The sequence below is a fragment of the Pogona vitticeps genome, chromosome 2 (genome assembly GCF_051106095.1).
Source record: "Pogona vitticeps strain Pit_001003342236 chromosome 2, PviZW2.1, whole genome shotgun sequence".
Lineage (NCBI taxonomy): Eukaryota > Metazoa > Chordata > Lepidosauria > Squamata > Agamidae > Pogona > Pogona vitticeps.
This window is the reverse complement of record NC_135784.1, coordinates 27726408-27868741: the sequence shown is the minus strand read 5'-3', so window position 1 is coordinate 27868741 and position 142334 is coordinate 27726408. Positions and strand designations below refer to the sequence as shown.

General features: G+C 43.5%; 6 protein-coding genes and 3 long non-coding RNA genes across 18 annotated transcripts in view; 5 read left to right on the top strand and 4 right to left on the bottom strand.

Annotated features, from left to right (window-relative positions):
* The window catches only part of LOC140704292 (uncharacterized), a 4784-nt gene extending 2460 nt beyond the window's left edge, over positions 1-2324 (top strand). Inside the window, exon 2 of the long non-coding RNA XR_012083385.2 lies at positions 504-2324. This is a non-coding gene — a long non-coding RNA (uncharacterized LOC140704292). The remainder of the gene's footprint in view (positions 1-503) is intronic.
* A 2709-nt stretch (positions 2325-5033) lies between these two features.
* On the top strand, positions 5034-12444 carry LOC140704291 (uncharacterized). Its single transcript, XM_078388665.1, has 2 exons — positions 5034-5319; positions 6894-12444. Exon 2 carries the CDS (start codon positions 8226-8228, stop codon positions 11172-11174), a length of 2949 nt encoding a protein of 982 aa, XP_078244791.1. The 5' UTR covers positions 5034-5319; positions 6894-8225; the 3' UTR covers positions 11175-12444.
* A 96-nt stretch (positions 12445-12540) lies between these two features.
* On the top strand, positions 12541-16976 carry LOC144587562 (uncharacterized). The gene is made up of 2 exons (XR_013542707.1): positions 12541-13139; positions 15318-16976. It is a non-coding gene; the product is annotated as an uncharacterized LOC144587562 (long non-coding RNA).
* A 9159-nt stretch (positions 16977-26135) lies between these two features.
* LOC144587563 (uncharacterized) lies at positions 26136-29273 on the top strand. The gene is made up of 2 exons (XR_013542708.1): positions 26136-26443; positions 27971-29273. It is a non-coding gene; the product is annotated as an uncharacterized LOC144587563 (long non-coding RNA).
* A 3631-nt stretch (positions 29274-32904) lies between these two features.
* On the top strand, positions 32905-140417 carry LOC144587560 (uncharacterized). 2 transcript variants are annotated; one of them, XM_078388676.1, is made up of 4 exons: positions 32905-33013; positions 136954-137031; positions 137927-138058; positions 138749-140417. In XM_078388676.1, exons 1-4 carry the CDS (start codon positions 32977-32979, stop codon positions 138901-138903), a joined length of 402 nt encoding a protein of 133 aa, XP_078244802.1. In that variant the 5' UTR covers positions 32905-32976; the 3' UTR covers positions 138904-140417. The 2 variants fall into 2 exon arrangements, 1 of the variants encoding a protein (XP_078244802.1); XR_013542704.1 differs by lacking the exon at positions 136954-137031.
* On the bottom strand, positions 39328-58555 carry LOC110091250 (zinc finger protein RFP). 5 transcript variants are annotated; one of them, XM_072989083.2, is made up of 7 exons: positions 57280-58555; positions 55342-55437; positions 54232-54462; positions 51721-51743; positions 47107-47222; positions 45365-45397; positions 39328-44439 (listed from the first exon to the last, which is right to left on the bottom strand). In XM_072989083.2, exons 1-7 carry the CDS (start codon positions 57697-57699, stop codon positions 44219-44221), a joined length of 1140 nt encoding a protein of 379 aa, XP_072845184.2. In that variant the 5' UTR covers positions 57700-58555; the 3' UTR covers positions 39328-44218. The 5 variants fall into 5 exon arrangements, with proteins under 5 accessions (XP_072845184.2, XP_020670957.3, XP_020670958.3 ...); XM_020815298.3 differs by having other exon boundaries at positions 39328-44267; positions 57280-58550; XM_020815299.3 differs by having other exon boundaries at positions 39328-44133; positions 57280-58545.
* LOC110091251 (zinc finger protein RFP-like) lies at positions 60131-84130 on the bottom strand. Of its 4 annotated transcripts, XR_013542703.1 has the most exons (7): positions 81150-84130; positions 80284-80825; positions 76796-76891; positions 71784-72014; positions 64717-64894; positions 63186-63218; positions 60982-61016 (listed from the first exon to the last, which is right to left on the bottom strand). XR_013542703.1 is itself a non-coding variant. In XM_078388673.1 (6 exons), exons 2-6 carry the CDS (start codon positions 80701-80703, stop codon positions 60993-60995), a joined length of 804 nt encoding a protein of 267 aa, XP_078244799.1. In that variant the 5' UTR covers positions 80704-80825; positions 81150-84130; the 3' UTR covers positions 60131-60992. The 4 variants fall into 4 exon arrangements, 3 of the variants coding, with proteins under 3 accessions (XP_078244799.1, XP_078244800.1, XP_078244801.1); XM_078388673.1 differs by lacking the exon at positions 64717-64894 and having other exon boundaries at positions 60131-61016; XM_078388674.1 differs by lacking the exons at positions 63186-63218; positions 64717-64894 and having other exon boundaries at positions 60131-61016.
* On the bottom strand, positions 92501-107574 carry LOC110091257 (zinc finger protein RFP). 2 transcript variants are annotated; one of them, XM_020815315.3, is made up of 7 exons: positions 106882-107567; positions 105317-105412; positions 102463-102693; positions 99375-99397; positions 97514-97629; positions 95354-95386; positions 92501-94289 (listed from the first exon to the last, which is right to left on the bottom strand). In XM_020815315.3, the coding sequence occupies exons 1-7, from the start codon at positions 107314-107316 to the stop codon at positions 93781-93783; spliced, it is 1443 nt and encodes a 480-aa protein (XP_020670974.3). In that variant the 5' UTR covers positions 107317-107567; the 3' UTR covers positions 92501-93780. The 2 variants fall into 2 exon arrangements, with proteins under 2 accessions (XP_020670974.3, XP_078244797.1); XM_078388671.1 differs by lacking the exon at positions 97514-97629 and having other exon boundaries at positions 93891-94289; positions 106882-107574.
* LOC110091259 (E3 ubiquitin-protein ligase TRIM11) lies at positions 109341-119527 on the bottom strand. Its single transcript, XM_078388672.1, is given in 7 exon segments — positions 109341-111916; positions 111919-112224; positions 113538-113564; positions 114459-114574; positions 115334-115356; positions 116497-116728; positions 119388-119527. Coding segments are annotated over 6 exon segments (819 nt in total). The 5' UTR covers positions 116617-116728; positions 119388-119527; the 3' UTR covers positions 109341-111689.
* Positions 140418-142334: the final 1917 nt, after the last annotated feature.

Below are 142334 nucleotides of genomic sequence, written 5' to 3'. Positions count from 1 at the left end.
TGGGCAGAAACTCCATTTTAAAGCACAATAAAATGGGATCACATGGCTTATAGAAATGTTCATTTGGTAAATGAACCATTGGCTTTCTCCATGGAGATCCTCCTCTGTGCCTCGTGGCACAGTGGTTAAACTGCTGTACTGCAGCTAAAACTGTGCTCACGACCTGGGGTTCAAATCCCAGGTAGCCGGCTCAAGGTTGACTCAGCCTCCTATCCTTCCGAGTTCGGTAAAATGAGTACCCAGCTCGCTGGGGGGGGGGGGCAATGTGTAGCCTGCATAATTAACGTGTAAACTGCCCAGAGAGTGCTTGAAGCGCTATGGGGCGGTATATAAGCAGCACACTTTGCTTTTTTGCTTGGTGCCACTGATCCCACCTTACCGTGCTGATGGGTAACGGGCCTGGATGTTTTTGGCTTTTATTCCAGAATCTTCATATCCATGCATCAAAAACTTGAAAATGCCAAACACTGAACTGATGACATTTTACCTCTTTGTTTCTGCAGGAAAAAAAGCCCTGCCAGTACCTGAGGTCCGCTCACCAACAGCCGTGAAACATCAGAAGGGGGAAAAGGCCTTCGAAAAACTCTCAAAGAGGAACACCGGAGAATCAAAAGGAAATGGCCGAAAACTTTCAGGCACAGAGGGTTGAATCAACTGGAGGACCAGTAAGACACTGTCAACTGTGCTGCGATGAAAAGCGCGCCTGTTACAGAATCTTGAAACGTTTCCTTTCAAATCCCTGTTCTTTACAGGAAGGCGAATGGGCTGAAGAACAGATTTATTATAAAAAGCGGACATGCAGGCTTGTTTATGGGAAGAGGAGGTGTGAAGTCAGTGTTTTAGATGAGAGAAGGAATGTTCTGAAATCAGGGGTAGTGGCCACACTCGATATCTTCCTGAGATGGAGTGCAAAAGACGGGCGTGTCAGCCTGATAAATCTCCAGAGAGTGCAGAATGAGTTGACCTTTCTGGGAATTCTCAGTACAAAAGTGAAAGCTTGCTTTGTTCTGGCCAAACGTGAGTTAATTAAGGAGCCTGCCTGTAGGGTGAAGGACAACTGCAAGCTGCAGATCATTTGTGACGAGGTCATTCTGATCTTTCGCTCTGGTTTGGGCAAGAACGAGATCACCGTGCTGTATGATGACGAGAAGAACACAGCAATGTGTCACATAGCATTGTGGGAAAGCGGCCAACACACGTATGAAATTAGGAGCGGTTAGGGCTGTTTTTGGAGCCATTCCAGTCTTCCAGTTCCTTGGAGACTTTACGGGAGGAGGATGGCCACATGAAAAGGGAAAACAGGACTCCTGCGCTAGAACCGTAACGAGGAAATTTTGGTGCCTGGGAGACCAGCCCAAGATACCCCTGTTGCCTCCTGCTGCTTCTTGCCCCTGCAGGGCCCCGTTCACCTTTGCCAGGGGCTCTTTCCACCCAGAACGACGCTGGCACAGGTGGCAGCGAGTGAGGGAGCCCGCAAGCCAGCGTCTTCATCTCCCTTGGCTCCCTCCTGGGGCCCTGGCAAGGTGGCAGGGCTGCCCCATCGTACTTGCTGTCCTTGGTGCCCCTTGCCCTGCCCCTGCCACAGTGGGTTTGCAGGCAGGCCCATGGAGAACCCAGTGCGAGTCAGCTTTGCCAAGATGGAGAGCGGGAAGGAGCTGAGGGCAGCCACGGGTGTAACATCGGGGCTTGTGGGGCAGAGACATGGACGGAAGGTACCCGACACACGGTTCCCTGAAAAGTTGATGGACAACTTGTGGATGAAGGGTGAGCCCCACCAAGATGAGAGCAGCCACTTTGGGGGGGCAAGGATTCCTCTACCCTCTCTGTTTCGGCCTTCTGTGTCAACGTCCCACTTTAGTTTCAGCTCTTGCCCATTGTCTGTAGTGGTGGCGTGGGTGAAGGCGCTGTGGGAGGTGCGCCTCGCACGACACACCGGCTTCTCCTTGCGCAACCGTTGAAAGTGCAGGGCCCTTCGCCTCCTTTTCCTGCGGCCTTCCTAACCGGAAGGGTGCTCATTTTATAGACTTGGATTTCACTTGCTGTAGATATTCCACTTAAAGTGTTAATATAGTTTGTACTGCACTGTATCCATGCAGATGGCTTTTGTGAGAACAGAAGAATACTCTGCTTTGCATGTGAATATTGCTGTATGCAACTAGTCGTGATACTTTTACTTTTTCCATATACAGTGTTGTCATTTGTATCATGTAATGCTGCTGCATTGAGTTCTAGAAAAATGTTTACTCCTTTGTCATCTAACAAAAAAGTGTTCGTGGTTTCCCCTTTTTCTTGTACTAAACTTCAATAAATCTGTTAAAAATGTGTGGACGCATAAAGAGTCTTGAGTCATTTCCGGTTATACTTTTCTACTCACTGTAGGGGTGAAAATTACAAGGTTTTCATAGCCTGTTGTGAGGGTTCGCGATCTGGCTCCGGTTTGTCTTCAAATAAATTGACAGACTTCCTCGGTTTAGAAATCGGTGTAACGTTAATTGGATTGTTTAACAAATAACCTGGGTCAACGAGGGCATTCCAACCATGTCCTCCCTGTAACAACTGGTTGGACGGAAGATTCCAGTCTTCAACTTGAAATGGGTTACACCCCGGAACATTCCAGGGACCCAGCCAGTCCAGTGTAAAGTCCATGTCATGTCTCCCCTTCCAGTAAGGGGACTGTGTCTTCATCCCGGTCATCTGTCCAAACCTGGTCTCCTGAGGGAGAATCCTCTGGCCCTAGTCTTCCATGGGACCCCTCTGCTGTAGCTCCATCATCCACCATTCCAATCTTTCTCTCCTCTCCCTCTCCACCTTTTCCTTCTCTTCCCTTAACTTCCTTATCCACTCTTTTGTCTCTCGTTTCCCCCCCCCCATAAGATGGTTTAGGGGTTCTCTCACTTATTCTAGCCTCGTCCTCCTCCTTTGCAACCCTTAGTTTCTCTACCTTCCTGGTCCATGGATCGTCCAACCAAATCCACTCCCAACTACAAGGCAAGTTCCTGTGTCTCCCCCCCCCCCTTTATATCCACAAGCCCAGCCTCCCCACCTACCCAGGGCTGTAGTTCCATTCCCGCCAAAACATTCCTGCTTTCTTTAACAGTCATTTCTTTCAACTTCTAGGATCCCTTTGGTCTCTTTCGGAGGGCCTTATCTTCTTGGGAAGGGGGAATAGGCTGTGTTTGTACTTCCTTGTGGGCAGAGGGCAGGAGGGGCAGCACTCCCATGAGAGGAATCTTGCTCTCGCTATCAGTTTTACACCTGTATCTCTCATCTTTTTCACGCTTTGCTGAAAAGAGGAGAAAAATTTCTCAAAGCAAGAACTATCGTAACACAACTAGCTCCAGTTGCAGTAAGAAAGGCCAACGCCTCCACATTGACTTCTCTGCTCAAGGCGGGTGCAGGATAGTCGGCCTGTCTCGTGAGTGAAGGTGTTTCTTCTTGGACAGAAGGTTCACGTCTGTCAGGATATTGTAATTTTTGTAGGCCTGAACCTGGATTAAATGTGTTATTAATGAGCTGCCATTATGAACAGATGTGTGACTGCTGAGTCACTGTGACTGATGAAGGGATGATGCAATGTCTGAAAATGAGAAGACACCCAGGTGCAGAAGATGAAGTAATGTGTCCTCTGATTGGACCGAAGAAGCTTTGTAAATGTATATAAGAGAACAGTGTGTACATAACTTTCTCTTCTCTCTCTATCAATTGCTGCTATCCTCTATGCCAGTTTGTCTGATGATTGCCTGCTGCGCTGAAGTGCTGCCAGTCTGTATATTTCTACATTTTGTATAATACACGTGTCTTGCTGAAGAAGAAGAACGTGTCTGTGTCTTCAATTAACTCTGCATATTTTCCTGTCGCTAAACCAGACAACGTCTTACTTCCTGATGAAGATCTGTGGGACTCCTTTATGAAAGAGATTGGCTGGGCCTGTAAGTGAAGAGTTGTCGTTACTTGGGATTTTGGGCTGTGCCTTGATTAAATTCATGACTACGTGTAGTTTATATTTGAATAAAATTGAATTGTACTTCCCTTCCTTTTCTGGTCTAGACTCCTGTTCTTGATGACACAGAGATGCTGTTAAGCGTAGGGAATGTGTTGGCTTTCAGACAGTGCTGGACTCCAGCTTCCATCGTCCCTTACCATGGGCGATGCTCACTAGGGCTGATGGGCATTACAGTCCAACAACATTGAAAATCATGCCCTATTTTGGCTCATGGTGTGATGGATTTGAAGCTGCTGGTAGATCTTTGTGTGATCTGCTTGGGAGTTCAATTCCCCTCTGCCTTCAGGGAGAAGAGTCACCCTGTGGGCCCTGGGCAATCTACACAGTCCCAGGATGCCTCCAGAAGAAGGAAATGGTAAAGCATGTGAGTGTGTGTTTTCCACCTGTAAAACCCTGGAAAAAATCACTATAATTCAGAATAGACTTGGTGGCGAAGAGTTATAATTATCATACACAAACTTCAGAAGAAAGGAGCGGGAAGCCACTTCAAAGTATTCTGTACCTAGGAAACCCTTATAAACCTTTCCAGAGGTTTCCCTTCTCCAGCCTGAACTCTCATTACACTCAGTCTTTACGCCCAATAACATAACAATGAAGCGCTAAAAAAAACTAACACTGAAATGCTGGAGTTCACCCCGTTTTTCCTCCACCTATACCTCTTTCACCATTTGGCCACGAAATCCTGGCCAGTCAGCTTAACAGGGCAGACCCCCCCCCCCGCCGCCCGCCTCGCTTTTATTTTATTTATTTATTTGATTTATATCCTGCCCATCTGGTCTATATACGACTACTCTGGCAGTAACAGGCTGCTGGCATAATGTGGTGGCATGGTATTGTGGCCATTTATTTAAGTGTGAGCGATCGGGGGAATGCGTGTCCTGCAGACCTGTGAGCAGGCACCCGAGTCTCCTCTTCAGACGTGCCGGGGCTACTCGCTTCAGTTAAGCGGTGCGGGAGAAGGGGAAGCCAGGCATCGCTCCGCATCCGTGGGGATGGCGGCGGGAGGGTCGGGTGGGTGGGAATGGCAAGCTTCTGCTCTCCCGCCAGAAGGAGGCGGCTTTCCATCTTCCAGCAGAATTGGACCCTCCTCGTCTCCCGCTTCCCCGATCTTCTCTCTCTCCCACCCGGAGCTCCTCCTAGGAGGCAAAAAAAAAAAAAAAGGCGCTCGGGGGAATTCCGCTGAGAAGCGTCAGTTCGGGGAAATCCATGTTTATTAGGACCCGCCCTCAAACCAAGCAAAGCAGAAGGAGTCGGGCAGAAAGAGCTGGCCGCTACGTGTTGGTTCGGCGTCTCCCCTTCACACGTTCAAAAACCAGGTAAACGAGTTCTGATCCCGGCGTCGGTCCCATTTAAGCCGCATTTAAGGGAGCTCCTGCAGAGAAGGGGCGCCCGGCTGATTTTTATGGGACTCCTCGCGCCTTTCCCTTCCCTTCAGTGGGTTTCTTTCCCCAGCCCTCTTGGCGCATTTAGGGAAGGAAGGAGGGCTGCTTTGAGAAAGAGAGGGAATCGGAAAGCCTGTGGCTCCGATTCGGCCAGTCGCCCCTGCCTGGAGCTGGACCCGATGCCAGTCAGATGTAAGGCATAAGTGTCACCCCCCCCCAAAAAAAAGAAGTGTCACCCTCCGAGCATCCCAAAGCTGGTGTACGTTCGTATCCTGAAATTATTTTTCCGAGTTAAAACAGAAGCATGACGCATCTCCCGTTCAACAGTGCAGCCCTCTCCCACAACACCTCCTTTTAGTTAGAAAAAATAGGATTTAGGGTTTTCTTTCTTAAGCATAACCTCCTCAGTAAAGTTCGTTCTTTTCTTTTAACTGTTTCATACATGGCAGTGATGTTATTTTATGGCAGAGCGAAACCGTTCTACAAGGCAGTTCTAAAAGTGGGGACACCCCAAACAAACAAAAAAGTAACTTTTTTTTAACCAGGCTTTGGATCATCACGGTAGGAGTAGGCAGTCTCTATGTCAAATTTGTTGACATTTGGTCAAATAGTTTTAAAGTGACAATTTTTAAAATATAGACACGATTTAACTATCACCTCCACCCAACAGCATCCTTTTTGTCCAGCAGATAAGAACTGGCTGAAGTATATTAAAAAAGGTAAAGGTTCCCCTTGACAATTTTTGTCCAGTCGTGTCCGACTCTAGGGGGCGGCGCTCATCCCGCTCTTCAAGCCACAGAGCCAGCGTTTTGTCCGAAGACAATCTTCCGTGGTCACATGGCCAGTGCGACTTAGGCACGGAATGCTGTTTACCTTCCCACCGAGGTGGTCCCTATTTATCTACTCGCATTTGCATGCTTTCGAACCGCTAGGTTGGCGGGAGCTGGGACAAGCGACAGGTGCTCATTCCGTTGCGTGGATTCGATCTTACGACTGCCGGATCTTCTGACCCTGCAGCACAGGCTTCTGCGGTTTAGCCCACAGCACCACCACGTCCCCCCTGAAGTATATTACAAATATTTTTTTAAAAGGACATGAATGAACTTAGTTCCTTTCCTTTATTTGAAGCAAATCTGGCTGGTAGTTTTAGAAGAAGAAGAAAAAACTCAAAATGGCTCCTTCCTGAAACGTTGACGCTGAAAAAAAAGCTCACTGCCATTCACACTTGTTGAAAAACAGACTTGACAATTGCTTTGTGTCTGGGTGAAAAGTAATTAAATGATGAAAAAAAAAGTTTTAGAAGAGGTAGCCATGTTAGTCTGTGTGAGTCTATCAGGCAAAAACAAGGAAGTGGAAACTGCACATTGGCTGCAGTAGTCAAAAATGTAACATTGCCAAGGTCTGCATATAGGGAAGATTAAATAAATAAATATTAATCTAAGTGGTGATTTGGAGTTGCTGTGGTTGTTACTGTTGTTGTTAAAATAATCTTCTTATTTCTTTTCAAGGTTTTGGAAGTCAAGATTGTCTCAGTTTTTGGAGAAGAACAGAGGGGCAAAAACCAGCCATTAAAACACAGTTAAAAGGTCTTGAAACAATAACCAGAAAAGATGGTGAAGCTTACCTATTGCAAGAATTACATAAAGAGGCCAGAGAATGCTGGAGAAAAATCAAAATGTTATCAATAAGAACAGATCTGGAGAGAACCCCCAAGAGGTCTCAGAAGTGGAATTATTGCTGATGCTCAATGAGGGCAGAGTAGCAGAAGAAACTAGTAATGATCAAAGACAAAACTCTCCATTTGATTCAGAAGAGTCCACTTACTATTCATGTCCTGACTCAACAGAGGAAGATGATGCTATTGGTGAAAATAGATCTGGGGAGTGTTACATACAGCACTGATGTTACCTGTCTGTCATGGGTTGGAGGGAAAGTTCCATCCTATGGGGAGTGGAAGGCGGGACATCAGGAGGAGGGGCTGTACTGTATATATATGTGGAGTTTGTGTGGAGAAGTTAGAAGGAGAGCTGGAAGAAGCTGAGAAGAAGAAGCTTGAGTGGGAGTCTGTGTGTCAGACAGGGTACTACTGTGTGTCAGTCAGTACCAACCTGATAGGTTCAGGTGTCTGTATGGGTAGCCAGAACTGATAGGTTCAGGGTCTGTGCTTTATGTAAAGGTGTTCTGTGTGAACCAAACTGGTGTATGTATGATTGAGACTAAGCCACGTTACTGTATCTTATTCACTTGATCATTTTATTTTCCCTGTGGGTTATTTAAATAAACCTTATTCTTTTGTTTGTTAAAAATCCATTCCTGGTCTGTGTGACTCCTTACAGGGAATGGTTGGTGGCAGCTTAGTGAAACTGTGGCATATCCCAGTAGGTCTGGGTTTGTCACATTGATTGGTGTCCAGCGTGTGGGATACGACTGGTCCAGTTGTCCAGTGGTCCAGCAAAACCTTGGCAAGTGTGCCCAGAGTAAGGGGGGTCTAGTCAGGGACAATCTGAGAGCGCGTAGGTAATCTTCTAGGCTTACCTCACGGGGAGGTAGGCTAGTGGAAGAACGTGTGACCTCAGATTGGGGACTAGATTAGGGAGCTCTGAGGCAACCGGTTTTGGCAGGAAAAAGCTGAGGCAAAGCTGAGTGAAGTAGCAGTGATCTAGCCTGTCTGCTGAGAGGCCTAGCAGAGGGGGGTGGACTCTGGCTGGCAACAGTTGCAAGTTAGTGCTGAAAGAACAGCAGCAATCTATAGAAGGCTGGTTCTGAGGCAAAAGAAAAAAAAAGTGGTCGCTTTATTTTGAGGCTTGACTTTTGAAAGCAGCCTGTTCTGGGGGGGGATTATGCCCTTGACTCGAAGCCAAATGGCAGAAATGGGTGAAGTAAGGGAACCCCAGGTGGACCAAGGTTCTGAGGATGAATTTGGCTCAGTGCAGGATGAGAGCACGGGAGAACAGAACCCAGAACTCAGGAAAATGCTCATAGCCCAACAGCATGAACTGAGGATGAGGCAATTTGAAATGGAGGAAAGATTAGAGAGAGAAAGAATGCAGGAAAGGGAGAAACAAAGACAATTTGAATTGAACTTGGAGAGAGAGAAAATGGCGTTTGAGTTAAGAAAACTGGAACTGATGAACCAGAACAATAATAACAATAGAGATTCTGAGGGAGGCCAATTGTCTAAAACTGACCTGAAGAAATTCCCTGTATACCACAAGGGAGATTGCCCTGAGGTGTTCTTTTCCCTCGTGGAAAGAGCGTTTGTGGACTTCTCAGTAAGGGAAATTGAGAAGATGACCATTATGCGATCTTTAATCAGTGGCAGCCTGGCAGAAGTCTATGCAGAGATGCCAGAGGAACTGTTAAAAGATTTCGCTGAGTTTAAAAAACTGGTGTTTGCCAGACATGGGATAAATGCGGAACAGCTGAGGCAGAGATTCAGGTCATTCACCAAGAAACCAGAGCAGACTTTTACCCAAGTGGGGGCCCAACTGGTGAGGCTGCTAGAGAAATGGCTATCTCAGGAGGGAACAGAGACCTTCCAGCAGCTCAAAGACCTGATAGCGCTGGAACAGTTTTATTCAGTCCTGCATGGGGAACTGAAGTTCCAGGTGAGGGAAAGGAAACCGAAATCTGTGGCAGAAGCGGCCAAAATCGCAGATTTTATTTCCCAAATAAGAAAGCCCTTAGGTGAGGGGAAATCTATAAGCAAACCTAAAGAGACCTACAGCAAGTACTCTCAGGGACCAGGGAGAAGCCAGCAAGGGGGAGGGGCCCATGGTGAAGGGAAGCCCTCAGACATGAAACAAAGACCTCAGATTTTGGAGGGAAAACCAAAACCAGATGAGAAAGACTCCAAGTACAGCAGAAAATGTTATTTCTGTCAAGGAAAGGGCCATCTAATCTCAGAGTGTGAGAAATTAAAGCAGCTAAAAGGAAATATGCCTCATGATTTGAGTGGAACCAAGCCAAAAGCTGTGTTCTGTGTCCAGAAAGAGCAAAGCTCCTTGTCACTGAGGGAGCCTGTTGCCATGGCTACTCAATCTGGAACAGTTACATCTGCTGATCAGGCTGGGGAAAATGGTCCTCTTGTGGAGGTCAAGCGCTGCTTGCTAGTGAGAACAGATTCGCAGTTGTTTGAAACCGCAGGGGTGGACGTAGGAATACTTGACCATCAGTATAGGGGGCTGAGGGATACTTGTTCCCAGGTGACCCTATGCCATCCAGATATTATTCCTAAGGAGTATATAATCCCGAATGAGAGCATGAAGGTGGCAGGGATTGAGGGACAGGTGATCTCGCTGCCAGTAGCTGAGGTACCTGTGAACTTTCAAGGCTGGAGGGGAGTTTGGTGGCTAGCGATTTCATCGACTCTGCCAGCAGCCGTGCTCGTGGGAAATGACCTGGCTGAACATGTGAAACGGGTGCTAGTGATTACACGCTCACAAGCCACCACGGGGACAGTTCAGGGGGGTACTGATGAGCCCGAGACGGAAGCAGAGGGGAGTTCCGAAGCTGTGGTGGAAACTTTAACCACAGGCAGCCGATTTGGCCAAGAGCAAAAGGCAGACGCCACTTTCCAAAAGTGTTTTGAACAGGTGACAGACGCCCCGCTAACACCTGAAACCCCAGTGAGATTTCGAGAGAAAAAGGGAATTTTATATAGAGAGACCCTGAGGAATATCTCAAAAGGGGGAGATGGGATCAGAAGTCAGCTGATGGTACCTGAAAAGTATCGCCCCATGATCTTAAAAAGGGGGCACTCTGACATGTTTGCTGCGCACTTAGGGGTGAACAAAACACAACAGAGAATTACACAGAATTTTTACTGGCCTGAAATAGGGAAGCAGATCAAGGAGTTCTGTAAACAATGTGATGTGTGTCAGAGGCAGGGGAATAACCGTGACAGGACCAAAGCAAAGTTGTGCCCTTTGCCTGTGATTGACACTCCGTTCAAATGTATAGGGGTGGATATTGTGGGACCTTTGCCCAAGGCCACAAAGAGGGGGAACCGGTTCATTCTCACCATTGTGGACCATGCCACGAGGTACCCTGAAGCCATTCCCTTGACTAACATTGAAACTAACACAGTAGCAGATGCCTTGGTGGGGTATATGTCCAGGATGGGATTTGCCTCAGAAATAATCACAGATTTGGGCGCATCGTTTACATCGAAGCTCATGAAACGGTTATGGCAAATCTGTGGAATTAAACACAAGGAAACCACTGCCTATCACCCTGAAAGTAATGGGTTAACGGAGAAGTTCAATGGGACTCTAATGCGCATGATTAGGGCTTACTTGGCAGAGAATCCAAACAATTGGGACCAGAAGCTGCAATCCCTTTTGTTTGCTTATCGATCAGTGCCACAAGCCAGTACCGGGTTCAGTCCGTTTGAACTCTTGTTTGGGAGAAGGGTGAAAGGGCCCCTTGATTTAATCAAACAAGATTGGGAGCAGATCACCCAGGATGACCCACAAGACGTTGTGACATATATAGACACCTTGAGGAATGACCTAAAGAGAAACCTAGAGCTAGCAGCAGAAAACCTGCAAGCTCAAAAGGTCAGAAAGAAAGCTTGGGATGACCAGGAAGGCAGGGAGAGGCACTTTAATCCAGGGGAGGAAGTGCTTTGGCCTAGGCTCTGCAAAGAGAACAAACTGCAGCTGGGTAGCCCAGAAATAAAATACTTGGGTCACATAGTAGGGGGAGGAGTGATCAAACCCCTAGAGGCCAAGATAGAAGCAGTTCGTGATTGGCCCAGACCCAACACCAAGAAAAAAGTCAAATGATTTCTTGGGTTGGTGGGCTACTACAGAAAGTTCATCCCGAGGTTTAGCGAGATTGCGGCTCCGCTGACCGATCTGACGAGGAAGAAGACTGATGACCGCATCCCGTGGACCAGCGACTGTGAGGAGGCGTTCCAGAGGTTGAAGGAGGCCCTCATCAACTATCCAGTGCTGCGTGCTCCAGACTTCGACCGGGAGTTCATCATCTACACCGATGCGTCTAACAGCGGGGTAGGAGCAGTTCTTTGCCAGGAGGATGAAAATGGTGACCAGCATCCAGTGTCCTACCTGAGTAGGAAACTCCAGAAAGGTGAGAGACATTTGGCAACCGTGGAAAAGGAGTGCCTGGCCATAGTCTACGCGATCCAGAAGGCCAAGCCTTACATCTGGGGAAGACATTTTATTCTGTGCACTGACCATTCACCACTGCAATGGTTAAAGACAATGAAAACCCACAATAGCAAACTTATGAGGTGGGCTTTAAACCTGCAAGACTATGACTTTGAAGTGAAGGTGGTCAGAGGGTCAGTGAACTGTGTTGCTGACGCCTTGTCAAGAAGACCCGAAGAATGAAGACGGCGAAGGAACATGGACTATGTATATATTTTGGTGACCAAAAAAGTTAAATGTACTTGTTTATTAAACATGCCTGGTTTGTATGAATAAAGGTAACTTGATGTATTGTAAATGGTAAATGTTTAAATGCCTAATTGATATGTTTATCCTAGAGTAAGTATGGTATTGTATGTTATTGTATAACTGTTTTTGTATGTTTTGGATTCAGGTTGTTTTTTGGAGAAAAGGACGTTAGCTTTCCCCCTACAAAACAACTTATAAAGAGGGGAGGTGTTACATACAGCACTGATGTTACCTGTCTGTCATGGGTTGGAGGGAAAGTTCCATCCTATGGGGAGTGGAAGGCGGGACATCAGGAGGAGGGGCTGTACTGTATATATATGTGGAGTTTGTGTGGAGAAGTTAGAAGGAGAGCTGGAAGAAGCTGAGAAGAAGAAGCTTGAGTGGGAGTCTGTGTGTCAGACAGGGTACTACTGTGTGTCAGTCAGTACCAACCTGATAGGTTCAGGTGTCTGTATGGGTAGCCAGAACTGATAGGTTCAGGGTCTGTGCTTTATGTAAAGGTGTTCTGTGTGAACCAAACTGGTGTATGTATGATTGAGACTAAGCCACGTTACTGTATCTTATTCACTTGATCATTTTATTTTCCCTGTGGGTTATTTAAATAAACCTTATTCTTTTGTTTGTTAAAAATCCATTCCTGGTCTGTGTGACTCCTTACAGGGAACGGTTGGTGGCAGCTTAGTGAAACTGTGGCATATCCCAGTAGGTCTGGGTTTGTCACATTGAGAACCCCCAAAAGATCTCAGAAGTGGAATTATTGCTGATGCTGAATGAGGGCAAAGCAGAAGAAGAAACTAGTAATGATCCAAGACCAAACTCTCCATCTGATTCAGAAGAGTCCTCTTACTTTTCCTGCCCGGAAACAACAGAGGAAAGTGTTCCAAGACCAGAGTCATCATCCACCTCAGATCAGCACCATTATCCTCTTCCAACCAAAAGCCAAAAACAGATTTATTTATTTTTTGAAATCCTGAAAGATTTACTTTGCCATAAAAGCTTATTAGATTTAGGTAACATGCATGAACGTCAGTGTGGTGGAGATAGACTGGAGCTCATGTATATGGAGGAGACATGTGAATTAGCGATTTGAAATTCTGATGGAGGTCGTCGGTGGAGGCGTGGAATAATAACAAAAGATATTTACCTTGAATGGCGTGGCAGCCACGTGGAACCTCTCTGCAGAGTGAATATCCAAAAGGTTCAGAATGAACTGGAATTCCTGGGAGTTTCAAATGACAAGAGTGCAGCGTTGCTTCAACTTGGCTCAAACTGAGTTTGTGGAAGAGCCCGCATATATTCAGAATAACATGAAACTGGACATAATTTGTGGTAAGGTTATAATAACCTTTAGTGAAGGTCAAGGTGAGAATGTGGCCGTAGTACACTTTGATGATGACCTGAGAAACTCCAGGTACAACATAGATGTGAAGGACTGACGGTTAGGAATTAAGAGATTCTTTCAGGCTTGGATGCGTTGGATCAGAAAACTTGCTGATAATGCTTCTTCAATAAGTTCTAGGATGGACACTTTGCTAATTCGTATCATTGATTTTTTTTTTCAGAATTTTTCTTTTAAACTTAAAAGCCAGTAGCCACTTTGAGATACTTCCAAATCTACGTAAATGTAGTAGGGAAGCTTCGCTCTTTCACAAATTCTGGTGTCTGCTTACTATGAGTGTAACTCTCTCTCTTTTTGCATAACTATGATAATTGCTAGAATGTTGTTTCTGCATTTTTCCAGTTTATATTAATAATCAGATTTCCTTCTGTCCATAAATCATAGAGTAGAGGTTGATGTATTCTTGATACAGAGGAATGAAAAAGATTCTGTAAAAACACGCTTCGGTTAAATCACATCCAGTTAATTCTTACTTATGTAAGTGTAGTATGAAAGCATTCCTGGCTTTGTTGCTGATTTTACTTTCTGAGGTGCAAAATTATTCATTTTTGTTTCTGAGAGTTTTACTATAAGAGGGAAAATGTTATGTATTGTACACTTTTGCCTCATGTTTGCTAAGAAAATTTTAAGAATAATTTATATTTTACTTCAGATTATGACATGAACGTTCCACGTCTATTATACCTTGGCCTCAAGATAAAGAGACACAAACTGCCACATTAGCTCACACAATTTGTAACTTGTGTGTCTTTATCTTGACGCCACGTATAAATGATTTCCATGTACAGTGGTGCCCCACATAGCGAGGTTAATTCGTTCCCGATTAACCGTTGCTATGGGGAAACATTGCTATACAGAACGGAAAACGCCATAGAAACGCATTAAACTTAGTTTATTGCCCTCCTATGGCTCCTAAACTCACTGTTCTGCGAAGTTTCTCCATCCGACCGCCATTTTCGCGCCCCCGGTAAGTGAGGGCAGGGTGCGAAAACAATGCGGATGGCCATTTTGGGCACGCTGTGGCCATTTTGGAACCGCCAATCAGCTGTTGAAAAAAACATCGCAATGCAAAGATCGGTAAGCGAAATGCTTACTGATCGTCGCAATGCAATGTTTGCCCTATTCAAACATTGCAATGCGATCGCATTAGCAATCTGAAAAAACAGATCGCTATGGGATTCATCATTAAACGGTGCGCTCATTAAGCGAGGCACCACTACATAGTTTCACCCTTATGTTAAGAGGAAGTTGATTTAATCCATGAAGGCACGCATTAAGATAACTGTTAGTTTTTAATGTGCCACAACATTTTTGTCTTCTTTATCTTTTGTATTAGGAGTCTCCCCCCCATTCTGATGATATCCTTCCAGAGTCAGTGTGTCTGATTCACAACCAGTGGTTTATCAGTGCCTAGCTGACATTTGGACGAGATGGTTGGATAGTGTCATTGAAGCTACCAACATGAATTTGACACAACTCCGGGAGGCAGTGGAAGACAGGAGGGCCTGGTGTGCTCTGATCCATGGGGTCACGAAGAGTCGGACACGACTAAACTACTAAACAACTACAGCTGACATTTTGAGTTTCTCTCTTTGGAGACACTGGCATGGTGCAGGATGTCCATCCGTCCAAAGGGAGATTCAGACTTGCTTTGGCTCTTAAAGAAACCCATGGTCTGAGTGAGTCCCCCTCACCAGGACTCCATACCATGGCCCCATATGGAGCAGAACTGTTTGTATTTCTACTGTATATGGATTTGAACAGAGTGTCTGGTCATGCTGCTGCCCCACAGACCTGACGCTCTGCAGTAAAGAAGGGAGGGACAACATGCGGTGGGACCCATCTTCAGTCCCTCTCCACTGATGGCTTCATCGTTTAAAATATGCTTTCCCTGTCTCATGAGCCATTCTCTGAATCTTCTTAAATTCAGGGCTTTTTACCTTCTCCCCAGGTGGTGTTGCTGGGACTGGCATCTAAACATTGAGCCCACCTTACAGATTCTTTCCCTTTCTGAATTTTCCCTGTTGACCTCAGACACGGAGAGCCCTGTGCTTTCCCAGTAAGCGGTGATGTTGAGGGTCAACCTGGTTTCTCTGTCTGTCTTTCAGTCTGTCTTTCTCCTTGGATGGAGTCTTTGCTGGACCCCTCTGGAAATGCCATGGTACCCTCCCGCAGACTGTTGCTGCAGAAGCAATTCACATCTTCCAACAGCTGATCGGCTCAGAAGATCATCAGAGCTACCCAAGGTTGGACAGATGCCTGAGCATCCATGGGACAGGTTATGAGGATCTCTGATGGAGAGTCAGGAGTGTAGCTTTGAGCTGGATATTGGAGCAAGTCAGAAAAGATAGACTACAGAGGGTAACGTGGTAGGTTGTTATGGGTGTTTAATAAAGCTTGGTTTCCATAATGCAAGTTCTGCTTCTAATCTACTCTGAATCCAAGTGTAGGGCGATTAGTGAAACCCTTTACAAATGTTGTTTTTGTGCTTGGGAGGGAAGGGTATTGGACTACTACATATTTAGCATATTATTTACAAGATATTTTTAGCCGCACCATTACCAATAGTAACCATTACCAATGGTAATTACTGACAGTATGTCCTCCTCCTCCATTTCCTCAAATGCCATATAGTATAAAACACTGGATTCAAGCAGACCAGACTGAAGGCCCATCTTGTTATGAATCTTAATTCCCACACAGAGTGTCCCCTATGCTTCTGGGACAGGAGGCCGGTGGTCTTCTCCCAGGGCTGTTACCCAGCAACTCCTAATCAGAAGGATTTAGCTTTGAGGCCACATGCCAGTTAGGGAAATATAATTTTCTAAAGAAATCTGCTTTTATCATCTCGTATTTAGCCAGCACTATGTCACCTAAAGCCATAAGGGCTTTTATGCTAGCTAGGCTCAATGTATTTCCTTCCGAGCTTTTGGAGGGAAAATTTCGAGGTTTGCCTACAGCAGATTGTCTCTGCCCTTGTAACAGTGAGAAAGTTGAATCAGTTGCTCATGTTCTCCTTTTCTCTACCTGCTATCGGGATCTTCGTATGGAGCTTTTATCACCTATTATTTGTAAATCTCCTGGGATATCAGAGGAGGATTATGTCCAACTGCTACTCGCTGACAACACTCCTTATATTACAAGACAAGTGGTCAAATTCTGTGCGGCAGCAATGGTTATTCGTAATCAAATGTATGGATAGGTGATTTTATTTACATGATAAGTAGCCACCCACAGCCTAGTCCTCCATAAACCTGCCTATGTTGTCAGTAGCCCTTCCCATAATTTGGAGCAGAAGCACTGTGTTATGAGTTCTGCTGAGAAAGATTCTATGTAGACACAATATACGGAAATCTGAACCAGATTTTAATTGATTATGCACTTGATTGTTCTAGCTTAAACAGAAAGGTACCGTTTCTAGTGCTAGAGCCTGGAATGCAGAGGAGGCCATTTTGTGACACCTGATAACCGTTGCTCAGTCATAATGCCATCAGGGGTTCATTTAAATGAGAACCAAGGTCCAAGGGATCAGTGAAGAACTTGCCTAAACCAACAGTCTAATGTAAGAGTTATTGAATTTCAAATCAATGAATTTCTTTCCCTCCATTTAATAATGTATCCCTTTTTGTTTCTTGACTCCACTCTCTGAAGATGCTATATATTAAGGTGTTATAGTATCTGGGTTCATCAGTGCATGTAGAGTGGAGTGCTTAACCTTTTCATTATTCAATTGCATTTTAATAAACTTATAGTTTAATTGGTTTTAATGATTATTTCATTGTGTTTTTAATTCTATATATTTTTTATTTTCTGAGCCACCTTGAATCCCCTTATTGGAAGAAAGATGGCCTATAAAGCAAGCATGCAGGCAAGCAAGCAAGAAAACGAACCAACCCTCTCTGTTACCACTTTGTTCATCTGTTCAATGAGGAACCTGAAAAAGAGAGGTCCCTGTTTGGGTGTAGCAAGAACCCTTGAAAATCCGGCTTCTTGCTCACAGGTAGAGCCTAGACATGTGCAAAAAAACACACCCTCCTCTTTAGATGTGTCCTTTTGATGATGGGGTGCTGGTTTACCTACTGCCCTCTAAATGTGTTGACAAATCCAGAGGCTATGATACCAGAAAAGGGCTGTTCTCATAGTTCAAAGATTGCCAACCTTAAATCCCTAGGTCATGTTGGACTAAAACTTCCAGAAGTCTTCACCACTATCTGTCCTGGCCAGGATTTCTGGGTGCTGTAGTCCAAAAACATCTGTGGACTGCCTCAAGGTTGAGAACCAATTGCCTGCCCTTGCTGCTGTTCTTTTCCCATTATTAGGGAAATGGTAGCCCAAAGAACTTTCTCTTGAGATGATGTCTCCTCTCCTGATTTCTCTTTGTTTCCTTCTCACTTCCTCTGCTTTCTCTTCTTTGATATTTTAAATTCTGAGCATCCCACCTCTTTGCAGCCACCATTCTCCAGCAATCGTTTCTACAACACCCCCCTTCCCAAGATTCAGTTTCCCTTATCACAATTCTTCAGTACCAAATATTTCCTATATTTCCAATGGTTTAGTCGTGGTCAAAGGAAAAAAAACGAGCTGAAACCTTCCTCTGCAAAATGTCACTTGAATCACCACTATGGCCCTTCAGACCAGTTATGATCAGTCAGCAAAACATGCAGACGGAAAAAAATAAAAATTATGAGCAGTGGGATTAAGTTGGCTGATGGGTCAGTAAATTAGACATCTGGCTGTGGAACCAGAGAGGCTGGGAGTTGGATTCCCCCACTGGGTCTCCCGGGAGTGGAGCCAGCCTGGGTGGCCTTGGGCAAATTGTGCCCCCCCCCAGAAGAAAGGAAAGGGTAAACCCCTTCTATGTATTCTCTGCCTAGAAACTTTGAAAAGAGTCACCATAAGTCAGAACCAACTTGGTGGCACATTATTATTACTGTGAGCCATGGACAGTTTATGTTACAAAGTGACATGAACTAGACCAATAATTAGCACAGAGCTCATTTTGAAGAGGGAAGGATATATTTGATAAAAAGGGACAAGCATTCAGAATGTAGATGAAGTTGAGATTGACTTTTTAAAAAAGAACCCTTGCTTATATGATGGAAACAAACATGCTGCTGTACTTTTATTTCCTGGGACATCCTTCATGCCTTCTAGGCTTTGACCCATCCCTTTTTCTGATGGATCATGGAAAAAGAAACCACTGCAGTTTGTAATCCTTTTTTCTTTCTTTGATTATAACTTTTTGATAAGCACATTCTTGCATGTGTTGAAAGCCTTTTTGGTTAGCTAGCTTAAGATTAGTTACAGTTGTTCTTACCGGTTTTAAGATAGGGCTGTGCATTTTTCTCCATTGAAGCTGTAATCAGAGACATTCAGAGACCAAGGGCTGAAACAATGGCTTTCTCAGAGCAAAATTCTTACAGCCTTTCCCGCCTACCCCACCCATGGTCAAAGCCACTGATATGCATGTTTTCCAGAATGGGCAGAATCATATCAGGTTTAACCTATCACAATAAAGGTGATAATTTCTTCTTAGCTTCTGATTCTTTTTCTCCACCTGGATCAGATCAGGCCGCCTGGGGCACTCCTTGCATTTGCAACCCTCAGGGAACTCCTGCATGTGTTCAAAAGGGGACCTTATCTTCTGTGTCTTCATCCGCATGTCTTGAGGTGGAGGTGGGGAAATTGGGAAAGGACTGAAAGGGTGGGTGGGTGAGAGGGTTAGCCAAAGGGAAGCTGTCCAAAAACCTAGAAGACATAGACTTGCCATAGAGTGCTGATGGCCTTTAAAAATGTGATGTCATTGTCTTAACAGTGTGTTTGTTTCAATAATCTGTTCTGTGTGTGTTTAGTCGTTTAGTCGTGTCCGACTCTTCGTGACCCCATGGACCAGAGCACGCCAGGCCCTCCTGTCTTCTACTGCCTCCCGGAGTTGTGTCAGGTTCATGTTGGTTGCTTCGCAGACACTGTCCAGCCATCTCATCCTCGGTCGTCCCCTTCTCCTCTTGCCATCACACCTTCCTAACATCAAGGTTTTTTCCAAGGACTCTTTTCTTCTCATGAGATGGCCAAAGTACTGGAGCCTCAGCTTCAGGATCTGTCCTTCAAGTGAGCATTCAGGGTTGATTTCCTTTAGAACTGATAGGTTTGTTCTCCTTGCAGTCCAGGGGATTCTCAAGAGCCTCCTCCAGCACCACAATTCAAAGGCATCAATTCTTCGGCGGTCTGCTTTCTTTATGGTCCAGCTCTCACTTCCATACATCACGACAGGAAAAACCATAGCTTTGACTATTCGGACTTTTGTTGGCAAGGTGATGTCTCTGCTTTTCAAGATGCTGTCAAGATTTGTCATCGCTTTCCTCCCAAGAAGAAGGCGCCTTTTAATTTCAGGGCTGCTGTCTCCATCTGAAGTAATCATGGAGCCCAGGAAGATAAAATTTGACACTGCCTCCATATCTTCCCCTTCTATTTCCCAGGAGGTGATGGGACCAGTGGCCATGATCTTAGTTTTTTTGATGTTGAGTTTCAGACCGTTTTTTGCACTCTCCTCTTTCACTCTCATTACAAGGTTCTTTAATTCCTCCTCACTTTCTGCCATCAGAGTGGTATCATCTGCATATCGGAGGTTGTTGATATTTCTTCCGGCAACCTTAATTCCGGCTTGGGTTTCTTCCAGTCCAGCCTTCCGCATGATGTATTCTGCATATAAGTTAAATAAGCTGGGGGACAATATACAGCCTTGCCGTACTCCTTTCCCAATTTTGAACCACTCAGTTGTTCCATGACCAGTTCTAACTGTTGCTTCCTGTCCCATATATAGGTTTCTCAGGAGACAGATAAAGTGGTCAGGCACTCCCATTTCTTTAAGAACTTGCCATAGTTTGCTGTGGTCCACACAGTCAAAGGCTTTCGCATAGTCAATGAAGCAGAAGTAGATATTTTTCTGGAACTCTCTGGCTTTCTCCATAATCCAGCGCAAGTTAGCAATTTGGTCTCGAGTGCCTCTGCCTCTTCGGAATCCAGCTTGTACTTCTGGGAGTTCTCGGTCCACATACTGCTGAAGCCTACCTTGGAGGATTTTGAGCATAACCTTGCTAGCGTGCGAAATGAGTGCAATTGTACGGTAGTTGGAGCATTCTTTGGCACTGCCTTTCTTTGGGATTGGGATGTAGACTGATCTTTTCCAATCCTCTGGCCACTGTTGAGTTTTCCAAACTTGCTGGCATATTGAATGTAGCACCTTAACAGCATCATCTTTCAAGATTTTAAATAGTTCAACTGGAATGCCATCACCTCCACTGGCCTTGTTGTTAGCCAGGCTTTCTAAGGCCCACTTGACTTCGCTCTCCAGGATGTCTGGCTCAAGGTCAGCAACTACATTGTCTGGGTTGTCCAGGATATCCACATCTTTCTGATATAATTCCTCTGTGTATTCTTGCCACCTCTTCTTGACGTCTTCTGCTTCTGTTAGGTCCCTCCCATTTTTGTCTTTTATCATGTTCATCTTTGCGCAAAATGTTCCTCTAATATGTCCAATTTTCCTGAACAGATCTCTGGTCTTTCCTTTTCTGTTATCTTCCTCTATTTCTTTGCATTGTTCATTTAAGAAGGCCCTCTTGTCTCTCCTTGCTATTCTTTGGAAGTCTGAATTCAAGTTTCTGTAACTTTCCCTATCTCCCTTGCATTTTGCTTCCCTTCTCCTCTCTGCTATTTCTAAGGCCTCGTTGGACAGCCACTTTGCTTTCTTGCATTTCCTTTTCTTTGGGATGGTTTTCGTTGCTGCCTCCTGGACAATGTTACGAGCCTCTATCCAAAGTTCTTCAGGCATTCTGTCCACCAAATCTAGTTCCTTAAATCTGTTCTTTACTTCCACTGTGTATTCATAAGGGATTTGGTTTAGATTATACCTGAGTGGCCCAGTGGTTTTTCCTAATCTCTTCAGTCTAAGCTTGAATTTTGCTATGAGAAGCTGATGATCAGAACCGCAGTCAGCTCCAGGTCTTGTTTTTGCTGACTGTATAGAGCTTCTCCATCTTTGGCTGCAGAGAATATAATCAATCTGATTTCGATATTGCCCATCTGGTGATTTCCATGTATAGAGTCGCCTCTTGTGTTGTTGGAAAAGAGTGTTTGTGATGACCAGCTTATTCTCTTGACAAAACTCTATTAGCCTTTGTCCTGCTTCGTTCTGAACTCCAAGGCCAAACTTCCCTGTTGTTCCTTTTATCTCTTGGCTCCCTACTTTAGCATTCCAGTCCCCTAGAATGAGAAGAACATCTTTCTTTGGTGTCAGTTCTAGAAGGTGTTGTAAATCTTCATAGAATTGTTCAATTTCAGTCTCCTCAGCAATGCTGGTTGGTGCATAAACTTGAATTATTGTGATGTTGAAAGGTCTGCCTTGGATTCGTATTGACATCATTCTATCATTTTTGAGATTGTATCCCATTACAGCTTTTCCCACTCTTTTGTTGACTATGAGGGCTACTCCATTCCTTCTACGGGATTCTTGCCCACAATAGTAGATATGATAATCATCTGAGCTGAATTCGCCCATTCCTGTCCATTTTAGTTCACTGATGCCCAGGATGTCGATGTTTATTCTTGCCATCTCCTGTTTGACCACCTCCAGCTTCCCAAGGTTCATAGATCTTACATTCCAGGTTCCTATGCAGTATTTTTCTTTGCAGCATTGGATTTTCCTTTCACTTCCAGGCACGTCCACAGCTGAGCGTCCTTTCGGCTTTGGCCCAACCACTTCATTAGCTCTGGAGCTACTTGTACTTGTCCTCCGCTCTTCCTCAGTAGCATGTTGGACGCCTTCCGACCTGAGGGGCCCATCTTCCAGCGTCATATCTTTTAGCCTTTTGTTTCTGATCATGGGGCGTTCTTGGCAAAGATACTGGAGTGGCTTGCCATTTCCTACTCCAGGTGGATTGCGTTTAGTCGGAACTCTCCACTATGTCCTGTCCGTCTTGGGTGTCCCTGCACGGCATAGCCCATAGCTTCTCTGAGTTACTCAAGCCCCTTCGCCACGACAAGGCAGCAATCCATGCCTATAAAATAATTCAGTGATTTAAAAGCCTGCTGCTTGAAGATGAGAGTTAAAGCCCGTCTAAGGTTGGCTCCCCATCCATAAAGGTCAATGAGTTTTCAAGCAAAAACATGGGCACATGGAGATTCCCTATCATTCAGAATTACGTAGTTTCAAATAGGTCCGATAGATTGTGGATCTATGCTAAAAATCTGTGTTTTTGTATCATCGTATGCTGCTGTGCATCATAGTAGCTGTGGGATTTTTTTTTTTTTTTGGTCTATCACCATAGGTGTGATCTACATAGGATTTGACAATGGCTTATAGGAGATCTGATGTAAAACTTTCATGATTCTATAACGACCTGTGCCTCACTCTGGTGTTTGCATCTGGGCAGTGGTATAAAGGTAACAGATTATGATTTTTCTATACAATTAAATTTGTGGGCCTGGGTGTGTGTTGTTACTTTGGCACGATCTGGAGTTGATCTGATATAAAAACATAGAAAATTTGAATTTGTGTTTTTGCACTCTAGTGGTATAAGGTAGGAGTTCTGGGTCTCCTCCCACCCCCCATTCTGTTTGCGAATATATATGAGATGTGATCTGTGAATCAACTGTGAATTTAGAAGAGGTCTCATGTAAAAACCCATGCTTTAGCTATCTTGCTGGCTCCCAACAGCACCAGATCCTTTCTTAGTTCTTCCCGTCCAGGATGTGGACCCTCATGAAATGCCTGAATGGATGGAGGGGTTCGGTGCCATCCCTTGTGTAAAAACAACAAAGCACACAAAGCCAAGAGGACCCATCTTTTATTTTAATGGACCGAAGTTCTCTCAGACCTACGTAAGAACATTGGAAAGGGAGCCCACTGAGCGCCGCCAAACGATCTCTCGCGCGCGCTGCGTTGGATCCCCGCAAGGTCTGATCCCGCTGGTTTTTGCACGTGCGCACTTGGATCGCCCGGCTTCTGCAAGGCGCGCCAGCCAGGCCACGAGGAGTCCTCCTCGTGGTGTGTTGGTATGTCTCTGCGCTTTCTACCCGGGCGACCCTTTCTGACCGCCAGACCTCAGTTCCCCGCCCCTCCCTTGCCCTACAAAGCCATAAAGGGGCGGGGAAAGAGGTGCCTTTAAACAGAGTTTTCCTTTGGAGCCCTCGTAGGGAGTTTGCCCTTTTCTAGTTCTCACCTGGTCGGGTCAAGGTTGATCGCTTCTCCAGGAACTAGAAACGGGTCGTTCTCTCTTCGTTTGAGTCTTTTTGGCTGGGTGAGTTCCCTTTCTTGCCTTGCGTAGAGGAATATAGAAGCTGCCGTCTGCATAAAATGTGATTTGTTCTTACTCGTGGGGAAGATTTATACTGCGCTGGCGCTTATCCTTACAGCTGGCCAGGGAATGAAAAACGGGGAGGGAGAGAGGAGGATCTCCTAGAGAGGTGGAGCTGGCCGCTTAGGTTTTTCTCTCCCTGTCTTGTTCTCGAGTAATCTAGCCACACATGGATCCCTTTCGGGGTGGGGAAGCGGGTTAGCAATAAAATGAATGAACGAATAATAGATTCGTGTAAACAGAACAGTTTCAGGTGAGTATTCTGGTAAACTGATTTGAACCTATACTCTTGAGTAGGTAGTGAGAAAAGACGAGACACGTGTGTGACTGCATTGGGGTTGCCTAGAATTTGCATTTCATGCTCTCAATCGTCTTAATTTAATTCTTGTGAGTAGCTACCATGTTGTATAATGTTCCTCACAGGCCCTAAGTCTGTAGAGAATTTAGAGTGTTTGAATGTGTATGAGAGAGAGAGACAGAGAGAGGTGGGGCTAGTTTGCCTCTTTCTGCTTGGAGAAAAGCTGCTTATAAAAACAAATAAATAAATATCCCATAAAGAGGAATGATTCACTGGTTAGAATTGGCTTCCCCTCTTAAGTAATTTGATCTTTCATCCTTGAGGATAGACCGATATTACTTACATTCTATTGTGTTTAGGTCTTGGGGATACATTAATTGTTCTCTTGACATTTTAATTTCTCTTCCCCACCAATATAGCTTTGACCTCCATCTTAGCCTTTCCTGGGACATTTTACAGTGTCTTCACTTGGTGCCAAAATCCTCAACCAACTCTCTGCTTGGTGTTGAGGAAGCTGGAAAGGTCTCACGATGGAGGAAAGTATATAATAAAACAAAAGGACAGAGTTTGCCTTTCCTCCTGATCAGCTCTCCCCCTGCGCTGATCAGGAGGAGATAAAATTAAAACGGGGTGTGATGGGAGGGTGAACCAGCTTCTGTGGGAAAATGCTTCCCCAGAATTGGTAACCCCAACATCCAGAAATTTCCCCCTGTTCCTTCAAGGTGGCTTGTTAAATGTAGAGACTTGCTAATGGTCCATAGTGGTGAGGTTATTGACTGAGGCTAAGCAGGAAGGGGTCTGAAATATTGTCACTTAAGCCTCAAAGCCCACTGTGGGTCAGTTATTATTGCTTCTCTGCCTTGTCTTTGGGCCAGTCTTTGTTTTAAGTCAGTGGTTCCCAATCTCGGGCGACTCAAGTGTCCTTGGACCACGGCTGCCAGAAATCCTCGCCAGCACAGCCTGGGGTGAAGGCTTCTGGGTGTCCAAGAACATCTCAGTTCCCCAAAATTGAGAACCACCACCTAGATTAACCAACAGGGTTCTTGGAAGATAAAATGATGGGAGTGGAGACAATGTTGTCTGTGGGATACTTGAAGGAAGGATAAGACGTAAATCTGGCAAATGGCAAATATGAATCACTTGTGTTTTATTGCGTCAAGGAAGACAAGTATTGGACAAGTATTTTGTCTGTGCTAAAAGAAAAGTAGGAAGTCCTGTATTTGGTGACATTGCAAGAGATGAATGAATAAGGGACTGGGTGTGATTTATATGGAATGTATAAGTTTTCTGTTTGTACACTTCTAAAAAAATTACTTTTCCTAAGCAAAATTAAAACAATGCAAAATCTACAGGTCGGACAGTCTCTTTATTGAGACCAAATGTCATTCCTCAGATGTATGTGCATTTTTGAGTTCTCCAGACATCTTTTGTGGTTTGGGGGGGGAAAGGAATAGAAGCAGGCCAGAAGTGTAAAAAAGTGAATAGATGTTTATAGCCAGGGGTTAAACTTGGTTTGAAAAGGGGGAATTCAGCCTGGTTGAATCACTGAGAGGTATGCAGGCAGGTATTACATGGTTTGCTAGAAAGCAGACAAAATGGTCGGCTCCTGTTTCAGGAAATGCGAGGCTGATGGCAGTTCAGATCATCTGCCTCTTGTTAAGGGCAAATCATAACAGGTTTCTGAGAGGGCATGCAAGAAGGGGGGGTGGAAATCAAGTGATGGAATTCTGAATTATTTCTCTTTAATAAGATAAGTGAGGTGTAGTGCTGGATTTAAAGCAGATCTTCTAAGCTCACAGTTTTAATTTCTTGTCTTATCCGTTAGGCTTGTTGTTTGGTTTAGTCATCAGCTTTGTCTAATACATCTGTTAAGGGCTGTCTGATGAGGGCACGGGGAGGGGGAAACTGCCTCTGTGATCCTGAACTCCATGGAAGAAGGGCTGCATAAAAATGACATGGGTTCTGAGAGCTGATAAGAAAGAAAACAGATGCATCCTGGGAGCCTCAAGGATAAGTCAGGAAGAGTATATTGTATTGCTAGATTTAACAGTCAGAGACCTTTGAGTATTGTGGGTGGCCTATAAGTTTAATAATAATAATAATAATAATAATAATAATAATAATAATAATAATAATAATAATAATAATAATAATAATAATAATAATAATAATAATAATAATAATAATAATAATGTATGTGAGAGACAACACTGTAGCGGAGCCCAAGATTACAAGTTAAAAGTTGTAGGTTGTTTTGAAGACTGTGAATTGGGAGACAGACCCTCTCTTAGCTATCTGCTCACCCTCTTTATATGCTAGCTTGCCTTTTTCTGTGTATTCTGTTGGAATAGAAAATCATGTGGCTTTCTGATTGCTGTGAATCTTTCTGTTATGCAGTATTCCTTTCTGGGTATTAAATATCTGCTGTCTTCATGGTTCTGCTGTTCTCTCTACCCCAACAGTTTCAAGCTTTAAAAACAACAACAACATCGTGTGGTTCTGCACCCCTCTGAAGGTTCTCTGTGTAGCTGTGTAGCTGCATTGACTGACAGATCTTCCGTAGCCAATCACTTCAAATACCGAGGTATGTTTAAATTGAAGCAGGAGGTTTGGTTTCGATCTTCTTTCCTGTACCATGGAACCCTTGATCAATAATTGTGATGCTTCGATGTTGCCAATCACATGTTCCTGGACCCAATGCCAGAAGTAAGCCATAAAGGTCAACTCCAAAAAGGGCCATAGGCTTGTATATGTTAATTGATAGGCCATGCAGTTATTTGCGTGGCTTCAAAGAGATCTCGCCCGACGAGCGAAAGATAAGCTGAAGACAGAGAGAGAGCAGCCCCAGAGGCGTTCCCCTCGGTTATGCCCGGAGCTTCCTTGCATGATAAGGAAATCTGCGTCTCCTTAAGTTTTCTGGTTGCACAGAGGCAGATGGCTCTCCTCCTCCGATTTTGTGCCCCAAACATGGAGTGTGAAGGGAGTGACGCCACTACTGCTCGATTTCCTTTGGGGTTAAGATTAATCCTTTGATTGAAAGCAAAAAAGTTTTGGGGCATCGTTAGGACCAAGGCGTTCATTTCGGTATGGGCTTTTGTGAATTAGCATGGCAGTTCTTCAAATCCTGCCTCTGCCGTGAACGCAGGGGCTGGCTTTAGGTCAGGGACAAGCATTTGTGTGACCCTCCAAATGTTCTTGGAGTGCCACTTCCATCAGATGTCGCCAGCATCATGTTTTCCATCTTGGTATGCACAAACTGAGCTGGCAGGATAGCTCAGTGGTTTAGGGATCTCGCTGTAGAGCCAGAGGTTGGGAGTTTAATTTCCCCACTGGGCTTCCTGGGAGTAGAGCCAGCCTGTGTGGCCTTGGGCCAGCTGCACAGTTCCAGGATGTCGCCAGAAGAAGAGGACGGTGAACCACATCTGTGTATTTTCTGCCTGGAAAACCGTGAAACGGTCACCCTAAGTCAGAATTTACTTGGCGGCATACAGTTATAATTGTTATGCACAAACTACAGTTTGCACATCAATTAGGATCGCTAGTCAGGGCTAGAATGTTCAGATCTTCCATTGTCACCATCAGGAGGAGAACAAACTGGTGTGTGTGCATGCACATACATACATGTACACAGTGAAGTTGGATCAGTACACCAGAACTTGTGTTGTAATGCCAGGCCATAGGTGTATGTTTTGGGTTCATTCAACAGGGCCACCTATCCTTTCCAAGCCCAACATGTTCAAGGGTGAATTCCAGAAGTACTGTCCATTTCTCACCAGTTAATACCCCAGCCCTGAGGCCACTACCTGCCAGAATTTCCACTGGGCAGAAACTCCATTTTACAGCACAATAAAATGGGATCACGTGGCTTATAGAAGTGTGGCCATTGGCAAATGCACCATCGGCTTTCTCCATGGAGATCCTCCTCTGTGCCAAAGGTGTCGGACTGATCCCACCTCACCGTGCTGATGGGTCTTTCTGCTCAGCAAAACCTCAGAACGGTAATTGGTCTGAATGTTTTTGGCTTTTATTCCGGAATCTTCATATCCATGCCTCAAAAACTCGAAAATGCCAAACACTGAACTGATGACATTTTACCTCTTTGTTTCTCAAGGAAAAAAAGCCCTGCCAGTACCTGAGGTCAGCTCACCAACAGACGTGAAACATCAGAAGGGGGAAAAGGCCTTCGAAAAACTCTCAAAGAGGAACACCAAAGAATCACAAGGAAATGGCCGAAAACTTTCAGGCACAGAGGGTTGAATCAACGGGAGAACCAACAAGACACTGTCAAATGTTCTGCGAGCAAAAACGCACCTTTTACATAATATTGAAACGTCTCCTTGCAAATCCCCGTTCTTTACAGGAAGGCGAATGGGCTGAAGAGTATATGTGGCATGAAAAGCAAACATGCAGGCTTGTTTATGGGAAGAAGAGGTGTGAAGTCAGTGTTTTGGATGAGAGAAGGAATGTTCAGAAATCAGGGGTAGTGGCTACACTGGATATCTACCTGAGATGGAGGGAAGGAGAACCTGAAGAGTGTGTCAGCCTGGCAAATCTCCAGAGAGTGCAGAATGAGTTGACCTTTCTGGGAATTGACAGCATAAAAGTGAAAGCTTGTCTTTTTCTGGCCAAACGTGAGTTAATTAAGGAGCCTTCCTGTAGGGTGAGGGACAACTGCAAGCTGCAGATCATTTGTGACGAGGTCATTCTGACCTTTTGCTCTGGTTTGGGGAAGAATGAAATCACCGTTCTATACGATGATGAGAAAAACACAGCAATGTGTCATATAGCAGTGTGGGAAAACGGTCAACACACGTATGAAATTAGGAGTGGTTAGGGCTGTTTTTAGAGCCATTCCAGTTCCAAGCTTTCTAAGTGGATTGTTGTGCTGTGTTGTTTTTAAATGTGTTTTACTACTGATTTTATTTACTGCTTTTAATATAATACTTGTTTAATTCTTTTTTTAAAAAATTATATATTTATTGGTTTTAGATTTAAATTAAGGAGAAAGGCAGGGTAAAATATCAGAAAGCAAGGAAGGAAGGAAGGAAGGTTTTTATATTTTAAGTATTCATGCTTACAATTTATCTTGCAACTGTAAGATATCTGGATGTTAAAACAACTTTGAAGTAATTTTATATTATGGAACCTAGCAAAAAATGTAGGAATAAAAGATTGTAGAAATCAACAAGCTTTGGAATTGCTTGGAATTATTGCAACAAAGAAAAGACTTATAGATGCTGAAATGAATTTTGAAATGATTGTCAATGATATTTTTGTTTCATTCTGAGATAATCGTTTAAATGTCAGCTGTGACAAAACATCTTCTGATCTTTGCCCTGGAGGTCTAAAAATCTCTGTAGGACTCCTGAGAGAGTCAATAATCCCCACATAATAAAGAATAATTCTTGATATGATCACATGTTGTTGGGCTGCTAGCATGTGTTGCTAACTGTACGGGTAGCTCCATTCTGACGTTTCAGTCTGCAGTCCAGGTACTGGTAACTCTTGACGGACAATTTAATGAAGGTTGTTGCTCTTCTTATTCTTATTTTAAACCTAGATGTGGACTGGATTCAATTCTTTAAAACAGAACCTCTTGTTTATGAATGTGAGAGGTTGTACTTCTGTATGCACACTTCATAGCTCCAGAAAATGGCCCGGTATTGCTGCACAACAAGCAGGAAAAAGGATGCCAAGCTTTACCTAGCAAAGGGCAACCTGAATTTTGACTATAATTCACCAAGTGTTTGCTACTATTCACAAAGTGAAACCAATCGAAGGAAAATCCCAAAAGCTGACTCCTTTTTTCATCTGTTAAAACACTTCTTACAACACAATTGTCATGGCTGTTTTTTTGTTTTTTATTTTTTTGACAAGTGTGAATTATTGAGAAGACATGGGGACAAATGTAAAAACAAATCACAATATTCATTAAAATTGCCTAATATTCATCCCTTCATATTCATCAATTCCACAAGTATGAAGGGACGAATGTTTCTCCATCTTTATTCCATAGGAAGGGGGATGAATAATAGCGGCTGATGCATCCAGGAAGGTCCTCAGAGTACGGTGTAGCAGGAAGGGCTGCAGGGGCGATGGGAAAAAACCATGAGCATCTGTGTGGGTCCTCCCTACCCCACTGAGTTCCAAAAGGGACACGGACACCACCAAGGAAAGCCCGGTTTCACGTCATTGTTACAAGCCTCTCTTGGGGTGACTACCTGTGATCATGAAGCCTGGAGCGAATGCGAATGCTGGGTAGAAGAGACCTGGAGGAGAGATGCTGTGACAAATAATGAGGTCCCAAACTGTTTAGGACTTCATAAATTAATAGTAACACTTGTGACTTCAGCACAGAAACAAACAAGAAGCCGAGATGTGCCAGTGTCAGGGAGATGTTCTTTATTTGTTGGTTTGTTTGTTTAACTTATATGCCGCCCACACTACCCGAAGGTCTCTGGGTGCATTGCAGTAATCTATGCAGGATGTTACCAGTGCATGTGTAACTGGTATAATTTCCGCAGCTTAAGGAAGGCCCCTCTGGCCACCGAGTCCATCTGGGTTTACAGTGTTAGACTGGGGTCTAAGAGCATCCCCAAGCTGCGGACCCTGTCCCTTAGGGGGAGTGTAACCCCATTCAGGGCAGGGAAATGGCCCTCCAACCTGTCCGGCGAAGCACCCACTAACAGCACTTCCGTCTTGTCTGTATTGAGTTTCAATTTATTAACCCTCATCCAGTCCATTATCAGGTCCAGACACGCGTTCAGCACAGAAACTGCCTCATCTGGATTGGTGGAAAATGAGAGATAGAGCTGAGTATCATCAGCATATTGCTGACTCCTCAGCCCAAACCACCTGATGACCTCTCCCAGCGGTTTCATGTAGATGTTAAACAGCATGGGGGACAGTATCAAGCCCTGAGGAACTAAATTATTTCAGAATTCTCAAAACTGTAGGCCAATTTGATCCACCTCTCCACACATCTTCTTCCCAGTGTACCCTTAAACCCTAAGCGCCCAACCTGATGAACACCTGCCTGTTCAATAGGATCCACTTGCCATTTTTGCATAAAAAGGCATTTTTAATGGGGTAAAGTCATCTATTCCCAGAATTATAGAGGCTTCTTCCTCTCCCCCAAAGGGCCTGCTTCTTGTATATATACATACACACTAACTTTAATATTTGGCTCCAAAAGGTCAAGGAAGAAATTATTGATCAAGGGTTACAACACAACTAAGGTGACCCAAGACTCCTAGAAAACACTGTGATCTCCAGTTTGGGAAACACTGCTCCAGACAGACAGACACATATGTGAAACTTAGAAACAGGTAAGGATTACCAAAGAAGGCAGAAGTAGCTTCCAAAAAGCAGTAGGTAGCCGAAAGGAAGACAGATGTGGCCAAAGAGGGTGAATTGGATCTACTGTGCCCCAAGGTGTTTACACAGTCACAATCTTGTGCAATATGGTGAGCAGTAAGGTTCTCCTTTTTTTGTAAAGACTTATCTCCGTTTTGCTATTCCTTTGTTATTCCAAGGAATATCAAAGGAATAACAAAGGAATAGCAAAATGGAGATAAGTCTTTACAAAAAAAGGAGCACCTTACTGCTCACCATATTGCACAAGATTGTGACTGTGTAAACACCTTGGGGCACAGTAGATAAATAAGGCACAGTGTTTTAATAACTCTTTGAAATGCCCCATGCTTTGTATTTTCTGCAGCTTCCTGGGAAGGAATAATCAACAGAAGTCAGTGTAGTGTTGTTGAACTATCTAGCTAGGCAACAATCAGTTTTTTCCGAGGGAGCGGCTGAATAGGCTCCCCGAATGTCCACTCCCAAGACTTCCAATCTAAATTTCATACAGAATTGATGTATCACATCATATCCTTCTTGCCATGCACAGGTATGCATAGTTTGTGTCTTTTCTCACATAGTGAGTTATCTTTCCCACCTCCACAATCATTTTATTTTTTTAAAAAAAATATTTATTTATTTATTTGATTTATACCCCACCTATCTGGACCAAAAAGAGGGGGGCTGATTTAGATACATTTACCAATCAAAGCCTCCCTGTTCCCTGCTTAGCCAGGGAAATGCACTGTGGGATTGGGATGCTACATACACATCGCCCAAAAGGAGGGCATGCGTCTCAAATAAGACCTTACTTAGAAGTGGCATTGCTCCAACTAGCCAGAAAGAAAGGCTTAAATAGGCTGGTTCTATTCTGTTGTGAATAGCAGTCATGTTTGTTCAAGTTTGCTGTTTGATCTGTTCAGAACTGTAAGTAAAGGATTTTTTTAAAAAAAATTATTTCTACTACTAATGTCTCAGAATGAATTATTGAGGCTGTATGTATGTGGCACTTCAAGAGAAAAGGGGTGGACTACTTTGTGGATCTCTGCGCTACTGCTGTGCAGCTAGAGGAATTTAATCCTAATTCAAAACTCTGCAACATTTCCAGCGCAACTTCAGGAAGCAAAAGCAAAGCAAAAGTGTGCTCCTAACATACCTCCCTGTGGTGCTTAAAACACTCTCTGGGCAGTTTACAATTTAATTATGGAGGCGACACATTGCCTCTCCCTACCACCAAACAAGCTGGGTACTTATTTTACAGACCTCAGAGGAATGCAAAGCTGACCCAACCTCAAGCTGACTATCTGAGTCCATCAAGATCAGACTCTAGCTGTGAGCACAGTCTTGACTGCAGTGCTGCGGTTTAGCCACTATGGCACAAGGATGCAAATTATGTTTTCTGGCTGTGCTCTTTCTTCCTGGAGTAATACATTTTACTTATTCATTCTTAGTTTTATGTATATCTGTCCTAACAATGGATAGGTTGCTAGCTGATCGTATATACCAGCTGTCTTCAACTTGATGCAGCTACAATAGATCAGAGGTGTGTGTTTTTTTAAAAAAAGCAAACAAACCTTTTCGTTTCTGCAACTTGAAAGAAAGTCATGTTGTTTCTGGGAAATGGGTTGCTAATAATAGATAACGCACAGCATACTGACATTTCAAAGATACTGTGCTTCCCCCCCCCCCCCCCCGCACTGGCCTGGCAGGAAGAACACTTTCTCTTTCTCCAAAAATTATTTGGAGGTTTCTGCTTCGCAGTGTATGAATTCAGAGATTCGGGAAGCAACTGTTGGTTCAGGTAGGTGATGGGGGCTTTTATTGATTCCGGGAACTGAGGAAGCCCACAAAAAGGGCGGATTAGATACATTTGCACTGGAGGATTTGCCTTTATGGTGCTTTGACTGTCGGATTTATTCCCAGAGAACATTGATCTATCAGAGATTATTGAGTCGGCAAGAGCTGAGCAGGGTTGTTGAGAGCTGGTCTTGTTGGAGATTGCTCATTCAGAGGGTCACCATAAATTGGAGACAACTTGAGGACAGCAACAGCAACGACAACAACAACCGTGCTTTCTCCATAGCCAGATGCAACGGTCTCCCTTCTGCAATATTGGAATTGGCTACTGCAGCATCCTCCTGTGAGGATCGGCTGTGTGCCTGTGGAGATGACGTTCATAGCTGAATCTTGGACACATGTCTTGCTCGAATGTAGGCCTTCACAGAGATGATTGTAACAGACCTCTCTGTCCTATTATGAGAAAATGCCCTGGAAGGCCATTCACAGGGTATTTGGAGGTATTAGTTGGCAGGTATAAGCCAGAGAGTCACAAAGTTGGTAGCTAAATTCTTGTCTTCTGCTGTGAGATCTCATTAAAAAGCGTTATTAATCTGACTGACTACTTTTTCGAAATATGTACATGTTTTAATAATTGCTTTATCTTGCTCTTATTGCTGTATTGTTTTAACTCAGGTCTGTGATGGCATGATAAAAAATAAAATTAACTACAGGGAATGCTATTTAGTGGCCTTAGTAAAGAACATGTAAAACATAAAAACAAGGAGAATCTGAGTTTCTCATTATGAGGAATAAAGAAGTGTGTAATTCAGAGACTTCCTGTTTTCACAGTTCCAGCGCAGCAGAACAAAAGTTTTTGATGTCCTTCCAGTCAGTTAAGAGGGGAATTTTTGACTGATCGTAGCTTTTTCTTGGCTTCACAAATCTTTTTTAGACTTCTGTTTCCCTAACTTGTACTGCTGTATTTTCACAAGAATAAAATTGTGTATATGCAGGTACATTTAAAAATATATTTTGAGAGCAGAGGAGAGAGAATGAAGGTACTGTAGAATATTTTGGAAATGCATTTTTTAAACTTTTTAGGGTCTTTGATGGGGTCTGAGCACGACTTCAGATCAAACACGACACTTTAACCCCCTCTTCTGTCCCACTGCTTGCTTTATTCTGTACTAGGCTTTGCATTTTGTCCTTTAAAAAATATTTTCAGATCTACTCTTAATTTTTTTTAATTTGTTACTTTTTATTGCAAACTGCCAATAAGTCTTTGCTTATTCTTTCAAGTAAATATTTAATAAATACCTTCTGATCTAAATAGTTTTACAAATAAGAATGGTTGGGGAGGGTTCCACCTGCAACCACTCAGCTGCCTGGAAATAGTGTGGGAGAAAGCTATTGGCAATAATTATACGCAATAAATTCAGTTCTCCCTTCATTAATTCAGCGCTTCACAGTGGAATCTCTTTGGGATTTCTCATAACAGACCAATGCCCAGTTCTCTACAAACACGTCAACCAGACACAAAGAATTCACTGACGAGAGAGCAGAAATGCCAGTTTTTTATGCTCCTGAAGGAATTACTCAAAACCAGCAGTTCTCTAAACGAAGGCGAGGAAGTTCATTATCAGTGTGATGGAAAGATATTGAGACTTGCCTTCTGGATGAAGAAATGCAAGGTCGCTGTTCTGAATTCCAGTGGGAAAATCCAGTTTGAGAAGATGGTACCAACAACAGATATTTACCTTAGATGGCGTGAAAGAGCCGCAGAGGAGCCTCTCAGCCCAAAGAACCTGGAAACAGCGGGAAATGAGCTGAAGTTCTTGGGCGTTTGGAGCAAAGAAGTCGATGCTTTTTTTTCCCTTGCCAAAACCAAATTCATTCAAGAGCTCCAGTGCCTACAGATCAACATCACCCTGAAACTCATCTGTGATGAGGTTATAATGACCTTTGTTTCTGGAAAAGGAGAGAATCTGGCCACAGTTTTGTACAATAGTAACCAGGATAAACCGGTGTACAGCATCAATGTGGAAGACTGGTGGGTGAGAATCGGGAGGTGGATTTGGACAGTCTGGTGTGGAATAGGGGCCGTGCCTGATGCATTGGTCAATACGCTCTCAGCTGTTGAAACTTGGCTGGAATCCTTAACTTCGCTGGTGAAATCGTTAGGTCCTTTGCTCAAAACTTTTGAGTCGCAGCACATGAAGAGAGAGTAAGCAGTGTCTGCTCGCTTCCAGCTGATGAAAAGAGGCATCTATATACATTGGTGCCCCACATGACGACCTCGTAAAATGACAAATCCGCAGGACGATGACTTTTTTGCGATCGCTATAGCGGTCACAAAACGATGTTTCCTATGGGGTTTTTTCGTTTGATGACAATTAGGTCCGTGCTTTGGGAACCGTTCGCAAGACGACGATTTTTCTGGCTCCGCAAAATGGCTGCCCTGTGTTTTCCAGACCCATGCTTTGCAGGGCAGCCATTTTAACAGCTGATTGGCACTCAGAAAATGGCTTCCCCTATGGGCGATTTTCGCTGGATGACGAGGTAATTTCCCCATTGGAACGCATTAAATGGGTTTCAATGCATTCCAATGGGGAATTGTTTTTCGCATGATGACGATTTCACTGTACAGCGATTTCAGGGGAACGGATTATCATCGTCATGCGGGACAGCACTATATTGGCTGAAATTATTTTGTTAATTATTCCTGCAGAAGGCAAACAGCATAACAAGCTATCTCAAGGACCACATCTCCCTTTATAAGCCTGCTTGAAGACTCTTCAGGGAAGGCGTTTTTCTTAGTCCCACCAGCTTCACAGGTCTGTTTTGTGGGCCCAGAGAAGAGGGTCTTTCCTGTTGCTGCCCCCAGACTTTAAATTTCCCTCTTAGTGGAGACTAGGTTGGCCCCATCCTTACTATCCTCCTGCAAGCAAAGACCTTTCTCTTAAGGCAAGCGATTTCTTACGGGTTGTTGTGACTTGTTGCTTTGCATGTGATTTTGGTATTGCTTTTGTTTTCTGCTTTTTAGTGTGATCATTGTTTGGTCTTTTTTTAGTTACTTGTATACTTACTATTTTAAGACATTTCAACAATATATGCTGTCTTGGGTCCTGTTTAAGGGAAAAGGCTGGGTAAAAAATATTTTAAAATAAATAAATAGCTCAACAATGGCTTCTTGCTATTAATTTAAAAAATTCTGCTGGGATTTGGAAGCTTTGGAATGCTTTCATAGTTTTAAAAAAACACACAAAGTTGTTGTTGTTGTTGATGATAGGCGTAATTAACAAAAGAGTTTCCAGACAACTGTTTCCCCTCCTCAAACTCAGCCCCAGAAAAATATGTTTTCAGGAGACACCCTGAAATGTAATCTCTCTATTTTGAATGCTGCAGAATGACTTTAGGTCTTAGGGGGTTAAAAAAAATGGTGGCCCAGCTACCACAGTTCTTTCTGCAGATACAACATCAGAAGGCAAAGAAAAGTCATGGTTCTGCCTCTGCTGAGCCCTACTCATGCAAACGATGGAACTGATTACCTCAGGAGGTGCTGAATGTTCAAGAGCAAATGGGACAACCATCTGTCAGATCTGCTTTGATTTAGATTACTGCATTGAGCAAGGGGTTGGACATGATGGCCTTATAGGCCTCTTCAAACTCAATTATTCTATGATTCTATCAAACATTCTCCTCCCTCTCCAGAAATCTGGTGAACTGGTCACCCCCATTTCTCTCCCCATAAACACGGTGGAAAATGTTGAGAGTCTATTTGAATACAACTCAAAAGACATACATTCTTTATTGTTATTCACTGAAGTAATGCAAATGTTATATTGTTTAGAAAAATAAACAACATGAAATGGCTCTTTTTGAACTAAAATTACAAAAGTCCCACAGATAGTATAGGATTTCAGTCAGTCTTATGGAGTTGGACATTCCACAGCATATGAAACTGAGAAATGTCATACAGACAGGATTTAGTTTCAGATGAAATTTAAAGCAATACTTCTTGAAGTAGTGATTTTCAGACAGGATGCATGTTTTCAGAACCTTCACACTACCCCATTGAGACTGTTCATACATTCCAACACTTTATTTATTTATTCTATCTATTTATTTAATTTATATTAAAGTAGACATGGTCTAGAGGGGCGGGGTATAAACAAACAAACAAACAAACAAACAAACAAATAAATAAATATATGCCGCCCACACTACCCAAAGGTCTCTGGGGGGCTTACAACATTTAAAATACAATAAAAATGTTCAGGTGATATGTCATGTAGGGCAGTGGTCCCCAACTTTTTTGGGACCATGGACTGGTTAGGGGTTTGCAAGCTCTGTGTGCGGGGGCATGTCGCACTCACGGAGGGGCCCACCCACAAGCGCAACACACTCACTGTCAGCACATGCCCCTCCGTGAGCACGACACACCCACCGTGCGTGGGGGGGGGAGCGGAGATCCTTCTCTGCGGCCCAGTTCCAGGAAGCCCACAGACTGGCACCAGGCCACGGACCAGGGATTGGGGACCCCTGATATAGGGCATCATAGAATCACAGGACAATTAAGTTAGAAGGGGCCTATAAGGCCATTGAGTCCAACCCCCTGCTCAATGCAGAATTCTGAATAAAAGCAGATCTGACAGATGGTTGTCCAATTTTTTCTCTCTTGAATGCCTCCGGCATTGGAGCGCTCTTTGTGCACAGGCACACCTTGTTTCTTGAGCCAACAGATCCTGCTTCACATCCTCCATGGTGCATCCTGGAAGTGGCCAACTATGCCTGTGTGGAGTTCCAACTGTCCTCCTGCAGAGAACTATCGTACCGACAGGACTAGGGGAGCCTCTGCAGAGTCCTGTGGCCTGACTGGGGAAGGAGTCCATGCCACCTGTTGACAGGGGTAGTTCTTTGAATGCACACGGCACCCTTGCTCTACCAAGTTCATGTTCCCTCTGGACCACCTAGGAGGGGTCCTGGACTTGATAGAAGAGCAGGGGGCTCCACTCTACCCCATAGAACTGAAAGGAAAAAGACCTGAAATGAAGCTGAACTCCCAGGTGCCCTTCGGCTCTTTGCTTTGTCTGGGTCTGTTGCCCCTACAAGTTGATTCTGTTAAAACAAAGTTTCCTGGTTCTGAACCATCATAGAGAGGGACTGGGGGCCACTTACTTACTGGGAATGATAATGATTGATTGACTGGGACAAAAGAGCCCATTCTTCAATTTTCTTGGTGTGGGAAGTTCCTAGGAAAAAATCTCTGATTTTCTTATCTTTGTTGTAAGATCCAAAGAATCCAACTGGGGATGGGTCACCTTTGGGCTATGGAGAAAGTGTTAGGAGATAGGAATGAGACCCAAGGAATCTCATCCCATGTTTGGATGTATTGCTGAGGAATTTGAGGCAGGAATCTCCACGGGTAAATGAAAACGCAGCTGTCTTAATAAAGACAGCTAGGGATCTTGGCCTTCTTCTGTGGAAATCAGATATACTATATTTCATATGAAGAAATGGCACTGATGGGTAAAAGTGAACAGGCTTGCACCTCCCAGAATTCTCTAGGAAGGTGTTGTAACTGTAACAACGTCTGAGACTGCCATCATGTTTTCTTGTATGAGTCTGTATTAAACAATCTTCCTATTGCACTTAGCTGAGACATACTAAATTCACCTCTACCAACACTTTGCTTTTTTTAAAAAAAATTGAATAGTGGTTTACTCAATGAATTAATTATTAATATGGCTAACTGGCAGATACGGGATGTGGTGGTGCTGCGGGTTAAACCGCAGAAGCCTCTGTGCTGCAAGGTTGGAAAACCAGCAGTCGTAAGATCGAATCCACGCGACGGAGTGAGCTCCCGTCGCTTGTCCCAGCTCCCGCCAACCTAGCCATTCGAAAGCATGTAAATGCAAGTAGATAAATAGGTACTACCTCGGTCGGAAGGTAACAGCGTTCCGTGTCTAATCGCACCGGCCACGTGACCATGGAAACTGTCTACAGACAAAAGCTGGCTCTATGGCTTGGAAACATGTCCCTAGAGTTGGACACGACTGGATTAAATGTCAAGGGGAACCTTTACCTTAACTCAGTTTATGAATTTAATGCGTTCTCCAAGACGTTTCGTATTGCAAAAAATTCGCAAACCAAAACATGGTTTCCCATAGGAATGCATGCATGAGGGCAGCTCTATAAACCTCCCAGGTGCAATGCATCCTGGGGAAACTTGCTTCATATTGCAAAAAATAAATAAAAATAAAATAAAATCGTAAACCAAGGCATTATTTTCAATGGATTTTCTTTCGTAAACTGAAAATGACGTTAACCAAGGCGTTCGCAACCTGAGATTCTACTTTATTGACAATAACAGCTGGTTATCTGCACAGACTTTAGGTTAGGTTACATTAAGTACACAAGCCAACTTTCTCACAACAGACCTTACTCTCCCTGATATAAACTATCTATCTATCTATCTACAGTCTTTTTAATGGTTGCTAAATGACACAGTACATCAGCGATGCTCTGACAGGTCTTTTTAAAAAAAAAAACCTTTCAAAGCATTGCTATAAGCAATAATTAAAAAGAAATGCAAAACTTCCTCCCCCTTGCCCTTCAAAGGACAGCCAAGCAGAATGTTTCCATTTCTCAAAATCAGCAAGAAGCAAGATCACTATGATTGTTGAGAAGCTTCATCAAAGGGACAGCTAGCCAGCCAGCCAGCTGCTTTAGTTTGATCCCAGTAATTCCACATACTGGCACTGAATCAAAGTGGGGTGATCCTAGCTGAACCTAAGTAAACAGAAGCCCCTGAAAGGGAGCTAGAAAGGTGTGGGTAGGAATAATCTGGGGACAAGCTGGTTCACGCTGACAGTTGTGTTGTCTGATCATTGGCAAAAGGAGTGAGCCAGTCTGTTCCCAGAGCAGACCAAACAGCAGGACAAATTCCCATGTAGTCAGGCAGTGATTATAAACCAAAATTATTTCCCCCCCTGCTTGCATAATATGGCACGATTTCATGATATACACAAGCCACAAATATAAGCAATAGCAATTTTCAGAGCCCTTAATCAGACGATGGGAAAAAGGTTAAATATTATTATGAAGAACTATGTAGAAAATTTCCAACTATGAATAATTTTCAGCGATAAATATATGCAAACAAACATAATATAATTTTCCCACCCCCCCCCCCTCTGAGTTATACTAATGGCTGAATTAAAAATTAAACGATAGGTCATTTCAATTTTAAAAATAAAAATGTTTCTGAACAAATTTATTTGCTGTCAGATTGAATGAGAATGAACAATGAAGGAAACTTTTGGCTCAGTGCTACTCCCACCTTGAAAAGGTACCTTTCTCTTAGCATACTAGGGGTTGAATAGATGCTCAGTTACATATTTAAGCAGCAGACCCTTAATTGGGGGTTACTTTCCCTGTAATAGGGGCCAAAATGGCTGGTTAAGTTCTCAATCCATTTGCTTCCCACCTTCCAATTCAAAAACTTGACCAGAAAGGATTTAATCTGAGAAAGTGAGAAAGCCACCATGGTGACAAAGCTGCTGTGGTGGTTTGATGTGACCAGGCATGGCAACTGTGCACAGCTGCCAACTTGTCATTTTTGACCACCAAGATTGTGCTTTAAACTTCTCACCATCATCTAAAGCAAGGGTCCCCAAGCCCCGGTCTGCAGCCCAGTGCCAGTCCGCAGCCATGGCACAACTGAGCCGTGGAGACAGATCTCCTGCCACCCCCACATGCACGGCCCGCCACCGGCATGCGCGGGTGCCCCCTCCCCTCTGAGCGCACCGCATCCCTCTGTGCATATGCACGAGTGCACCCCGCCCCTCTGTGCATGCACATAAGTGTATCCCCCCGCCTTTCTGCACATGCGTGTGCCCCCCCAATCCTGCAAGCGTGCCCCACCCCCCATGCACGGACCCCACCCCGCCACCCACACATGGACCCTGCCCCCCCAACCAGTCTTCGGTTCAAGAAAATCCAAAGGGCGTGGGCTTTGTCAGCTGGTGAGGCAAAGAGCATTGCCACTTTAACATCTGTCCCACACTAAGCCAGGAGCAAAGTTTTGCCCCGGCAAATGAGGCGTTGTTGAAAGTATAGATGAGGTCATGTGTATCAGCATCAGAAAAGGTCACCGATCCTTGTTCATAGTCGAGCGATAAACGGATCCTTGTCGGAGAAACAGAAGGGTTGTTGATCTTGAAGTTGCTGGGTATCCAGAACTGCCCCAGAGGTATTCCAGGAGGAGGGAATGCACAGTATGTGTCATCATTAGCACTGTATGGATCACTGTTTAGTGACAACTTCCCCACAGCCCAGACCCCTTGCTCAGGTCTTAAATAGAACTGGCTCAGTTCTCTTAAATCCTCTTTGGCTACTCCCACAGTCCAGTATCTTCTCTGTCCCACATCCACCACCCAGGAATGTCTTCCTGAGTTGATTCTCTCAGTCCCCATCGTACTGGACCAACAATAATACATTTCCATGATAGGAGCCCTAAGAGAAAACCCGAAACCCTGACCCAAATGATTGCCAAAACCAAAAGACTGTCTTCCTTGTGTTTGACATGATAATGATGACAGAAATAGTCTGGGAACAGCCATATCTCCAGTTAAACATTCTGTGCAAGAGAGGAAAAGATCAATGTTAGAAGGAGCATGAGGTGGGCTTGGATAGTAGGAGCTGCTCAGGTGCCACAAGCTTTATTTCAGTTTAATGGTGATCAACAAGAAAAGAATTTGTAGATGGAGAACTACATCCGGTCAGACTAAACAAGACCTTCAGTTTGTAGGACCATTTCCGAGATCATTAATTGAGAAGCTCTTAAAATTATTAGTGACAGAAAAGAAACATAAGCAAAGGGCGACAGGAACAGACTTAGGATTCTTCTTCCTTTTTAAATTCCCTACCTGTGCCACCTTCACCCTTGGGACTAGGTAACCAAAAATATCATTTTAATCCCTTTTCACCCCATTCCACTCCAAAAATACATGGATTCTTCTGCTGGCTTATGACCTTTCCCTTTCACAAAGACATACTCCAAATATAAATTCCATGCCTCTTTAAAATCATTACACTTTGTTATTCCCCTTCTTATTTTCATTTCACAGGTTAGCTTATTAATCGCTAAACTCCACATTTCTTTATACCAGTCTTCAACATTAATTTGTTTGTCACTTTTCCAATTCTTTGCAAATATTAATCTTGCTAATGTGACCATTATAATTATTAACTCTTTCTATTATTTTTTAAGATGGTCCTTCTTAATTATATTTAGGAGGGCAATAAGTGGTGATATTTGAATATTATATTCAAGAATTTCTCTAATTTCTTTTTTTTTAAAGTGCCCACTCTTTCTTTCTCATTTCACAAGTCCACCACATATGCATATAGGTCCCCTTTTCCTTTTAACATCACTAACATTGAGACGGCACATTTTTATTTACTATAATTTTCCGTTTATAACATGCCCCCATATATAAGACACCTCCCCCAATTTTCTAACCCCCAAATTAAGAAAACTTAGCTTTGAGGATTCAGCCTCTGGGCTCAGAATGGCAGACATTTTGTCTCAGTTGAATCTTGAGCCTACAGGCTCCACCTCCAATGAGTTGTGTTCCATTTGGTTTGTTCAGGATCAGCTGACGCCAGTTCCATAAGGCTCGTGATTGGAGCAAGCGAAGTTTCCTGACTGTAGGAAACTAAGCCTTATGGATAAAGGAAGCCTATTTACAGAGGCAAGGTATGTGATGTTTTGTTCTTTCCTCAGCTATCTCAGCTTCTTCTGTGTAAAAGATGCCTCTCAATTTTTACGGTAATGGTTTTAGGAAAAAGTAGTGTATTATAGATGGAAAAATGCAGTATTGTAGTCAATTTTTCTGGGGTTAAGTACCATCTCCATGCAACCTTATGACAGTTTTATTTTACCTTATAAACATATTCTTCATTATTCTTTGTGACCACATTTTGTTCCAATCCTCACCTTTAACCTCTTCCTCTAAGTCCTCCTGCCACTGGCTTTTCAACATAGCTTTTTCAGATCCAACCTGTGTTAAATCTTACAAATTTCACTAACTGTGCCCTTTTGTTTCCTTCCTCTTGAACTTGTCTTTGCTCAATGATCTCCTCAAATTTTGTCAGTTTTCTAGTTTCTCCTACTTTTCTAGTCCACTTTCTTGTCCAATTTTCCCTTTGGAGTACATTTAGCCAAGATATTCCCCTCTTCTTTCCCCAAAATTTCCTTTACAGTATTTTTTAATCTATTAAAAGGATGGAAAGAGGACCTCTATAATTACCAAAAATTGCCATTAAATTATATTACAGTAGGACCATAAATAACTTCATTGGGGTATTAAACCACAGGAATACATCTAGCACAGTTATAGGATAATAAGCTAGTAACATAATCTACATACGATTCAAAATTCAAAGTTTAGAATTTAATTTAGAATTTAGGATGATGGTATCCGCAAGGCATCGGTTCTGCTCCTGCGTATGCCAAAAACTATGAATAACAAAAATTGAGGGTCATCTTATACACGGAGGTAAGCCAAGGAGAGAACCGCATGATTGCAAAACTGCCCATACCTTGCCTCTGCAAACAGGCTTCCTCCAATCACGAGGCTTAGCTTCCTACAGTCAGGAGACTTCGCTTCCTCCAATAACTAGCCTTATGTAACTGACATCAGTTGATGCTGAATAAACCAACTGGAACACAGCTCATTGGAGGTGGAGCCTGTAGGCAATGCTCAGATGCAACAGGGACTGGTAATGTCAAAGCTTTCTGAGCCCAGAGGCTTAGTAAAGTGATCTGCTCAAAGCTAAGTGTGATGCACAATATGACAGTACTGGTATGTAAATGTTATCTAATTACTAAATAAAAATGTATTTTGTTTCATGTTTAAAATATTGATTGCATGCAGGTACAACATGATTCCCTTAAGTAAGAATATCAGAACCAGCCAGGAAGACATTGTTTCAGTTTGGCTTTGAGAAGAACCATCTACAATTCACAACTTTTCTCATATATCTGATAGTCAGAACGTGAAATGGAAGAAAGCAAAGCCCCCAGATTTGTTCATCCCAAGGTGTCAACATATTCAAACTGCTGCAGCAAATCCCCTAGGAGTAAAAGATACAATCCATGTGGCTTTTAATGGTGCTGGGAAGGTGACATTCATCATAGGCATCCTTCAGTCTTGAGAGACTATGGTATCGTGCTCTGCATGGAGGACTTGGAACAGCGTCTAGTGTGGCTGAGAAGGCCAATTCCAGAGTGACAATCCCTTCCACACTTAGGACAAATACAATCTGTACCCTGTCTAGCTCCCTGATTTTGCTGCTTTTGTGACTGCCTCTTTGCCTTAGCCTGCTGGGCAAGGGTCTCTTCAAATTGGGAGAGGCTGTGATGCACCGCATGCCTCCAGGCTGAATGAAGGTGACATTAGAAAGCCTTATAAAATTATGTGTGCACTTAAAAAAATTCATACAGTATATTCTTGTGCAATGCAATGACCAAATTCATTAGATCAAAACCTAATTACAGTGGTGCCTCGCAAGAAGATTGCTTCGCATGACAACAAATTAGCTTTACGATGAAGTTTTCGGAGCAATCTTGCGCTTCATTTAACGATGTTTCCTATGGGTGATTTTTGCTTTACGATGTTAGGGACCTTGCCTCGCAAGATGATTAAATTTTAGGTCCCTATTTTTTGCTTTAAGATGTTTTGACAGCTTGGTCTTGCTTCACTATACGAGTCTTTTAATGGTCTCTGTTTCGTTAGACAGCTGTCTTCGCTTGGGAACCACGTTTCGCTTAACAATGTTTCCTATGGGAATTTTCGCTTTACGATGACAATCCATTCCCATTGGAACGGATTATCAGGTTTTCAATGCATTTCAATGGGAAAACATGTTTCACAAGACAATGTTTTCGCTTAACAGCGATTTTCACGGAACAAATTAACATCGTCTTGCAAGGCACCACTGTATAGTTTTCATTTAGCTACAGTCCCTCTGAACTGGCTGGATAGCTCTCTGGTTTAGGTGGCTGGTTGCAGAGCCAGAGGTTGGGAGTTGCCTCCTATGAGTAGAGCCAGCCTGGGTGACCTTGGGCAAGCTGCACAATCCCAGGGTGACCCCCAGAAGAAGGGAATGGGAAACCACTTCTGAGTACCTCTACCTAGAAAATTCTGAAAAGGGTCACTATAAGTCAGAATTGACTTGAGGGCATAGGATTATTTTTACGCAGCCTCTCTGATCACCTCCCTTCTCCCTCTTTATGAGCAAAAAGAGAGGGGGGGGAATCAAATCCAAACCCAAAACATTGCCAACCGTGTGGAAATATGATTACCTTCGTTTTCTCGAATTCTGGACAGCACAGTATCTAGGAAAGAAGAAAGTTAACAGAGATAAATTAGTGGTGACACAAGTAGACTCCAACAGTCCTGCTTTAAGATGTCATTTTCAGCCTAAGAGTTATGAAGATTCTGAATGAACTTGACAGAAGCTGCATGTTAGCAACGCAAAAGGACATGGCATTGGCCAGGAACCTAGAGCAGTTTTCATTTAAGAAAGCAGGAATATATAAAACCACGTACGGTATGGGGGAAATGAACAAGAAGGAACTTTTCTCCTTCTCCCATAATACAATAGAACCTCCTCAACAATGGGACCAGTATCCACTGATTCACTTATCCACCGTTTGAAAGCAAATTAGATAACGTAGAGAGATTTCTACAAAGGCCATCCTTTTTTTCTTAAAAAAAAACTTCAGTCAGAAGTTTCTCTTGTTTCCGCTAGTGGTAAATTCATTTTTTAAATGAGGGGATGGTGACACTTTTCACAAGGTAGGAAGACAGAGGAGAGGCTGAGAGGGGCTTTCATCCTTTGCTTTAGAAGTCCACTGGATTTCATGTCTAAATCTAGGAAAATTTCATTTAGTTACACTTTCTTTTCTTTCTTAAAAACTTTGCCCTCCCCCAAAAAGGATGCACCTTCTACATCCTTCCAGAGAAGTCCTTCACTAATTTTCCTTGAAAGGCTGGTTAATTTTTCAGTCATTATTTTTTGAATTATTCAGTGAGTGTGGGGTGAAAACAAATCAGTCTCTCCCCTGAAAGATCACTGGGTGGTTTTACGGCATGCTTGTGCTTCTCTTCATCAACTTTGCAAGGCAGCCAAGAATTTTCCATTTTCCTCCTTATCCCGTTTTTTAAAGTCGTATAAAAGTAACATCTATGGAAAAAATGTGTGAATGTGCAATGCTCCTAATTCCTCTCCATCAGTTACTCCGGGTAGAAGGATGACAGAATGTTGTACAGTGGTGCCTCACTTAGTGATGTTAATCCGTGCAGGAAAAAACGTTGCTAAGTGATTTCATCGCTAAACGGATTTAAAAAGTCCATAGAAACACATTAAAACGCCATTAATGCATTCCTATGGGCTTAAAAACTAACCTTAAGCAAAAATCCTCCATGGGGTGGCCATTTTCGATGCCTCTAAAGCGAGGCAACACAGCAGGCAGCCATTTTGTTTTTCCGGCTGCCATTTTGAAACCGCCGATCAGCTGGCCGAAAATGGGCGCTTTGCGATGATCGCTTCCCCATGATCATCGCAAAGCGAATTTTCTCCATAGGAAACATCACTAAGCAATCGCTTTTGCCATTACTTAAACCCCGTCGCTAAGTGATTTCATCGCTCAACGGAGCGATCGCTAAGCGAGGCACCACTGTACTTGTTTTTATTGCCCGGAACGCATTGCTTAGTGTAGTAGGTCACAACTAGTGTAGGCCCATTGAAACAACTCAACTGCCAAAGAAGTTGCTTCACCTAAGTTTCCTGTGTTAATTCGGATTTCTTTTCTGAACAGGAAAGTAGGTGGATCTCTGCCTAGTTCTACCTCAAAGCCTTCCCGCTGAGGCCTTTCTACCACGTGATCCACCACTAGGCGTCTGTATGTGGAGGAGCAGTCCCAGGATGGAATTTGTTGTCTAAAATTTGTTTTAAATCCCATCACTAGGATGAACCAGTGGAACTGAATGAGCTATACTTTAAAATTATTTCTAAAAATTCACGCATTGGCTGTTCAGTTACCTTGGAAAGTTTTAATGACAGGTTTCAGGAAAGGATGTATTTTGGAGAACTTCTCAAGTCGCTCTTTTAATTCGGGAGAGAAAACTGGTGATTTCACCCATTCGTTTGCATCACACCTAAGAAAAAAAGCAAGAGAAACTTGCTGTCAGTCTGCCCATCCTCACGTCTCTTAGTTCAGAGATAAAGATGAGGAAGAAAATGTGGGATGAGGAAGCAAAATGCTCAAAAAGACCTGCAAAGAAAGCAGATAAAAATAGTTTGTTTTAGCAAAAGGCCAACACAACCATTATACACTGCAAGTTTATAATATGCACTACATGCCAGATACTTACATATATTGCTTACATATGAAATTTACAGATAAAAATAAATATAAAATCCCATATTCCTAGCCCTTTTTTATCAACACTGTTGTCAAAACCAAACCAAACAGTTCAAATAATCTTATTTACATTTTGATGAGGGCTTTGCACAGAGCATAATGTTCAAAATCAGAACAGAAAAGAAGGACCAAAAAGATATATTTATTTTCTTATGAATCTTCAATAGTTTCTAGCAATATCTATTCCATAAGGAAAATGCAGAGATCATAAAGTAAAGAAAGCAGATAATGAGAGAGCTACCATTTTCAAAGCGTGAGTACAAGATTCCTTAGGCTGTGAGCTCTTACAATTCCATTTAAATATAAGGCCAGAAAGTCTGATACCTTCCTAAGAACCCTAAAGACCTTGACAGATCTCTAGGAAAATTCAGAAGCCTGTGCTTATCACAGCAGGCATTTATCACAGAAAGGGTTAATTCCAGAATGAAATCAGAAAACCATTTTCAATCCTATCAAAATTTATCTTGATATCAAAGTGGAAGTTGCTTCACTGTTGCAATAATTACAGGCAACATCAGCTTATCTAATTCTACAAGCTTTATTTCCACGTTGCTTCTATGTTCCATATGCATAAAATACTTCAAAGTTGTTGAAAACATCCAAAGGTTACAGCTATGGGAAAACTATAGCCACAAATGCATGACAAAAACATGAAAACTAAATTTAAGTTGCACTGAAGGGGCTTTTTCTGTTGGGAAGAGACATGAAGAGAAGGTAGCTTCCACAACCAAAAAAAATATAAAAAAATAAAACTCAATGTGTATTTTTTTTTCCAATTTTAACTGGTAGAAGCAGATTTACACCATAATTATGCATTATATTAATATTAATATATTAGATTAGAATTATATTATAAAAAATAATATATTGTGTTTTTTGGACCCCATTAAAAGTTCCTTTTTATGCAAATATGCCGGGGAAGGTCTCAAGTTAATTGGCTATAAAAAATTTAGGCTCCCGGTAAATGGCAGAATATTCCCAACAGGGACTGCCCATCCTACACACACTTTGCACACAGGCCGGCTGAGGGTGTTGAGCCTGAGGGAGGCCCGTTTTTTCTCAGGCGTTTCAGAACGTGCCAAATTAACATCTGAGCCCATTAGCCCTTTATCTAATTCACGCCTTCTTTAGTTTTCTTAATAGTTTAAACATTCCAAATGTCTCAATTGTTTTATTAGTACTTAATCTAACTTGTTATCTGTTTTATGTTAGCAAAAGTACAAATGGGAGGCTGGGTTTCAAGAGGTATAAAAATGTTGACAATGCAGACTTCATTCTTATCTAAAAAGCTCAGGTTTGACAGGTTTCAGCCGTGGCACCCTTCAGGAGCGAAGCAGAAAATAAAAATACAGTGGTGCCTCGCACGATTGCTTCATACAACGATGAATTCACACAGCGATGGATTTTTTTGAGGAATTTCCCCCATCGTTTAACGATGTTCTCTATGGGGGAATTTCACTTAACGATGTCCATTTTTGCTCATTTAAAAGTGTCTTAAAATGTTTGAAACCTGTTTTAAATGCTTGAATTCCATAGTGCACCTTGTGAAACATGTGCAAACTGAATTTGGTTTTGTTCTGAGTCTTCATTAATTTTTGGTGATTTTTTTATTTTCCCTATTTAAATCAATTGAATGGTCAGTTCAATGCATTTAAATAGGGAAAACAAAAAATCACCAAAAATTAAGGACAACTCAGAACAACACCAAATTAAGTCTGCATAGGGTTCAGGAGGTGGGCTAACGATTGCAAGCATTTAAAACCTGTTCCAAACATTGTAAGACACTTAAAAATGAGCGAAAAGGGACATCGGAAAAGACTTCAAAAGCACTGTGCTTTTGAAGCTCTTCCGTTTTCACTCATTTTTAAGGGTCTTACAATGTTTTGAACAGGTTTTAAATGCTTGCAATTGTTAGCCCACCTCATAAACCCTATGCAAACTTAATTTGGTGTTGTTCTGAGTCGTCCTTAATTTTTGGTGATTTTTTGAATTTTCTCTCATTGGAATGCATTGGACGGAAAGTTCAATACATTCCAATGAGAGAAAATTCAAAAAATCACTAAAAATTAAGGACTCAGAACAACATCAAATTAAGTTTGCATAGGGTTCAGGAGGTGGGCTAACGAATGCAAGCATTTAAAACCTGTTCCAAACACTGTAAGGCACTTTTACAGGAGCGAAAAAGGACTTCGCAAAGCCATTGAAATGTATTGAGTCGGCTTCAATACATTCCAGTGGAGGAAACATTGTTTCACTCAACGATGTTTCCTATGGGTTTTTTCACTTAAAGACGGCAATCTGTTCCAATTGGAACGGATTAACCGGTTTTCAATTCATTCCTATGGGAAATGGTGTTTCACAGAACGATGTTTCACACAACGTTGATTTTTTTGGAACCAATTAACATCGTTGTGTGAGACACCACTGTACATATTAATTTGGAAACAGCTGCCCTGGGACAGTTACAGCAATTTTTTTTACTTATCTGTACAGTTAACAACATGAAATATTAATGAACAGACATATTTTTATTTATTTATTTATTTATTTATTTATTTATTTATTTATTTATTTATTTATTTATTTATTAACTTATATGCCGCCCACACTACCCAAAGGTCTCTGGGCGGCTTACAACAATTAAAATAAAGTTATAAAATATTTTATTTATTTATTTATTGAATTTATATCCCCCCATCTAGTCAATAGACTGCTCTGGGCGGCATACAACGTATAAAATAAAACAATTTAAAATATAACAAGGATATAAGACATCATAAAAACAATTAAAATGCAATTAAGATATACTCTAAAAATTGCCATCAGGACTCACAGTTGATATTATTTCAATTAAAAGCCTTCTGGAACAGAAAGATTTTGACCTGGCGCCAAAACGTCATCAGCGTCGGCGCCAGACGAATCTCCCCCGGGGAGGGCGTTCCATAGTCTGGGGGCAGCTGCCGAAAAGGCCCTTTGTCTACAAGCCGTCCCTCTTATCTCCTTAAGGGACGGCTCATTCAAAAGGGCCCCCTGGCTAGATCTTAACTGCTGGGTAGGTTCATATGGAAGGAGGTGATCCTTCAGGTATCCAGGGCCCAAGCCGTTTAGGGATGCACATAACAAGATCCATAAACTCCTAGTACAGATTAATGACAACATATTTAGGGCTTATTTTTTCCCCTTTCTTATGCTATTCCATCTTGGTAATCCTTTCTTTAAATTAACTGTTCTAATTGAAATTGTAATAGTAATTTTTATGATTTTATATATATATTTTTAATACTGTTCTGTTTTATTTTGTAAGCCGCCCCGAGTAGACATGGTCTAGAGGGGTGGGGTAAAAATCCAATAAATAAATAAATAAATAAATAAATAAATAAATAAATAAATAAATAAATAAATAAATAAATAAAGAAATAAAGAAAGAAAGAAAGAAAGAAAGAAAGAAAGAAATAGATTTCTTGCCTTTACTACAGCACAGCCCCCCCTGCCTTGCTGATCATCTCACTGTCCCTGACTCATCGGCCAGCGGAGAATAAATAGATCCCATCCCTTCTGTATTTGCACTTTGGATCAACGTTGGAGCTTGTATACACCAAATGAAATACTACAGTTGTAAAAGCTTGGCATGTATCATATATGTTGTCATTAATCTGTACTAGGAGTTTATTGATCTTGTTATGTGCATATTCATTAATATGAATATTAATGCATCCTTGTGAAGGAAATCAAGAAGAGAGCACAGAGTACCTTCAACCACAGATGAGACTCTGAAACTAGTTCCTACTCATGAACCATAAGAAATGCAAATGGCAATACTTGCGCTTTCAACAGATACAAAGAATATATATTTTCTTGATTTTTCTTTCAGTGGCAGGTGGTATTCCAGGGCACTACATTCTTTACCTAGCACCAAATTATTTAACTAAGGAGAAGGCATATTATTCTGAAAAGTTCAACTAAATGCATGGAGAATTCTTTTCCAGATCATCTTGTGCAACAGGGCAAGGTCTGAGTTGAGTGAGGCAACTTTGGTAGTATAGAGGTGGAGCTGCTATCCCTGTTTATGCATTTAGACTGCTTTGTTCAGGCTGAACATCTGACCAAGGCAGAACTAGGCAGCAGATGGAGGAACATCCGTCAGGAAAAGTCCCTTAATTTTTTTTAAAAAGTGCTAGGAAAAGGAGGTCACTGCTGAGACAACCCACTGAGCCAAACATGAAGTCACATACCTTTGTAAAATACTCCGGATGTCCTAGTGGAAGAAAAAGAATGGAAGAAATTCAAGTACATGCATCAATCTCCTTTCCATGCATCATAGTAAGAATTCGACAAGTACAAATTCCTCCCTCTCAAAAAGAAAATCATATCTCAACATACCCAAACAACCCATTCCCCCCCCCCAAAAAGGAAATCACTCTTGCATGAGAGTGAAAAGACTATTACTTTTCCCATCAGCATTAGCAGAGAGAGAGAGAGAGAGAGAGAGAGAGAGAGAGAGAAAACGAACATTTATTTCTATGCTATGCAACTTGCATAGTTCTATGATGGCAATCCAAAAAGTTGCACTAATTACGAAGTTTCTACTTAAGAATCAATTGTATTGAGACATGAAACAATAGGTTAAATGGCTCTATTTTATCACAAATGCAACATGCCAACTTTCATTATAAATGTTTCTTGGAGCACAAGAGGAAACATATTTGGACCTGAAAACTATGTACTGTATGATGCTTGTCTGGGAATCCGAGGGTATGTATGTGTGTATTTGCATAAAGGCACAAGAACAAACCTGATACTGTTTAGTCCTTCCTCCTTGCCAGTAGCTGCAGTGGAAGAGCAACCTATACGCTAAAGTTCACTGCAGGGAAGAGTGGACTGGATTTTCTTCCCCCACCCCCTTTGCTGACTGACAGCCTGATCTCACTGACCATAGAAACCAGTTTTGCATCAGGGTCTGCTGGGGAAAAAACATGATTTAAATTTAATTATACACACAGAGTAGCGTGCATATGTGAAATAGGGTGCCATGGTGTGAGTTCTTCTGCTTTTCTGCCAGAGGTATGTTTATTTTGAGGTGAAAGTGAAAAGATTTATTGGAATTGACTTCACATGTGTGAACCCTCCTGACAGGAGCAGAGAAACACACCTCGTCCATCCACCAAATCGCCCCCACCAGCTTGCCACCTTGCCCACCTGATCACCACTCTGCAAGCCCAGTCCTCCCAATCCTGATTCCCCGTACCAGCCCAATCATCTCCCCACAAGCCTGATCAACCCCCCATAAACCCACAAGCTCCCTGCCAGCTTGCTACCTTCCTCTCCCACCCATTTACCCTCCAAAAGCCCAAATGCTCCCCATCAGCTCAAAAGTCCCCCCCCCACCAGCCAGCCTCACTGGAAATCCACTTAATCACCCACCACCAGCCCTATCACGCTCATGTGATTCTTGGGGGGGGGGGGGAACAAGGATGAGGCATCTAAAGAAGGTGCATTAGCCAAGAGCTAATTGCTACTTTTGTTATGGGAGTGTCCTACCTGGTCTAGCTGGTGTGTAAGTGCTAAAGTATACAGCTAAAGAAATTTCTGTCCCAGTAGAAGGGGGTAGGAAAAGTCAAGGTTTAGAAGCTTGCCCATGGTTGCCAACTCAGGCACCCTCTAGTTTTCACCTAGGGTTCAAAGGGTGGTGGAATATGGTAACTAAAGTTGGCTCCTTCACCTAGTGGAATGCTCCTTTTAAGAAGCAGAATCCTTACAAGGCTTCTCTTCTATTACTAATGTTGCCAACAGAAGAGAGGTTATGTGTTCCCTTCCTCCCAGTTGACAGCCCATCAGCTGGGAGGCAGGCGAGATACTCAATGGCATCAGCAGTCAGAGCAGCAAAACATTTTGATTAGCAAGGAAAATGTAATCTGCTTCCCATCCCAGCTGCTCCCAAGTTTCTTGTTCCCCTATGAGTGAAAGGAGAATGATTTTTTTTCCACAAGAATGGTATGTGGTGAGCGATCCTCTGAGATAACCTTAAGGAATATGGGTCAGAATTGACTTAAATGGGCAATTAAAACCTACTGTATACATAGGCTGAAATCCAGCAGTTAATGGTTGTTGTGGGTTTTTCGAGCTCTTTGGCCATGTTCTGAAGGTTGTTCTTCCTAACGTTTCACCAGTCTCTGTGGCCAGCATCTTCAGAGGACAGCACTCTGTGTCCTCTGAAGATGCCGGCCACAGAGACCGGCGAAACGTTAGGAAGAACAACCTTCAGAACACGGCCAAAGAGCCCGAAAAACCCACAACAACCATTAGATCCCAGCCATGAAAGCCTTCGCGAATACATCCAGCAGTTAAGTTGCAATTAGAATAGGCCCATTGATTCAGTGGGATTTATGCAGGTGTTCCCTCATGAAATCCCCACTGATTCAACAGGCCAACTCCGGTGGCAGCTTACTCATAGGTCTCACCTGCCGTGTAAAATCCTGCTCCTAGAGCGGGTGAAAACAGCTAGAAGCTATTTAAACAGATTGAACCAGCTGTTTACATTTTAGAATTCTGCTTAGAAACATCTCATGAAGAATGGCCTCATACACTTTCATATTTTACCACTACAGCACTGTGGAGGACTCCACTGGTGTGGTAGGCCATTCAGAGAGGCTGAAGGCCATATGCAGTGTATAAATACATTGAGCATTCAGGATTGCCATTTCTTGAGGAAAACCTGGATTTTTCTTTCTTTCTTTTGCTCTCACCTGCAAGAATTCATCAGCTGGTTGCTGCTGTTTCTCCTCCATCACCTTGACAAGATTCTCCATAGAGGACATTTTCTCCGACAGCTCTGCTATGTGTTGATTTCTTGTGGCTTTAATCTCATCATCCAGATCTTTCAGTTTCGCCAGCAGAAGGCGTTCTTGCTCTTCCAGAAACTGGTGCAATTGCTTAAATTCGGCCACAATTTTCTCTCTCTCTATTTCTGTCTGTTTCTGAAATGCAAAAATTGAATGAGGGAGAAAGGAGAGCCCTGAGGTGTCAAATGATATTCTTCGTGGATTGTGCCTCCTAAATCTGTTTTTAATTACAGAATGATAGTTTATTGGACAGATAATAACATTTAATATATGCAAAAAGAATAAGCATATTTAAATAACTCAGTGTAACAGCAGCTGCATAAATGATGAAAAAGCTTAAAATATACTTAATTCATATTTTTGTGTGTGTGTGAAATCTCTCCTCAACCAATGTATTTCACCACCTGATTGTACCAGAAAGGGTGGCTTTAACGGGAGTGACCGCCCTTAAAGTGATCCTTCCAGCCCCTAATAGAAGAAGCCCTACAGCTGGGCCAAAAAAGGTCCCATATGGGCACAGACTGAGGTTGAGTGGGAGCACATGTCCCTATATGTTATGAGATTGCCAGGAAATGGATCGTACCGGATGGAACACTCCACAAGCAGTCCAAATCGTGAACTATGTCTCCGTGTGATCATCCCCTGACAGGACTCCTTCCTTTAATTTATTTTTTGCATTTATACCCCGGCCATCTAGTCAACTGACTACTCATTTAACACATTCTGCCTCATCCCTTGGTAACCAGTCAGACTCATTTCCATTCTAGGCCTTCCTAGTCACTCCCCCATAAAATTTACTCACTGGGTTTACTTTTCCTTTCTTTCTTTTTTAAGTATTAGTGTGAGAACTGTCATGGATGACCGAGACAGTGCTGAGGAAACGATGGTGTTACATAAGCATAAATCAATATATATTAAAAGTTCACAAAGCAGAAGCCATGCAAGCACGTTTCACAAGCCATGCACTGCAGAAAGCCGTGCTGCAGAGGGAATCAGGTCCGCCCGTCCACCTACCAGTAAATCCTGGCCTTCTGTCGCCACATTCAGTTTTGAAACGAGGATGCGTTCTCTCTCTTTGTTCACCAATTCTAACTGACTCACAATTTTTTCCTGCCAAAATAAACAAACAACCAAAAAAAAAAAAATGATTGCTGAGGCTCATTGTGGTGGCTGGTGACATAACACCTCGAAGTATAACGGCAAAGTTTACTTAAGGTTTCAATCCTATAAGGCAGTGGCTGAAATGCTGTTGTGCAGATCCACATGTGCAATAGTGATGATGGCAGCAGCAGAAGCAGCAAATAGCTGATTAAAGCCTTCCTTTGGGGAATTTGAGGTGCACACCGCTTTGTCATGTTGTGTACAGGTGGCATGTACTCTGAAAACACTTTTATTTTGCAGTAGTTTTCTGCCAATGATGACAGTATCCCTGTTGTGCAAACAGAGTTGCAGAACCGGATTTCAGCCAACATTCCAAGCTTATAAAGACAGGGAGCCTACAAAAGATTTCTAGGAAACAGGAGGAGGAGTTTATTCCATTCTTCACACAGCTTCTCATCCTAAAGACCTCTATCCACCGCCATCACTAACTTCACAATGCCTCTCCTGGCACTATTTGATAATCTTAAAAAAAATTGATGAACCTTTGCATATAGGAGATTCAGGTGCCTCCCAGTTCTCTGCTCCTCGCTTCCAAAAATGTTTTTCTTAATTTGTTATTGTTGTTGAAAAAGCCCTCTTGAATTCTGTACTGCAGCCATTCTCAAAGAGGGCCCCCCTGGGGGACTTTGGCACATTTGAAGACAGCCACAGCGTGGAAACAATTCTCCACACACCACCTTCTAGGGGTCATTATGCGACTTATACAATCTTGATTCAGCCTATATTCCTTTTAGAGAAAGAAAACGGATTGGCTGATTTATGTTTCATTTATGTTTTCAGTCTGACCTGTCTTTAAGGAGCTGGTGGTGGCTCACCAGGGTCTCTCCACTCATTTTATTGGCACAACAATCCAGGGAAATAAGTCAGGCTACCTGAGAGAAATAACAAGTTCAACCTCCTGCAGTATTAAAGGAGAAGCCACCCAGGCTAATTGTGCAAGCTGACTTCCAATGCAGGCGAGGAGACAACGTCCTCTCTAGCACAGTGGTCCCCAACCTTGGGCCTCCAGATGTTCTTGGGCTTCAACTCCCAGAAATCCTGGCCAGCAGAGGTGGTGGCGAAGGCTTCTGGGAGTTGTAGTCCAAGAACATCTGAAGGCCCAAGGTTGGGGACCACTACTCTAGCACAGTGGTTCCCAACCTTAGGTAACCCAGATGTTCTTAAGACGGCAACTCCCAGAAACCCCAGCCAGCACAGCTGGCAGTGAATGCTTAGGGGAATTGCAGTCCAAACACCTGGGTTAAGGTTGGATTGTATTGCTCTAGCACACTAAAGGCAGTAGGCAGGTGGAGGGACCCATAAACACAAATATCCGCCAAACCAAGGAGGGCAGAGGTGCGATCACCCACTACCCAGCATTTACCACTAAAGACAACGGCTTCATCCCGTTTAATAATAGGTCAGTCTTGTTTCGGCCGAGGCAAAGAGGCAGTCCCGAAACCAGCAAAACCAGGGAGCTGGAGAGGGGACAGATTGCATTGGTCTTCAGTGTGGAAGGGACTGTCACTCTCGAATTGGCCTTCTCAGCCACACTAGACGCTGTTCCAAGTCCTCTATTCAGAGCACGTTACCCTAGTCTCTTGACACTGAGGGATGCCTAAGTAAGTAGACTTGTTTCTGCATCCTTAAATCTAGACAAAGGGGGAAATAGCAGATGTAGGCAACTATTCGCCTGTTTAGGTCCACACTTGGAGGGGGGGGGGACCAAACCTTTGTGTGGGTCCAGTCCCTTTCAGAGAGAGGGACACAGTCCTCATGATTCTCTAGTCCCCATTCCCTTTAATGTCTTACCTTGTATTCCTCGAAGGCTTCCTCCTTGGGAATCACCTTGTGCTCCCTGTGTTCTTTGGATTTGTCGCACACCACGCAGATCAGAGCCTGGTCGTCCTCACAGAAGAGTTTCAGGGGCTCCTGGTGTCTCTCGCAAACCCTCCCCAGAGCTTCTGCCCCTCTGGTCCTCTGGAGGCAGAATTTCTTGGCGATTTCCACGATGCTTGCCAGCTGGCGGTTGGGCTTGAAGTCCCTCTGTGGGCAAGGTTCCCTGCACTGAGGGCAGGAGGCCTCTCGGCCAGGTTTCCCCCAGTACTGGGTGAGGCAGGCCTGGCAGAAATTGTGCCCGCAGTCAACGGTCACAGGGTCTTTGAAATGCTCCAGGCAGATGGGACAAGTGGTTTCATCGCAGAGATGCTGGAGTGCGCTCTCGTCCGCCATGGTCTCTCCCTGCAGAGGAAGGCGGTGGGAAAGGTTTTAAGTTTCGTTTCTCAGCTTTTTCAGCTCTAGCCGAGCGCAGCGTCCTTTCCTCCCCGCCTGACTCAGGATTGGCTCCGATCAGCAATTGGCAGAAGGCCGAGGGGAAAAAGAAAAAAGAAAAAGGCGGAACACGTATGTCTCAGACCTAATCCCACCCACTAAAAAAGTGCCGATTGGAAGAAAAGAGGGGAGACTTTTTTTAAAAAAGACGAACATTATCCAACTTTGTTAATTTGTTCAGCATCTTTGTGGATTTGAAAGCTTTTTTCCTCCCCCGCAAAAAAAACCCTAATAATAGTAACAACTAACTAGTAACATATACTAAGGGCAGTGACGGTGAACCTTTCTTTGAGCCCGATTTGCTCAAAACTGCATCGATCGAGTCCAGCTCCTGTCCAGGAGGCGGGGGGGGGGGGGACCGGCGGCATCAACTCCCCAATTTTTGGCTCTGCAGCCAGACGCCTCAACCCCCCCCCCAAAGCTATCCAAATCCACGGGGCACCCTCTGGGCAGCGCGTCCTCCGGAGGGCGGCCGGGGTGGGGGGGGCTTTCTCCCCCTTCCACAAATATAGGCTCTCGCCCGGGTCTTCCTGCACTGCGCTCCGTCCCGCCCGCTCGGTCTCCGACGGTACCGGATTCCACACTCCATGGGCAGCCGCGCGAGGGGTGGCCGGGCCCTCCTCCTCCTCCTCTAGCTCCCACCCGATCACCGCCTCCAGCCCCGCTCGCAGGCTCCCTTCGGGCAGGGGGCGAGGTAGCGGCGGGAGCTCCAGCGGGGTCCCGGCAGCCGGCGGTGCCCTGCCCCGCCCCGGCTGGCATGAGCAGTGGCCTCGGCATGGCTCGTGTGCCCTGTAGGTTTGCCATCGCTGTCCTAGAGGTTCCTGAACTCTTAACCTATACCCCTTTGTTATCTGGATAGAATATATGCCAATTTCTTTCTTTCTTAACAGTTCACCTCCTATTTTATAAAGTTATATAAAAAAGGAAATGTATCAGAAGAAAGGAAAAGGCCAAGTAAATCTAAAGCAGAGAATAATATATATGCATACTGTAAGTCCTGTGTACAAATGTCAGGTGCTCTTGATATGCAAGAATTGTATGTAAACACACTTCTGTTTTCATTATTTCTCTTTCTATAATCATAATTTTTAAAAAATGTGCCAGTTAGTCCACACAGCTGCTTCTGGTAGCCAAATGTCCTGCCATATATCAAGGAATCATCTTCCTACCCATTTGCCTTTGAACTTGTCAAAAAAGATCTCTCTCTCTCTCTCTCCTATTTGGCTTCCTGTTGCTGCCCTTCTCGCTCTGCGCCTGCTTTTCCTGGCAGCCCGAATGCAATCTGAGCTTCCTTCCATTTAGTGTGTGTAAACTGAGGGAGCTGGACAGGGAATAGACCGGATTTGTCTTCAGTGTGGAAGGGATTGTCACTCTCGAATTGGCCTCCTCAGCCACACTAGACGCTGTTCCAAGTCCTCCATACAGAGCACATTACCATAGTCTCTCGAGACTGAAGGATGCCTAACCCTAAACTGAAGAGCAGACGTATTGTGTTCCCGTTCCCTTAGCTCCTTTCAGTTGCCTCTTTTGCTTCCCTAGAATCTGTAGTTAAAATTTTAACCATGGAAAATAGGTTCCGGGAGAGAGTGAGAAGTTGAAGTGGATCGAATGCAGAACGGACTCCAGGCACATCATACAGAAGCTGGAATAGCTGTGTCAATCCCCAATAAATTACAGTACAAACCTTCTGTACAGGTGATACCTTTGGGCTTACCAGAAAGGGCAGAAAGATCTGTTCCGATTCATTCACAAATGCACAAGCTTTCACGAGAATCCTGTCTTCATCAGGCAACTTGTAAAAAGTGAGGGGTCGGGAGGAGAAAATGAAGTAAAGTGGAGGAAGGATGATCATTATTTCACGATGTAATGAGGGAAGGATACTGCAGACAAAATAACGGGTCTTGTTGGCAATACATTGATATCAGATTACAATCAGGATAGCTTACAGAGACCCTGAGAACTGGAGAGATGTCTTATTTTATTGAACTGTATTTAAAACCTTCTTAGACTACGCTATATCAGTGTGTGCTGCGGAGCTGTATTTAAAAAAATCAAAACAACTTAAGACCAAAGTTTGAAAAACAAAATCAACACATTCAAACATTAAACCATTGCATTCAAACCTGCACAGGCTGTGATGCTCAAGCTCTAATAAATACGTTTCGACTTGGCACAGAGTGGGTTCCAAATGAACCTCCGAGGGGAGGGCATTCCACAATCGGGATGCTAAGGCAGAACAGGCCTTCTTTTGGGTGTCCATCAAAATGGTCTCCATTCTGTGTGGCACATGAATTCCTTGGGTGGTGGGAAACAGGCACCGGGCTTTTTAAAAAATTGTTACGTTTTGAATGTCATCCTTCCACAGGCCACCAATTCCAGGATAAGAGTTCAATCCGTATCGGTATTAAGGAAAGCTCCCCCTTAAAGAAAACGCACCTGTGGGTGCAGGTACTTGCTACTGTACTGTATTCAGGCTTGTCAGATATGGCAATTGAAATCTTTTATTCCATCCTGGAGATATTTGCCTTCAGAATAATAATTCGCCAATATCTACCGTATGTCATTAATTAATTAATTATATTATTTTATTTCAGTTGTAGTTATGCTTTATCTGTCTTACGTTTGGCTCCTTTTTGTGGGTGTTTAAGCAAAAGCTGCTTTGCTACTGCGTTATAAACTGAACTGAACTAATCTTAAATGCTGAATAAGATGAAAATGGAGCCCTGCTACTTAGGCTTCATGATGTCCAGTTTCCTGAAGCATACATTCCTTCCGAGTAGGCATGTCTCTACTGTCCCAGACTGAACCCTGAGACACTTAAGAAGTATTTAGGTGGGATTCCCCCCTCCCCCAATTTTGGCCTGTTTTATAATCCAAGAGATGTGGCAAGAGACAGACTGGTTTGTATCCTCTTTTGTGTCTTTGTCAAGTATATGGAAGGTGTAAGGTGATCCTCTTTGGAATCTGCAAGAATGATCACCACTTTATTTGCTACAGTTGAAGATCCTCGGCGCATTAGGTCCATGGATCAGACAACCCGATTCTTGCATGATGAAGCACCACCACACACAGTCCGCTTGCAAGGGCTGATCACAGAATAACAGGAAGGAGGATCTACTGAGTCTCACAGTTCTTCGTGGACTCCTTGGCTCTTGGAGCTCTGGCAGCTGCTGCAGATTGAAAGTCCTCATGCCTTATGACCCTTTGAAAGTCATAAACTGGAGAAGAAAGAAAGAAGAGAGACAAGGTGGCTAAGGCAAGCACAACAGGAAGGAAAGGACTCTAAGACATGGGGAAATAACTCTAGTAGCAGTGAGTACCTGGGGCCTAAACATAAACAAGGTGTGTCCTCCAGCAACACATACCCTGTTTCCCTGAAAATATGACCTAGCCTGAAAATAAGCCCTAGTATGGTTTTTCAGGATGCTCGTAATATAAGCCCTACCCCCTAAATAAGCCCTAGTTAAGTGAAACCCCGCCTTCCACCATGGTGCAGCAATCTGAAGATGACATGGCTGTAAAATAAAACATCCCCTGAAAATAAGCCCTGGTGCGTTTTTTGGAGCAAAAATTAATATAAGACCCTGTCTTATTTTCGGGGAAACATGGTAGTGTTATGAGAGAAGCATGTGAGGCTGCATTTTGTTTTTCTAACAAATACATATTCAGAGTACAAAAGGGCACAATTGGTGATTTGTCCCAATTTGTAATTCATCAAGGTCAAGAAATCACACATTTAAAAATCTTTTCTGATGAATCAATGTTGATTTGACTTTACAGTATAATGCTATAAAACAGCCCCCCAGGCACCCAGAGACACCAAAATCGCAGGGAAGTTTCCGCTGATCATCATCTACAACCTATGGAGGGGATTTTGGAGGGGATCTGATCTATGGGGCATCCATCAGGTACTCCTCATCTGCCGCCTGTCTGCCCTCCATGGCAGCCACTCAACTCACCACTGAGCTCCAGTCATGAGGGCTGGAGATCTTGCCACCAGAAATTCTTGCCTGGGGCTCCTGTGAGCCACCCTCCCCCTCTTCTGACTTGTCCCCTGACATCTCTGGCTCCCTCCCCCCCATCGTCATGCTCCCAACACCCTGCGGACATCAGTGGAGAACGCCATTCTCGTGGGCCGCTTTCAGGCTAGGTGATAAATGGTCCACCTGTTGGTGGCATTGCTCCAGGACTGCCCGCATCTCCTGGATGGCTACATCCCAATTGGGCTCGATATGGCTCCACAGGCCAATGGCTTCGTAGGTGTCATGCCTACAGCAGAACGGACCTGTAGCCTGGCGGCAGGACAAGGGCTTCTTCTTGCGACCCTGCCACACCTCTGGTTTTCCATCTGCCCTCGGGGGGGGGCATAAGTGAGAGTTACCCATGGTGACCTCCACTCCACAGGTCCACAGTGACATGCACCTTCCACTCTCCTGTGGCCATAAAAGCTGGTCGTGGACCACCTCCCGCACGGAGGCATAGAGCTTTACTCAAGGATCATCCTATCCTTGTTGGCCCCGATTTCCCCCTTTGGCAGTCACAGTGGTGACTGTAAGTCAGTTTGCTGAACTGGGTCTGCAAAATGAGAGAAAAACAGACCAACATGAAGCTCTCCCCAGCTATTCTTCTTCTTAAGGTAATTCCAATAGGGAAGGCAGCTCCAAAGCTTTACATTCAAACTACACGCTGAACTAACGCATGGGGAGGAAGGTCCTGCCAGCAGCCCCTTGAGCTTTTCCTCTCTTCCCTGCTCCACCTTGCAAATCTCCCTTGTTTTCCCAGAATGGCCTGGTGGAGTTTTGTGTTGCTCTGTTTTCCTCTCATTTTGCCAACTCATTGTTCGACACCATCTAGTATCTCCACACCGCCTGTCATTGCTGACAGGAGGTGGAGTTAGGAGGGAAGGATTTGGCAACAGACGTGTGCAGATTTGTGGGTTTGGTCTGCAACTCCCAGAACATTACCTGGGGCATTCTTGGAGAATTCTGGGGCATGCTGCTTGGCGAATTCTCAGAGCCAAAGTCCAAAAACACAAATTTGCACAAAGTATGTTACAAATCCTCTGACCTCTTCCCCGTGAGTGCACTGGGAAGTTCCCATCTCCTCCCAGTCCATGGCTAGCAGATGTTCCAGTCAAGGTGACACTTCCAAATTTTTAGCGTAGCAGAAAAGTGGAAGAGGACATAGTTTCATTTTAAAAAATTGTGCATGCTATATAAAATGCCGTTTCAAACTGGTCTAATCTTGCTGTGCAGATGAGAAAAGCAAGAGAGAGATTCAGTGATCAGATTCATTAAACAATGACTTAAATAAAGGTCTTCACAACCTTTCTTAATTACCTTATCTTCTCTGTCTTATTTTTAATGGGGGGGGGGGAAATACATTACCTTTATTTTCTTGAAGTCCAGACAGCATAGTTTCTGGGGAGGAAAAAAAAGAAACTGACACTTAACAGACTCCTTACATAATGTTTGATGCTCTTTATACAGTATCTCCATCTGCCTATAATTGTTGTAAATTGTATACAGTGGTGCCCCGTTTAGCGAAGTTTCCAGGGTCCGGCAGCCATTTTCGCGCCCTCGGTAAGCGAGGGGAGGGCGCGAAAACGCTGCGCGCAGCCATTTCGGGGCTTCCGGCGGCCATTTTGGAACCGCCAAACAGCTGATCCGCGGCGTCACAAAGCGAAGATCGGTAAGCGAAACGCTTACCGATCTTTGCTATGCGAGTTTTGCCCATTGGAGCCGACCCGAAAACGGGATCACTATGCAGATTTGTTGTTATACGGTGCACTCGTTAAGCGAGGCACCACTGTATACAGTTTAAACTTATATGCTGCCCCATACTGCTACAGCAGTATGGTTTACTAAATAATTATGCAAACAATAACTCTCCTCCCCACCCCATCCCAGTGATCTGGGTACTCATTTTACCAACCTTGGGTGGATGGAAGGATGAGTCAACCCTGAGCCAGCTACCTGAGCCTTTGAGGATCAAACTCAGGTCATGAGCACAGGATTGACTGCAGTTTAACCATGGTGCTGTGGGGCTGGCTATCTTAGGCAGATGTGTTACAAATTTCACGCCCAAATCTAGGCATGAAATTTGGTAATCACATCTGTGCTTTCTTATGTTTTCTTTGCAACATAAATACCTATGACAGAATAACGCTCCAAACTTTATAGGAGAACAGTTTTAACAAACTTGCATTATTTTTCCTTTTAATATTGAACTGCTCACTTTTTTCAAGATTTTAATTGGCTACGTGGGTACAGAACACCATGCACAGAATGCATGGGTCAGGAGCAATAATTCAGAAGGAATGTTGCCTTTTTGAACTGCTTATGAACATCCTATAAAAACCAAGCTTGACTCTGAATAGGAGACCGGACTGTGAAACTAACACAGCATATTGCTAGGATAAGGGTAGGCATGTATGTATGCACCTATTGCTACTTTGTCAGATTTTTTAAAATCATTGGCTGCAAAAATGAATGCTAATTTTCTCTGCTATACAATTTTATAAAAATATTACCAAAATTTTAACAAGTCATTTTGTCAGCAAGTCAGATTGTGCTTTGAAAAACTCAGATATCCTAAAGCCAAATATTAATCCAAATTTGAATAGTCACATTACATCAGTGTAACCTTCTTAACTCCTGACTTACCATTGATACTATATGTCTGCATTAACTAGGATTAACCATTGGATTTAGGCATCAGACAGTGATTTTTCATTGAATTCCTTAATGGTTTTCTCAAGGAAAGAATGGATTGTGGAGAAGTCTCCAACATATATTTTTTTTGGACTTATATACCGCCCCATAGCGCTACAAGCACTCTCTGGGCGGTTTACAATTTAATTATGCAGGCTACACATTCCCCCCCCCCCCCAGCAAGCTGGGTACTCATTTTACCGACCTCGGAAGGATAGAAGGCTGAGTCAACTTTGAGCCGGCTACCTGGGATTTGAACCCCAGGTCGTGGGCACAGTTTTAGCTGAAGTACAGCGTTTTAACCACTGTGCCACGAGGCTCTATATTTCTTTTGTTGATAGAAGAAAAACATTTGAGGCATCACACATTTCTGATTGTTACACCTAGGGAGAAGCAACTGGAAGTCACCTACGATCTAAGCATTTTCATTTTTGTTAGTTCAGTAGCAAACTTGAAAGAGAAAGTGAAGACCAAGAGCTGAAGGCTATATACACGTCAAAGGAGAATCCGTCGGTCAGTTTAGTGTTTAGACTGGTTATTTCAAGCAGGAACCATATTTTATTTCAAACCATGTTTCTGATTGTCAGTTATGGGTTAGATTAGGTCAAAGGAACTGAAACTTAATCCCAATAAGACTGAGGTGGTCCCTGTCATTTGACAGATCAAGGACTGGGGATTCAGCGTGTGTTGTAAGGTAAAGGTTGCCCTTGACATTGAGTCCAGTTGTGTCCGACTCTAGGGTGCGGTGCTCATCTCCCTTTCTAAGCCACAGAGTGAGCGTTTTTGTCTGAAGATAGTTTTTGTGGTCACGTGGCTAGTGCGACTAGACACGGAATGCCGTGACCTTCCCACCAAGGTGGTACCTATTTGTCTACTTGCATTTTTACATGCTTTCAAAATGCTAGGTTGGCAGGAGCTGGGACAAGCGACGGGAGCTCACTCCCTCACATGGATTCGATCTTACGACTGCTTGGTCTTCTGACCTTGCAGCACAGAGGCTTCTGCGGTTTAACCCGCAGCGCCACCACGTCCCTTGTGTGTTGTACTGCCCCCTAAAAACTCAGTGCACAATTGGGTTGTGCCCCTGGAATCAACCTGAACTTGAAAGCCTAGGTTTCTGCAGGGTTCAGTAATGCATTTGGACCCTTAAAGCTAATGTGTGTGCATGGGTCCATGAGATGTCAAATCTGACCATGTTGACACATCACTTTACAGTAGTTCCATCCCATTTGGATTAATGTAAAGTACTCTATGGGAGAATACCTTCAAAAAATTATTTTTGGAAAAGCCAGCTCATCAAAAACGCTGCAATCAAAATATTGATTAAGGCCAGGTAAAAGAGAGCATTTTTATGGCCAGTTCACTGGTAACAACCTCCTTCTGGGAGCATCGTTAATAAATAATAATAATTTCATGCCAGCAAGTCAGTTCTGATTTATGGCAACCCTTTTCAGGATTTTCTAAGTAGAGAATACCCGTTTACCATTCATTCTCTTTTTCAGGGCGGTGCAGCTTGCCCAAGGCCACACAGGCTGGCTCTTCTCCCAGGAAGAGGCACAGTGAGGGATCGAACTCCCAACCTCGGGCTCCACAGCTAGATGCCTAAACTATCCAGCCAGCTGTACAATGTTAAGGACAGACTCTTGCCCCTTAAGCCCTTGGCAGCAGACTTGGCTCAGATTATTTGAAGGATGTTATGCTGCCATAGGAGTCTGGCCAGGCTTTGAGGTGTCTCGGCAAGGGCTTCTTCTCTTGCTGTTGGAATCCGCAGAGGCGCCTTTGGTGGCAACCTGGGGAAGGGCCTTCTTGGGACCTCCTCTCAGGCCACAGAACTCTTGTCCAAGGGAAGCAGCTGGCACCCTCCTTTTCTCTTCCCCAAAAACCTTTGTAGTCAGGCAGGCTTCTAGCAACTAACCAGCAAAGGACCTCTCAACAGGATTTTGTACTCTTCTACGGATGGGTTTGCACCCTGATATTAATTCAGTTCTTTTTTAATATAATTTCTTAGTATAAAGAGTGCCAGGGATGTGGTGGCACTGTGGGGTAAACCGCAGAAGCCTTTGTGTGCCACAGGGTTAGAAGACCAGCAGTTGTAAGATCAAATCCATGCGATGGATTTAGCTCCCATCGCTTGTCCCAGCTCCCGCCAACCTAGCGGTTCGAAAGCATGCAAATGCAAGTAGATAAAGAGGTACCACCTTGGTGGGAAGGTAACGTCATTCCGTGTCTAGTCGTGCTGGCCACGTGACCACAGAAACTACCTATGGACAAACGCTGGCTCTACAGCTTGGAAATGGGGATGAGCACCGTGCCCTAGAGCTGGACACGACTGGACTAAATGTCAAGGGGAACCTTTACCTTTACTATAAAGAGTGCCAGGCTACCACAGTCAGGATCCACGGACCACTGAGCCATTCCACCCTCGTTTCACCTGGTCTGGGTCAGTGTGCTACTGGGAAAGCTTCGTATGAGCTCCTTCTCCCGTCACCTTTGAGCCACTTACTCCTTGGTGCTCCAGGGAGACTAAAACAAGCAGGTGGTTGCTCCTGGTTGTAAACCAACCTTGCAAGGTAGCGAACATAAAACCCACAAAAATGTTCAAAAGTCGACTGGTCTTAATACCAACAACCCTTCAAGCTGTTTGAATGGGGGGGGGAAACAGCTGGGAGAATTTTGTTGTTATTAAAGACATCTTAGCAAAGCATATAAATCGAACAGTACACTTAAGGGTTCTAACAGAATGGTGATGATAATGTGAGGCAGTTCTATAATGCTGGGGAAGAAAAGCAGGTCAAAATTTAGGCAGTCAGGGGCTAGTCCCACATAAAATAAGAAAAGCTATCTAGCAATGCTAAAACTATGCTTAAAGAGTAGCATGGTTCCAAGACAGAGTACAGCATAAGAGCAGGCTGGATTACATGAGGAAGCAAACAAGCATGAAAGAACTCACAGCTGCTACTAAGAGCAGTTTAGCTCAGTAGTTCTTAACTTTTGTTACTCAGATGCTTTTGAACTGCAACTCCCAGAAACCCCAGTCAGTACAGCTGGTGGTGAAGGCTTCTGGGAGTTGCAGTCCAAAACTCCTGAATAACCCAAGGTTAAGAACCAGTGGTTTAGCTCACTGGTTCTCAACCTTGGCTTACTCAGGAGTTGTGGACTACAACTCCCAGGAGCCTTCACCACCAACTGTGCTGGCTGGGGTTTCTGGGAGTTGCAGTTCAAAAACATCCGAGTAACAAAGGTTGGGAACCTAGGGTTAGCTGAACCACTGTACTAGCTGACCTTCTATCATAGCATCCCCTCTTGAGCTGGCTCAGTTCTCTCCACCAATTAGAATCCTTGCTGAAGCTTATTAATTGATAACTTCTGTGAGAGTAAAGCATGATCTCACCAGCTGCATCTAATCTCGTCTAATAATGAGAACAGAGACAGTTTCAGCTTCTCAAAGGATACTCCTAAATTTCAAGGTTAAAAATAACACTCAGATGTGGTGTCTTCCTGATTGCACAGGCACGCTTTCTTAGTCAGCTCAACTGAGTTTAAATTCAGATTTTAAGAAAAGTTAAGGGAATGGTTAGCCCCCTTTTTGCTGGTTCCTTCACACTTAGTTTAGTTAATTAGCTTAGTTCATTTAGTCAATTGTTTAGTTATGTTTTAATACAACTTGGGGGTCTCTTTGTGAACTGGCTTCTTCCTCATTTGAAGCTAAAAGGCAATCATAAACCAAAGAAATAAGCACCTAATTTATACAACATAAGAAACACCAGGAAACCTAGGAAATGTATTTTTATAACATGAATATATTTATGTAGAGTTGGAACTAGCAATTGGGTTTAGACTATGCACTTCAAAAATCAGAATTTCAAGTTCCTGCTCTGTCCAGATAACAGCTTCAGAACAAAACATGTTCCGTGTAAGATCTGTAGGCGAGAATAATCCTGTCCTATGATAAACAGAAGCCTTCAATTATGTGAAAGAGATCCCGTTCCAATAAAGAACTGAATGGATAACCTATTTTGACCTGAAGAGGGTGGAAGAACAGTATCTCTCAACTAAAATGATATTCTAAGTTCTGACTAGAGGGCCAAGTAATTTCTCAGCATAACAACTACTTATATTTTCATGTAACTGTTTATGTCCTGGAAGGAAAAGGGGATTGGGGAAGGAAAAAAAGAGATAAATTCAGTCACAATCACAAGAAGTCCTTAAAGCTGAAATCTCTAGATGAAACTAACCATTTTGGGTTATCACAACAGCATCTCCAGGATTCTCCACCACCCTTTGAGAGATCTTGCCGACAGCTTAGACCAGTGATGGCGAACCTATGGCATGTGTGCCACAGTTGGCACACAGAGCTCTCTCTGTGGGCACACAAGCCATAAGCCGCCATAGAGAAATTTCAGCACTCCCCTCTGCTGGTGCAGTGGTCCAGCGGAGGGGTGCAATGGCGACCATTACCGGTCTAGCCCAATGGCAGATTGGAGGACCAGTAAGTATTTATTTGTTAATACTGCTCATAGCAAACAAACAAACAAGCATTTAACGCTTGCAGTGCAGGAGCAGTTGTTTTTTCTAAAATAAAACCTGAGTATTCAGGTTTTAATTGCAGTATTGGCACTTTGAAATAAATACAGTAAGTTGATTTTGTGTTGCAGTTTGGGCACTTGGGCTCAAAAAGGTTCACCATCACTGGCATAGACCAAGAAGCCGACCGTTATTTTTCATTGTGGTTTCTGCAATTTGTGCAAAATATATGTGCAAGACTTCTCTCTGTGTGTAAAGCATGCAGCATCTTCCCTTTGTAAAGTCAAGTATACTCACAAGGCAAAGACAAAAGAACAAGCTGATTGGTCACAAATACACCAGCAACCCATCCAGTGCTACTAATTTTACCAGCCCATGTAGCCAGTAAGAGTTGCTACATTTTTTCCATGTTAGACCTTTTAAAGAGATGCTCAAAAAGTCTCCAAAATCAGAAGCACTAGTTTGATACTAGAAATTTTGAAACCCTCATCATATCACAGTGAAAAGAAACTTTGCCCATGAGAATTAACCAGTGTAATAATGGGCCTGTTGTACCTGGGCAGAAGCTCAGTTCACATCTGGCTGCTGTGCTAGGATGGATGAGGGACAACAGACCGAGGCTGAACCTGGACAAGATAGGGGTCCCCTGGGTGGGTGCCCCTGGTGTCTGTGGATTGATTGGTTCCCTCTCCTTTGGTGGGGTTACTCTATCTTCCAAGGATGAGGTGCACAGGTTGAGCATTCTTTTAGACCCTGTGCTGTGTCAATAGACAACCCTATAGTGTCTGTGGTCCCATCCACTTATTTTCACGTTTGACAGATCGTACAACTGCATCTCCACCTAGACACCCAGTCAGTCACCACATTGGTCCATGCTCTCAAGAATAGACTACTGTAATGCTCTCTATGTGGGGCCCACTCTGAAGCTTCAGCAACTTAGAACATGGCAGCCAGGCTAGTGGGTGGAGTTAATAAATACCAACACATATCCCCAACCCTGGCCACCTTACACTGGTTATCTGTACGATTCCATGCCCCCTTCAAGGTGATGGTTCTGACATATAAAGCCCAAAATGATTTGAGACCTCAGGACTTGTCAGAACACCTTTTTCTATCAAGAACTGCCCACCCTACTCATTCATTCCAGGCCAGATGACTGAGCGTGTTGACTGTGAGAGAGGCCCAGAGGGAGAAGACCAGGAATTGGGCCTTCTCGGCAGTCACCCCCCAACTCTGGAGCCCAATACCCTGACTATCCACCCAGCCTCCCAGCTGGTAACTTTAAAAAAATTTTTTTTTAAACTTGGCTGTTCAGACAGGAATTCCACTCTGTTCCATCAATCCTGAGGAAGCCATCGATTATTAAGACTATCGCACTGTCACTTTAAATGTTTAATGTGTAAATATATAATTGTTTAGCAGTTGATACTTTATTATGTTTATTATAGAAATGGGTACAAATTGATTCAGCTCACTTTGTCAAAATTCATATAAGCAACATCACAGGTGCTTCACATTCCCTTACCTCACCCACCGGCTGGCTGGCCCACTCACAATCTGCCACCTACTGCTTGGGTCTTCCTCCCCAGGCAGCTGTCCAGTCTGGCCAGGAGCTCAGGCTTCCCTTCTCTGCCTAGTCCAGCTGCCGACCACTCAACAGCTACACAGTGAGAATCCCTGTCCCACCTCCTTGTCTGAATGGTTGGCTGCTGGAGGAGGTAAGGAATGGAAGCTCAAGTTCCTGGCTGGCGTGGACAGCTGCCTGGGGAGGAGGACCCGGACAGCACACGGTAGATTGTGAATGGGTCAGCTGGGGTGAGGGGTGAGGGAATGTGCTACACCTATGGTCCCATGCATACTAATGTTGACAGAGTGGGCCAAATCAATTTGTGCCCATCACTGATTTATTAAGTTGAATTTACTTTCATATTTATAGTGATGTTTTATTGTTTTGATCATGTTGTAAACCACCCAGAGTAGCCTCCCGCTACATGGCTGGTACATACGTTAAATAAAATAAAATAAAATAAAATTTAAAAGTCTGTCTTAGGAAGCTCAATTTCAACACCAAAGATCTGTATTTCTTCACTCTTGATCTAGAGCAGTGGTTCTCAGTCTTGGGTCCCCAGATACTATTGAACCGCAACTCACAGAATTCCTGGCCAGCATAGCTGGTGGTGAAGGCTTCTGGGAGTTTTAATCTAAGAACATCTGGGGACCCAAGGTTGAGAACCACTGGACTAGAAGAGTGGTCGTATTGACCAGATAGGCGGGGTACAAATAGAATGAATGAATAAATGAATAAATAAATAAAGAATCTGTTCAGAAGCCCCCACAATCACCTTTGGCCAGCTCTGTTTTCATTCGTCTGTGCTTTGCCCCTTCAAAAAACAAGCAAAGTTTTCTTTAAATTTTTTCTAGAGAAAAAAATTGATAGCTATCCTCCCACTTTCACAAACCTGAGAGTTTTAGATTATTTATTTAATAAAAACCCACAGAGAATAATAATCACCATATCAGACCAGTTAGGATTTTTGAAATACCAGAACTTAGCATGTACCAGAACAGAAGTATTAGAACTCTAAAAATCAGAGCCTTTAGTCCCACTATACAGACTGTACAACTAATTGACTGAAATATAGCAGCATAATATAAACAATAGCAATTTTTCAGAAATTTAAAATTCCTTTTTTTTAGGCTGTTACATTAAAGACAGCCCCATTTTCCTTTTTTCCTGATAAAACTAACCTGCAGGAATTCACTTGCTGGTTGATTATGTTTCTCTTCCATTTCCTTGATAAGATTGCCCATAGAGGAAATTTCCTTAGAGAGTTTCTCTATGTTTTTATTTCTCATGTGTTTAATTTCATCACTCAGATTCTTCCGTTTAGTCAGCACAAGGCACTCCTGTTCTTCCAAAAATGTATGCAGTTGATTAAATTCAGCCATAATTTTCTGAGTCTCTATTTCTGCCTCTTCCTGTAAGGAGAAATGAAAACAAGACGAGGGAGTCATTAAATAACCACCACAATAGTAATAATAATAATAATAATAAAATAAAATAAAATAAAATAAAATAAAATAAAATAAAATAAAATAAAATAAAATAAAATAAAATAATAATAATAATAATAATAATAATAATAATAATAATAATAATAATAATAATAATAATAATAATAATAATAATAATAATAATAATAATAATAATAATAATAATAATAATAATAGAAAATTGGTGATAGATTAATTACTATCGAAACTCATGGCAAAGTGGAGAACAAAATGATGCTGCAGAGGCCTCCTCTGTAATAATATCCTTATTCGAAGAGGTTTTTTTCAAGGGTTCCTTAACCTCGTTATGCTTCTTCCTTTCTTTAAACTAGACAACTGAGAGATTGTGCTGAAGGCAATAAGCCTAATTATCACAGAAATGGCCTAAATGTTTCACATTTAATGTACATGGACAATATTACTTGCAAGCTCGCCTGATAAATTTAATAGTCTCTTTAACTTCATTGAGTCTTACAGTACAGATATCAAAATTAATTTGGGTGTTGATAAACGTGCTATTATCCACATGAAAAGAGGCAGATTCTAAGAGGGCAGCAACTATTAGTTCACTATAGACAATATATTCTAAGAATTTCTTCAATGTGGCCAACAAAGTACTACAGCAAATGTATAAAGATCAAGAAATCACATAAATATAGAAAGCTAACATTGACTTTCATGAGAAAAGCAATAAGTACATGTGAGGGTTTAGTCTTTAACTCTTTGGGCTCCTGTACTACTTCTTGGGGATCTTTTAATATTTCCAAAGCAACAACATTTATTTCTGGTAAGTCCAAAAAAACTATTAACATCAACAGACATAAACCCCACAACTGTGAAATGCTCTGCTGCCCGATATCCACCTGGTGCCTTCATTGGCAAGTTTTAATCGATTATTAAAAACATTTCTATTCAGACAGGCCTTACCGAACGCTACTACATCTGAAACAATAGTGCTAAAATAACTAGAATATGCTCACGTTCAACCTCCACCATGCTCTTAATTTATTTTAATGTCCCACTGATATTATTATGTGTCTATATTGTGTTGATTAGTTTATATTATTGCATTTGTTTTATAGTTTGTTTATGGTACTATGTAAACCGCCCAGAGTTGCCTGAGTTGCCAGATGGGCTGTCTAGAAATTAATTAATTGTTACACATGCAACAGTGTAAGGGGCTTCTTTCTTGCTCCATGAACAGGTCAACACATCTCTGATTGTCCAGACCCTTTATCAAAAGGAGAGTCTGTCAACATTGGGCCTGATGGCATTGGCAACAGGGGCATCCAGTCGCCCCCAAATGTTTTTATCCGGCCCCATCTCATCTCCCGGTTTGGAATATTCCCACAACAGTGGGTCTCGGGCTTCTCAGTCCCAGAGGTCCTTGACCATCCAGGGCTCTCCTGTTCCTCCCTGGTTGTTTTCACCATCTCCTCTCATCTCCTCCTGCCCTACTCTCACTTCTCTCTCCCCAATAGGATGGTTTGACAGGTTTCACCACTCTCCTCCTCCTCTCAACCTCCTCTTATAGTACCATCAAATGCTTCCACTTGATTGTCCATGGATGCTCTAGAAAAGTCCATTCCCACCCAGGAGGAAAGCTTTTTGGTCCCTTGTGCGAATCTGCTTCATCAGCCTCTACCAGCTTCTTTGACTCGCTGGGCCTTATATATCATTCTCTTCCCCCCCGCCTCCTCCATTCCCGCCTTGTTTAACTGTCCTGTTATTTCCTCTACTATTGTTCCCACCCCTTCTAGCGGTCCTGTCTTCTCCTGCCCAGTTCTTCCTGCCTTTTATAATAGACCCGTCCTTTTGTCCACCTTAATCCCTGCCTCCCTTAGCCTTCCCGGCTCGTCTCTTTCACCAGTCGAGCTGGTCACCTCCATTCCGTTGTAGCCCTTTCTCACTTGGGTTCTCCACTTGGTCTTGGGGAAAGTGACAGGGACGTTGTCGGTCCTGCCTCCTTACTCACAGTACAGATTTTTTTTTTTTTACAACTGATCGTTCAAGGTATGATATATGAGAAGAAAAATGCAGGAAGAGCAGCTTAGGTGAAAAACATTAGTAAAAAAGGTGTAAGTAGTAATAGTAATAGTCTGAAACTTGAGTGGGGAGGAGCCCCAAAGAAGATATCTGGCTGAGAGCCAGGGAAATTCTACCTGGCTTGTCTGCAAACAACGCCTGGTACATTTAGTAGGCATCCTTCAGTCTTGAGAGACAATGGTAATGTGCTCTGAATACAGTGGGGTCTCTACTTAAGAACGTCCCTACTTAAGAACAATCCAACTTAAGAACAACTCCATTTGCTAAATTTTGCTTCTACTTGAGAACAGAAATCCAAGATAAGAACAGGAAAAAAAACCTTTCCTGCTCTTTTTTTAACCTTAGGTCATCTTAGGTTAAAAAAATTTCTCCCCCTAGTGGTACAGTACGTATTAACCAGCTTTGCATTAGTTCCTATGGGAACTAATGCTTCAATGTACGAACGCACCTCTACATAACAAAAAAACAGCCAGAACGGATTAATTGGTTTTCAATCCATTCCTATGGGAAATTTTGCTTCAACTTAAGAACGTTTCAACTTAAGAACACCATTCCAAAACTGATTAAGTTCTTAAGTAGAGGTTCCACTGTAGTTTCTATGGATGGAAAAGAGCAGATACGGATTAAATGGTTTTCAATGCATTCTTATGGGAAATGCAGATTCAACATAAGAACTTTTCAACTTGAGAACCACCTTCCAATACGGATTAAGTTCTTAAGTAGAGACCCCACTGTAGAGGACTTGGAACAGCGTCTAGTGTGGCTGAGGAGGCCAATTCGAGAGTGACCATCCCTTCCACACTGAAGACAAATACAGTCTGTCCTCTGTCGAGCTCCCTGATTTTGCTGGTTTCAGCACTGGTACATTTACACTGGCATATACGCTCTCTTTGGGTTCTCTTGAACCAAATCAAGAGGTACTTGCAATTCTTCTCTTCCCCCACCTACCAGCATCCTGGCATCCAGCCAACTCATCCACCACCACCACCACCCCTCTGTCTTTCCCCCCCAACCCTTGGGCAAAGTCTCAGTGAACTGTGGTGTTCCCCCCCCACCCCGATCCCTGCAATATTTTTCTCAGCTTTCATCTGTGCCTCTTCCCCCTCCTTTCATTCTTGCTCTGGGGTACAGGACTCCTCTGGGCTGCAAGCCATTAAAGAATGGGGTTACACTCCCCCTAAGGGACAGGGTCTGCAGCTTGGGGGTGCTCCTGGACCCCAGTCTAACACTGGAAGCCCAGGTGGACTCGGTGGCCAGGGGCGCCTTCCTCCAGCTGCAGAAATTATACCAGCTACGGCCCTACCTGGACGAGCGGAGTCTCATGACAGTCATACATGCACTGGTAACATCCCGTATAGATTACTGCAATGCACTTTACGTGGGGCTGCCTTTGAAGACGGTCCAGTGACTGCAACTGGTCCAGAATCGAGCTGCGCAGCTGGTGAGTGGTGCAGCCGCCAGGGAACATATCAAGCCGATTCTGTATAAGTTACATTGGCTACCAGTTGCTGCCCAGGCCCAATTCAAAGTGCTTGTTTTGACATATAAAGCCCTAAACGGCTTGGGCCCTGGATACCTGAAGGACCGCCTCCTTCCATATGAACCTACCTGGAGTTAAGATCTAGCCAGGGGGCCCTTTTGAAAGAGCCGTCCCTTAAGGAGGTAAGAGGGACGGCTTGTAGACAAAGGGCCTTTTCGGCAGCTGCCCCGACTATGGAATGCCCTCCTGACTGAGATTCATCTGGCGCTGACGCTGATGACATTTCAGCGCCAGGTCAAAACCTTCCTGTTCCAGAAGGCTTTTAATTGAAATAATATTAGCTGTGGGTCCGATGGCAATTTTAATTGTATTTTAATTGTATTTTAATTATTTTATCTTTTACTGTATTGAATTGTAATTGTTGTAAGCCGCCCAGAGACCTCTGGGTAGTGTGGGCGGCATATAAATTAAATTAATTAAATAAATAAAATAAATCAGCAGAACCAGTACCAGGACGGACGGACGGACGGACGGACGGACGGAAGGAAGGAAGGAAGGAAGGAGGGAAGGAAGGAAGGAAGGAAGGAAGGAAGGAAGGAAGGAAGGAAGGAAGGAAGGAAGGAAGGAAGGAAGGAAGGAAGGAAGGAAGGAAGGAAGGGGTTGGCAATGGGACGGAATGGGATTTGCATCACAACCAGCAAGAACAGGGAAGTCCCAAATCAATTTGCACCTCCTGTGTGGCCACTGTTTGCCATACAGGCTGCAAATCAAATCACAGCAAAGCCAAATCATCCCGATTCAGCTCTTCCATACAACCACACTCAGTTCTTTTGTTGATAGATTATCTCAGATATTTTGGGGAATTGTGTGGAGCAGGAATAGGCAGGCAGCTGTTCACAGCAGTATGTTTTCTGCTTGTAGAAGCAAGGCAGTGATGACCTCACTCTGGCTAACAGAAAGGCTGGACCTGCTCAAACAAATTAATAAAAGAACAGATTAGTTTTTTAAAAAGAATTATCCAATCTCTAACCAAATGTTGTTCTTACAGTGGATGTACTTTTTAGCATATTTTAGTGCTATGGAGCTGGCATCTTTCTGTGAAACGTAACAGACTAGTATTTCAGATACAGGATACATCAACTAGCACTTTCGAAAAAGTGAAACAAAACAAAGTACCCACCAACAGCATTTGGCTTTCATTCTCCTTTCTCTGTTTACAAGACAACATTTCTTTTCTTTTTTCCTTCAGAAATGTCAGGTAATTCCAAATTTTCTTCTGCAAACACAAACAGACACTTTGGGGTTAGTTCTGAGCTGATGCAATAGGTAATCAAAATGCTGAAGATGGCATCTTCCTCAGGTCTCCAAGAAGACAAGGATCTCAGGAGAAGATACGGGGGACGTTTTCCATTCCTCAGAGCCATAACCAGTCCACACTATAATAAAGCCATAGTGCTGCTGATTTCTTTATTCAGAACTGTAATGTTGCAGTTTATACATTTCTTCCACTGGTATGGAATTTTTCATTTGGAGTGAGATTACTGGAGAAACTGGGTACATATGTATCTAACGAGGACCATTCTGGATTCCAGTTTGGCCCTCCAGGCTCCCTTTGACGACTCCAAATACATATCCACTCCTTCATGCATTGCTGTCTTGTCATGGCGAAGGGGCTTGAGTAATTCAGAGAAGCTATGGGCTATTCCGTGCAGGGACACCCAAGACGGACAGGTCATAGTGGAGAGTTCTGACTAAACGTGATCTACCTGGAGCAGGAACTGGCAAGCCACTCCAGTATCTTTGCCAAGAAAACTCCATGAAAAGAAATAAAAGGCTAAAAGATATGACGCTGGAAGATGGGACCCTCAGGTTGGAAGGCATCCAACATCCTACTGAGGAAGAGTGGAGGACACGTACAAGTAGCTCTAGAGCTAATGAAGTGGTTGGGCCAAAGCCGAAAGGACGCTCAGCTGCGGACATGTGTGGAGGTGAAAGGAAAATCCAATGCTGCAAAGAAAAATACTGCATAGGAACCTGGAATGTAAGATCTATGTACCTTGGTAAGCTGGATGTGGTCAAACAGGAGATGGCAAGAATAAACATTGACATCCTGGGTGACAGTGAACTAAAATGGACAGGAATGGGCGAATTCAGCTCAGATGATTATCATATCTACTATTGTGGGCAAGAATCCCATAGAAGAAATGGAGTAGCCTTCATAGTCAACAAAACAGTGGGAAAAGCTGTACTTGGATACAATCTCAAAAATTATAAAATGATTTCAATACGAATCCAAAGCAGACCTTTCTTTATTACAGTAATCCAAGTTTATTCACCAACCACTAATGCTGAAGAGGCTGAAATTGACCAATTCTATGAAGACTTACAACGCCTTCTAGAACTGACACCAAAGAAAGATGTTCTTCTCATTATAGAGGACTGGAATACTAAAGTAGGGAGTCAAGAGATAAAAGGAACAACAGGGAAGTTTGGCCTTGGAGTTCAAAATGAAGCAGGGCAAAGGCTAATAGAGTTTTGTCAAGAGAACAAGCTGGTCATCACAAACACTCTTTTCCAACAACACAAGAGGTGACTCTACACATGGAAATCACCAGATGGGCAATATCGAAATCAGATTGATTATATTCTCTGCAGCCAAAGATGGAGAAGCTCTATACAGTCAGCAAAAACAAGACCTGGAGCTGATTGTGGCTCTGATCATCAGCTTCTCATAACAAAATTCAAGCTTAAACTGAAGAGAGTAGGAAAAACCACCGGGCTAGTCAGGTATCATTTAAACCAAGTCCCTTATGAATACACAATGGAAGTGAAGAACAGATTTAAGGAACTCGATTTGGCAGAGAGAGTGCCTGAAGAACTTTAGATAGAGGCTCGTAACATTGTACAGGAGGCAGCAACAAAAACCATCCCAAAGAAAAGGAAATGCAAGAAAGCAAAGTGGCTGTCCAAAGAGGCTTTACAAATAGCAGAGAAGAGAAGGGAAACAAAATGCAAGGGAGATAGGGAAAGTTACAGAAAACTGAATGCAGACTTCCAAAGAATAGCAAGAAGAGACAAGAGGGCCTTCTTAAATGAACAATGCAAAGAAATAGAGGAAAATAACAGAAAAGGAAAAACCAGAGATCTGTTCAGGAAAATTTGAGATTTTAAAGGGATATTTTGCGCAAAGATGGACATGATAAAGGACAAAAATGGGAGATACCTCACAGAAGCAGAAGACATCAAAAAGAGGTGGCAAGAATACACAGAGGAATTATATCAGAAAGAGTTGGATATCCTGGACAACCCAGACAATGTAGTTGCTGACCTTGAGCCAGACATCCTGGAGAGTGAAGTCAAGTGGCCCTTAGAAAGCCTGGCTAACAATAGGGCCAGTGGAGGTGATGACATTCCAATTGAACTATTTAAAATCTTAAAAGATGATGCTGTTAAGGTGCTACATTCAATATGCCAGCAAGTTTGGAAAACTCAACAGTGGCCAGAGGACTGGAAAAGATCAGTCTACATCCCAATCCCAAAGAAGGGCAGTGCCAAGAATGCTCCAACTACCGTACAATTGCACTCATTTCCCCCGCTAGCAAGGTTATGCTCAAAATCCTCCAAGGTAGGCTTCAGCAGTATGTGGACTGAGAACTCCCAGAAGTACAAGCTGGGTTTCAAAGGGGCAAAGGAAGTAGAGACCGAATTGCTAACATGCGCTGGATTATGGAGAAAGCCAGAGAGTTCCAGAAAAACATCTACTTCTGCTTCATTGATTATGCAAAAGCCTTTGACTGTGTGAACCACAGCAAACTATGGCAAGTCCTTAAAGAAATGGGAGTGCCTGACCACCTTATCTATCTCCTGAGAAACCTATACGTGGGACAGCAAGCTAGAACTGGATATGGAAGTTAGAACTGGACAGGAAGTTTGAACTGGATATGGAGCAACTGATTGGTTCAAAATTGGGAGTACGACAAGGCTGTATATCGTCTCCTTGCTTATTTAACTCATGCGAAAGGTTGGACTGGATGAATCCCAAACCGGAATTAAGATTGCTGGAAGAAATATCAACAACGTCAGATATGCAGATGATACCATTCTGATAGTGGAAAGTGAGGAGGAATTAAAGAACCTCTTGAGGACGAAAGAGGAGCACAAAAAATGGGCTGATGCTCAACATCAAAAAAACTAAGATATGGCCACTGGTCCCATCACCTCCTGGCAAATAGGGGAAGATATGGAGGCAGTGACAGATTTTACCTTCTCCGGCTCCATAATCACTGCAGATGGTGTCAGCAGCCACGAAATTAAAAGACCCCTGCTTCTTGGAAGGAAAGCGATGACAAACCCAGACAGCATCTTAAAAAGCAGAGACATCACCTTGCCAACAAGGGTCCGCATAGTGAAAGCTATGGTTTTTCCAGTAGTGATGTATGGAAGTGAGTGCTGGACCATAAAGAAAGCTGACCACTGAAGAATTGATGCTTTTGAACTGAGGTGCTGGAGGAGACTCTTGAGAGTCCCCTGGACTGCAAGGGGACTCTTCATATTTAATCCCTAATATTCAATTATTTAACTTTGTGAATGATAATTCAGCACCATCATTATCCCTGAGTCACATTCTTAGGCCAGTTTACAAGAGAGAGAGAAATTAAAAATGCCTACCTTGCGTTCTCTGAATGCTTCATCTTTTGGAATCACCTTGTGCTCTTTGTGTTCTTTGGATTTGTCACACACCACGCAGATCAGAGCCTGGTCGTCCTCACAGAAGAGCTTCAGGGGCTCCTGGTGTCTCTCGCAAACCTTCCCCAGAGCTTCTGCCCCTCTGGTCCTCTGGAGGCGGAATTTCTTGGCGATTTCCACGATACTTGCCAGCTGGCGGTTGGGCTTGAAGTCCCTCTGTGGGCAAGGTACCCTGCACTGAGGGCAGGAGGCCTCTCGGCCAGGTTCCTGCCAGCACTGCGTGATGTAGGCCTGGCAGAAATTGTGCCTGCAGTCAATAGTCACAGGGTCTTTGAAATACTCCAGGCAGATGGGACAAGTGGTTTCATCGCAGAGCTGCCGGACTGGGCTCTCCTCCACCATGGCATCCCGTTGCAGATTGTTGTAAAAAGGTTCGTTTCTCTTTCTTATTTTTTTTTTTTTTTCAGCACTAGCGGAGCAGATTCCTTTCCTCAACCTGACTTGGTATTTGCTCAAATCAAGAACTGGAAAAAGGTTGTGAGAAAAGGAAAGGATAAGAAAATTTGTGTCTGAGGCCTAATCCCACCCACTAAAAGTGACGCAGTTTCTTTTAATAGCCAAACGTCCTGCCCAATATCAAGGAATCATCTTCCTATCCATTTGCCTTTGAACTTGTCAAAAAAAAGATTACACACACATCACTACTATTCGGCTTCCTGTTGCTACCCTTCTCTCTCCACCCCTGCTTTTCCTGGCAGCCCGAATGCAATCTGAGCTTCCTTCCATTCAGTGTGTTTACTTGTCTGTGTAAACTGAAGAGCAGAGGTCTTGAGGTCCTGTTCACTCACCTCTTTTGCTTCCCTAGAATCTGTAGTTAAAATTTTTAACCATGAAAAATAAGTTCCAGGAGTGAGCGATGTTGGGAAGTGAAAATGAGGTAAAGGGCTGTGTAGAGACGTCATTTCTGCCTGTCCAACACAGCAGCTAAGGGGGAGGAGCCAAGGATAGAGCCGGAGGGGCGGAGCTAGAGTGACAGTTAGGGAGTGGGAAGGACAGTTAGAGACAGTTGGAAAGAGAGAGAGAGAGAGAGAGAGAGAGAGAGAGTGAGTGTCAGGGACCAGAAGATGGATAGAGAGTGTTAGGGTTTAGGAATAGACAAAAGGGGGTTAGGAAAGGAATTTGAACAGTTTGCAACATATGGAACAAGTAGGAATGAATGTATAAACATAACAAGAGAAATATTGATTTAAAGCATATAATAATTCTGAATACAAGTGATTGAATACATAATCTAATATACTTGCACACCTGAAAAAGTTCTATATTGATTTTCCTTATGATTTGTTCAATAATAAAATACGTAATCAAAACCCCTGAGTTCTAAGTTATATGACCCTTTGGGGTGGCAGCTCCTGTGTGGGGGACTTGAAGTGGTATTAGGAGAATACCTGGTGGCAGCGGAAAAGGGTGTGTATACCTTTGTAGAGCCCAAAGAAAAAAAAGGGGCACAAAGTAGGATCACCACAGGCTGTTTTGAGCCTCCATCAAAAATGCCTCCACCACATCTAGGCTCATGGGCTTCTTAGATGGTGGAAAACAGAAAGCCTGGAGGCAATCTTTGCATGGTCCACGATGAATTGTTTCTAGGTTTTGAGTGTCATCCTCTCACAGGCCATAAACTCCAGGATAAGAGTTCAATCAGTGTTAAATATGAACAAAAGTTCCCCCTTATAGAAAACACACCTAATGGTGGCAGATCCTTATTTCTATGCTTTATTTAGGCTTGTCAAATAAGTTAAATTAAACTTTATTCCATCTTGGCAATATCTGCCTTTAGAACTACCCTGCTTCTCCGAAAATAAGACCTAACCTGAAAATAAGCCCTAGTATGATTTTTCAGGATGCTCATAAGCCTTACCCCCAAAATAAGCCTGTTAAGTGAAACCCCATCCTCCACCGTTGTGTAGCAATCAGAAGATGACATGACTGTATTTGAATCAATATACTGTGGATTGTTATATATTAAAAAAAAAAACATTCCTGAAAATAAGCCCGAATGCGTTTTTAGGAGCAAAAATTAATATAAGACCCTGTCTTTGGGGGAAACATGGGTATTAGCTAATATGTGTCATTAATTCTGTAGCAAAGTATATTTTTTCAGTTGTAGTTTTGTTTTGCCTTATCCTCTGCTCCTTTTTTTTGCAATTTAAGCAAAAGCTGGTTTGCTACTGCATAATAATTTGAACTGATTTAAAATGATGCATTAAATAAAGTCAATGTACCGTCGTACTTCGACTTACGAACGTCTACTTCTGAACATTTCGAGTTCCGACCAGCTGCGTTGACTTGTGTTTTGCTTCGACTTGTGGCCGGAGCTTTCAGTTCCGACTGGAAAAAATGCAGGGAAAAAAGCCTGGAATTCAAAGTGCTAACCATTGGTGGCAAAGAGGCTGCTTCTTTGTAGCTCTTTCGTCCCAATGGTTAGTGCGCGTTTGCAGGGAGGCTTCAGACTGCCTGGTTTCTGTTTCTGAGTACATACAGTTTTTTTGCAGCGTGGATTTGGGCTGGGGGAAGATTATGTTTCTATGCTGTAATTTCCACCACCACCCCCAGCCCCAGCACGTTCCGATGGGGCTTGCAGTGTTGTTTTGTGTTTTTTGGTCTTTTTTCCCCAGCCAGAATGGATTAATGGGGTTTCAAGCATTCCTACGGGAAATGGTGCTTCGACTTACGACCAGTTCGAGTTACGTTCCATCTTCTGGAATGGATTAAGTTCGTAAGTCCCACCACTGTACATAAATGTCTAATACCAGCCAGGATGAGATATGCATAAATCCATCTATCTATATAGTTTGGTAAATGTGCAGTAAACGTCTGAAAGAAAAGGTATGGTTAATATATGCATAGTAGAATACACCTGGAATAGGAACTGGCAACGCCACTCCAGTATCTTTGCCAATAATGCCCCATGATCAGAAACAAAAGGCTAAAAGATATGATGCTGGAAGATGGGACCCTCAGGTCGGAAGGCGTCCAACATCCTACTGAGGAAGAGTGGAGGACACGTACAAGTAGCTCTAGAGCTAATGAAGTGGTTGGGCCAAAGCCGAAAGGACGCTCAGCTGTGGACACGCCTGGAAAATCCAATGCTGCAAAGAAAAATACTGCATAGGAACCTGGAATGTAAGATCTATGAACCTTGGGAAGCTGGAGGTGGTCAAACAGGAGATAGCAAGAATAAACATCGACATCCTGGGCATCAGTGAACTAAAATGGACAGGAATGGGCGAATTCAGCTCAGATGATTATCATATCTACTATTGTGGGCAAGAATCCCGTAGAAGGAATGGAGTGGCCCTCATAGTCAACAAGAGTGGGAAAAGCTGTAATGGGATACAATCTCAAAAATGATAGAATGATGTCAATACGAATCCAAGGCAGACCTTTCAACATCACAATAATCCAAGTTTATGCACCAACCACCACTGCTGAGGAGGCTGAAATTGAACAGTTTTATGAAGATATACAACACCTTCTAGAACTGACACCAAAGAAAGATGTTCTTCTCATTCTAGGGGACTGGAATGCTAAAGTAGGGAGCCAAGAGATAAAAGGAACAACAGGGAAGTTTGGCCTTGGAGTTCAGAATGAAGCAGGACAAAGGCTAATAGAGTTTTGTCAAGAGAATAAGCTGGTCATCACAAACACTCTTTTCCAACAACACAAGAGGCGACTCTATACATGGAAATCACCAGATGGGCAGTATCGAAATCAGATTGATTATATTCTCTGCAGCCAAAGATGGAGAAGCTCTATACAGTCAGCAAAAAAAAGAGGTTACTTACCTGTAACTTTGGTTCTTCGAGTGGTACTCTGTGAATTCACACTAATGGGTTAATCTGCGCTTGCGCAGAAGGCCTCGGAACATTCTAGAGCTTAAAGTAACACTTTTGGCTCCGCCCCCCCAGGACCTCATGGTCCGCCCGCCCTAACAGCCATTCAGTTCCCCAAAATCCCGCTGCTGCTCTAAAGGCGAGACAGCCGTGACGGAAAGTGGGGAGGACGGGCGGGCCGTGTGAATTCACAGAGTACCACTCGAAGAACCAAAGTTACAGGTAAGTAACCTCTTTTTCTTCTTCGTGGACTCTGTGAAATCACACTAATGGGTGACTAGCAAGCTTACCTCTGGAAGGAGGAGGGAAACGTCACGGCAGCACAGCCGACAGGACAGCCCGGCCAAACCTCACATCCTCCTTGGCTCGCAGGTCGAGTCTGTAGTGGGATGCAAACGTGGAAGGCGTGGACCACGTGGCGGCTTTACAAACGTCCTGTAGTGGGACTCCACGGAGAAAGGCTGTAGAGGCCGCAACAGCCCTAGTAGAATGGGCGTGAACAGATGCCGGTAGAGGCTTCTTAACCAGTTCATAGGCCAGACGGATGACCTGAACTATCCATCTGGATACAGTTTGCGGAGACACTTCCCGACCCCTATGGGGTTGCTGGTAAGAGACAAACAGGCGCTTGGAGAGACGGAACGAGGAAGTCCTTTGAACATAGAAGGCTAACGCCCGACGAACGTCGAGGAGATGGAGGGATTTCTCAACCGGAGAAGAAGGTTGGGGAAAGAAAGTTGGCAGGACTATAGGCTGCTTGACATGAAAATCCGTGGTGACTTTGGGCAGAAAGGACACGTCAGGGTACAAGACCACCTTGTCTCGGAAAAATTGCAAGAAAGGTGGGTCGGTCCTCAGGGCAGCCAATTCAGAGGCCCTTCTGGCTGACGTAATGGCTACCAAGAAAACCACTTTAAGGGTAAGGAGGCGCTCCGAAACCGTAGCAAGCGGCTCAAATGGTGGTTTTGAGAGACAGTTTAAGACCGTATGGAGGGACCACTGAGGAATAGGATTAATTGTAGGTGGACGAAGGCGTACAACCCCTCGAAGAAAACGTTTGATCTTCGCGTGTCTAAATAACAGAGCACTGTCCGTCTCTGGCGGTTGATGGGCTATGATGGCGGAAAGGTACACCTTCAGGGTGGAATGAGACAGGTTCATCTGGAAAAGGTAAGCCAGAAACTGTAACACAGTATGGAGCGTAGTGGGCGACGCGGGCAGTTGACGAGAAGCGGTGAACTTCAGGAAAGCCTTCCACTTGCTCCCGTACAGGGTGTCAGTGGACGGCTTACGACAATGGGAGAGGACGTGAGCTACCGTGGGACTATCCTCCAGGCGGTGAGGTGGAGTGACTGCACGTCCGGGTGGTAAGTTGTCCCTTCGTTCTGGGTCAGCAGATGCGGAAGATAAGGTAGCCTGACGTACTCCGTCGCCCTCGAGATGAGCCTCGCGAACCACGGTTGGCGCGGCCAAAACGGAGCAATCAGAATGGCATTCGCATTGTCGTCGCAAACTTTCACCAGTGTTCTCAGTAGGAGAGGAAACGGTGGAAACATGTAGAGAAGGTGGTTGCTCCACGCCACCATCAGAGCATCGCCGTGCGAATTCGGGCCGTGACCGCCCCTGGAGAAGAAGGTGGGGCATTTGGTGTTGAGGTGAGTGGCGAAAGCATCCACCACGGGAGTTCCCCATCGCTCGCAGAGTGTTAGGAACACCGCATGGTCCAGCACCCATTCGTGCATGGTAACAGCAGTCCTGCTGAGCCGATCCGCAAGTATGTTGTCGTGAGTGGAAATGTATACAGCGGATGGAAAGACATGATGTTGGAGACACCACTCCCATAGCTGGACAGCAAGATACAGGAGGGAGAAAGAGTGGGTACCGCCCTGTTTGTTGACATACGCGACAGCCGTCGTGTTGTCCGAAACAACCTGAAGGGCAGTGCCCCTGATGATGGGCAGGAATGCCCGGCAGGCCTTGAAGATGGCGAGAAGTTCCCGATTGTTGATGTGGAGAGCAAGCTCCTTTGGAGACCACCGGTCGTGGACTTGCAGACCGCAACAATGGGCACCCCAGCCGATGTCGCTGGCATCCGTCGTGATGCGAGTTTGTAGGGCAATGGGAGCAAAAGGGCGTCCCATGAACAGATTGCCCGGGTTGAGCCACCACTTCAGCTGCTCTGACAACTCCTTGGACACCAAGAGTCTCTTTTTGGGGAAGTCCCAGAGGGGATTGAAGAGTGACAGGAGCCACACTTGCAGCGAACGAAGCTTCAGTCTCGCATGAGGGATGACCGAAGTGGTGGAGGCCATAAGGCCCAGTAGCCTCTGAGCAGTGTGAGCGGTGACATGATGGAGAGGGCGGAATTTCTCGATGAGAACAGCCATCTTCCGCGCTCTTTCTAAAGGTAGGAGTGCTCGGCCGGTCCGAGCATCGAGAGTGGCGCCTATGTAGGAGGCAACAGGCGAGGGAACAAGGACTGACTTCTTGTAGTTTACCTGCAGTCCGAGAGTTTTGAGGAGGCGGAGCACTGTAAGGGTGTGACGCTCCGCCTGAAGCCTGGAGTGTGCAACCAGTAGCCAGTCGTCGATGTATGGAAAGACGGCTATGCCCCTTGTTCTCAGGAAAGCCGCCACCGGGGCCATACACTTCGTAAAGACTCTGGGCGCGGTGGAAAGTCCAAAAGGCAGAGCGGAGAATTCGTAACATCTTGACCCCAGCGAGAAACGCAGGAAGCGACGATGGTCGTGCCTGATATTTATGTGGAAATAGGCGTCGCTGAGGTCTATGACGACGAACCAGTCGCCCTGTCGCAAGAGGGGCAGGATTCTCTCCAAGGTTACCATCCGGAAACGGCGATAGGCAATGAATTTGTTGAGGCGCCTGAGGTCCAAAATAGGACGGAAAGAGTCGTCCCGCTTTGTCACCAGAAAATATCTGGAGAAAAAACCAGGATTGGCAGGATTTGGAAACACCCTGGTTATTGCATGCTTTCGTAACAGGGTGGTTACTTCTTGCTTTAGAGGGTCGGATGGGGGGGTAAGAACTAGACGGGGAGGAGGCGTCTCCAAAAATTCTATCGCGTAACCGCGAGCGATGATAGAAAGGACCCACTTGTCCGAAGTGATGGTAAGCCAACTGGAGAGGAAGGGAGACAAGCGGGTGGCGCAGGAAGGAGAGGAAATGGCTGTAGAGCAGTCAAAGGCCCTGTTTATTCTTACGGTCGACCTTTTTGAAGGGAGCACGTGTCTTGTGTCGTTGGTCATGTCTAGTGGTGTAGCCGGAAGAAGGAGAATACCTCTGCTTGTAGGGATAGGATCTCCCTGGCTGCATAGCCGGGGAGAAAGATGGACGCTTCCATGGGTAGCGTTGTTTGTAGAACGGTTGAGCAGCATAGGATCTGGCAGCCTTTTTCGCTTCATGGAGACCCTTCAAGATCTCATCCGTCTTGGGATCAAAAAGACCCGAACCGTCAAAGGGGAGGTCAAGGATACGGGCCTTGGAGTCTTCAGGAATGGCCGCAGACTTAAGCCACGCCTGCCGTCTCATGGCAATACCCGTCATTAAATTACGGGATGCAGCATCCAAAATATGACGAACCGTGACCCGTTCCTGACGAATGAGTTGTGATGCCTCCTGATGAAGAGAGAGACCTCTCGGTTGCAGCTCATCAGGTGCAGCTTGTAAGGACGGTAAAGCCAAGTCCCATAAGTGTTGGTGGTAAGCCGCCATAGCGGCGACATAGTTAGCAGCTCTCACGATTAGAGATGAGAAGGCATATGAACGCCGACCAAATATGTCCATTTTCCTCCCATCCTTGTTATTGGGGGATGCGGCTGATGCAGGCCGAAACTTAGACTGGGCGACGTCCACAATAAGGGAATTGGGGGCGGGATGTTTCACAAGGAAGTCCAGTTCAGATCCCTGAATCCGGTATAGGTTCTCAACCCGTCTGGACATTTGAGGGGTAGAGCAAGGTTTGTCCCAAGGTTGCTTTAGGGTTCGCAATAGCGAAGGGATGAACGCTAGGCGCATGGGTAAGTTCTGGTCCTCATCGATATCGCCGTATACCTTGTCGGGGACCGTTTCTGGCGGACGTTCGACAGGGAGTTCCAAAGCGGAGGCTATTCTATGTATTAGTTGAGAATAGCTAGGAAAATCGGCCGCAGGAGAAACCGGGTTCTTATCAATGATGGCAGAGTCCGGAGTGTTATCATTAGGAGCCGATGTATCCGAAAATGAGCATTCGGAGGAGGAGTCTTCGGGATGATCAGAAGGGAGGGACGGGGGGAATGGGAGTTCCGGCATGGGAAAAACGGGGGCCGGTATCGATTTGCCTCTTCGTTTAGAGCGTTTCTTGCCCCTCGGTCCGGTATCGGTACCGTGTCCGGTACCGTGTCCTGTACCGTGCCCGGTATCGGGATCGGTATCGGTATCGAGGAGATCCAATTGAAAGGAGTCCGAGTCAGAGGAAACGTGGCGTCGTTTCTTCTTGCGCGGTTTCGCCGGTACCGAGTCGCGAGGGCGCTTCGGTTTAGGTGGCACCGCGTCGGTACCGAGTGGCGCGGTACCGACTCCGGTATCGGTGGTGGTACGACGTGGGATACCGGTGGGTATCGGAGCTGGAGGCGGTACACAGCCATCGGCAGTGGTCCGTTGCTCTGTCTTCCGTAGGGAGGAAGGTCCTCCCGGTACCGATCTAGACCCTTTCGCTCCGATATCGTGAAGGGACGGTACCGACTGGACGTGTCGTCGTCTGCCCCTGTCGGTATCGCGGGGCGGCGGTACCGACGGTACCGAAGAATCGGAGGAGACCGACGAGGACGAGGAGTCGGATGAGGAACTCCGCGTAGCGAGGCTGTAAAGTAGCCGCGGGTCATAGAGCTTTTGCATCTGCTTCCGCCATTTTCTTAAATAGCTCTTTGAAAGTTTGAGCGGAGCGGTTTTGTCCTCCATAGCCTCCTGCCTCTTAGGCTTCTTGGGGCGAGAATGTCGAGCCCCGTGGGGGGAGACCTTCGGTCCCGAGGGGCTCGGAGACCGGGAATCTCCAGAGGCTGTTTCCAAATGCTTCGTCTTGGCTCTCTTCTTCCTAGGAGATGGGAAGAAGGGTATATCCGGCGTATCGGTCGGCGGTGGCAAGGATGGTGGAGAAGAGGCTGCCGACGACGCCTGGGAGTGAATCTCAATAGGAGATTGCGGAGTAAGAGCAGGCAGGGAGGGCGACGGTTGGAGTTGAGGAGTGGCCGCAGGAGACGGCGGGGGAGGAATGGCGGCCGTGGCCTGACTCTTAGGAGGCTTGGGTTTCTTGGAAGCCTTCTTGGTAGACGTAGTTGGCTTGCCATTAGCCCTAGTTTTAGGGCCAGGTGCAGGAGCTGAATCTGCAGGCGCAGATGACGCCGCCATAGCAGGCGCGGAGAGGGATTTTTCCCAGAGCGCTGCCCGAAGACGTTGCTCTCTAAGTCTCAGGCCTTGCCGGGTAAAACGTTCACAATGGCGACAAGTCTGGGGGGATATGGGACTCCCCAAGACAAAACAAACAATAACGATGTCCGTCTGTGGAAGGGATCTTTTTTGAACAGGCGGCACAGCTTTTAAAAGTAACTTTAGGTGAAGAGGGTGCCTTGGAGGCCATAAAAGAAAAAAGGCGGGAAAGAAACAGTCCAAGAAATAAGGGGGAAAAAGGGGTAGGGGAGCGAGGGAAAACCCTCAGACACAGTCCAAAAACTCCCCTAATAATAATATGAAGTAAAGTACTTCCCTTGAAGCATGAAAAGCGGAGCCAAATCTCAGGAATCTTCCAGATCTTTCCAATATTTCACGGAGCTCTAGCTAGGAGACCTAACTGCAGCAGCGGAAAAAATGGAACTGAATGGCTGTGTGGGCCTTAGAAAGCCTGGCTAACAACAAGGCCAGTGGAGGTGATGGCATTCCAGTTGAACTATTTAAAATCTTGAAAGATGATGCTGTTAAAGTGCTACATTCAATATGCCAGCAAGTTTGGAAAACCCAACAGTGGCCAGAGGATTGGAAAAGATCAGTCTACATCCCAATCCCAAAGAAAGGCAGTGCCAAAGAATGCTCCAACTACCGCACAATTGCACTCATTTCACACGCTAGCAAGGTTATGCTCAAAATCCTCCAAGGTAGGCTTCAGCAGTATGTGGACCGAGAACTCCCAGAAGTACAAGCTGGATTCCGAAGAGGCAGAGGCACTCCAGACCAAATTGCTGACTTTCACTGTATTATGAAGAAAGCCAGAGAGTTCCAGAAAAACATCTACTTCTGTTTCATTGAATATGCAAAAGCCTTTGACTGAGTGGACCACAATAAACTATGGCAAGTTCTTAAAGAAATGGGAGTGCCTGACCACTTTATCTGTCTCCTGAGAAACCTATATGTGGGACAGGAAGCAACAGTTAGAACTGGATATGGAACAACTGATTGGTTCAAAATTGGGAAAGGAGTACGACAAGGCTGTATATTGTCCCCCAGCTTATTCAACTTATACGCAGAATACATCATGCGGAAGGCTGGACTGGAGGAATCCCAAGCTGGAATTAAGATTGCCGGAAGAAATATCAACAACCTCCGATATGCAGATGATACCACTCTGATGGCAGAAAGTGAGGAGGAATTAAAGAACCTCGTAATGAGGGTGAAAGAGGAGAGTGCAAAAAACGGTCTGAAACTCAACATCAAAAAAACTAAGATCATGGCCACTGGTCCCATCACCTCCTGGGAAATAGAAGGGGAAGATATGGAGACAGTGACAGATTTTATTTTCCTGGGCTCAATGATCACTGCAGATGGAGACAGCAGCCACGAAATTAAAAGACCCCTGCTTCTTGGGAGGAAAGCAATGACAAATCTTGACAGCATCTTAAAAAGCAGAGACATCACCCTGCCAACAAAAGTCCGCAGTCAAAGCTATGGTTTTTCCTGTCGTGATGTATGGAAGTGAGAGCTGGACCATAAAGAAAGCAGACCGCCAAAGAATTGATGCCTTTGAATTGTGGTGCTGGAGGAAACTCTTGAGAATCCCCTGGACTGCAAGGAGAACAAACCTATCAGTTCTAAAGGAAATCAACCCTGAGTGCTCACTGGAAGGACAGATCCTGAAGCTGAGGCTCCAGTACTTTGGCCATCTAATGAGAAGAGATGACTCCTTGGAAAAGACTTTGATGTTGGGAAAGTGTGAAGGCAAGAGGAGAAGGGGACGACCGAGAATGAGATGGCTGGACAGTGTCTGCGAAGCAAACAACATGAATTTGACACAACTCCGGGAGGCAGTAGAAGATAGGAGGGCCTGGCGTGCTCTGGTCCATGGGGTCACGAAGAGTCGGACACGACTAAACGACTAAACGAATGAACGAAGAATACACAAAGACCACATGAAACTGGCAGGTGTATTTTGGTATTTGGAATCAGCTCTTTTAGAACCCAATCCCCCCCACACCCTGTATGTCTCCTAAATTGTGCCCAAGAATGCCCCTGGAAGGACGTTCCTCAGAAATCTGCCCTATTGACCCAGAATAAAGGTCAACATCCGGCCAAAATATCATCTCAGTTCCTGCAGGCTTTGGGGAAGCCAGATGGTGGAGTGCAGTTCAAGGCAGGACTAACTGGCTGGTTTGGTTGCTCACCTTTGCTGTATAGTATGCAACAAGTAAGGAGGAAGGGGACAAGACCCCTGCAGGAAAGAAGCATTCTCCAGGCTGCTGCTGCTTCTGCTCTTGCACAGAAGGGGCAGCCTGGACAAGGCAGGTAGGAGGAGACACTGTGGGTGAAGGCTGGAAAAAAGCCAGTTGGGGTTCTCAACTGCACTAAGTTCTATTTGTCTTGTGACAGAAAATCCTTCAGTGCAGACAACAGATCAAAGATCTGCTCCCTTCATGTTAGCACAAAATCGCAGAAATTCAGTAGAATCAACAGAGTAATGTCCAGTCCAGGCAGTCCAAACACACACAGACAGCTTCTCCCAACACCAAACGTGTATTTATAGGATATATACAGCAGTGCAGTCTGGCAGCGTAACAGCATAGTGTTCATCATAGAACAGGAAGATACATCTACTGTACAAGTTCACACATATATAATTATGAACATCTGCCTGTGGCCAATCACATTAGACATTACATCATGTATGAATCAGCACTCATGAGTCATCATGACTCAGCATTACTACACACCTGTTCATCATGGCTGCTCATTAATACACCTTGTTCTGCTCAGGTCTGGAAATTATTCCTCATACTTCAGGACTTCATTAGCCAGATTTGAGGGTTGCTGGAAAGGAACTGAGCTACTTGTGCAAAAGAATAAACTTTTATTGAGTAAGGATGATTAATGGGTGTGCAAGATACATTAAAGCAAAGAGAAGCTCACAACAAACTTTGTTCTTACCACAAGGGCTCCCCAAAAGCTAAAGAAACTAAATTAGTTAAAGTTAAATATCTGATTTTTACATAATAGGAAACAATTTATCCTATACACAAATCAGGAAAACATCTGTCAAAAGCCTTTCTTTGGATTATGGAAAAAAGATTAAACATACAGTCTTACTATGATAAGCTTATATAGAAAAATGGCAATAGAGCCAATAATACAGTATAATATTATAACCAACAGGTTATAAAGAAAAATACTTTCTTCCTTTACTACTTTCTGTACATAGCTACGATGAAACTGTCCTCTTTTTGCCATTCCCTTGAAATTTAAAAACACACACACCAAACAACAGAATTATGATTTTTGAACATTTTCAAAGGAATACGCTTTCCTATCAGATTGGACAAGAGTATCAAAAATAAAAACGAATCAGGTTTTTGACCTAGCATTGCTAACATGTCTTTGGTTAAAGCAGTACAGAAACTACACAGGTTAACTCCTCACTCACACCCTCCACCACCCGCAAAAAAACTTGGCTAGGGAATGTCCAATTTAAATGCAGAGTTAGGGCAAAGAGGAAAAAGGTTTATGCTGCCCCTTAAAAATTAGGATTTCTGAGGGTGGGGAGGGGGAAAGCTAAAACTAATGGGGATTCACCCTTTCAGCTTGAGCCAGTGATCCGGACTGCCCTCCAATCTGTGCAGAACAGAAACAAAATTCTACTTTCTGCACCATTTCCCCTTGGCTGGCTGTGTGTGCTGCTGTGAGATGGAGAGGCAGTTCTGTGGGACTTGGATGGGGCGAGCAACTGGTTCGAGTCCAGGCATAGGCAAGCAAGAGAGAAGGTGTAAGCCAAAGAAGGCAGGGAACATCTATATCTGGTAGCTACAGCTCCGTTTGATTATAGTGTCATCACTGCTATCCCACATCACCTAACCTATGCATGTTACAGATTGATACAGGGAGCACTAGATAATTCTTTTTATTAAAAATTCCTCAGCAATTTTGATCCACAGGAAAAGAACAGAGATAATTTCTACTGAAGCAGGAAATATAAATGGTGGTAGGGGTGGTATCACCAAAGTTTCAACTTGCCCACCTGTTTTCCGTCTCTCACCATCACCTATTTCTTTACATGAATTCAGTTGGTCATAAATTGGACCTTGCCACTCTCACACCTACTAAGATTCAAAGAGCATCAGCACAACATCAGGCCTTGACTGAGCCAGGAGCACAGTTTTGCCCCAGCAAATGAGGCATTGTTGAAAGTATAGATGAGGTCATGTGTATCAGCATCAGAAAAGGTCACCGATCCTTGTTCATAGTCAAGCGATACACGGATCCTTGTCGGTGAAACAGAAGGGTTGTTGATCTTGAAGTTGCTGTGTATCCAGAACTGCTCCAGAGGTATTCCAGGAGGGGGAAAAGCACAGTGTGTATCATTACTGTTTAGTGACAACTTCCCCACGGCCCAGACCCCTTTCTCAGGGCTTAAATGGATCTTGTTCTGTTCTCTTAAATCCTCTTTGGCTACTCCCACAGTCCAGTATCTTCTCTGTCCCACATCCACCACCCAGGAATGTCTTCCTGAGTTTATTCTCTCAACCCCCAAAACACTGGACCAACAATAAAATTCACTTTTAGAGGCATAGTAATCATGTTTTACAAGAGAAGCTGATGATATGAGCATCTTGGGAAGAGGTATGTCTGTAAGAGAAAAGGAAGTATAAAAGTATTAGAGGCAGTGGCAGGGAGAATTCAGTAAAATCAAAATCTGGTGCAAACCTTTGCCTTAGTTTTAAAATACTGTAGCTCCACATGAAAACAATAACAGCATGGGAACTTCCCTGTAACATGAAAAAGCTCTCTCCCAGGAAAATTGAATCAGAAAACAAATTTTCCCCATGCCATTTAGTACCTTTCACAATTTGGGGGGTAAGAGGTAAAGCTTACTACAATGCAATGATATGTATCATATGCCTTGAACTGGTTCCTGGAGACTATAAATATTTAAATGAAATAAACTGTGATACTTTAAGCTGAAGTATAAGGCTGTTTTACATGGGCACAAGCTCAACAAACTAATGAAATTAAACAAGTGCACCTCAAGACCAGGAATGATACTGTGTGCAATGTCACGCATCATGTTTGCTTATAGCTTACCTTTCAAGCCCAAATGCAAATGAGTTCCTAAGACCATAAAAATGTCACAGAATGCCCTGCTTCTTTTGTTTTCCAGGGTCAAATGAAATGGTATACAATGGTGCCTCGCTAGACAGTTACCCTGCATGACAGTTTTTTCGCTAGACATTGACTTTTTGCGATCGCTATAGCGATTCGCAAAACAGTGATTCCTATGGGGGAATTTCGCTGGACAATGTTTTTTCCCTGCTACGCAAACCGATTTTTGCTAGACGACAATTTGCTTTTCGCTAGACAATGATTTCACTAGACAGCGATTTCAGTGGAACGGATTATCATCATCTGGCGAGGCACCACTGTACTGAAAATTTATCACATAGCTTAAGAGTCAGAAGCCTGGCAAACTGCTTTACTTAAAAAAAAACCAAAAACAAACACCACACCTCATAAACCTTTCACCCACACATCCCCAAATTTGGCACAATAGGTGTCTCCTACGTCTGTGCCAAATTTAGAACTTATCCAAGATCCATTTTTAAAGTTATATTTTTTTTGTTTGGCGCACCTCTATTTTTTGGAATGCTCAAGTGGGCCATCACACAACAATATTAGCAACTATGGAACTTTACCTTTCTTTGCATCAAGTTCAGAGAGCACAGTGTCTGGGGAAGACAAGAAAAAAAGAGAACAAAATTAAAGATGACACTTTTGGACTCCTTAGGCAAGGCTTGATGCGTAAGCATGCCAAATTTTCAGTTCAAGCTGATTGCACTTAGCTACAGTATCTTTACTGTCTTCATTGCAAAAGAAAATCCAAAAATGATAGAACAAATCATCTCAGACTTTCAAAAGTAAGAACCTTAACAAACTGTTTTTTCTATCTAAAGCTAAGCTGAAAATTTCAAAGAATTATCTCAGCCTTTTATATTGTGTGAAATAGACAAGACCAAACATATACAACTCCCTGAAATGACAGTGGTGTAAGGAGCCATGACAGACAGAATACAGTAGGATCCCCGTATCCTCTGGGGATTTGTTCCAAGCCCCACCCCGTGGATACTGAAAACTATGGATAATAGTGAACACTATAGAAAGATAGAAGGAAAACAACCAAGGAAAAATTATTTTCATATGCATTACCAGAACTGGCCACTAGAGAGTGCCAGAGACTATGCTGTGTTCTTCACTAACGAGTACAGTGGTGCCCCGCATAGCGACGACAATACGTTCCGGAAAAATCGTCGCTATCCGGATTCGTCACTATACGGGGCAAAAAAACCCATAGGAACGCATTAAAACACATTTAATGTGTTCCTATGGGGGGGAAAACTCACCTTTAAGCGAAAATCCTCCATGCGGCCGCCCTTTTCACTGCCTGATAAGCGAGGAAAGGGTGTGAAAACACCGCGGGCGACCATTTTGTTTACCCGGCGACCATTTTGGAACCGCCAATCAGCTGTTTTCTAAACATCTCTATGTGATAATCGGTAAGCAAAACGCTTACCGATCATCGCAAACCAATTTTTAGCCATTGAAAACATCGCAATGCGATTGCTTTTGCGATCGCAAAATCCACATCGCTATGCGGATTCATTAAACGGGGCTCTCGTTATGCAGAGCACCACTGTATTCATAGTAGTCTCTGGCTCCATCCAATGGCGTTGTGGTAATACATGTGACAACAGTATTTTCTGGATTTTTTTTTCTTTTACCTTTTTAATATTTTCAGACCATGGATAAAGGAAACCATAAATATTGATCCCATGGTCACAGGACGTCCTACTGTATTGCTATCATACCCTGCTCATGCACTCATAAACACCAGGCTGATCATACTTAGTCTAAAACAGGGGTCTCCAAACTTTTCAGAATGAAGGTAACATCATATATTTTACACATTTTCAAGGGCTGAAGCAGGGAAAGTTCTATAATGAATGAACGACAGACGGGTTCCCCCACAAAGCTGTACACTGGACTCACCGCCTTCCCAGGGTGGGTCCGAAGCAGAAGAACTGGTGGAGCAGCAGCAAGGGCATAGGAAGAGGAGGGAAGAGGTACCCAAGCAATCCCACACCCTGTTGTCTTTGCAAAGATAGTGGGGGTGAGGAATTGCCTCTGTCAGGCTTCGCTCCTCTTCCTATGCCCACTTAGGCATAGGAAGAAAAGGGGATGGGGGATCCCTTGGGTCCTCCTTCCCTCCTCTTCCTCTGTCTGGGCAGATAGGAAGAGGAGCGAAGCCTGATGGAAGCACCCGCTGTCTTTTCACAGATAGCAGGGATGGGGGATAGCTTCATCCTTATCTCTAGTCACTACCATTCATTCCAGACAGCAGTGGACCCTCAGCATACCAGACCGCGCCGGATAAAAAGGCAAGGAGGGTCGGATGTGGCCTGTGTGCTGTTGTTTGGAGACCCCTGGTCTAAACCAAGAGGATTCTCATGTCCTCAGTGGCAAAGAAAAAAACTATGTAATTGATTACTGCATCCACCATCCATTTTATCAGTAAATGTAATGTTGATTTATAATGGAAATTTTTATCTTTTATATAATTTTAAGAAAGTGTTATGAACAGATAGTTTTCAACAAGTCAGAAGTAACTAATTAACTATATTCTAATTTATTTCAAAATAAGAAAAAACTTAATCCAATTATTTTTTTCCAGCAAGAGTAGATCCACTGTTTCAATATAACTTACATAAGGGTTGATTTATCAAAATCCTGTTCAGTCAATTGTTCTCTGCCAGTTGGGGTTAATAATGGGATTTAGACACGAGACATTGATTCATTACCTTTGATTTTTTTCACAACGTGCTCCAGAACAGAATGGATTTCAGAGAAGTATTCAATATGTTTCCTTAGCTGAGGAAAAGGAATGTTAGGCTTCACAAATTTCTCTCTTTTACACCTAAGGGGAAATCAACTGTAAATTCCTTGCCACATGGGCATCTTCATTTTTGTTAGTTTAGTAGCAGAGTTGAAGGAGACAGAGAATGACAATGGCTCAGGGCTGTACATGGCAAAGGCAGTCAGTTTAGTGTCTAGACTGATTAAATCATAAACTTACAGCAACCATATTTAATTCTAAACCACATGTCTGATGTTAATAATGTACTGGATGAGGTCAAATAAATTGAAGCTTAAAAAGTTAAGACAAAAGGGCTCCTAGTCAGGTGAAAATAAGGAAGCAGGGACTTAACACGTATTACATGACCCCTGAAAATTCAAATGTACTGTACCCAATATTCTAGGGTTCAACCTGAATCTGCTTGCCTAGGTTTCTGCAGTATCATGGAGTGCATTTGCACAATTAAAGCCAGTATGTGTGTCAACTGTGCCTGCTCCAGAATTTCAGCCCTGATGATAATAGCATGCAATCTAAACCAAACTGGACGTAACAGATTTAAGCACTCCACATAGAAATGTCTTCAAAGAAATTTCTAGAAACTTAAAATTCTGTAACCATATTGTTGACAGGACTGTTATGGCGGTCACTTGTAACAAGTTCACCAGTTAGTGGTCTATCTCTGGGTACAATTTTAAGTGCTAGCTATAACCAAAGTTTTGTCCTGATTCTCTGAAGGACATTGCCTTCACACAGGAACCTGGCCAGCCTTTGAGATCTGAGAGAGGTCCTCTTATTCCTGACATCCACACATATCTGAAGGCAACACAGGAAAGGGCCTTCACGATGGTGACTCCTAATCTGTGGAATTGTCCTCCAAGAAAGGCTAAGCTGGCTTGCTCCCGTTTGTTGCAAAAGAACACTATATTCCAGTAGGTTTTTGGCCACTGAGCAGATTCTGGAGAAGCTTTTAATGGAATTCTGCACTTTCTTTTTTATTGGTGAACTCTGAGTCTCATTTTTGTTCTGTCATGCTTTAGTACTATAATCATCTCCACCAGTACATTGATGACACCCAACTCTATTTTTCCTTTTTATCCAATAGAAGTCATTTGTTTCAATCCTACACGAGTGCCTGATGTAAGGGTGAACAAATGGAGGCTTGATTTAGAAAAGGCAGAGGTACTCCTAAAAAATCAAAAGCAAATCAAGAAATTCAGAGCTCATGTGGAGGCTACACCTGTTCTGGTGGTTATAGTGACACATAGGTACCTCCCACCTAGATTACTTTAATACACTCTTGTGTAGCATGCCTTTGAAAGGTGTTCAGAAATCTCCACAGGTCCGAAATGCTGTTGCCAGCCTGCAAATTCGTTCTAGTGATAGGGAGAAAATAACCTCTGAAGATAGCTTCATTGGCTGCCAGTTTGCTTCCAGGAACATTCAAACTATTTACAACCTATAAACCACATATGACCCTCCTGAGATCTTTTGGAGAATCATTCTTCTTAGTCCCACCATCTTGGGGGCAAGTTTAGTAAGGAAATCAAAGGGGGCTTTCTCAGTGGCAGCCCCCAGGCTGTGGAGTGCCCAAGTTGCTCTCTTTACCCTGTCCTCCCACCAATGGACAAAAAGACCTTCCTTTCTTTAGTGTACAGTTTTAACTGTTCATAACCTGTAATATCTAGGTCCACCTGTTGACAATGGAAGATCAGTATCTTCAGACTAAAATGATCCTGTAAATTCTGTCTGTACACTAGAGGGGAAAGTCAATCACACATCTTCATTCCCAGTGCAAAGTCACATACCTTTGCAAGACACTTTTGATATCCTGTAAAGAAAAGGGGAATGGGGAAGAAGAAAAAGATAAATTTGGCAACATGCAACATTTCTCAAGCAAAATATCAGAGAAGACATTCTGCATATGTTCCAAAGCACCCTTTCATTTTTAATATGATTTATTAATACTGTCTCAAAAATATCTTGTTGGGTAGGAGAGTCAATGTATGCCAAGACAGAAGGGGAATTAAGTTTCCTCTTGTCTTTCTTTTCTGGGAATGGCTACATCCACACCTCTCTTCCCTCCAGTCTAGGTAGATATAGCAGAATGCCACAGCACTAAACATACAATATGAGCCACAAAGGGAAAAGATTTTAATAGGCTAGTGGCAGAACATATCCGCTTTAAACTGTGTGTGTGTGTGTACACACTTGCATATCTGTATATGCAGAGAGGAACATTTTGCTTTTAGAAAGATTCAGAGCTTTTTCTACTTTTCCATGTGCTCAATACAGTGGGGTCTTGACTTAAGAACGGCTTGAGTTAAGAACATTTTGACTTAAGAACCGCTCTCATAGGAAAATATTGACTTGACTTACATACTTAGATTTGAGTTAAGAACTGAAAAAAACCCACGTGGGAGGCAGGGAAAGTGCAAAATTTGAACTTTCAGTTAACTGTTGGCCAGTGAAAAGGGTGCCTGTCTGCTTCCTCACTCCTCCCAGCGTTTAGAGAGTGGATTGGGGGACAGTCTTCGGACTGCCTGGTACTGTACTGCCTGGACTGTATTTTCCTTGCCTTCCCTGAACCTTTCTTGACCTAAGAAAAAAAAGAAACAGAACATCCCCCTCTAGTGGTCGAAGGCGGAATAGCAGCTTCCCATTAGTTTCTATGGACGGAAAAGAGCAGATACGGATCAAATGGTTTTCAATGCATTCCTATGGGAAATGCAGATTTGACCTGAGAACTTTTTGACTTGAGAACCGCCTTCCAATACGGATTAAGTTCTCAAGTCAAGACCCCACTGTACCAAGAAATTTGCTCAAAGAACAGCTGGGGCTCAGGTGTCAAGAAGACTTTCTGTCTGGATGGGAATGGAACTCATTATGCTCAGAGACATGCTCTTCTCCAAGCAGTTTTCAAGGAAAGACCAGCTGAGCTCTACAGTTTGTAATCTGAAGTCATGGATAGGGGACGGAGGAAGGTGAATCTGGTTTTCTTTCAGAGGTGAGAAAGAGAAAAGATCACTGGCACTCATTGGGAAGTGCATAGTATATGTCCTTGAATCAGAAAATGCTTTTCAATATATACAAGCTATATTTCTTTCTCAGTCCTAGTCAGTTTGCAACTCAGACATTGGAAAGAATTTCAGGGGTTCAAAACACCACAACCATATGATTTGCATCTCCTTCAATTTTTATATATTTTGCTACTTTTAAAAAGAGGCATTGTTTTATTTTTCTTCCCCCCCTGCCCCTGAATAGTAGAATAAGGGAAAACCTTCCAACTAATATGACAACCCTAAGAATGGCTCTGAAGAAATGAGTTATAATTTATTAGTTAATAAGAGGAAGAGGAAGGATGTCTGCATCGTTGAAATTGTAATTCCAGAGGATGCCAATACAGAATTGGAAAAACTAACAATGTACAGACACTTGGCCATCGAAACATCTCGCCTGTGGAAGAAACACCCTTCGGTGGTCCCTGTACTCATTGGGGATTTGGGAACAATATCAAGAAATTTCACCCAGTATTATAAGCAGTTGCAGATCTCAGAAATCACACCACCATCAGAGCTACAAAAAACTTGTACAGTGGTGCCTCGTTTAACGAGTGCCTCGTTTAGCGATGAATTCGCTTAACGATGGGTTTTTAAAGAAAATAATATGCACCGTTTAACGATGTTTCCTATGGGCGATTTTCGCTTAGCGAAGTTTGGGACCATGCTTTGCATAGCGAATGCATTTTTAGGTCCCCTGCTTCGCTTAGCGATGTTCGCTTTTTTAATTTAAAAAGTGTCTTAAAAGGGTCAAAAACGGTTCTAAATGCTTGGATTCGTTAGAGCACCTTCTAAAACGAGTGCAAACTTAATTTGGCTTTGATCTGACTTTTCATTAATTTTTTGTGAATTTTCCCCGCCATAGGAAGCAATGGATCTGTCAAATTTTGGGCTCCATTGTTTCCTATTGGGGGGGGGGGAATTCACAAAAAATTAACGAAGACTCAGAACAAAGCCAAACTTAGTTTGCACACAATTTAGAAGGTGCTCTAACGAACCCAAGCATTTAGAACAGTTGCTGACTTTTCGTTAATTTTTTGTGAATTTTTTCCTCCCCCATAGGAAACAATGGACCTGTCAACTTTTGACAGCTGTCAAAAGTTGGTGGGTGAGAAAAAAATTCAGCAAAAATTAATGAAAAGTCAGATCAAAGCCAAATTAAGTTTGCACCCGTTTTAGAAGGTACAGAAACTATTCCAAGCATTTAAAACCGTTTTTGACCCTTTTATGACACACTTAAATTTGCAAAAATTGACTTCACTAAACCATTGAAATGCATTGAAAAGGCTTCAATGCATTCCAATTGGGGATACATTGTATCACATAACGATGTTTCCAATGGGTTTTTTCGCTTAAAGACGGCAATCCGTTCCTATTGGAATGGATTAACCGGTTTTCAATGCATCTCTATGGGAAAACGTGTTTCGCATAACAATGTTTTCCCATAGCGATTTTTTTGAACCAATTAACATTGTTAAGCGAGGCACCACTGTATTAGGAACAGTATGCATACTGTGTCTATATTTAACAGATACTTAGGTTTTTTGTTAAATTTTTTATCTTTTATAAAATACCAGTCAATGTTTTTATAATTTTACTGTGCTGGGTGATTTTGAATATAATAATATTAATATTAATAACAATAATAACAATAACAACAACAACAACAATAATAATAATATAGTCATTTGAAAGTAAACAAACCCTGAATTTACCAGAACAGGGGCAGCAAAACTGAAAATCAGGATCTCTCCTTGTAAAAAGGCCAAGCCAATTGACCTGCCATTCTGTTGAGGACTGCTTGGCTTTGCTTCCCACCCCATCCATTAAAGCTCACCTGCAAGAATTCATCTTCTAGCTGACCGTGCTTCTCTTCCATTTCCTTGATAAGTTTATCCACAGAGGAAATTTCATGGGAGAGTGTGGCTACAATTTTATTTCTTACATCTTTAATGTCATCATCCAGACTCTCCAGTTTAGTTAACAAGAACGTCTCTGTTTTTTCCAAATACTGATGTAGTTCCTTAAATTCAGCCACAATTTTCTGCCTTTCTACTTCCACCTCTTTCTGTAAGGAGAAAGGAGAATATGGAGGTCTTTACTTGAGCCATACAAGGAAGAAACAGTCCCTGGAAAAACTGTCAGGCAAAAACAAAACTAAAGAATTTACTAAAAAAAAGAACACAAAACCATTGTGGCACCTTAAAGATTGACTACTATACTGTAATGTGTGCTTTCATAGACAAATCCACTTCCAATATGTCTTTAAGGTGCAACAAGATTTTTGTCAGCTTTATTTTTATTTTTACTTTGGTTTTGATTTTGCCTGGCATGCTAGCACAGACGAACATGGCTAGCTCTTCTAAAAGAAAAACCCTGATGATAATTAAAAACTTTAGAATTTATGGTTAACAGTCTGAACTTGCTGTATTTCCCCTAAAGAGTGCTAAACTGCAATTTCCATAGCTCTCACTACCATAATCTATAAGGCAAGACACATTATGGGATTTGAGGTCCAGCAATATTTGGAGGGCCACACAATCCTCATTCCTAAATTAACTATGTTTCCTATGGGGGAATTTCGCTTTGCGATGATCGGTTCCCTACTTTGGGAACCGATCATGGCAAAGCGACGATTTTCGGCCAGCTGATCAGCGGTTTCAAAATGGCCGCCGGGTAAAAAACATGGCTCCCCGCTGTTTTCTGGGATGGATTCCTTGCTGCACAGGCAGCGAAAATGGCCGCGCTATGGAGGATCTTTGCTGGATGGTGAGTTTCAAACCCCTAGGAACGCATTAATCGGGTTTTAATGCGTTTCTATGGGCTTTTTAATTTCGCATTACGTTTTCATTCTACAGCGATTTCGCTGGAACCAATTAACGTCGTAATGCGAGGCACCACTGTACTTGATGTCAAGAATACAGTCATGGTAAGAAATTGTTACATGGTTATACAAGGATTTTTAAATAAATAAATATTCAATATATTTAGGTATATTGTGTTGCTATTTGTCTCTAGGAATTGTGTTGGCTTGAGAAAGGCGGGTCTTGGACTTACTGAGGCCCCTATTTTTGGCAATGCAGTGCCCCCCTGGTCTGATTACATCGAGAAGGGGCATGGTGCTGGGCCATACTGCTTGGTTAATACAATAAGCTCATCTATCTGTTCTGTATGCATATTAAAAATTGCTTGTGCTTCGTAGTTGTTTTTGGGCACAAAATATTTATACATAGGTTTTTGAACTACATGAAAATCCAGTGCCCCTAAAACCCAGCGTTGTTGAAAGGAGAACTATATCTCAATCACTAGGAAAAAAACATGTAGCTATAGTAAATGTGATTGGGTTCTTTATCTGTGGTAGGCGGGCCCTTCTTTTCAGCGGGAAAAATAGCCGGCGATGAGGATAACGGTACAAACTGGGGTTCTTTATTCTTTTTAACTTCTGAAACATCAACGTAGAAAGGATCTAAACAACTCAGTTCTGGCAGTAATTTGTAACTTTAAATGTTCATATTCTTTATCCCTTTCACTCCTTCTTCATCCCATGCGGACTTTGATCAACTCTGTTCCACGTTGGGAATCTCAAGGCTACACATATTGTCCCGCAACAGGGATGTTTCACGTAATTCCCCTCTAGATAGGGCAGGTAACTGGTGGTACCAATATAGGTCACCTTCTTCCCTGTATCCTGGGGACGCGGCACCTCTACCATACTCCATCCTGGTTTCACCTTTATCTTGTCCTTCTCTATTAGACTTGAGGGGTCTGGTAGTAAATCTCCTGTTCTATGGTTAGGAAACTCCCTCACTAATTCAACTGGTTTGTACCTTTGTAATCCTTTCTCCTCTGAGTACCCTTGTCCTCCTTTTCACTTCCATTTTGTTCCTCCTCTGCTCCCCGCTTCCTCCTCTTTTATCTCGTCCCATCTCATTAAATCGAGCTCCTCCCCTTTTCTGGTTTGTCTACCTTCTGCCAAGCATATCTCTATGGCCCTATTCCTCCCCATTTCCCCTTCTTCTATCTTGACCAATTCTCCTACTGCACATCCAGCTATCATCTCTTGTCTGCTCTCCTCGGAGGACGGCGCACTATGCTGATCTCCTTCACAGTAAATATGGTCTAAGATTAGGCAGTTTGGTTTATAACTCCCATTAATCTTATTGATAGATGTATTTGCTCTATTTCTTTAAAGCAAAACCAAGCCCACCTTGGGCAACATTCTGATTTTACTTATATTGTATGTTAACAGGATTTCCTGGTTTTATTTTGTTCTTTTTCCTGCTGGCAATGACATTTAATAACCCACAGCAGAACAGAATATTTCCAGAACAAATGATAAAAATAATATGACTGTTTTAAAGTAATGAATAAAATAATAAGCTCCACTTTAAAAATAACATTCCAGGCACTGACTGGACCTTCTGAATACATGACAGATGCCTTTCTATAGTTTAAGACCGTAGAAAAGTGATCTCCAAATTGGGTCCCCAGATTTTCTTGGACTGCAACTCCCAGAAGCCTTCACCACTAGCTGTGCTGGCTTAGATTTCAGTCCAAGAACATATAGGGACCTAAGGCTGTGAACCACTGCTGTAGAAGCATGGCTGCTCTCTTGAATGTACAAACTAATATTGCAAACATAGCCAATCAATTAGCTTCCCCACCACCACCACTTTCTTTATTATACCCACCAATAGATTCTGGCTTCCATTTTCCTTTTCCAGTTTACAAGACAAGATTTCTTCTCTTTCTTTCCTCAGAAATTCCAGGTGGTCTAAAATTGTCTCCTGCACATAAATACATATTCAGATTAATTCTGGGCAGGAGCAATGACACACGTGAAAAGCTGAGTATAGCATCTACATAGGGTTCCAAGATCATATACACTATTGTGTCCTGGATTACTGTGTACAGGTGTGAAAGCTGGATAGTGACGAGAGCTGACAGAATAAAATTATTTGTTTAAAATATAGTGCTGATATCCTGGACTTCCAGAAAGAGAAATAAGTGGGTCCTAAAACAAATCAAGCTTCAACTTTCTCTAGAATCAAATAAACAAACAAATAAACTGAGACAGTCATACTTTGAGCACCTCTTGAGAAGATAAGATGCGCTGAGTTATCTGTCAAAGGCAATAATGCTAGGAAAAATTGAAGGCAGCAGAAAATAAGACCTAATATGAGATGGACTGACTCTATAAAGGAAGCCACAGCCTTGATTTTATAAAAACTGAGCAGGGCTGTTGAGGACAGAACATTTTTGGAAGTCACTCATTCATAGGGTTGCCATGAGTCTGAGGTGACAAATTAAGATAGTTTAAGGATTTAAGTAGATTAGTGGACAAATCAGAGATCATATAGATATCTAATGAGAGCAGCTCTGGATTATAATAACCACTGAAGTTACAAGCAGAAGTATTCTGGCAAACACTCTTAGGCCTGCTTGAAACATGTAACAGAGTAAGATGGTAGAATCATGAGTTGATAAAGAGGGCAGCATCAATCCCTGTAGCAGATAGGAGATTCTATTTTTGAATGCTGTCCTATGTAAAAACAACCACCACAATAACATCCTACAACGAGAAAGTGAGCTCATCAGGGAAATATTTTCTAGTAGCCCAGTTTGCTTTCTTCTGTGCTACGTTTTTACCTTGCAAATATATCAGCCCCAGGTAGTTATACTACACATCACATTTCCATCTGTGTGTGTATTTCACATTACTCGTTATTGAAGAATTCCTCAGTATCTGGAAGTTGAGTCCTGGCAACTGGACTTCTTTCTTGTTCAGTTGAAACGTTTCGCTACTCATCCAAGACTGAAGAAGCTACCCTGTTTCCCCGAAAGATGTAGCCTGAAAATAAGCCCTAATATGATTTTCAGATAGATAGATAGATAGATAGATAGATAGATAGATAGATAGATAGATAGATAGATAGATAGATAGATAGATAGATAGATAGATAGATAGATAGATAGATAGATAGATAGATAGATAGATAGATAGACAGACAGACAGACAGACAGACAGACAGACAGACAGGTCTCCATGGGCTGACTCTAAGCAGCAAAATTGTGGCTTTTATTTTTGCTCTATTAGCTGGAACATACTAACTCAAGGGAGATTTGCTGCTCGAAGCAGTAGGATTTTGGCTGCTTAAGGAAATAACCCACAGACCAACTTTTAAAAAACAAACACGCACCAGCCCCTGAGGCGACCCACACACACACACTTTGAACCCACGGGTGACCCACCCACCTTGTGCTCTTCGAAAGCCTCCTTCTTGGGGATCACGTTGTGCTCCCGGTGCTCTCTGGACCGGTCGCACACCACACACAGAAGGACCTGGTCGTCCTCACAGAACAGTTTCAGGGGCTCCTGGTGGTCCTCGCACATTTGAACCCCCACGGCTTCGGTCGCCCTGGCCAGCTGAAGGCTGAGCCTCTGGGCAATCTCGGTGATGTTGGCCAAGGGCCGGACGGGCCTGAGGCTTCCTTCGGGGCAAGGTTCCCTGCACTGAGGGCAGAAGATGGCGTCGCTGCCTGGTTCCCCACCCACACCCCAGTGCTGGGCGATGCACTTTTGGCAGAAGACGTGCCCGCAGTCGGTCATGACGGGGTCTTGGAAATATCCCAGGCAAATGGGGCAGGTCGTTTCCTCACACAGGCTCTGGATCGGGTTCGCGCCGGCCATCGCGTCTCTTGGCTTTCGTTTCCAGCCAGACGGTTTCCGTTCGTTTTCAGCTGGCTAGAGCCTTTCCTGCTCCTTTCTTCTCTCCCCCCCCTCCGTAACGGCCTTAGTAACAAGAACAGGATTCAACGGAAACACGCGAAAAAATAAGGGGAGAAAAGTGAGGCGCGAGGACACGAAACTTTTTCCCCTCAGCGAGTCTCCGAAAAAACCGCCAAAAACAGAAGGGCGTCGACGACTTCTCGCGAGACTTCCGACCCCCTCCGCGCCTTTTCCCTGAGATCTCGCGATGGCTGGGAACTCCGGGCTTGCAGGAGCGGGGGGGGGGAGGAGGAGGAGCAGAATCCATGTTATGATTTATCACCTTTTAAAATGGGGATGAGGAAAAAAGACTGGGATATAATTTTGATGCCAAATTCCCCCCCCCCCGGCTCCATGGACTTGGGAAACCCGCTCCTCGAATAGCCCTCTGGAAGACACATTTTGCCACTCTTTTTTTGCCACTCTTTTTTTGCTAGTTTGAAATGTTTTCCTTTGCTTTAAAACGCTTTATATGCTCTAAATAGTTCGAAATAATTTTCTGTATGTTACGCTTTTCTGTTGTTTTGTCTTACCTGGCTGTGCCTTGCCCTGAGAGATTTTACAGTGTGGGATATAAATGTTCAAAAAAATAAAATAAAATACAGCATGACCCCTGTATCCGTGAGGAATCCGTTCCAAGACCCACCTGCCCTACCGTGGATGCTCAAAAATCTGGATTACAATGAACGCTATTTTAATAGTGGAGGTTAAGCATAAAATGGTATCTGGCTCCTTCTACTGACAAATTCTGGTACCTTCGACTTTGTTGTTGTTTAGTCGTGTCTGACTCTTCGTGACCCCCTGGACCAGAGCACACCAGGCCCTCCTGTCTTCCACTGCCTCCCGGAGTTGGGTCAAAGTCATGTTGGTTGCTTTGACGACACTGTCCAATCATCTCATTCTCTGTCGTCCCCTTCTCCTCTTGCCCTCACACTTTCCTAACATCAGGGTCTTTTCCAGGGAGTCTTCTCATGAGATGGCCAAAGTATTGACGCTTCAGCGTCAGGAGCTGTCCTTCCAGAGAGCACTCAGGCTTGATTTCCTTTAGAATTGATAGGTTTGTTCTCCTTGCAGTCCAGAGGACTCTCAAGAGCCTTCTCCAGCACTGCGATTCAAAAGCATCAATTCTTCAGCTGTCAGCCTTCTTTATGGTCCAGCTCTTACTTCCATACATCGCTACTGGAAAACCATAGCTTTTACTATGTGGGCCTTTGTCGGCAAGGTGATGTCTCTTTTTAAGATGCTGTCTAGGTTTGTAATCACTTTCCTCCCAAGGAGCAGAAAAACACTTCCCCTTTGAAGATGGTCTTTATGAAATAAGGATTCATTTCTACATATAGCCCTGTTCAGGCCTTCAACACCAACAAGAAAGGATGGCAACAGGATGATGATTTCTGCCATTTCCAACATCTTCCACAACTGGAGTGAGGCTTAGGCTCTGAAGTGGGCAGCCTTCTCTATCTGTAGGCATCCCACATCATGTAGACCCGGAACCCTGAAAAAATGCTTGTTGTAACTCAATGAAGGTGGTTAGTATTGTGAGAAGAGGGGATTGAATGCAAACTCATACATGTCTTCTATGTGTTGATTCTAGAAGGGAATCAATATTGTTCCTACACTATTTGGGAAATATTGCAACTTGTCTATGATGCCTTTAAGAGGTTTTGGCTGGGAGGGACTTTTCCGGACTGGGGTTGCTCTTAATAAATCCCATAAAAGCCAATCATTCTCCTTCTGATATAGATTCTTTGTTCTGCTTTTGTCCTATCAGGGTTCTGTTAGTTAGCAATGGAGTCTGTCAGAAATTTAGAGCAAAGTGTTGTCTGTCTGTTATGCAACCAGTTAACATTCTGCTCAATAACTGCTGCCTGTCATTGGCGTAAATGAGGTTGATTATCTGCCTCAGTGGGCAAAAGGTGTAACCAGAGATTCAGACTATCCACAGGTGCAATTAATTTGAAGATTTATTTAAATCACAGCAGATAAACAGGGAATAAGATTCAGGAAACAAAGAAATCAAAGGATAATCAATTAATTTAAGACCATGCAACACAATGGTCAAATGACAAGTGCAAAGCAGAACCACCTGCATTTAAGTACTAGATGAAAATTACAATTATGCAAAATTAGCCAGTTAGTCCTTTATAAAACATTAGCTCCTAATCTTACCCCAGCCCTCTAGTTGAAGTTTCATGTGTTCAGCCTCGAGACTGAAGAATAAAAACTATCTATTCCAAGGAAAAGTTTCCTGAAGGTTCAGGGGAATGTGCAGGAGAACTGATCCAGATGGGTAAGTCAGAAAGTGCCTTGGTTTCCTTTCCCCCCACTCCCAGGCCAGCTGGCCCACATACAATCCATCATGTGTCACCAGGGTCCCACTTTTCTGGCAGCCTATTGTGAGGAGCAGGAGCCCAGGCTGTCCTCCCCACCTCCAGCAGCCACCCACCCAGACAAGAGGGTGGGACACCCTGTGCAGCCAGTGAATGGTCGTTTGCTGGAGGAGGCAGGGAAGGCTTGGGTGAAGAGGGATGAAAGTTATATATCTCTACTCTATAATGTGAGGGAAGGTTCTAGCCCACTTAGGTCTTGGATCCTGACCCCAGGGGAACTTCACTGATCATGACTCCTCCCCAAAGCCCCCTCTTCGAAGCCCACCTCAGGAGTGAGAGGAGTGTGATTATCTCCCATTAACAGTGTGGAGGAAACAGCACCAATTTCCCCCTGTACTTGCAGGGGATGTTCTGCAAGGTCCAAATCTTGGATCTGAATTGCTGAGAACTCTGTATCCCATTCCTAGGACCTGCTGAGTCCCAAGAAACTGGGTGCAAAAAGGTAATCTATCTGCCCCTCTGGGCTCAATCACATGTAAGTAAACAACCCGTTACACTGATTGTTTTCATACCTCTGTTGCATTGATACATTTTTTTTCCATCAGCCATAAGGTATAGTATATATCAGCAAGAGTGTTCATTCTTTTTAACTGCATGGATTCTTTTCTTTCTATATGAACCATTATAGCAAAGCTTTATTGCTCTTAATTTTGTATCTATTCTTTTTCTCTACTGCTTCTTGGGGTGATCAGCCCCCTTGCCTTTAAAAAATATATATCAAAAGTGACATATTGACAGCGCAATAGAGAGCAATCTGAGAGTTAAGAGGAGGAAGCAGGTTTTCAAAGACCAGTGAAGTATTGTGAAGAGCCGGGTTCAAAGAGAGAGGAGGCATTAACTATCCAACAAACAGCAAACGAGCATGGACAGAGTTCCTACTCCAGCCCTCTGAAGATGCCGGCCACAGAGACTGGCAAAATGTCAGGAAGAACAACCTTCAGAAAACGGCCAAAGAACCCAAAAAAACCATAACAACCATCAGATCCCGGCCGTGAAAGCTTTCGAAAATACATTAAACACTCCTTTCTTCACAATTCAAAACAGGAAATGTCTCTTTCTAGACTCCTTTCACCCAGAAGGTGAAACAATGTATTCCTGGGTTTGTATCTTTCTTTTTCCTCTTCAAACAATCCCAAGCAGGAAATAGCCCTTTCTCTTCTGCAAGGGTTTTTTTTCTTACCCAGAGGGTGCTTTTGGAGAAATGTATTCCTCTTTTTTGTGGCAACTGCTTTAATGTATCGATGTGCCTTTAAAAAAAGATTTTTTTAAAAAAAGGTACAAAGCAGCCACCTTGAAGTAGCCACAGCATCCAGAAACCCAGCCCTGTTGCAAAGGAAATAAATTGACATCAACATTCACACAGGCTGAAATGATAAGGAATGAAGCAATTCATCATCAGTACAATTCTAAACCACCCTCCCAGTGAGGGGGAAATAAAACTGCTTTCCAGGACAAATGAATCCATGTTGGCTGTGTGTCATGTGAACAGAAAATTATGAAACAATCTTTTTTTAAAAAAATGGCCAAATCAGTATATGGGGTTCTTGAGCCCTCAGTTGACCCTGGTGGATTCCAGGTCAAGAAAAGCTGGTCCAGTTCAAACAAATTTTAACATTTGTTTATTTAATTTACAACTCACCAGAAGTGATGCTTAAGGTCGCAAAAATGACAATCCAGATAAGAAATCTAGATCAGAGAAAGAACCTTTTTTTCTTTTCCTTTTTTTCCCTTTTTCTTTCTTTTTTGAGAGCAGACACAATTAAATCAAAGCCCTATCATGATCAGTAGCTTTTGAATATCTGTAGTCTGGTACTTTGGGATCAGAAATCCCATGTGGAACCCATTAAAAATAGTAGCACTTTTTAAAATGGCACTCGAGGGAATGGAAGGGAATCATCTTAAGATTCAGCACTTCAACCTGACTCCTGGCTCTACCCAGAAAAAGGGACGGATTGTCTCGCCAGAGAATGAGGTGGAAGGAAAGGAAAAGATCAGTTGGTGAGTGCAGGCATCAAAAAATTCCACACGACCCTCTTCATAGTCCAAGGACACACAGATCTTCTTTGGGTTATCTCTCAGGGTCAAAAGTGTTGGTTTAGGGGCAGTAAAAGCCCAGACCTGCAAAGGTGGGAGTCACCTGACGCCTTTCCTATAGCCCAAATTCCCTCACTGGTGTTAGGGATGAAATTTCCCTTCCTTCTGACCCTCTCTTTAGCAATTCCTATGGCCCACATCAGACCTTCCTTCTGCACCTCCACCTCCCACCATTGATTGCCTGACGTAAATCTGTTGTAACCCAGCACACAAGGCTCTGGATCAAATTTCTGGGGCACGTTGGGCAGGTTCTGCTCTTCAACACCACATTCCACTCTCCCCTCATGGATGTCCAAAGACAAAATGAGGCACGGATTTGCTGTGTCTGGATCCAGAGTCACATTCACTGCAGGGTGGGAGGAGAGAGAGAGAGAGAGAGAGTCAGTGGATGAATGGGAGGATGGTGTCAACAATGCCTCGTGTTGGACAGTGAATCACATTGGTGGCTTTCTCCAGGATTCAACTAAGTTGAACTTGGAGACCCAATCTTGACAAGCTGGTTTGCTCCTCTTTGCTGGCAACTAGATGATGTAAGTGCAAGCATGAACCAGCCCATTGCCAGAGTAGTCCTACCAAAAGTAGAAGATACGCAGAACAAACAAACAAGCTGATGAGTGGGGGAGGGCAGGGTTTGATATCATCATCTCATACCTGCAGCACATTGAAAAAGTACTTGAATGTGTGTCAGGGAATAAATCCCAACACCCCATATCAAATATTTCCTATTTCCTTATATGATAGTTACCTTTATTTGCTTCTTGTATTGGATACCATAACAGATGAAGGGGAAAAAATGATACATTTAAAACCAGGCTGTAAGACAAATAGAATTTAATACTATTTAGAACCCTACAGAAAAATCAAGTCCATTTAGCACTAAATGTCAGCATAGGCATTTGCTGTCAAACACCAAATCACACAACTGGGATGCAACAGCAAATGCTTGTGTCATCTTCTTAACTCGTAGCCAGTTGCAGCTGAGATTTATCCCTGGTGGTGGATGAATCACCAATGACTTCTGGTCTGGGCAGGAAGAGAATCCACCACTTTTTGGATGAGGCACCTCGCTCTTTGACTACAGACTACCCCTGGGAAAGATAACAGGCAACAGGACAACTGAGAAAACTATGAGTTCCTCTTCCACAAATTAGGAATATATTAAATAAATTAATTATTTTGGAGGTTGTAGGATCTGACCTCCAAGGATTATAGCAGTCCGGCTGCCATATAGGTCAGTGAAGGAGTAAGAACACCAGGACTAATGCATGAGTTTCAATAGGCAATCCAGGTTAGGGAAAACAGCTCAGTGGACTCCTCTCTTGTCCAGAGTCCGCTGCAGTCTGACAACCCTTCTAGTGCCTCACTTTTATTATCTTCGATACTACAGCAGTTCTCAAGCAATTAACTATGCTCGTTAACATACCATTTGTGCTATGTTAGGCGCATGCGTGATATACCTTTCCAGATAAGGAAGCAAAAAGCTAGCATGTGTGTGTGCTACATAACTGATAAATAGTTTACTAAAGACAGCAGCGAATGCAATGTGTAGCAAACATATTCCCACAAAGGATAACCACAGAAACCCCTCCTTCCCTCTTTCACATGCGTGACCTTATCTCTCATCAGAATTCTATTTTGTATCAACTCCAAAAGTATTACCTTTGCCCAGTGCAAGCTCTAGACGACCTATTAGAAAAGAACAGCACATCTAGTCAGATTACCATACATAAAACGCCTCATTTGATTTTTTAAAAAATCCTTATCCTTTCATATATGCACACAAATTCTCATAGAGATGAATGCACAGTCTGGATTATAAACTGGCAATCAGATTATACAAGATTATATATGAAACTGTGAATAGGAAGAACAGGAATTCAAAAAATCCCCCAAATTGGGATAGCCAGTAGCCAAATATTTTGTTACACTTCAAAAAAAAAAAATTTTTTTTTCAAAGTTCTGAAGAGGAAGTATTTGGCTGCAGTGTCAGAGGTTAGCCATTCGATTCCCTTAGTATCTCCTACAAAATAAAACAGCTTGTGTAACCTTGGGCAGGCTGCACAGTCCCAAAGCAACTCTAGAATAATGGAAGCATAAATGATGTCCAAGTACTCTATCTCCTGTAAACCCTAGAAAGGGCTGCTATAAGTCAAAATGAACTTGATGGCACATAATAATAATGATTATAGAAGGGTTGTTGCATCATGTGCCATCAAGTCAGAAGAGAGTTATAGCAACTCTAAGAAGGCTTTCAAGGTAAGATATCTCAACTCCACTAGACCACTTGTTGTTAACACATTTTATTGCTAAGGAAAAGAGAGGTGTTGTGGAATTTCCTGACTTGTGCCAAAAAAAACCTTGGCTGGCTTTGGGTACCTTGGTGCATGGAGTGGACCTTAAATTTGTTGCTCCTCCTTCGTGTCCATTTCCACACAAGATTTTTGGATTATCCTTTGTCCACTTTACATAAAATGGTTGGCTTATGAGATTCCAGCTATTCTATTGGCACCCAAAAAATAGGCTACTTGGAACTAATGCGTTCAGTTAAAGTCAGCCCTGCTGTTCTCTAGTCCCCAGTACCTTTATATTTCTTCATAGCTTCTTCTAGAACAGATGCTTTCTTTGAGAAAACAGCGACTCTTTCTTCCAATCCAACAGAAAGGAGCACTGGATGGCCCATTAATGTCTTCCTAAGCCTGGACAAGATGATGGGAAACATGAAAGATATGTAATATAATATTGCCACTCCAGGACTGCCCCTTGTTATGACAGGTCAACGTGCCTTATCTTAAAGAGCTGTCCCAACCATAAACATGCCACTTAAAAGCTGTATTCTACCTTGTACATAGTCAATCGCACAATGGGTATCTGATCTTCTCACAGCACTCGTAACATTAATAGTAACGTGATGTCAATGCAAAAAATTAAAACAATACGGGCAAGAAGGTTTGAACCATCCTTATTCTGTGCTTCTTTCTTCACAGCTGTTCTCAAGAACTAGAAATATCATCCCATCTCACAAGAAGTTGAGTAGAAAGAGACACAACAGATGCTTGTCAAGTTACATACCTAGTGAAGAAAACACACTTAACTGTGCTGTATCAACAAAGAGCTTTGTGGTACCATCAAGCCCAAAGTTCTATCTATAATAAGCTTTGGTGGACTGCAGCCACTGTAACAAATGCATGGAATGGAGGCAAGCAAACAGACATTTATCTACACTAAGTATGTAAGTAATTTGAAAGGTAATTTTGCTTGCCTTATGGTACTGCACGTTGCACTTGTACACTGACTTTATTATGACCCAGGGTCATGTCAATGAAGGTTTTACATAAAGAATGACCAATGTTTCATTGTATTAAACCACACTTGTTACTCTGTTTAGCACAAATATTTCTAAGAGCTAAAGGACTTTCCAAAAGAAATGAAAATGAAAAACAAACAGAGCTACATACGTGCTCATGGTGCTTTTGATATCCTGCAGAAAGAAAGAAAAAGATCATAAAAGTTGTAACTTCTTGTTCAAGGAAGAATTAATTTACTCCTTGCCCTTCTCCAGCTACTTCCACAGTAGCTGTTTGGATTATCCTTTGGGTGCAACTACATTGCAATTTGATTGATAACCTGTATTAGAGTTGAAATTGAACTGATGCTGACACAGGCATTGTGGATTGATTCTGGAGTTCACCCCTCATACTGGATGTGATCTGAGTCACATTCCAGCCCACAGTACTCCCCCCACCCTCTTCTTTCCTTCCTTCCTCTCATCAGGTCTCTGCTCAGTCAGTCCTACTTCTGGTCCCACCTCTGCTGACCCTTTATGGTTCACTGTGAAGCGGTTTTGTCATTTAAAGCTTCACACTACTATATTTCTCAAAAACATTTCTACATAAAAATAACATGGAAAGGTACTACACAGTCTAAGAGTACGAAACATTCAAAATTTGAATAGTAATTTTACAAAATACATCATGATTCACACATTAGAGTGATTCCATAAGGGGTATCACCACTACCTTCCCCTTTCCATCCATTAATCCACTGTAATCAAGGTGCTTTGTTTTTGTATGTCTTCACTCCAGCCTGATTATGCTCCAGTTTGACCATCTACAGATATGCCCCCTGTCTTTTCAAAAACATACAACTAACCACATGGGGAAAAGTACATTCAAATCATTCCGACTATAAAAGGTAGAACACCCTGCCCCCAGTGGCAGAGGAAAAAGCCATTTTGGGAGCAAAAAGGACTGGGTCAATTCAATTCAGCCATTGTGTCATGCAGCCAGTAAAAAATTACCTTCATATTCACCCGTTTTATAAATGGAACAAACCCCACAGTATTGACCCTATAGTCACACTTTTCGTTCACTTTACATGGAACAGCTGTCCTATTACATTCCAGTATTTCCCACTATTGTGTTCTCATTTCTTAAAATTCCTAATATTGGATTATCCTTTGGATGTCTGTGCTACTAGAAGTATCCCTAACATGGAAATATCCTAATAGAAAGAGAAAACAGGATTCTCAGCAACATGCCTTATTTATGCCTAATGTTAGGTTACAGGGACATCATCTCCTCCAACAATATCTGGGAGTAAGCTTTGACTCACGTCTTACCTGCAGGAACTCATTTGCTAGTAGCTGCCTCTTCTCCTTCATCTCTTTGATCAGGTTGCTAAGATCCAAAACTTTCTCTGAGAGGCTGGAGACCTTTTCCTCCTCTTTCTTCTTGATCATCTTCTCCAAATATTGCAGCTAGCCTAGCCAGAAGCACTTTTTTTCCCTTAAGAAAGTTCTGCAGTTCATCAAAAGCTGAACTGGTTTTCTGATTCTCCATTTCCAATAGTTTCTAAAGGAAAGAAATAAGACTCTCACAGAAGGGGTGGCGCTGTATCACAAGGATCAACTAAGGGAAACGAGCTAGAAATAATGACAACAATCATGTGCTTTCAAGTAAATGTCAATTCTGGTGACCCTTTGGAGGGTCTTCTAGGTTGAAGGAGGACTCAAAAGTAGTCCAAGAACTTCTGGGAGCCCATGGTTGAGAGCCACTGGTGTAAAGTGACCCATACTTTAGTTACATCCCACTTGGTTTAATGCAATGTCCTCTATGTGGGGTTGCCTTTGAGGACAGTTTGGAAACTTCAACCTGGCTCAAAATGCTGCAGCCAGGCTGCTGGCTGAGACTGGCAATCAATCCATTTCCAGTCCAAATTCAAAGTGCTGGCTATGACCTGTAAAGCACTCTGTAGTTTTGGTCCAGGGTATTCAAAGGACCATATCTCCTCTAAGATCTTCAGACAGCCTTCCTCTCAGTCCCATCGCCTTCACTGATGGACACACATACAGTGGTGCCTCGCATAGCGAGGTTAATCCGTTCCGGATTAACCTTCGCTATGCTGAAGCATCGCTGAACGGGGCAGCGATTTCCATTGGAACGCATTAAACATCGTTTAATGCGTTCCAAATAGGCCAAATACTCACCGTTCAGCTAAGCTTAACGAGGGCGCGAAAACGCTGCGCGCGGCCATTTTAGGCCATTTCCCGGCTTCCGGCGGCCATTTTGGCCGCCGAACAGCTGATCGGCAGGGGTCGTTTTGCGAAGATCGGTAAGCGAAACGCTTACCGGTCTTCGCAAAGCGAATTTTTCCCTATTGGAACAACGTTGTGCGATCGCATTAGCGATCCGAAAAAACGGATCGCTATGCGATTTAATCGTTATACAGTGCGCTCGTTAAGCGAGGCACCACTGTACATCTCTCACTCTCTTTTGTCTTCTTTTTTTATCACATACATCTGTTGTCTCCATTGGTAATAAAGGAAGTCTTTTATTTCCATTCAATTGCTGATTGGAAATACCAGGTTTTTCTCAACAGGGAAGAAGAGATAGGGTCTGGGAATAAAGTTCTCAAGTCCCTGTAGCTCAGGTAGCCCCTTGCCTGGATTATGAAAAAAGGTATGACAAAAGGCATAAACAAGGCAAACTTCTAAAGGTTCCCGCGGAATTCTTCATCAGATAAACAAAGTATAAAATTTAGGGATAAGAGAAGGAGCAAATGGCTCAGAATACAGGGGCCGATGTTATGACTAGTGTTCTTGAATGCAAAGTGCTTCCAAGCCAATATAGAGCTAGCATCTCCAGAGCAGGCTCATAATAAGAGAGGCCATCTGCTGGATAACAAGTCTGTTGCATCAGGGACTGAGCAAGTCATCTGGAGACTCAAAAAAGCACCTACACAAGCCATAACAAAAAGAAGCCTCCCACCAGTCACTTCTGGGTTTCCATATGCTCAGCCAATGACAGACTCTCAAGATGGTTTCTCCTTTGCTCCAAAACATTCAGGTAGGTTTCAAATTTTTCCTGTACACAGAAAGGTGTTGCTGAGGGCAGATTTTATCTCCTGGTACAGTATTAGCAACAGCCCACTGGGTCCTTAGTAAACTGCACATCAAACAGACCCCAGAAAATGTCCTCTCTTTTTTTGGACAACTCTCGGTATCCCCACAGCCTGCTAGCTGGGCTGGAGGGGGAGGGATCTAGGACTATAGTCCAGAAAACTCTTTAGCAACTAAATCTTCCCAACTCAGCTCTGGCATCTGTTAGATCCGCAATGGTGCCAGCTTAAGTCCTTGTCTTAAGACTTTTAATTCCAAATTGTGTGGATCAGATCAACTTGTCTTGGAAACGACAGGCATCCAGGTTCTTGAGCATCCTTAAGATTTTGGTGCACAGAAATGCATGCAGGAGGAATAGTTTTAATTTTTAAAGTGGTACAGGATTCTTTTCTGCTCTTTCTTGCCAGGTGTAACACAGCACCTCTGCATGCAAATAGCAGAAGGAATGCATCTACACTACACAGTTACAACCATTTGTTACCACTCTAACTGCCATGAATTTCAACCCAAGGAATCTTGAAATCTGTCATTCGGTCAGCTTCTTAGAATTCTGCACTTAGAAAGCACTAGTCCACTCTTCTGAAATAAACCTGCAGAAAATTGAAAGTCCCTCATGAAACTACAAATCCCAGGATACCGTAGGCAGGTGAAACTAGGAAGCAGAATTAGGCTGCAGTACTTGTGTATGGGAAAGTGTGAAGGCAGGAGAAGGGGACGACAGAGGATGAGATGGTTGGACAGTGTCATCAAAGCGACCAACATGAATTTAATCCAACTCCGGGAGGCAGTGGAAGACAGGAGGGCCTGGCGTGCTCTGGTCCATGGGGTCACAAAGAGTCCGACACGACTAAACAACAACACCTTGTGTATATCTAATTAAAAAACCTTCCAAATACAAAATTTAAAATTTATTTTTCAAGCCCACTCATCATAAACTGCAGCAGAAAGCTTGCAGCAGGTGATCCTCATTGATAGAGACAATAATGCGAGAAAAAGTTGAAGATAGCAGGATAAGAGGAGCTAAGGTGGGATGGCCGGACTCCACCAAAGAAGCCCTGGTGGTACCTCGCCATGTGCAGGGGGAATGCAGAGGTGTGCCCCTCGCTTCCCACCTGGTACTCCGGGGCGACGTCCTCCACAGGCACCACCCTGTGACTCTGGTGCTCCTGGGCTCTCTGGCAGACCGAGCAGAGGAGCGCCTCGTCCTCCCGGCAGAAGCGGGTCGGGGCCACCGGGTGCTTCGGACACTTGCCCCAGCCGCGCTCCCACGCCCTCTTCTCCAGCTCCAGCTCCAGGACGGCCTGGATGATGCTGGCCAGCTGCCAGTTCGGCCGGAAGCGCCGCGGCGGGACGGGCTCCCGGCACTGAGGGTAACGAGCCTCCCGATGGCCGCCCTCCCCCCTGCACCGGGCCAAGCAGCCTTGGCAGAAATTGTGCCCGCAGTCGAGGGTGACGGGGTTTCGGAAGGGCTCCAGGCAGATGGCGCACAGATACTCCTCGCGGAGGGACACCGGCGTCCGTCCTACCCGCGCCCAAGCAGCGCCTTGCTTCTGCCTCCGCTCCCGCGACCACCACGTTCGGTTTCGGTTTTCATTTGAAGGTGGCGCGCGGGGGCGGGGGGAGCTTAATGGAATTCTGGGAAGACGCAAAATCCCCATACGCGGGATGGTTGGCGGGAAAGGCGTTTCTCGTCCATTCTGAATGGATCCGCTGAGGCAGTCCTCTTTTTAATTCATGATTTGTATGTTGTTGTTTTTTAAAAAAAACCCTTCCTCTTCTGATTAGGGATAGTAAATCTCCTTCCCCTCTCCCCTCTTCAAACATTGCTGGCGGGTTGCTCCCTCAGCTTGAAATTAGCGCAAAGGATTCATTATTTTCCCCCTCTTTCTCCACCCCAAACGCAATAAAAAATTAAAAACGGGAGGAAGGTTCCTTTCGAAGACCTGACCTTCGTTCGGCCAAGAAAGAAGAGGGAGAGAAAACTGCCTTTTGGTTTGTTCCGCGGATTCCTTTCCTATCATTGTAGCTGAACGATTACCCCTCTTTTTAATTTTTTTTAACAAAATGTTAAATAATATTTTAAAATGGTGTTAAAATTGCATTTTCAGCCCAGCACCTGTTTGTAAGTTTCTATCAGGGAGAAAGAAAACAGTTTTGCTAAAAGGTCTGATCATAGTCCTATCATTTACAAATGACAATTTCCGAATAAGGTGGTGGGACGCTTGCTGTTGTCTGCTCCCTCAACCGGGTCTATGTAATGCTAAGAAACTGTGATGGGATATTTCTGGCTTCAGAGAGTGAAAATGTCTTACTCGGGACGAAACAAGTGCTTGCAAAGTTTTTTTTTTTCATTCCCAGCAATTTTCCAAGTCTCATCATGGCATTCAACTGTGAGATTTATTAAAATCCTGCACAGCCCAGTCTCATTTCGCCCTCATGTTCCTCTGTGTCCTATATACTGTATGTTTTCTGCCCATCGTTCTGTGCAGATTAACATCCTTTCTAGATGACTCCCCTACAGGCAAGATGGCATTCTGTGCAAGAACTGTGCTAATTCTGGGCAGCTTGCTATTTCTTTCGGCATCAACGATTATGAAACTTTCCAGCAAATCTTTTTTTTTTTTTTTTTTTTTTTGGTCTGTGTTGTGTTGTGGTTTGGCAGGCTTTATCCCTTTTTTGTGCATGCAGAGTTTTCTTTCCATCAATGTCTTCTCATGTCAGGAAGCATGGAAGACGTTGCCAGCAGAGTTTGGCAAAGCCAGATCTCCTTCCTTCTGGCTATGTTGGAGGGCTGCCTGGAACTGGCACAAGGCTCCTTCTTGCTCCTCTCTGGCTGGCTCCATGGTTAGAAGGAAGGTGGTGCCCTTCCCATCCTGTTCTGGCAGCTGGAGAGAAGGTGCTGTCAGTGCTGGGTGTGGGTTGTGCAGAAGTGGAGGAACTCAGCAATCTGATGGTGGACATTCCCAGCAGCCACTCCCCAAATTGCCAGCAGTACAGAGGGCTCCCAGTGAGGGTTCTTTGGCTAGCCATTCTGCGAAGCATTGACTGCTGCCATAATGTCACCGCCTCAACTGGCACAAACACACAGTCAGTCTCCCCTCCACTGTTGAACTCCTGCGTCCTATGGATGCCTCCCTGGCTTCTACCACATTTTAGGCCAGTTCTAGATGCCATGGCTGTGACTGACCTCTAGCGTCTTCTAGACATCATTTCAGAGATGGTAACTGGGTTATTCTAATTGCGTACCTTCAAGTCAATTCTGACTCAGGGTGTATTAATGTTCTGAAGACTCAGAAGAGAGCTTGGAGGCCTCCCCAGCATAACTCTGTGCAACATTAGATCATAACATTTCTTAGTCAGTGTCAAATGTGCTGTTGAGAACATACACACAGGAAGATGGCTATGATCAATAAATTTTCTCAAAATGCATCTGGGACACACAAGGAATATCTCCTCCACTACAAGAAAAGCCAAGTGAGGTACAAATCAGGGTATGGAAAGAAAACAGAAGCTGACTTTCTGAAACATGAAGACCCAAGGATCAAACTGTGCAAGTAGTTTTTTTAAAATTGGCCATTATAGGAACTTATTTATTTACTGATTTATTTTTAATGTTTATATGCTGGCTTTCTCAAAAAAAAAAAAAAAAAAAAAGGATGCAAAGGTGGCTTTTCATCAGAAGTAATTAATTATGCAATTAATTGACAAAATCTCCTCACAATTGATATTGTCAATATCCTCTTCTTAGATTGGCTAACTTTAAGAGCACACTCTTTGTTAATATATCTTGGAGATTTTACTGCAAACATGCAAATCTTTCTGGTGACCAAGAAGTTTAGAATTATCAGGGAGAGTCTTAATAGCAAGAGAGAACCATTCTATTGTTGTATATATTTAGTTCTTATATAATTCAAGTGTTTTGTACATGCCTCAGCAAAGCTGGTAGTTTCCAGGGTATTCACGTGTCACATTCATTCCCAGAAGCAACATGAACAAAAGGTAAACAGTGTTTAAAATCAGATCTTGCCTGGACCAGCTACCAGGTGTGGATATTTTTGTAGATGTAGTGACAGCTCTACCTTGCAGAATGGGCCTATTGGTTCTTGGTGTCTAGCGTTAGGGATTTGGGATCTCCCTGGAAGCATTGCCAAGGTGGGCTTGGGAGGCAAATTCTATAGTCATTGACACAATTGACTCTCCTTCATTCACTTACTCCAGGATAATCAGCGTAGTGTAGCTGAGAGAGAGAGAGAGACCCAGTTACCATCACAGAGAACACACTTAAAAGGTTCATACTCAGGATTATTACCATGATGTCTCAAGGCTACGTATTTTCCAGAGGTTTTGAAAAAGAAATAAGTAGTACACAATACATTCAGTTTGTTTTGTAAATGCAGGCAGATTTTGAGATGATTATTCATGCTGTTTGGCTGGCCCTATCACATTTTATACTACTCTCTAGAGTTACATAAAAGATCTGTCAGGATGGAGGGATCTTGTTGGTTAACAATATATGCATTAATAAAATATTTTTCCCTAAAATATCTTTTCAGAAGTACATTCCAATTGAGTTCAGTGGGCTTTATATTCAAGTTCATGACTATAGTCTAAGTAGATCTTAGGCAGAATTGGCTCTAATGCCCACCTAGGCTATAATTGATAAATTGCATGCTCAGGAAAACCAACCAACCGACAAACAAAAAGGACAAAGCACATCCTTGTCTTTGTATAAATGATACTTGTGTGCCTTTATCAAACTGTTTGAATTCATTCTGACTTTGATGCCAAAGTTGATACAGCTTCAGCAGATGTAAAGTCGACCCCTCGTTGTGTAAGAGACAGTAAATAACATTATAGTTTGTATGGCCTTGGGATACTAATTGGATCTTTGACACAGGTGACCTCAGAAATTACCCTTCTCATCATGCTTTGCTTCTCAGGATCTCCCCTCCGAATGAGTAGAATCATAGAATTGTAGAATAGTGAAGTTGGGAGGGGCCTATAAGGCCATCAAGTCCAACCCCCTGCTCGATGCAGGAATACAGATCAAAGGATATCTGTCAAGTGGTTGTCTAAATTTCTCTCCAATGCTTCCAATATTGGAGCACTCACCATCTCTTACGAAAATGACTTGAAGGTAGAGGTTCTCCTAGTTGAGAAGCCTGCAAAATGCAAGGGTAGATCCTTTGGTTTTGGCGGACGCAAGTACTGAAACTGGTTGGGGATGAAAATTCACCAAAGCAACCACCATGCAAATTCTTCAACACTACAGCCTCACCTTAACGAGCACAGAGCGTTCTCTTGCTTGGCCACCTTCTCACTGAAGTCTTCATCTGCTGTCAAGATAACACTGAAATCATTAAGATAATTCCAGTAGCAGGAATAAACAAAGTTGACTCATTTTTAAGACATGGGGCCATCAAAACAGCCTATTCGTTATCCAGGCAAAATGCCAAAACCTTCCCTTTTTCCAGAAAGGGGTATTTATTTCCAAATGTTCCCTTCATTGACTGTTCAGTGTCTTGAAATGCAGTAAAGCATCAGTACTCATTTGTCCTCTTAAAAGACCCTGACTGCGAAAGAACGTCTGCTTGATTTTCGCTACTTACATTGTCAGTCGTGATCAAAATGAACAAGATTCTCCTGATCACTTTGGTTCTCCTATTCTGCTCTGCAGGTGAGTCCTGACATATGGAAGAGGGTTGAGTAATAGGGGCTCTGAGCTGTGTTGAATAAGTTTGACTCTGACAAACTTTATTTTGGGTACTGTCTCCAAAATAAAAGACAGCTCATTTTTCTCAGGTTCTTCATGTTCTCAGCTAATGTGTCCAAGAAGTTCCGGGGCCCAAGAAAAATAGGGTACTCTAGTAGTCATGCGCCACTAGATCACTCTCACCTATGTACATCTTGGCCGCCTAGAGTAGTCCACCGCGACTAGATAGGCGGGATATAAATTAAATAAATAAATAAATAAATAAATAAATCTACCTTCCCCCTCCAATTGGGTTTATAACATACTGCAGCCCTAAAGCCCAGGTGGAAAGCTCACATCCATCCATGGAGTCATGAGGGACAGATCTGGTTAAGTAACTCTGGAGGAAATGAAGATTCTGCTAATGTTATAAAGATTGATTGAGTCTCTGGATCAGTGACATGATTGAGTCTCTGGATCAGTGACATGACTTCTTACTTTTAGACAGAAAAGTAAGAAGTGGAAATCTGAGTTTAAAAAGTAACACGGATAAGTAAATGTTCATTAAAATCTAAAAGAAAACTCATGTAGCTCAACAAGCAAAATTGTACATCAAGACAGGAACCTCAGAAAATCACATTTGGGTACATCGGTTAACTTTACATTCGATGCTGTAACCAGATGTGGGATTCAGCAGGTTCGCACCTATTCTATAGAACCAATTCCTAAATGTACTACTGGTTCATAGAACCGTTTGCTGGCCTGAGAAGAATGAAGGAGGAGGGGCCAGGTGACCAGCGACGAGCGAAGGGGAGGGGGCACAATTAGCTGCCTCGCTTCCCGCACCACACTGAGTCGTTAGAGGTGTGGTGTGGGTGAGAGAGATAATGCCCTAGAAAGAGCAGAGGTGTCACTGGGGGAAAGGGGGAGAGGATGAGTCCTTGACGTTATTGGAGGAAAGCCCATGGCCTCGAGGCAGAGAGGGGGGGGTTATTGACAAGGTGTGAGTGGGGGAGGGGGAACCCGCCAGGGCTCTGAGGGAAACCATCATCACCACCAGTGCCACGACCAACACCAACACCCCTCAAAGCGACTGGTGAGGAGAAGCGGTGGGCGTGGGGTGGAGGGGAAAGATGAAGGAGGAGGAGACCTCAGAGGAGTCAGTAACTGAAGGACCGATTGAGGTGGTGGGGTTGAGGTGGAGTGGCGACAGACTGAAAATAGACAATACCTTCCAAGCCAGAAGGAAGCGGGGGGGGGGGGGGAGGGAGAGAATAACCACAACAGGTGCACAAAGGTGGCCTCCAGGTAACAACAAACAGGACTATCAGTCATTTAAGGAGCAGGAAAGGGGAGGGAAGCAATTTTTACTGGTGAGCTATAGGGCAAAATAGGAGGTAAAGGGAAGGAGAGATGTGTCAGTTTTCTGTCAAACTTGGTCATAAGCACCCACTGTGAGGTGTGTGTTTGTGTGTGTGTGTTTTGGCACATGCCCATGGTGAGGGTAACAGCAGCGGTATGCCCAAACAGATACACTTATCCAGATGTCTTAATCATGTGAGAAGTAGTTGTGATAATAGGCAGTAGGGAGACCACTGTGGAAGAAACCCTCATCAGATCCCACTGTCCTGGGCATTGATTGATTGATTGATTGATTGATTGATTGATTGATTGATTGGACATTAGGACACAGAACCTGTTGTTAATTCATTTGAATCCCACCACTGGCTGTAACCATCCATTGTGGGGAACCTCTGCCTAAGGTTGTTAGCTACATTCTGTTCCAATGACATGCACACACTCCTGGCAGGAAGTGGCAGCTGCCAGCAGGGAGACTAACCCCTCATTCTGCCCCTTTTTAATGTTGTTTTTGAAGTGGTGAATGGGAGTTTCCCATTGTGTAGTTTTAACTAAATACTCATTGGGATCCTAAAAAGGATGCAAAGATGTGTCTGTAACTTCTGCCAGTGAGGTGAGCTGTTTTCCCTCAGATGAAGTTGATGTCCCTTTCAAAGGTCCCTGTCAGGTCCCGGTTTGATGTCTTTGTTTGATTGTCTCTGTTTGATGGTCCCTGTTCAGGTGCCAGATGTGGGTGATCACGGAACAAAGGAAGGCAATTAGCCTTTAGAGAAAGTGCTGTCCTCTGAAGATGCCGGCCACAGAGACTGGCGAAACGTTAGGAAGAACAAACTTCAGAACAGAAGAACAAACTTCAGAACACGGCCAAAGAGCCCGAAAAACCCACAACAACCAATAAGAACATTCTTTGCTTTCCCCAACCAAGGGGAGAATAACAACCCAGCTAAGCTTGCAAGAGAGTTTTACAACCTGTGAGAAGCCACCAAGAAAGTCCCTGTTATTCAGATATGAATTAGGCCTGTGAGGAATATACTCATTTTCAGTGGTTTTCCAAATCTTGCCAAGTCACAGAGACTTGCACCACACAGATCCCTCGGCTCCACGTGGACTGAAATTCAAGTTGTGCTTTTATTTGTTTTATAAGCCCAATACCTTAGTTGGGGGAATCCTGTGCACGAAAAATTCTGTTATGAGGGCCAAATGTAATAATTCTGTACATATTGATTTTTTTAAAAAAAAAATCCGGTGAGATTTTTGAAAGAAGGGGAAAAAATAAATCTCACACCAACAAATTTTACTGCAAGATTAAAAGAAAAAATGTTTTCCTCATCTCCATTTCTCACTGTAGGTGATGCTGCAGGATTCACATCCTTAGTCTCTAGGCCTGTGATGCAGAAACTATCCTGTGTTACAAAGGGGGGTGTTTCTGGCTTAGTGTGATGGGTGTTAAAACACCACCTGCAAATCCAGTGAAATTGCAACCTTTATTGATTGATTGATTGATTGATTGATTTGATTTGATTTGTATCCCGCCCATCTGGTCTATATGATCACTCTAGATGACTTCCAATATAACATAGACAAGTAATAAAATAACACAAAATTACATAAATCTTCGAATTTACAATCTACAGTACTGAATTTACAAACCAGAAAAATAGATTAAAAAATAAAGAAAAAATGAGAAGAAAGAATTGACTGGAGGGAAGGCCTGAATAAACATCCATGTATTTAATTGGCTTTTAAAGATACCCAGTGTAGGGGCCGCGCGAATCTCCGGAGGGAGATTGTTCCAGAGGCAAGGAGCCCCCACCCTCAGAACTTCTGTCTTGTCCGGATTCAGCCTCAGCCCATTTTCCTGCATCCACTGCAGTACAGTCCCCAGGCAGCGCTGAAGGGACAGGACGGCGTCACCTGCAGTTGGTGAAAAGGAGATGTAGAGCTGGGTGTCATCAGCATATTGATGACATGATGCTCCACACCTCGTAAATCCAAGTTTGTCACTCAAACCACTACACTAGTGGCCTGCTGTTCAATACTTTCCTGTGGCGTAAAGTAGGAATTACAAACTAAAAAATATCTAAACATGTAGAGAACATCAGTAGTTTAAAGAACAGGAAAACAATAGCACCTGACAACTTGTAAGGCACATTCTTTAGACATTAAATGCTATAAAATTTGGGCCATTGAGAATCGGAAAAACTTGTCACTATGCCTTATACAGAAATCTATTTACTCATCATTAAACATGGGGTTGTCAAATCAGCCAGTTATGCATATACACTCAGACTTTGCTAGTTTCCAAAAAGGGATGTTCATTTTCAATTTTCACCTTATCAAGTATTTGTAGTTTTCCAAACTGCAATAAATTATCAGTAATATTTGCAGATCCAGGCAAAGTGACCCAGAGCACTCCCACCGCAGACACATATCGGAAATAACAATTTAATTAGTTCATAGAAAATAAATTGTTGATGGATAATATAAAGCCACAGCTTGAGTTGGTTGTTGTAGAACAGTATTGGTGCAGCATATAAGGAGTGGTTCACTGCATCAGACGACCCACTTGCCAGCTAATGCCCACCTTTTGCAGACTGTTGCTGGGCACTCAAAGTTGGCAACCACATGGGTATACATCCCCCCCAGGTGCAAGACCAATGGCGGGGGGAGACCCTTTAACATCGGCTCTTAGGGGACTGTCAAGGCACTCTCGAACAAAGCCTGCCATTCTACTGGAAAACTCCATGAGGAATTGAACTCACAACCTTTGATATTGAGTGTTTAATGGGAAGGACTTTGGATAAATGTCAATTACTTAGGGTAACCAAGTGTTTCCATTTTCATCTCAGCTTCTATTTCCCGCCTTTTCCCCCTCAGTCAGTGTCTGCCAATATTCAGTGTCAATTTTTGAGAAATGTGTCAGCGGGTATGTTGGCATTTAGAAATGTTAGAGACAGGTTAGTCATGTCCATGTTCTGAAATATTTATGTGACCAGTAAGCTACGTGAACCATCTAATGAAGCCAGGAAGTTAAGACACCGCAACAAATAACCAGGGAGCATGTTTTGGTTTGTATTTCAATATTAAGATTTTTGTAAATAAAGATAAACATTTTTATTTTTTATAATCCAGACTCTTTGTAGCAAGATTGTGTGGAGGCTAAACTCAAGTAATGTGAGGTAAATCTGACTAAAACTGAACTATACTATAAGTGGTGGTGTGACTGTGAGACACTTGTAAATTTAAAAATACTAATCTGCTCTGTGGGTCTCAGTCTAGACTGTTCCATAGCCTGTAAAAGTTGATTTTTCCCCCTTTTAAACCAGCATTTCCACATACTCTGCCCAACAGAACTAAACTCCCAACCTCTGGTTTCATAGGCATACTTAACTCATTGTGGTCTTGTCCCCCCTCCCCCAGCTTAGTTGGAGGAATCTGGAAAGAGCTACATAGGGTTGCTTAAGCTCAGGTAGAAATCTGTTGCAATTCATGCATCCACATGACATACACATCTCAAGTGATCCTACCTGACCCACCTCCCTTAATAAAACAACAACTAAATCCTCTCCCTTGTTCCCTGCTTCTGGGTGAAAGTTTTGAAATTTTTCTTACGTTTTTCCAAGTATTTAAAAAAAAAAAACCAACCCAATTATGTTTCCTTCCTCTATCCCCGCCCCCATGATGCAGCAGAAGACGTGTTTCATTTCCTAGTATTCTGAAGTGGTTAAGTTGCCCTTTTTAAGCCACTTAATAATATTGGGAGACTGGAACGGAAAGGGAAAAATAAAGCCACAGGATCTGCTTTGGCTCAATCCCAGTGATCGCTGGAAATGAACCAAATGGAGGCAATCACACCAAAACAACAGTAACTTCTCATCTATGCATAAAAATAATAATTAATAAATAAAATTAGGGAGGATGCATTTGAATATGCTTTTTGAGGAAGCCGTTTTTATTGTTTCTACTCCAAGCTTTTCCACACAACACAAAAGGTCCATCTTCATGAGTGAAAATGGATCAATTAAAGCCATTATTTAGGGGAAACTTGCAAAAGATGGGAAATGAATCCACGACCTTTTATGACCCCAGAAGGCGACCCTCTTCACGGAGGGCAGGAAATCCATTACACAAATCTGTCTTGCAGCATTTCACAATGTACGTTTTGTTTCCTGATTGAATGGGTTCCCAGGTAAGACACGGTTTATACTCGGCACAGCCATAATATACATAGTCCCTGCTTTCTGTTCAGAAGAAGAAGAAAGGAAGAAGAAGGAAACAATGTTAGTTTGGAGCTGGGCTATCTGCTCCTTCAAAACTATAGGAAGGCATTACATATAAAGCAGGACTGGGGCATCTATGCCCCTCGAGAGTTTTGGATCACATCCACCATCATTGGCCACATTGTGGCAGTCCAATCACATCTAGATCAGTAGTGCCACAGAGACAGTGAGTGCAATCACAGGACGATACAAGAGGATGATCTGGGATTTGTCACTGTTTCATATTAGGTGAGGAGACCATGGGTCACATAGCATTAATTGTGCGAATGCAAAATCACCCAAGGGCCCTCAGAAGAGCCACCCGAATGCAAAATATTGTCAGAATCATTGGGAAACCCACCTGTGTAGACGGCAGCGGTAAAGCAGTAGGGGTACTTCTTCCTGGTAATGCAGGTTCTCGTTTCATTTCCATAACAACGTTCTGATATGCTGCATAAATTGCACACCAGGCCTTGAGCTATGAAAGAAAGGGAATGAAGGTGACATAAAGATTATAAGGATGGGTTACGATGGGAAGCAAACAGAAGATCTTGTGCTTGCCTTTGGGTCCAAATAGAGTTCTGTATGTATTTAGTTACTCTGTTTTCTAGAGTGACTTAAGACCTATGCAACTGTTTGGGAAGACACTGAAACAATGGGACATTGCTACTACTGCTGTAATATCATGCATCATGGCAATGCTCAGGAGCCTAGTGTCTGTATGCCAGTCACAAGAAATCTTGCCAGCCCATACAATGGGCCTGCTCTAGTTGCCACTTACTACACTGAGAAACAGGACTTCTCCTGGCAGCTGGTAATGAAATCCCAGCCTTGTCTATGTTCATCCAGGAGGGGAACTCTGCCAGAAAGTTATCTCACAATTCACCATAATAAATAATAATCATGTGACATCAAGTCAATTTGACTGACGGCAACCCTTTTCAGAGTTTTCAAAGTAGAGACTACTCAGAAGTGGGCTCCCATTCCCTTCTTCTGAAGGTGGCCTGAGTTGCTGCTGCTTGCCCAAGGTCACACAGGCTGGCTCTTCTCACAAGAGACTCAATCAAACTCCCAACCTCTGTCTACCCAGCCAGATTCGTAAACCACTAAGCCAGGGCAAGAGGGAGCATGAAGATAAAGCATCCGGTCCATTGGGTCATTCATTTCTCCGTTGATTCAACTGAGCCGTGCTAGTCCAGATGGGCCAAGATGTTCCAGACTGGGCTGTCCAAATCCTTATGAAGGACAAGGATTTGAAGGAGAAGTCCTTGGAAGACATTAACTGACTCAAGAAGCTGCAAAAAAAAAATCAGCTGTACAAAACAACCAGGCTACAACCCATGTTCATTACACGGACTCCATAGTGACTCACCCACTATGCTGCAGAGCAGAAAAGACAAACCCAGGAGAAGAATCTTATCCATCTCTTGGTCCGTTTCACAAGTTCTGACAAGGACGATCAAGGCACAAGCTGACGACTACGATCAGCAACCTTTTATACAGTTAGACCTCTGAAGGCACATAGAAGGGATCAATCAACTCCTCTGCCCCGAGAACAGTCTGTTCATGTCTCGGTGTGGAAATAACAGCCTTACTGGAAAGTAAAAAACAAAGCCTGATTTTCTGGAATAGGATTTCTGGAAAGCTGAAGGCAAGCTTTGCTAAACCTTACCCCTGAGGCATTTGCCTGCACGTTGATTTGTGGTACAATTTGTCCTTTTCCCCCACTATCACCATTTTAAATTGCTTTAAAAACTGTTTTATGTTGTAATTAACCTATTTTTTTCTGGACAATGATGTTCACGCCATTTAATGTGATTGTTACCCACCCACAATCAGGTTTTTGGAAGACAGGTAAGATAGAGATTTAGGAAGTATATGAGCCATTAATTTTTGCAAGGATACTCTAGCAATTGGTCTCTCTCTCCCTCTTTAGCATTGTACCAGCCCAGGTGGGACATACACTAGGGCAGTGGTCCCCAACTTTGGGCCTCCAGATATTCTTGGACTACAGCTCCCAGAAGCCTTCACCTTCACCTCTGCTGGCCAGGATTTCTGGGAGTTGAAGTCTAAGAACATCTGGAGGTCCAAGGTTTGGGGACCACTGCACTAGGGCAGTGGTTCTTAACCTTTGTTACTCAGGTGTTTTTGAACTGCAACTCCCAGAAACCCCAGCCAGCAGAGCTGATGGTGAAGGCTTCTGGGAGTTGCAGTCCAAAAACATCTGAGTAACAAAGGTTAAGAACCAGTGCACTAGGGCAGTGGTTCTTAACCTTTTTGAAAGAAACGCCCCCTTGAGCCATTGAGGAAGTTATAATCGCCCCCCTCCCCGCGGTGATGATATCTTTTATTTATTTATTTGTTTGTTTGTTTGTTTGTTTGTTCGTTCGTTCGTTCGTTTGTTCGTTTATTTATTTATTTATTTATTTATTTAAGACACTTAAATCCAATGACCCCTGAAAACAAAATTAAATTCCAAGAAAATGAAATGCCCCCCAAAAAGTAACATTTAATGATTTAGTTGCAAGTGAATTTTAAGACGCAAAAAGAAATATAAAAAGGGCATAAAAACAAATGCAGGAACTAAAAATTTCAAGACAAAAAGTCTGAAACTAAATTAAGATAGGAGGAAAATATATATTCATGCACACTGTAAAAAGGCTGCAGCCATCTTCACAGGTTTGGCTTGCTCCAGCGCCCCCCTACCCCCCCTTCTGCTCCAGTGCCCCCACGCCGCCCCTTTTCATTCTATGCCCCCCTGAAAAATGAAATCGCCCCCTGGGGGGCATTATCGCCCACGTTAAGAACCACTGCACTAGGGTATATTCAACCAGAAAAGCTGGCCAATCACAAGGAGCCTTGTTGCACAGTGGTTAAACTGCAGTACTGCAGCCAAAGTTCTGCTCACAACCCTCCTCTTTTCCTCTTTCTTCTAAACCAGGCTTGTCCAACCCGTAGCCCAGGTTGGCTCGTAATGCGGCCCAGTGCATTTTTTAAAAAATTTTAAGAATAAACCCACAACCCGGTTGCTGCGGAGTGTGTGGGTGGAGGAAAAGTCCAGGGAGTGGCCGCAAAACCTGTGCCATGGATTCGACCTCAGGGCCCAAAACCTCAGGCGAGACATGAAGAAGCCTGAGGGACCTACATGCCACTTCCTCCCCAAATGTTATCTGTTGGGGAGAGGGGAGGAGAGGAAAAAGGAAGGAAAAGGGCAACGGGGCAGCCAGAGGGCCCCAACTCCTCCCCACCAGCGGACAGGGCCCGGCCTAGTTGCTCTCCTTCTGTGCCCTCATCGCTGCACCTGGGGCCGGCTGGAAGCAGCAACCGCCTCAGGCGTCAGGCTGGGCCAGGCCTCGCTTGGGGGGGGTGGCGGAGCTGGTGGGGAAGGGCTTGCCAGCCAGCCGGCCAGCCCGCCTCTGCTTACGGTGCCTCACTCAGGGAGGAAGAGGCAGTGGCAGAGGCCCCGCGGGTGCCTAAGGGGAAAGGGAAGGAGCGACAACCACCTCCCTCCTCTCTGCTTGAGCGCGCGCCCCCTCCCTCGCTCCAGCGACGGGGCTGGAGCTGGTGAGGGGCTTTCGGTGGCGGTGTTTACCTTTAGGAGTGGGCGCAAGTCTTCAAGCAGGGTTGGCCCATGAGACCAAAGGGGCATTTTCTAACTCGGGGACATTGCATTTTGTGCGCTTGCAAGTGGAGCATGTTTTAAACATTATTTAGGGATGCATGCCTCTGTATCGTGAAGGCAAACCAAGGCAAAAGCATTACTTTGGTGTGAGTCATCAGGACGGTTTCAGAACAGAAAAAAAAGTGTGAAAAGGGTTACGAAGAGCTGTCTTGCAAACTTTTGAACCTCTCGCCCCCCCCTTTTTTTGGATGATCAGGTATCGTTACTGTTATTTTATGTGCAGCCCAAACCAAATTTTCATCTTCTAATGTGGCCCAGAGAAGGTGAAAGGTTGGACACCCCTGTTCTAAACTATATTTATTCCTATTCTATTATTTTCTTGTAATCATTAATTTTAACTTTGATCCCAGTTTCACCATCATTCTGTCCTTCTCTGTAACTGCCTTGTTCGCATTAATTTCCTCCTCCTTTTTATCCTGAGTGGCATAGCGCTGCATGAATATCGCAGATAGAAAGAATCCGGTCATATGTTGTGAAGCCAGCCCAGGCGGGACATACACTAGGATATATTCAACAAAAAAAGCCAGCTAGTCACAAGGAGTCTTGTGGCACAGTGGTTAAACTGCAGTACTGCAGCCAAAGATCTGCTCACTACCAAAGTTCAATCCCAGGTAGCCAGCTCAAGGTTCACTCAGCCTTCCATCCTTCTGAGGTTGGTAAATTGAGTACCCAGCTAGCTGGTACGGGGGAAATGTGTAGCCTCCATAATTTAATTGTAAACCACCCAGAGAGTACTTTAAGCAATGTAGGGCAATATATAAGCAGCACACTTTGTATGGCAGTAGTCAAGGTCACACCTGAGTAGTCCATACAAAGTCATCAGTGGGGGAGTTTTGTCTCCTTTATGAATTGTTTCTTCCAGATAATTAAGCTGAATATTGAAGGAATCAGGAACTTTACTTTAAATTCTAGGCCACCAGAAGCAGGCTCAAGAACGAGTTTGAGATATCAGGCTCCTCTCTAAGAACGAAGGATCAATTGTCTTGTTCCATCTCCATAGGCAGAGGGTTAGCTATCACTCTACATTGTCATGGATCAAAGCAGACAGACACTTACAGGGAAAGGTTCTCATTCTAGATGATAAATATCAGTTTAGCAGATGGAAGCTTCCATTTCATGTCTACCATATCTCCAGAACTGGTGGCACTGTGTAGCCCTCCCACTCCAAGACATAGCCATTAATTGTTCATGGGAATATGTTCCCCGCTCCATGAGATTGGGTAACACATAAATACTAGCACACACATAGACATGGTTGGAGTATCTCCAAAAGGGCAAAGGACAGAGCAGGCCCTGCTATGTGTGTTCTTATTCAGGCACACAGTATCTGGGGACAGGTGGAGCAGCACACAGCCCTAACACTCAATAAAGAGGATCCATGTTCCAGTTTTATATTTCACTGGTCCATCAGCTTCCAGAAATCTTGGCCAGCACAGCTAGTGAAAGCTTCTGGGAATTTCTGTCCAAGAACATCTGGGGACCCAAGGTTGGGAGCCATTGATCTATGTCATCATGCCCTCATGCTCCTTGCAAAATGGTGGTTCCAACAGGTAAGACGTTGTGGTGAATAGAGAAGTTTAAGACCATTTTTTTTTTCGTATTCAGTTGCCAGCAAACACACTGAAAATCCTCAAGGCAAGAAAGGAAGATGGATGTGAAACATACAGTGGAAAAGGAGAAACACTTAAACAAAACAGATTTTAAAAACCCTGACACAAAGTGACAAATTGGTTCTCTTCAAAACTATCCTAGACTTTGACTGAGTTTGTCAGACAGCATAAACCTCACAAATGTATCCGTTTCTTCTGAATTATTTCTGGGAGAGAATTAATGAGTTGTGCCAATAGTATTGTTAGGAAAAGAAATCAGTTTGTCAGGAAAAGAAGGTTAGTGAAGGAACGATTCAGGAAATGCCTGCTTACTGGAAAATAAAAACAAGGCAAGACTTTCTGGAATATGATTTCTGGAAAGATGAAGGCAGGCTTTGTTAATGAATATTTGTGAAGCATTTCAATTTTACAACTGAGGTACGTGCCTGATAGTGAATTTATGGTATGGTTTGACCTTCTTTCCTCTATTGCTCTTTTTAATTGATGCCCTTTCAAGCTGTTTTCTGTTTTAATTAATCAATTTTCTTTCTGGACCACAATGTTCATGTCATTTGATAGGATTGCTACCCACCAACAATCACATTTTTGGAAGAGAGGTAAGATATAGATGTAGAAAGTAGGTACAGTGGTGCCCCGCATAGCGAGGTTAATCCATTCCGGATTAACCTTCGCTATGTGAAAACTTCGCTAAACGGAACGGGGAAGCCCAAGAGATTGAGTAACACATAAATACTAGCCACAGACATAGACATGGTTGGAGTATCTCCAAAAGGGCAAAGGACAGAGCAGGTCCTGCTATGTGTGTTCTTATTCAGGCACACACAGTATCTGGGGACAGGTGGAGCAGCACACAGCCCTAACAATAAAGAGGATCCATGTTCCAGTTTTATATTTCACTGGTCCATCAGCTTCCAGAAATCTTGGCCAGCACAACACAAAACTCACTGTTTAGCGAAGTTTCCAGGGTCCGGCAGCCATTTTCGCGCCCTCAGTAAGTGAGGTGAGGGCGCGAAAACACTGCGCGTGGTCATTTTGGGCGTCCGGCAGCCATTTTGAAACCGCCGAACAGCTGATCTGTGGGCGTCGCAAAGCGAAGATCAGTAAGCAAAACGCTTACCGATCTTCGCTATGCAAGTTTTGCCCATTGGGGCCGACGCTATGCCTCCGCATTAGCGATCTCGAAAACAGGATCGCTATGCGGATTCATTGTTATACGGTGCGCTCGTTAAGCGAGGCACCACTGTATATGAGTCATTAATTTTTGCAAGGAAATTAGTATTTAGTATTGTAGCAACCCAGGTGGGACCTACATTAGGGGATATCCCACAAGCAAAACTCGCTAGTCATACTTCATGTTGCTCCCTGAATCATTACCAAGAGCATGCACATGACACCTTCCTGTTTGTTTTCTTGTTGGTTGGTTAGTTGGTTGGTTTGTAATCCTCCTTTCTCTTTCAAAGGACCCAATGCAGTTCTCACAGGCTCCATGAAAGTGGTTCCAACGTTGGGAAGAGAGGCAGTGCAGGAGATCTGAACTTCCCAAGTGTGTTTGTTTGTAGAAAACAGCATGCAGGACTTCTGAAATCTGTATGTCTCTCCACAATATCTTCCCTGCTTTCTTTGGCTTCATACTCAAGTTGGCTCTGTTCAAATGTAATCTAGACTCTAATTTAGCTTATCCAACAACACCCATCTGGCAAATGTATCCATTTCTTCTGGATTATTTCCAAGATAGACTTAATGAGTTGTGTCAACGGTATTGTTAGGAAAAGAAAACAGCTTTGGCAGTATGTCAATGAAAGCACATGTTTAGTAGAGGTCTGCATTCCCTTGTTGTTCCCAGCAGAGTTATTATCAAACTGTAACAAACTAATTTCAGGAGTTCAACACATAGAACTCAGTGTCTTTTCCAGCTAGTTGGCATTCCACTGTACCTTTACTTTAGCACCTCATTGGCTATCCCAATGGTTGTGAAGATGATAAATTAGAAAAGTCTGCCCAGACTAACTATAGCCCAATAAAGGAAATCTGCAAATCTGTAAGATATCCTCCCAGCTCTCTATTCTTTTTTGACAGGTGTTCTTCAGAAAATCAGCAAGATGAAACTGATGCTTTTTCTTGGTTTTTCTTTTGTTCTGATCTTCTGCTCCTTTGGTAAGTCCTGAAAGGGCACAAACCCAGATGGTAGAATTAGGTTGACCAGGTAGATGATTCCCAGAAGCTTCACGATAGGGATTTAACTAAATATGTTTTCCTGGTTCATTAGAAGTTTATTTTGGATCCCGAAAAGGAAGGAAGGAAGGAAGGAAGGAAGGAAGGAAATTGCTGTGGAATGCTGTATATTGCAGAGGCAGGCAATCATACCTTTATACTCCTTATTCAGCTGCTATTGTGGAACAATCAGTCAGAAATAATTGAAAAGGAAGTGAAAAAAACCTTTTGATTTAGTGGACCTACTCATCTTGCGGAAAGACACGCCACGTCTTTGACCGCCACGTCTAAAGACCTCCTCCAGAGAATTAAAAGAAGGGAACTCTCGTATGATAGAGGAAGGCAAATTGTACAGTGGGGAAAATAATCATTTACAGTGCTAGTGCGGAGAGAAGACTTGTCCATCTTGTTCTCTTTGTCTTTCTTTGAAACACTCCATCATTCTCAGCACATCCTGGTTTCATATTAGTTTGTGAGATTTTTTCCCCATGCATATTTCAGGATTTCTTTTGTTCAGAGTCTATTCATTTTGTGTGCATTTTTCTAATATGTTTGTGGATTTTTTCCCCAATGTGCACATTTTTGTCCACATTATTCCTGTGGACTGACATTTTCCCATTTATGGGAGTTGAAGCAGCAAATTGGGGGCTGATCCGAAGTGGGTCTTACTCGTTTACCTTTCTGTCTTGGCAGCCAGAGAATGGCAGTTCTATGGACAGATTTTTATCAGCATGCAACACAAATAAGAAATTAAGGAAGAAGAGTTCTCTTAGACTCCATGTCTAAAAATGGGGGATTTCTAAGCCTCCTATTTTAACATTTTGCTTTCCTCCTACAGCTCAACCAAGACAGCCTGTCAATCTGAAATGCTTTTACTGTGCTCCTAGACTGCCTGACAGATGTTTCTTTGTTTACGAGGACTGCGTGGCTGAAGCGGGTGAAAGATGCCAAATAACAACAGTCTATAGAGGTAGGATTCCGAACCAAGTTTAAAAGTAAATTTCCTTGTATCCTGATTGATAATCCATAAAGTCTTTTATAAGAGGCTTGGAAAAGGTCCTCAAGACAATATCACCCTCAAATGTAGGACAGCTCCCCAGAATCCAGTGTGGTCCACCATGCTCTTTCTAAACCCATAGTGATGGATAAAAGGATTAGAGTCATATGCAACAGATGCATCTGTGTTGAATTATGCATGTTTAGAGCATGACTTAGAAATTGATAACAGAAGGTGACAGGGTTGCTGTTTGGATAACGCTGAGTTTGTAGCCATATATATTTGTGTGATCGATGCCATCAAATCAGAACCGACTTATAGTGACCCTCATAGGGCTTTCAAGGTAACTGAGATACTTAAGGAAATTTTTTTCCCAGTTCCACACCCCCAAGTGAATTTCCATGGCCAAGTGGAGATTTGAACCCTGTCCTCCAGAGGCCTAGTCTGTCACTCTATCCACTACTCCACTCTGGGAATCTCATCAGTATCAGGGACTGTGTAAATTCCATGTCTTTGGCAGATTTGAATACATTGCCCAGATACCCTCTCCCCTGCTGCTAGATTTTTTTTTTCACCACTGCCTGTAGGGCTATCATAATTCTCCCTCTGCTGTGAAATCCAGCCTTCTGCTCCCTACTTCACTGTTCTTTTCCTCTGCCTCAGGTGATGCGATACATTATGTGGCTCGTGGCTGCACCAATCCTACTCAGCGTGAACATTGTGACATGACCACAAAGGACCCTGTCACCAACATGACGACCATCGTGACCTGTTGTGACAAGATGTTTTGCAACAGGGTACCTGCAACTCTCCCCTGATTCTGTCTCCTGCCCCTGGGCTCTGCCAGAAAAAAAGCGGGATTTTCTTACCTCAGCCTTTAGTTCCAACCTGCCTCTGGGATGTTCCTGCTTCATATGAATTCATACTTCCGGTATTCTGTTCAACATGTGGGGTTCAAAATAAATATTATCACATATATATCTGGTGTCCAGCCTCATCCCTGTGTCTAGATTGTCAGCAAGTCTCTGTTATTAGATCTATTAAGGGGCAAAACCTCTGGATACTACATTTTAAGAATGACGCTATAGGGAGATATGATAGCGCTTTTCAAATACCTGAAAGGTACTCATACAGAGGCGGGTCAGGATCTGTTCTCAATCATCCCAAATTGGGCTCAAGCTCTGGAAAGCCAGTTTTAGGCCATAGATGAGGAAAAAACTTCTTAACTGAAATCAAAAGGCTGAGGGTTCAGGTGATCACAGAATAGAAAGTGGGTGATCACAGGAACAAAGAAAGCAATTCATTTTTCGAGAGAAGTTAATGAAGAGAGTTGACACAGATGTCCCACCAGGGGACCTCCCCCCCCCCCCGCGATGCCCCGAGGGCTCCTTTTATTACCCTTACGAGCTTAAAGATTGTTGATAGTATTCAGATAGGGCACTGGTTACATAATGCCAATTAGGATTGGTCGGAGAGAGGGCCTTTGAAGCTATGCTCTCTGAAAGTAAGGGAAAGAGGAAGGATGGGCAGCAGCCGCCTCCCTTGTCAGAAGCATCTGCATCTGCTAGGAGAGTGTGCTCTCAGTACAACAGATAACGGCTTAGCAATCTTGGGGAGGGGGTTCCCACACTGAACTGTTAGAGCAGTATGACAATGGAATCAATGACCTTGGGAGGTGGTGAGCGCTCCAATGCTGGAGGCATTCAAGAGAAAATCGGAGAACCCTCTGTCAGATCTGCTTTGACTTGAATTCCGTCATTGACCAGGGGGTTGGACTCGATGGCCTTAGAGTCCCCTTCCAACTCCATGATTCTATGATCTTATGCTTCTAATCCTTTTTCATTCACCTTCAGCATTCAGTGTTCTTTCTTCTTCGTACTGAGGCGCCCAGCACATGTTTTTGTAATTTATTTATTTATTTAAAATATTTTTACCCTGCCTTTCTCCTTTAAAACAACCCATTTCCTTTCCCTAGGCTGTGCAAAGTTCACGACAGGTTTTGCATAAGGATGCTTCCAAAATGTTCAATTAACTCCAGTGATTCTTGAGAAGTTTGCCTTTGAGTTGGGTACAGCAGGATAAACAGGAGTGACAAGATGTCTTTAAACTGCCCAGAGAGACCTGGGTTGCCAGATGGGTGGTATAGAAATTAAATAAACAAACAAATAAATATATAAATTTAGCCTCTAGCTCATCCTCTCAGAGAGGTAGGAAGGAGTTCCCACCCGGTGCCCTTGTTTATGTTACAGAATTAAATATTTCTTCAGATTCACACTGCCCTTTTCGAATCTACCAACTTTGGGGAAAAAAACACCAACATACACGATACAAATAGGTTGAAAATTGGGTCTTTTATTTGCTCTGGTGGAAAAGAAATGTCACCAAGGATGATCTAAGGCTATTCACAGTGTGATTAATTTGAAGATTTGTTTAAATCACAGCAGATAAGCAGGGAACAAGATCCAAATAGATAAGGCACAATCTAAAAGAAATAAAAAAAGAAGAAGAAGAAAAATATTTGAAAGGCTGTCATACAGAGGAGGGGCAGGATCTGTTCTCAATCATCCCATTGTGCAGGACACGCAACAATGGGCTCAAGTTAAAGGAAGCCAGATTTCAGTTGAATATCAGGAAAACTTCCTAACAGTTAGAGCAGTATGAGTTGGTGAGTGCTCTAACACTGGAGACATTCAAGAAAAACAGATAATCACCTGGTAGATATGCTTTGATGGTATTCCTGCGTTGAGCAGGGGGTTGGACCTGATGGGCTTGTAGGCCCCTTCTAATTTCACATTTCTATGATTCTATGAAAAATGAATTTATAACACAGTGCAGTGCAAAGATGAAACAGTTTAAACACTCTGCACTTGTCCCTCATCTTCTACCAGCCCCCGGTGTTCCCAGCTATTCAGGTGTCTTTGGGTTTAAAGATTGACAAAGAAAGCTACCTATTCCAAGGAGGAGGTTCCTAAAGACTCAGGGGAGTGTGTAGGAAAATTGATCCAGGATCGAATCAGATGGGAAAATGAGAAAGAAAAATGTAAAACAAAGTTGTGAAGTCACTGGTATGTGTTTGTATGAGGAATCAATAAAAGAAGGCAGGAAGGGAGGCATCAAATCTCTTGGAAGGAGTCATCTAACCCACTGTGAATAGAGATAGGTGTATTCATATTCATATATGAATACAAATACCCCCAGACAGGTGATGATAATGAGGGTCCAGCCCCATGGGGCTGGACGGTTCCCCTCACAATTCTGCCGCTGCAGCGACCTCTGCTATCCTTCCAATGTCTCTAGAGACTGCGATCGGCTCGCCACTCCTGGACGACAAGCCTCTCTGCTAGGTTGAAGAGTGGCTCACGAATACGAATAGTTCCATCTCTAATTGTGAACACTGAGGTTTCTCTCAGAGTGAAGGCAAACGAAAGACTGAAAGCCCCAGAGTAGTCAAAACCTGCAAAAGTAAAAATTGCATGAGGAAAAGTCATCTAGAAAAGTGTCTTCCAGTTCGGCCAAAGATTTGTTGCCCCTACTATCACGTACAGTACAGTGGGGTCTCGACTTATGAACGTTTCGACTTACGAACCACTCTCATAGGAATATATGGACTCGACTTACGAACTTAGATTCGAGTTACGAAGTCTTTTTTTCCCCTTTTTTTAAAGCTAAGTCATCTTAGGTTAAAAGGAAAAAAGAAAAAAATATCCCCCTCTAGTGGCAGAAGGTGGAATAGCAGCTTCCCATTAGTTTCTATGGACAAAAAGAGCAGATACGGATTAAATGGTTTTCAATGCATTCCTATAGGAAATGCAGATTCGACTTAAGAACTTTTCACCCTGAGAACTGCCTTCCAATACGGATTAAGTTCTTAAGTTGAGACCCCACTGTATCTGTCTTTTGGCTCATTCCGTTGTGTAAGAGTCTGGGCTCAGAGAAGTCCTCTGAGCTTTTTCTAAACAGGAATCAGTCAATCATGCCGTTTATTTATTTATTAGATTTATATACCGCCCATCTAGAACGTGTCTACTGTTGATGAAACAAACTCATGGCACACAGAAAGTGTCCTCCATGTCAATCCATAGGCAGGCCGCTCCATTGGTCAGTAATCCGGTCCATAGGCCATGTATCTGTAGGTCAGTTCAGTCTACAGATCCACAGGCTTTCTGCCCAATGTACCTTTTTTACCTCAAAAGTAAGACCTGATTAATACTGGTAGAATAGAGAAGGAGGGTGACTAAAAGATTCTGTA

Excerpts from the sequence above, each read along its gene's own strand:
- LOC110091257 (XM_020815315.3), bottom strand. The coding sequence starts at position 107,316 with ATGGCCGGCGCGAACCCGATCCAGAGCCTGTGTGAGGAAACGACCTGC. Across the intron at positions 95,387-97,513 it reads CGTTGTGAAAAAAATCAAAG|ACACTGTGCTCTCTGAACTT; the intron begins GTAATGAATCAA and ends TGTCTTCCCCAG. Across the intron at positions 94,290-95,353 it reads TGAACTTGATGCAAAGAAAG|ACATACCTCTTCCCAAGATG; the intron begins GTAAAGTTCCAT and ends TTTCTCTTACAG.
- LOC110091251 (XM_078388673.1), bottom strand. The coding sequence starts at position 80,703 with ATGGTGGAGGAGAGCCCAGTCCGGCAGCTCTGCGATGAAACCACTTGT. Across the intron at positions 72,015-76,795 it reads ATGAAAGCCAAATGCTGTTG|GAAGAGGCAGAAATAGAGAC; the intron begins GTGGGTACTTTG and ends TTCTCCTTACAG. Across the intron at positions 63,219-71,783 it reads CAGCAAGTGAATTCCTGCAG|AAACTATGCTGTCTGGACTT; the intron begins GTTAGTTTTATC and ends TTTCCTCCCCAG.
- LOC110091250 (XM_078388668.1), bottom strand. The coding sequence starts at position 57,699 with ATGGCGGACGAGAGCGCACTCCAGCATCTCTGCGATGAAACCACTTGT. Across the intron at positions 51,744-54,231 it reads CAGCTGATGAATTCTTGCAG|GACATCCGGAGTATTTTACA; the intron begins GTGAGAGCAAAA and ends TTCTTCCACTAG. Across the intron at positions 41,633-45,364 it reads CAGAATTCGAGAAAACGAAG|AATGTTTAACTGGAGATATG; the intron begins GTAATCATATTT and ends TCTCTTGCACAG.
- LOC140704291 (XM_078388665.1), top strand. The coding sequence starts at position 8,226 with ATGCCCTTGACTCGAAGCCAAATGGCAGAAATGGGTGAAGTAAGGGAA.
- LOC144587560 (XM_078388676.1), top strand. The coding sequence starts at position 32,977 with ATGAATTCAGAGATTCGGGAAGCAACTGTTGGTTCAG. Across the intron at positions 33,014-136,953 it reads GGAAGCAACTGTTGGTTCAG|GTGTTCTTCAGAAAATCAGC; the intron begins GTAGGTGATGGG and ends CTTTTTTGACAG. Across the intron at positions 137,032-137,926 it reads TCTGATCTTCTGCTCCTTTG|CTCAACCAAGACAGCCTGTC; the intron begins GTAAGTCCTGAA and ends TTCCTCCTACAG.